A 142,736-nucleotide genomic window follows, 5' to 3' on the forward strand; every position below is an offset into this window, starting at 1 on the left:
ATTAACGTTACTTTGTCAAGTCTGGGTATTGCCTCATGATAATCCACCTTGAAATCTCATAGGAAACCCATACCAATGTTTAAGCAGACCTCATTCTCATGACTATTTGCAACATTTATATCCTATAAATGAGTCCCGAGGGAACTCAGGGCATCCAACATGGCTGCCCCCCCACGCCATCCTCCATTTTATCTTCACAATAACCCTGTGAGGTTGTTTCAGTTGCGAGTATGTGACTAGTTCAAGGATACCTTATGAGCTTTGTGGCTGACTGAGTATTTGAACCTGGGTCTCCCTGGCCATAGTCCAGCCCTCTGACCATTACACCTCACTGCCTCACTCCTGAGTCTTGGGTCGATGAAGAAGACATCCTTTAAAAGTGTCCTTCTTCTACATTGTTGTTGTTGTTGTTTAGTCGTTCAGTCGTGTCCGACTCTTTGTGACCCCATGGACCAGAGCATGCCAGGCACTCCTGTCTTCCACTGCCACCCGCAGTTTGGTCAGATTCATGTTTGTAGCTTCGAGAACACTGTCTAACCATCTCGTCCTCTGTCGTCCCCTTCTCCTTGTGCCCTCCATCTTTCCCAACATCAGGGTCTTTTCCAGTGAGTCTTCTCTTCTCATGAGGTGGCCAAAGTATTGGAGCCTCAGCTTCACGATCTGTCCTTCCAGTGAGCACTCAGGGCTGATTTCCTTAAGAATGGATGCATTTGATCTTCTTGCAGTCCATGGGACTCTCAAGAGTCTCCTCCAGCACCATAATTCAAAAGCGTCAATTCTTCGGCGATCAGCCTTCTTTATGGTCCAGCTCTCACTTCCATACATCACTACTGGGAAAACCATAGCTTTTACTATACGGGTCTTTGTTGGCAAGGTGATGTCTCTACTTTTTAAAATGCTGTCTAGGTTTGCCATTGCTTTCTCTTCTACATTAGCTGGTCCTTTAAAGGGTTTTTCTTCCCTTGTTCAAATTTCCATCTGCTTTGCATCGCCCTTCAGGGCTCAAAACTTCTCCCCAGCTGATGCTTTACCTGCCCTTTATCTCATACCATTTTCGTGTACAGGATTAGCACCCCCACCCCAAGAATAATCAAATGTGTAACTGAACTCGGAGCTTTAAAAGTTTATCACAACCTCAATCATGATGTGTAAGTTAATGCTCCAATGCATGTGATAATGCTGCATCCTTCATGTGCATTGAGCAGAAAATGACATCTCCAAGGAGGCGATCCCAAGCTCTTCTGGATGCTTTGAACATTTTATTTCCGCTGCTTGCAAAGTTTCCTTCAGGTGTTGTGATTGAAGCTGGGCTCCCAGCCCTCCCTGCTCTCATTTATTCAGAACACCTTTCACAAGATGCCAAAATGAATGCTGGTGGCAGGTGGTGCAGGGAAATCAGGTGGTGGAAGCAAATCAGGAGAAAATCAAAGCCGAAACATTTCAAAGATTCAAAAAGCTCACATGGAGAATTGCCAAAATAACGAACATAGGAGCCTGTGAATTCTAGAGCAATAGTGGGGCACACGTAAAACTATTTAGGCAAATGGACAACGGAGAACTGTGGCTGGATTGCTTTACATTTTGGTAAGTAGCAGCTGGGGGTGCTACCTAGAATGGGACGCTGCTGCTTTAGGAGGGGAGCTTAACTCTTTCCATCCTGTGCTGCTTTCCTGATCACGGTCTTCCTCCATCACTGAAAGCTTGAAGTTAACACTTGTAGAGGAGGCTGAGGCGCAGGGCAAAAACAATGGTCAGAGATAGGATTCAGCAGCCCCTTTGTGCGCATAGCATTGCTACTTGAAGTCACCTATCCCTCGCTTTTTACACATTTGATGGCAGCCGGGAGTTTGGGAGTGGGAGCAGGGATTTGGTTCAGCTCACATTTACAGGTGAACCTACCAAATTTCACTTTCTGAAACAATATGTGAACCCAAACACAACCATCCTCTGAATTCTGCATTTCTCTGAATTTTGCAATGCAGTTCTTCAGTAATGTAATGTGTACAAAAATGCATATACAGTGGTACCTCAGGTTACATCGCTTCAGGTTACAGACCCCGCTAACCCAGAAATAGTGCTTCAGGTTAAGAACTTTGCTTCAGGATGAGAACAGAAATTGTGCTCTGGCGGCGCGGCGGCAGCAGGAGGCCCCATTAGCTAAAGTGGTGCTTCAGGTTAAGAACGGACCTCCGGAACGAATTAAGTACTTAACCCAAGGTACCACTGTACTAGGATAATGTGTGCATAAAATGCATATATTAGTGAAAATAACATACAAGAATGCATTAAATTTGGGGGAAGTACTTGCATATATTAGGAGAAATGTACGCTGGTTTTTGGTTTTTAAATTGCACATTGCTATGGAAGTGTGGAGAACTAAACTTTAGATTGGAAAAGTAAGAAACTGAAATGGACAAATTTTTCCATCCCTCGTGGCAACCTGCATTTCAAGATCCTGGCCTGGCAACTTGATGTATTGTTCATCTCAAAAGTTAGCCAGGCAGTTGGGAAACTCAATTGTTCTTGTTCTTGACAAGATGGCTGACAAGACCATTGAGTGCAGAAAAGTTGACACTGCAATCCATGTAGCCACAGGCGCTTCTGAAAGAAAAGTGGAAAAAGCCCAGAAATGTCTGAGAAGCTCAGCAGACACAGAAGGGGGAAAAATCCTATATATTGGGTTCACTTAAGCTCTCCTGCATAATGCAAAGTGTGTGTGTGTGTGTGTGTGTGTGTGTAAGTACTGAAACCCTATAAAAGTAGATACAGGGCCATTTTGGATGAAAATGCTGCATTAGGAAGTAGGGGCAAAAAAGTGAGATCTGGTCCCTAGTCCCCTCTGTGTAGGTATCATTGTACTTGCCATGTCACCTTAATAAGACTGAATAAGGTTAGGAGTCCACAGAGCAGTGAACAGAAATGTAGATTCGCATTATGAAAAAATGGGAAATAAACTGAGCCGTTTCAGAATTAAGGAATTCATTTGTTAGGGACAACCTGGAAACATGCATTGGGCATAATAAAAACAGTAGCTTGGTTTACCCATGTTGAACCATGATTTAAACAAACCTTAGTTAAGAAAACACGGTATAGCTTTATGGGGGAAACCAAACTGGCGCCTTAACTATGATTTGCTAGTGAAAATCACAGCCATGGCTTATTGTTGGCTTACTGATCTTTACCTATAATACCCCTTACATGTGAACCCAGACATTTTGGACTCTTGCCTGGTCAGAGTCAGTAATGCTTCTGAACAACAGGTGCTGGAAACTATAGAAGGGTGGAACTACGTGGGGGGAAATAAGTCTCCATTGATTCTAGAATAAAATGCTGTAGCTGAGCTGAGCTGATGCATCCCATGCTCCTGTAGTTTTTATGGCCAATTTGATTGAGCATAACAGCTCCAATACTTTGGCCACCTCATGAGAAGAGAAGACTCCCTGGAAAATACCCTGATGTTGGGAAAGATTGAGGGCACAAGGAGAAGGGAACGACAGAGGACGAGATGGTTGGACAGTGTTCTCGAAGCTACGAACATGAGTTTGACCAAACTGCGGGAGGCAGTGGAAGACAGGAGGGCCTGGCTTGCTCTGGTCCATGGGGTCATGAAGAGTCGGACACGACTAAACGACTAAACAACAACAGCAATAGGCTCTTATTCAGCAACCTAAATACCATGATCTTCAGAATGCAGCTAACAAGGGGATGAGTAATTGTATGTGAGCTTCCCTGCATGCAGATAATTCCAAGGCCAGGTTGTTTGGATTGTAATTTCCCTAAATGAAGACAAAAGGTTAGGGCTTCCATTATATGCAAAGCTATTCATCAATGTTTCATGTTCAGTAAGTTATCCTAAACAGAAGAGGCCCTCATTCAACAAGCTTCACATCCGCAGAAAAAGCAGCCCTCCCTACGCCTCTTTGACAGCTCAAGTGGAAATTTTCAGCTGAGGATAAACTCTTCAAAAAAGAAGACACCGTGGAGATTTGAATGCTCTTGAAAATCTTAATCCATTCTAACACCAAGAAGTCTTAACAATGAGCTATAGGCTGGGAACGCATGGGGGATGTGGGACAAGAAGGTAACCTTTGCTGCTCTTGGAAGTCAGAGCAATGTGATAGACTTCCATAATGAACTGACGTTTCTCCAGCTTCTGAACTCTGAGCAAGGAAGAGGGCAGAGCCCCTCACAACCGGCTTGAACAGGGAAGAACAACACAACTGTTGTTTCCACCATTGCAGGAAGATTAACAAAACAGGGTTCACTGGGGAGAAAATGAATCACAGATTTGAAAAGTCCTTATAGATATGGATGTTTAAAAAAACATCCCCATTTTCCATTCCACCCTGTCACATGCAGCCGTGTTTTGATTCCACTGCAGTTTGTCTTCTGTCAGTGTGGCGTAGTGGTTAGAGTGTCAGACTAGCACCTGAGAGAGACCAGGGTTCAAATCCCTACTTGGCCATGAAGCTCACTAGGTGACCTTGGGCTGGTGGTCACTTTCTCTCAGCCTACTTCACAGGGTGGTTGTGCAGGTAAAATGAAGAGAACTACATATGCCACGTCCCATACATATGGGACCCGGGTGGCGCTGTGGGTAAAAGCCTCAGCGCCTAGGGCTTGCCGATCGAAAGGTCGGCAGTTCGAATCCCCGCGGCGGGGTGCGCTCCCGTTGTTCGGTCCCAGCGCCTGCCAACCTAGCAGTTCAAAAGCATTCCTGGGTGCAAGTAGATAAATAGGGACCGCTTACTAGCGGGAAGGTAAACGCCGTTTCTGTGTACGGCTCTGGCTTGCCAGAGCAGCGATGTCACGCTGGCCACGTGACCCGGAAGTGTCTTCGGACAGCACTGGCCCCCGGCCTCTTGAGTGAGATGGGCGCACAACCCTAGAGTCTGTCAAGACTGGCCCGTACGGGCAGGCGTACCTTTACCTTTACCTTTTACGTATGCCATTTTGAGCTCCACAGAGGAAAAAGGTAGGATACAAATGCAATGAATGAGTGTTGTTTGCTGTAGTGAACTTACGTACCTTACATAATTTATGTAATTGATTACATAACTTACATTGCCATTGTGTTATTCTGTTGCCTTCATTTCACTACAAAGAAAACTGTGCAAATGGGGGTGTTGACTTAATCAGTTGTGGACTGAAAGTAACAACAACAACAACAACAACAACAACAGTAAATATGGATTGAATTCTCTGGATTGATTTCCACTGTGGACATAAACACCGGCAATTTCTGCTGCTGTTTCTGTTGGTGGGCTGGATCCTGGGTTCAGCCAATCCTGACTGGCCACTTTGACAAGTAGGTTAAACACCTCACCTTCCCCACCACTGCTTCGCTGCTGAAAAATGCCACCTTCCCATGTTGATATTATTTGGCAACCACAAGCTTCGGAACTTGTGTTTGCTGACGAAACATGTGCTTTTCACCCTTGGACCAGTATCCTGTTTCCAGTCATGCCCAGTCAGATTCTTCTGGGAAACCCACAAGCCTTCCACTGTTGTCTGCCTAGTATTTGATATTCAGAGATGCACTGTCTGTGGGCAGGGAGATTCTGTGTTCTCTAGGCTTAGCTGCTTCCACGTAAAGCTCTGCAAATTCCTGGCTATTCTATATGCTAATAGCAAACTCGTTCTATGAGCGTGGTACTTTATTTAGCAATGCATGCATGCATATTAGCAAGGTGATATTAGCAAGGTTGAGAGGAACCACGAGGTTTATAAAGTGCAAAAGGTCATTGTTGCGGGTGAATGAAGGGGAGGGGATACTCTGGAAACACTGCAATGAGAATGGAACATGCTGAAAGAATGTTGGAGGGGGTAACCAAGGAGGGACGTAGAATGGAATGGAGTAACCTGGAGAAGGTCGTGGCTGGCTGGCCAGAATCCAAAACAGGAGCACTCCATCCTGCTTGTCTTTCCTCTTACACAACCAACCCGCTTCCCCAAAATATCTGACCATTTTGTGATAAGGAAAGTGGACAGGGGAAATGCACTGGAAAGTATGACATAGCACTCGCTTTGATGCCACATCATCTACTCTCCCTGTAAACAAATCGGGATGAATGCTCATTAAGCGGCCAACATCATCTAACATCCCCCAAAATACATCAGGACGGTGGGTTGTCTGGAAGCACCCCATGGTAGAATTAAACATATAGTAAAAGGGAACACTTGACCTATGCAACACATTCCTTGCACCACCCAGGCTGCATATACACCATATATTTAAAACACATTCAAAGCATACTCAAAACACTTTTAGAAATTGGGTGTTCAGGGCACATCGATGGACCAGGGCTGCATACAAGCCATACATTTAAAGCACATTTAAAGTTTATTCCACCACCACATTTCAAGAATACTGGGAACTGCAGTTTGTTAAGGCTGTTGGGAACTGTAGCTCTGAGTTCCCTGGCCTACAGTTCCCTGGATTCGGGGAGGAGGGAGGGCTTTAATTGTGCACACAGCCCTAGTAGTCCATTGGTCTGCCTGGAACTGGAACATTTATTTCTTAAAAGCACTTTGAGAGGGAACTTCAGCCACAAAAGTCTCCCAGAGAGGCTCACAACAATCAATAATAAACTCCTTGCCCTCAGGCTTCCAATCTAAAAGGCACAGCACAAAAGTGACTGGGAGGGGGCTGGAAGGAAGAAAAGCAAACTCAAGCACTTGCTCCTGCTATAAAGTTATTGTAATGTTGTTTCACACAGGGAAAGGGGAAGAAAGATCCCTGCTGCTGCTCATTCTTTGGGCAAGGGCTGTAAGTCAGAACTAGTCTCCTCACACTCTTTGCCATGATGCTTTCCCTTTGTTGTTGTTGTTTAGTCGTTCAGTCGTGTCCGACTCTTCGTGACCCCATGGACCAGAGCACACCAGGCACTCCTGTCTTCCACTGCCACCCGCAGTTTGGTCAGGTTCATGTTTGTAGCTTCGAGAACACTGTCTAACCATCTCATCCTCTGTAGTCCCCTTCTCCTTGTGCCCTCCATCTTTCCCAACATCAGGGTCTTTTCCAGGGAGTCTTCTCTTCTCATGAGATGGCCAAAGTATTGGAGCCTCAGCTTCACGATCTGTCCTTCCAGTGAGCACTCAGGGCTGATTTCCTTAAGAATGGATGCATTTGATCTTCTTGCAGTCCATGGGACTCTCAAGAGTCTCCTCCAGCACCATAATTCAAAAGCGTCAATTCTTCGGTGATCAGCCTTCTTTATGGTCCAGCTCTCACTTCCATACATCACTACTGGGAAAACCATGAAGCACAGAATTAGTAGATTTGGAAGGGATCCCAAAGGCCATCCAATCCAACCCCTGCAATGCAGGAATGATGATGATGATGATGATGACCAGATGCAGGAGTGGGAACCATTTGTCAGTCCGAGGGCCGTGTTCCATTTATAGCAGCTTTCTGGGGACCACATGCCACTGGTGGGTGGAGCTAGGGGCAAAAGTGGGTGGAGAAAAGGGTGTGTATTTTACATTTGCACAGTAAAGGTAAAAGGTAAAGGACCCCTGGATGGTTAAGTCCAGTCAAAGGCGACTATGGGGTTGTGGCTCTCATCTCGCTTTTCAGGTTGAGGGAGCCGGCATTTGTCCACAGACAGCTTTATGGGTCACGTGGCCAGCATGACTAAACCACTTTTGGTGCATGAAGGACCATGACGGAAGCCAGAGCACACGAAAACGCCGTTTACCTTTCTGCCACAGCGGTACCTATTTATCTACTTGCACTGGTGTGCTTTCAAACTGCTAGGTTGGCAGGAGCTGGGATGGATTTGAACCGCCGATCTTCCGGTCAGCAAGCCCAAGAGGCTCATTGGTTTAGACCACAGCGCCACCCACATCCCTATTTGTACGGTAGGCTGGCTTCTACACACACACACACACACACAAACACAAACACACACCTGTGTTCTCCATCCAGACAAGCAAGAGGCATCACCAGAGTTTAAAGATACACTCCAGCCTTGCAAAACCCCTCAATTAGGCTGCAAAGCAGGGTTGGTGAGGGGTGTGGCTTGGGAGGTTGTGTGACCTGGGGAGGGAGCCAAGGGCCAGACAGGGAGCCCTGGAGGGCCATGAGACTACCCATTTGTGGCCAAATATAAAGGAAGGCAGGACTCCTGTGTCTCTAACTGTTGTGTAGAATTTTAGCTGGTTTTCTTTGCACCTTGTATGAAAAGCTGCGTATGCTGAAATTCTTTCACCTACATATTTATTAATTTTAAGAGTACACTACCTTCACATCAGATCACCCCACCTAACAAATCTCTCTGCCAAGCAAAAGAATTCAGGGAAAGAGATTCCAGGGAAGGAGATTGATTTGTTGTATTCCAGGGGCACAAGACCCTGTCCAGGCAGCTCCTAGAAGTCCTCCCCTTCTCCCTCCAAGGAACCACGCACGTAAATTGCCTATACTGTTCCTCCGGCCTCAGTTCCTTTGGGGTCCATCTGGCAATCTAAATAAGGTCAAGATGTCACATAGAGGAGGGAGAGAGGTTGTTTTCTGCTGCTCCAGAGAAGCGGACACGGAGCAATGGATCCAAACTACAAGAAAGAAGATTCCACCTAAACCTTAGGAAGAACTTCCTGACAGTAAGAGCTGTTCGACAGTGGAATTTGCTGCCAAGGAGTGTGGTGGAGTCTCCTTCTTTGGAGGTCTTTAAGCAGAGGCTTGACAACCATATGTCAGGAGTGCTCTGGTGGTGTTTCCTGCTTGGCAGGGGGTTGGACTCGATGGCCCTTGTGGTCTATTCCAACACTATGATTCTATGATTCTAAGAAATGGTGAAGGGTTGCATATTGCCCCCATTCCCCAGTTGTTCATTTGTGCCCTCCAGGCTCTTCACTTTATATAGACAGGACTTGGCACAAATCAGCAGAGAGCCAGGATGGGGAGAGGGTTCCCCTCTGGGCTCTATCCACACCACTGCCCAGAGAGGAGGAGGAGAGACAAGTGAAGGCCGCAAAGCAAGTGGACAGACAGGAGGAACTGTGGGGCAGGTGCCGGATGATGCAAACCTCTGATGACCAAAATGGCTCCTCAGTTCGACTCATAACCGAAAAACCAGCCACTGATTGTCCCTCTAATGCCAGAATTTTGCAAGGCTTCCATGATGGAATTGCAGACAGGTTTAAGGTTGACAGCCAAAGCGCTCTGGAGGAAGACTTGGCAAACCAGTGCCTTCATTATATCTATTAGAGCTGCTGCTGACATGAGGAGGGAAATGTTTCATTTATGAGCAGAGGCTGTGGCGGCGCCTCACAACGAGCTCTTCTCTCCTTTAGTGTCACCAGGCAGGTGTTGATCATTATTTTGGTCCTGGCGGGGTGGGTGCATGGGTTTGAGGCCAGGATGAAAAAGGATCCCATCTCTTCTTTCTTCTGCAAAGAGGGTTTGGGGGGAAACGGAAATTGGACAATTGCATAATGTTAGTATAATTAAATAAATTAGTATAATTATATTAATTATAATAATAGCCCTCCCGCTTTCTCTGAGTAGTGATTTGTCCCTGAAGTGCCACATTTACAAAGGTTTGTCTTCCATGGGAAGAATGGTCACCGGAGGTCTATTGGTGTTTTATAAGATTTGCATTCATTTCCATTCACAGCCCCCTCACAGGCCAATATTCAGTGTTAAGCACCCAGGCTAAGAGGTGGACCTAATAGCAAAAAATAAAATAAGAAAAATCTGAGGGGTTACGGAAGCTTTTGTACTCATACCTACTGTGATCCCATCCCATACATATCATCTCATAAGTCATGGGGTGGGGGTTTCTATAGTATTTTTATTCTGAAATTGCATTTTCCGCATTTGTGAAATTGCTCGCTGGGTCTTTTCTGCTCCTGTTTCTGTTTAACACAATACAGTGGTAACTCAGGTTACATACGCTTCAGGTTACATACGCTTCAGGTTACAGACTCCGCTAATCCGAAATAGTACTTCAGGTTAAGAACTTCGCTTCAGGATGAGAACAGAACTCAGGCTCCGGCGGCACGGCAGCAGCTGGAGGCCCCATTAGCTAAAGTGGTGCTTCAGGTTAAGAATAGTTTCAGGTTAAGTACGGACCTCTGGAACGAATTAAGTACTTAACCTGAGGTACCACTGTATATAGCCCTAAGAAAAGTCATACAAAGCTTTAACATCCCAATTAAGATAGCACCTTATCAATGTTTCAATTTCTTTTTATTCTAGTATACCAAAATGGCCACCAAGCATTTTATAAAGAATTCAGTAAGTAAAAGTTCAGTATGGAAGCCCAAGATAATAACTAGTTAGGCAACCCTCCTTTAAAATAAGAAGGTAGACTCCCTTGCTGCTGCCACACACACACACACACACACACACACACAGACTTCCATCCTTTAAAATATCCTGACTGAGCATATGTGGAGGAATTGTGTACATCAGAGCTTTCCAAACTTTTCATGTTGGTGACACACTTCTTAAACATGCTTCATTTCATGACACGGTAATTCAGTTTTACTAGCCAACCAGAGGTTAAACTAACCCCTTTCCAGCCCCAGGAGGAGTGGGGAGCGTTCACACGACACACCTACACACTGCAGCTGACACACTGTGTCGTGGCACACAGTTTGGAAAGCTCTGGTGTAACATGCTTCATTAGACAGCCAAAGTCCACTGCTCTCACATCAGATCCCTAGGGCAGTGCCAACCCACCCATGAGGCAGACTGAGGTAGCCGCCTTGGGCAGCAGAATCCCAAGAAGTGGTTCCATTGCAGGCCCCCTGCCTGCTCCTGCTTGCTGAACTGCAGCTTCCATCATCCCTGACCATTTGCCATGCTTTCTGGGGCTGATGGGAGTTGTAGGTCAGCAACATCTGGAAGGCCAAAGGTTCCCTACACCTGAGCTAGAACAAGTAGCATATTTTTCCACAGACCCTCTTTGAGTTCAACAAGTAGACCATGTTACCAAAGTAGGAAATAAATCATTGAAGAAATGCAGAAAGTATCCTTTCAGATACTTCTTCTTTCAGATTAGCAGCTTCCCTCCATCACTCCAACAAAAGAATCTTAGAAGAGGTTAGTCAAAGGCATCTGTTATGAAACTGTGATGATGTGAGCTGTCACTTTCATTAGATTACTGAAGATAAGGAGGAATGGTGTGCAGAGAAGCAGGGGACTAGGAACATAATTTCCGGTGCTTGAGTACATAAATGCTTCTGACGCTGAAACTATACAGCAGTGCAAACACACACTAGTTCCTTTGCAAAGATTACCATTAAGGCTACTCTGGCACAAAACGAATGTGATTCATTCTATGTTGCATGTAGGTGTCAATGTGTACCTTGATAGGGAATGTGTCAGCAGCTGGGGCTCAGAATAAGGCTCCCATGCATTTAAAGTAGTATCATACCACTTTATAGCTTCGTAGCCGCTGTCAAACAATGCTGGGAATTGTAATTTGTTATGGGTTCCTTCACATGGCTACAATTCCCAGAGTTCTGTAGGAAGAGGGATTGACTGGTAAAGTTTTTATAATTTTTTTTTGAAAGGCAGCCTAGGAATATTGCACATAAAGTAAATATTGCAAATCTGGTAGAGATTAAAAATAAATAAATAAATAAATGCAGATAAAACGTACGCCATGGCCATAGCCAGGATTTTGTTACGGGGGCAGGCCTTTTGTTAGTGAGGGCAGAACCTCAGTTTGCTATGTGTATTTATTGATTTAGGGTTGGGCAGCTGCCCCCCCGCCCCCCCCCCCGCCTACACCCATGAGGTATGCAAATAAAAAACTCTGCTTGTATGGCTGTCTCCGACGTCCAGCTAAGCCACGCCCTCGCTTGTCACAGGGCCTCAGAAACAGCTGTGATTCCAGGCTAGACCCGCCCATTTCCGCGTCTGAGCCTCGCATTCGATCCATCGCCCCTTTCTTTCAAAGGCGTTTCTTCGTCTTCCTGCGCGGTTTGAGCCCGGCGGCGCGCCGTAGCCTTGTTGTCATAGCGACCAAAGCGCCGCGGCCTGCTCTCGAAAAGCTGCGCGGGGAAGCCTCGGCGAGTGTAGCATTAGCCGAGTGAGTCAAAACAGCAGAGGATATTTCGCAGAGTTTCCTGGAGCCACCATGTCCTTTCGCGACCTCCGGAGTGAGTCGAGTTGCCTTTATTTCGTCTAGATTCCACATTTCCTAAGGAGCTCAGGGCAGCCTACACGCCCCCATCCCGCGCTCTCGTTTTATCATTGCAACAGCCCTGTGAGGAAGGCTAGTTAGGCAGAGAGACTCTTGACTAGCCAGGGTCACCCAGTGAGCTTCATAGCTGAAGGGGGATTTGAATCTGGGTTTCCTGACCGTAGTCCAGCACGCACTTGCTCACGTTGGCTCCCAAAGTTGATCAGGCCTCAGGCACCGAACCTGTTGTTGACCATGTCTGTAATCCTATGAGGTAAAGGTACCCCTGACCGTTAGGTCCAGTCGCGGCCGACTCTGGGGTTGCGGCGCTCATCTCGCTTTACTGGCCGAGAAAGCCGGCCTTTGTCCGCAGACGGCTTCTGGGTCATGTGGCCAGCATGACTAAGCCGCTTCTGGCGAACCAGAGTAGCGCACGGAAACGCCCTTTACCTTCCCGCCGGAGCGGTACCTATTTATCTACTTGCACTTGACGTGCTTTCAAACTGCTAGGTGGGCAGGACCTAGGACTGAACAACGGGAACTCACCCTGTCACAGGGATTTGAACTTCCGACCTTCTGATAGGCAAGCCCTAGGCTCTGTGGTTTAGACCACAGCGCCACCCGCGTCCCTTGTAATCCTCTTAAATCTGCATAACTTTACACGTGACCCACCCCACTCCGAATTCAAAGCTTATGTTTGTGTCTATAGAATGCATGCTAAAAATCACATCTTGTGCAGAAGGCTTGCAGAAATATGGCTCTTTTGGGATCTTAAGTTACATGGGATGCCAACATACCCCAGGTATTGTGGTAGTTCAGGAGGAGCTGTATTAAATCCCATTGGATCACACTTTTACCAGACCCTTCAAAACTCGCCTTTGCCATGAAGCCTATTGCTTAACCCATTGGTTTTCAACCAGTGTGCCGTGGCACTCTGGGTGCCTTGAAGGATGGTCAGGGGTGCTGCCTCTGATGCCTTCTCATGTTTCTGCCACCCAAAGGCTTGCACGGCTGGCTGATGCAGCAGCCCTGGCTACAAGTTCTGCAGGCGAATGGTGCCTCTGGGGCTGGCCAGGGGGTGCTGGTTGCCAGGAACTGAGGCAGCCTCGGAGTCAGCATGCCAGTGGGTGAGGGAGCCCAGCCAGCCAGTCTGGACAAACAAGGGGGAGGCCGGGCAGGCACTATGCTGGCTTTTCTTGTGCTTGCTGTGTGCAATCCCTGCCTGGGAGCTGAGTGCCCGGCACCAAAAGGGAGCCTTTCTGCCATGCAGGCCTGGCGGTGCCCACTGCTGCCATTGCTGCCCCCAACAGTAAGTGCTGGCCTCACATTCACCAGACTCCATTGGGGGCATCATCTTCCAAGGCATCTGTGGGGCAGTGTGAGGAGGCACCTCTCTTTGGGGTGGGAGGGTGGCAGCGCGGAAACCAGGGGCGGAAACCAGGGGCAGCAGCTGCCCTGAGGACTCCCAGGATGAGGGGAAAGGAGAGGAGGCTGAGGGAACACTCCACAAGGGATGGTGTTTGAAAAAGAGCGAGAGGCTGCCAGCTCTGCAAGCAAGGGGTGACATAACTGGCCTCCTGAGCCCCACAGGGGTGCTGCAGAAAGAATGTAGTTGGTCAAAGGAGCCGTGGATTCAAAAAGGTTGGAATCCTCTGGCTTAATTCACCAATACTCATCCTCAAATCTGTGCAAGCCTTAAAACATGTAATTGCATTTTCTACCCTTCCTTTCAAAACCTGGCCACAACTTACATTTAACGTTTCTGCCTGTCAAAGTTTAAATTGCAAAAGCTTTGTGTGCAGATCTCACATTGGCACAATAACCTCTGCAAAATGCCATATATATTGAGGGTGATGTGTAAATAATTGTTATTAATATATCAATAATGTGCATGGTGTCCTTGCCCCAAGGATGGTGTCCTTGCCCCAAGGAGCTTACAAATTTAAGCACAACAGTTGCAAAATATAGAGGGAAGGAAGATTGACAGGAGCAGGGAAGTAAACAGGAGAAGCATATGGGTTTACTTATATCTTGCCCTTCCTCCTTGAAGGGTGGCTGCTTGCAACGTAAAATCCAATAAGGCCATAACCAAAAACAATAGCTAAAATGATAGTTTTAAAATCTGCAGTATTTTAATCTTGGTTTCAGGTGCAGAGATCAAAGGCAGGGATTAAGAACCTGTGGCTATTCAGTTGTTCTTGGACCCCAGCCTCCATCACTCCCATCTGGCATGGCTGGTGGTCAGTGATGACGGCAGGTTTTAGTTTAGCAAAATATGGAGGACCCATAGGTTTCACACTTCTGATTTGAGGCTGCAAGGAAAGACTGCAGGTAAAAGGTAGGTTCTGAGGAGAGATTTTTAAGAAGAGAGGGAGGTGATATTTTGAAGATGGCAGATGGGCAGGAAAGTATTGTTTGAGTTATATGGGGAAAAGTGGGGCCTATGAAACGCACAAACCTCAGCTCTGGTTTACCTCCAATGTCATGTCCTTTCCTCTTAGTCTTCTAAAAACAGTAGGTTACTGATAACCAGTGTGGTGCTTTGCAGATATTTTGAACTACAACTCATCGACCAGCATTGTCAGTGCTGAGGGATTAAGGGAGCTGTAGTCCAGCATATCTGAAATGCTCAGCATTGGCTATCCCTGCATTTGATGAACAGCTGGCACACAAAAATTACAGGGGCTGGTCCCTTTGGTAGTTTGAGCTCTGAAGAGAGGCAGTTCCAGGCACCATCATCATAGGTACACATAATTATTTATGGCTCATGTCTTAAAAAGCACATCAGAAATTGTGCTGTAGTTCTATTTGGTGGTTTTTTTAAAAAAATTGATATCTATGCACAACTGAGAGGGACGCAGGTGACGCTTTGGGTTAAACCACAGAGCCTAGGACTTGCCAATCAGAAGGTTGACGGTTCGAATCCCCATGATGGGATGTGCTCCTGTTGTTCGGTCCCTGCTCCTGCCAACCTAGCAGTTCAAAAGCACATCAAAGTGCAAGTAGATACCGGTAAATAGGTCCCGCTCCGGCGGGAAGGTAAACGGTGTTTCGGTGTGCTGCTCTGGTTCGCCAGAAGCGGCTTAGTCATGCTGGCCACATGACCCGGAAGCTGTACGCCGGCTCCCTCGGCCAATAAAGCGAGATGAGCGCCGCAACCCTAGAGTCGGCCACGACTGGACCGAACGGTCAGGGGTCCCTTTACCTTTTATGCACAACTGAATTCAGTTTGTTCTTCTCAGACGTGTGACTGACTTGTTAACATCAGTTAGTTACTAATTTCCTGTCAAATTTCCCCAGTTGCCAAACAATAAACACTGTCCTTCTAGTTAATGAACTATGGAAAGCAACAGGTTGACAGCCAATTTGTTTTCATTTGCTGGCACTTCCTGCTCTGAAATGTGGTGCACAGATTCAGCAGCACCCTTGAAAACTCCTGTCCTTTGCCATTATGCATGTCCAGTGCCCATAAACTCAACTGGAATTAACCCTGTTTCTGAAATTGCTGCCCTGGCTTTGCCCACACTGGTAGTTCTCATAGGAAAACCATGAGAGAAGGTCAAGGAAGGGTTGACCATTTCAGGGTACAACTATTTGAGAAGAATAGTTCGTACTAGAAGAGCTTTAGTGCAGACTTCACAGACACTGGATCAACATTTAAATGCAGCACTGAAGCCATTTTCTTTATCACAGTCTGCTGTTTTTCTCTTCTTAGAAAGAAAGTTTTGTTGTTGCTGTTACCCACCATAGGCCTAGTATTAGGTCATAATCCATTAGTTGATGACTAGTGAATTATAGAATATATGTATGATTTACAAGATACCTTTCCCATGTATAATTGGAAAAACTGTTTTGCCCTTGAGATCGAGATGTAAGGACAGGAGATCATGATGCTGTATACATTAAAAAATTGCATATTTGTTTCTCAAGATTTTACTGAGATGATGAGGGCTCTAGGCTATCCCCGGCTCATCTCGATGGAGAACTTTCGCACTCCAAACTTCATGCTGGTTTCAGAGATACTCATTTGGCTGGTGAAAAGGTTGGTACTTTATCCTCATTTGAAAGCAAATATCAGATAAAATGTGATAATCACCAGAGGAATACTTGGATCTTTGGAAAAGAACAGGCTTATAGATGAACTTTAGATGCTGTTTTTTTCTACAAGATCTCCAGCCCACAAAAAATAGCATCGGTTCTGCTTTCTAGAACACCTTTGAAGCTTTCTTTCATACTTGAGCAACTTAAACCCTTGGCTCTTCCTCAGTTCAAAGTCATACATGTTACTGAGATTAAAATAGCTTCACACTGTTTTCTCAAATCAAACACAATGTAAGTTTATTGTTCTAGCCAAAGGCCATGACAAACCTACAGCAACAGTACCAATAGAACAATACAGATCATACATCCACCCTAGTGAGACACTACAGGTGAGCTACAGGAAAAGGGTGGTATACAAATTTAATAAATAATAATAATAATAATAATAATAATAATACATCAATAATTTGAGCCAAGATCTATGATGTAAGAGAGAGGTTACCAGAGACACTAACAAACTCATATGCAGCTTGATTTCGAATTAAGCCTCCAAATCACCACAACAATTTATAACGATTTCATCTAAATCCCTTTTCCTGATTTTTCTTTTTGCGGCTAGTACATAGAAGACCACTTCTGTGTTACAAAACTATTGTTGTCATGCAAAAGAAACATGACCATTTCTGCTAGGGTATACATGCTTGCTTTTGTGAATGAAGGTTTCAGAATGTCTTCCACCTGAGGTTGACCACAAATACAAAGTTTGTCTTTATGTGGGACCTTATTGTAGTGGTCCTCCAAGACTGCAAAAAACTGGCTCTACAAATACCTTCTTGCTGCTGGTTTTCTAGGGTCAAGCTAGGACTGTCTTGTTTCAGAGGGCATTTGTACTTCCCAGTGAGTGGTTGCACTGGCCTGGGATCTGTTTCTTGCTTCTTGATGTATTGGGGCTCTTACTCTTGCCTTTTGTTGACTGCCTGTGTTGATTTTTATGTATTCAGTATGTATTTTTCTTTTTAAAAGTTCTTTGTCAGTTTGAAACATTTGGGTAAAATAATATGTTCTATCAGCATACCTTTTAAACTGTTAGAGCTGTTTCATTTTGCAGGTATGAGCCTCAGACTGATATTCCTTCAGATGTTGATACTGAGCAGGATCGGGTCTTTTTCATTAAAGCAGTTGCTCAATTTATGGTGAGTCTACTTATTTTACTCTTTACCATGAAGTAAAGGGGAGAGACCAGCAGGTCTCCTCTTGCCTTGCCGAGTCTTGCTAGCATTTTATTGATTGACACATCCTTTCCACTGTGACTTTAATTCCAAATGAAAACAATGTAAAATAAGGTTCCTATAGGTTTAAAATAACTGCCCAGGAATACACTAAGGAGAATTGGTCTTGTGCTGCAAGTGGAGGCTAAATATAGATCCTGAGACTGAAAATATTAAAAACTTTCTTGACAGCGGATGATTCGGTCTTTATAAATATCCTTCTATTGGTGTAATGTGATGACTCACTCTAACATAGAACTATGGCTTTGGCTCTGTAATAGATGGGTTTGTGAAGCGTTGTCTGGTTGATAAGGTTGGACTTGTGCCATTGGCATTGGGGAAATGTAGCTGTGGTCCTGGAAGAAGAAAAAATAAGTTACTAGGTACAATGTTGAAAAGCAGGGCAACTATTTCTTCAACAGCATCCAAAATGGCTGCCAAAAGATCAGGCAGTCACACCATAGTCATGGTTTTGGTCCTTCATCTTGATTCAGAATGGTGGCCAGTGGCACATTGTCAACCAAAACTGCTGCCACCCCCTTCTTTCAGCCCCCCTTATGTCTCCCCCCCCCAACCTTATACTGTATACAATATTAAAGTCTAACATCGACTATAAATGATCTGAAAAAAGGACTTTATGATCTGAAAAGAGAGACAATGTATGTACTTTTGTAACCTAAGAAAATCTTCAATAAATACAAACACACACACTCCAAATAAAACTACTGCCCCACTACACGAACCCTCGTACCAAGTTTGAAATCAGCCAAAAATGAGGTGAAGGCACACTAAAGTAATATTTCGGACTGCCATCTTAATTCACAATGGTGTTTGGCACCCTCATGCTGAGCTTGGTGATGATCTTTCAAGAGACATCCAAATGCATAGAGAACCATATTCTAAAATATATAGTAGATGGTGATGGTGATGACACAGGTAGACTGTGAAGAGCTCCTAAAGGATTTCTCCAACTGAGTGAATAGGCAGCAAAATGGCAAATGAGGTTCAGTACAATTAAGTGTAAAGTTATGCACAAACCACCATAACTTCACATATATGGTGACATGTTCAGCCATCCTCTGAACTGATGATGACTAAACAGGAAAGAGATCTTGGGGCTCAACAATATTGTCAACTCTGTGAGTATCAACTGTGAAAAAGGCATATTCCATATTGGGGATTACTAGTAAAGGGACAGAAAATTTAAAAATCCCAGTATTGTACTGAACCCAGTTCCAGTCATTTCATCTCAAAAAAGGAAACTGTAGAGATACAGAGGTACAGAAAATGGCAGCAAAATGATCAGGTTAATGGAGCATTTTTCCTGCAAAGAAAGGTGTGAGGCATTTGGAGCTTTTTATGTTAGAAAAAGATGACTAAGGGCAACATGATAAAAAGTTGTCAAATTATCCACTTTCTCCATATCATGCATAGATAGACATTTCTCTCTCTTTTGTAACACTAGAACTGGGTCATCCAATGAAATTGGTTACCGTAGGGTCAGGACAGATCACAAAAAGTACATCCATACATCTAGCACAATTAAATTAATGGAATGATCTGCTGCAAGATGGGGTGATGGCCTCTGGCTGAGGTAACATTAAGAGAAGGATGTGCCTGTCACTGGCCATTAGCTAAATGAAACATTCCAATTAAGAGGCAGTTGATGGGCAGCAGGACCAGCAGAGCTCTGTTGCCTTAGATGTCCTGTTTGTGCACTTCTTGAACATTTCTCCCCGGCTACTTTCTTGGGCTCCATGATCACTGCAGATGGTAACAGCAGTCACAAAATTAAAAGACGTCTGCTTCTTGGGAGAAAGCAATGAGAAACCTAGACAGCATCTTAAAAAGCAGAGACATCACCAAGCAAGGTCAAGGCACTGATTTACTACTATTGAAAATAAATTTCCTTGGAAGTGAGTCTTACACACTGCTTCTGCTGTCCATATTGGATAGTTTTATTTTCCTGTTGTTCTGTGGAGCACATCCAGTAGAAATTAAAACGAACAAGAGTGGGTACCAGAATAAGATGAAGGTTATGAAATGTTGCTGGTGTAATTGAGTCAATCTTAAAGCGATAGACTAGGAAGAACTGTTGACCTTTGCAAATGTTTTGCTGGTAGCAGATGTGAATATTGCTCAAGTGTTTGATTTCTAAACTTATAGGACTGGCACTTTTATTGCTATTTTGAGAAATACAGAAAGTACATTATTTTTCTCATTACTAACTTTGGTCTCTGTTTCCATAACAATTATTGATTTTTCCTCTTCGTTTTTTAAATGGATCTGTAGCACTTCAGTTTTTAACAATACCTTCAGATTGCTTTCCATCAGCCTCCCAGTGAAACTGACATTGTAGGTGCTACCAATATAGAAATTATCCTTTCAAAACTTTGCACTCAATGCTGTCATGAAGCAACACTTCACAATCTTCTGGCTGAAAGAAATAGAAGGAAAAACACTTTGCTTGTTGTTGTTTTTAAACAATTGCCCATGATACTTTTTCTTGCCAATGCGTGCTGACCACTTCTTCCTTTTCTGGGCTGCTCAAAAATTGCTTAGGTCTTTTCAGTGTCTGTAAAGAATTGCCATTTTTAGTCTAGCAATTACATTTTCTCTATTCTTGCTGAGGTTGTTTCATGTAATCCTCACATCAGGCAATCACTTGATCTTTCCTCTTCTTCGGTTTCAGCATTTCTAAAGTAGCCATTCCTTGTTGTACCTCCCTGCTGAAGCTTTTATCACTGCCTGGGCTAAACTTCACCTGGGCTGTTGAAACCTCCTCCTTGCAGGTCTCCCCTCCTGCTGTGCACTTTCCCTGCTTTTTCTCCCTAGTGGTTTGTCCAAAGCAAATTGTGTTGTCTGCAGGCACTGATGTTTGCAGTGTGAAAATATTTCCATCTTGCTTAGCAGGGGGATATGTCACGTTTCTGCCAAGAGCCTCTCAAGGCAAACCTTTCTTCCACCACCCTGGCCCACACCATCCCCATCTATGATTTTAGTTCCTTGAGTATCTACTCATGTCATGGAGTGAACTATGAGTAGCTAAAAGACAAAGTCGCAGGAACCCAAGTAACAAAACAGAAGTGATTATTGAAACATATATACAAATATGTGTGTACACAATACAAAATGCAAGTCACCCAAGCTGTGACCACTTGTATATACAGCAACAAAGTTGTGGAAATAAAATAGATGAAGATAGACAAGATCTCAGGATTGTATCTCACTTCATACTTGTTCAGAAACAAATTGGAGAATTATCCATAGATGGCAGCCCCAATATCCTCGCCTCTATTTTCTTCCTTTCATTAATTTGCTATTCCTGTAAACTGTGATTCTGCTACACGCACCCAGGCATTTGAGTAACAACCCTCTTGGTTAGAGGGTTGTTACTCCAAGAAGTGTGATCCAAAAGTGAAGAGTTTTCAGTTTTTTGGCAAGGGGTAAATATATTGAAATGCAAACCTGTTACTTTATTATTACTTGTTTTTCTTTGCTTTCATTCTTTCGCTACTTATAAATATTTTCCATTTTGAAACCCCTCTGGCTTTTTTCCATGCTCTGAACTGCTACATACAGTTCCCTGCCAGCACCTTCCATTCTCCTGGTGATCCCCACTGTGGAACTCCCTCGCCTCCTCAACACCCTTCCTTTTAATTTCCAGATGGTAAATGTTTATGTGTGTTCACGGAGAAGTGTTGGATTGATTTCATGGCACATACCAGGGAGAGAAATCAAAACAGAGTAATTTAATAGATAAATGTTGAATTGCCTGTCCACAAGAATCATTGAAAGGGAAGAATTCATTAAGGTAAATGATCTCATTACGGCAATTCACAGTGGGGTTGGGAAGCCACTGACCTCTGTGTGGAAGGTGGGCACGGGTGGACAGCACTTAAGTGCCAATTAAGCAAAGGTCTGATCAGCTGCAGTTCCACCCCTGGCGAAGTAGATTAACAAAGTTTGCTGTGCTGAGTTTTCTCTTTGGGCTAATTAAGGAACCACTTGATGCCAAGGGCGTTTGCTGTATAAGGGTCATTTTTATCCTGACAGCATCAGGGAACGGCTTGAGCTGTCTTTTTGCAATGTGAATTACTGTGTTACAACTATTGCATGGGCAAAAGAGTCTTTTAAAAATGGAAACACTCGCTAAGATATATAAGTTGTGTTCTTGGAGAAGGTGTTTGAGATCTGCCTCTTCAGAGTCTGGCGATCCCAGAGCATGGCCAAAACCATGATGAAGCAGCTTTATGAAAGCCAAAGCAGATCCAGATCTGGATGGGAGACTGCTTGGGAACGCTATGTACCGTATTTTTCGCTCTATAAGACTCACTTTTTCCCTCCTAAAAAATAAGGGGAAATGTGTGTGCGTCTTATGGAGCGAATGCAGGCTGCGCAGCTATCCCAGAAGCCAGAACAGCAAGAGGGACTGCTGCTTTCACTGCGCAGTGATCCCTCTTGCTGTTCTGACTTCTGAGATTCAGAATATTTTTTTTCTTGTTTTCCTCCTCCAAAAACTAGGTGCGTCTTGTGGTCTGGTGCGTCTTATAGAGCGAAAAATACGGTATATCGTCTTAAGTTCAGTCATGGAAGAAAGGTGGGACAGAAAATACAGTAAAACAAATCGGCATTTATTTTTGGTTTTCTAATAGGCGACAAAAGCTCACATCAAGCTCAACACCAAGAAGCTCTACCAAGCAGATGGCTATGCAGTGAAGGAACTCTTAAAGATCACCTCTGTTCTTTACAATGCTATGAAGACCAAAGGAATGGAAGCCACTGCCGTGGGTGAAGAAGACACGAGCAAATTCAAATTTGACCTTGGCTCAAAAGTAAGGAACTTTGTGCTTCTTTCTCTTTCATTTTCTTTTCAAGATTTATTACATTTGTGCCCTGTTCTTCTTTTCAGGAACGCTAGAGTATTATTTTAGCCTCACAACTTCTCTGTCAACCAGATTAAGTTGAGACAAAGGGCCACCTAGCTAATTCACACTAGCTGTAGAAGCCCTGTGTTGTTGTTTTGAAGTAATGTGTACAATCTAGAGATGTGTTAACCACACATTCAACCCTAGTTGATTAAAACAGTTAGTGTGGGGAATTCTGGGGACTGGTCCCTGATTTGATGCAAAGTTTGATTTGATCAGCAGTGGTTTGGAGCTAGTCCTTATGGAGGTGGTCTGCTTGTCTCTGGCCCGTGCCACTGAAAGGGGATCATATAATGGGGTGTTCCTCCATACAGCATATAATATATTCCTGTATATAATAGACTAGCTTTCTTCCTGACATGCTATTTTTCCATATGCAATGATTTATTTATTTTTTAATAATGGTATGGAGGAGCAGTCATTCCTTTGAAGCTCCCCTTAGTCTGAAGTGGTATAGTCCAGATAAAGCTTTAGGCCTGGGATGTGATATTGAAGACAATTGCAGTATTTCTCACACTATTCACTATTTTTTAAAAGTTTTTTTCCTGTATTTGAGACTGGGAGCCAGTACTCATAAGAGAATCACAGATGAATATCCTTTGAGTATTGGCTCCAAGACCAATTCAGCAGTGGTTCTGGTGTTACGGAACTTTCTCTCCAGTGAGACCCACTGAGGTTTACAAGTGTATCTCAAACACCTACCGTATTTTTCGCCTTATAGGACTCACTTTTTCCCCTCCAAAAATGAAGGGGAAATGTGTGTGCGTCCTATGGGGCGAATGCAGGCTTTTGCTGAAGCCTGGAGAGCGAGAGGGGTCGGTGCGCACGGACCCCTCTTGCTTTACAGGCTTCAGAAAGCTATCTGCAAGCCTTGGGAGCCCGGCGGGAGTTCCCACCGGGCTCCCAAGGCTTGCGGACAGCAACCTGCAGCCCGAAACCCAGGGAGCGCAGCGGGGCACACCCAGGCTTCGAGCAGCTCTCCGCAAGCCTTGGGAGCCTGCCGCAACTTCCCGCCGGGCTCCCAAGGCTTGCGGACAGAAAGCTCCGCAAGCTCCGGGAGCAATGGCGAGGTTGCGCAACCTCGCCTTCGCTCCTGGACCCATTCTGGGGACTGGGGTTGGGGGAAGCTTCGGCTTCTCCCGCCCCCAGCCCCGCAAGCTCCAGGAGCGATGGCGAGGTTGAACGCAATCTCGCCGTCGCTCCCGGACCCGTTCTGGGGGCTGGGGTTAAGAGAAGCTCAGGCTTCCCCCACCACCAGCCCGGCAAGCTCCGGGAGCGATGGTGAGGTTGCGCAACCTCTCCTTCGCTCCCAGACCCCCAGCCCCGAGGCTAAAAACGAAGCCAGGACAGCTAGCGGGATCCATCCCGCTCGCTGTCATGGCTTCTTTGCTCTTTGGGGCTCGGGGGGGGATATTTTTTTTCTTTATTCCCCCCCCCAAAAAAGTGCACCCTATGGGCCAGTGCGTCCTATAGGGCGAAAAATACGGTACATTTCACGGTGTTGGTTGCAAATTCTTTTTTGCTAGGTTTTTTGTTGAGGTTACTGTACTATATATATTTATTTATATTTTCATTTTTATTAATTTTGTTACTATTGTATGTGTTAACTATGGCTTCTTTCGTCACTGCCATCCTCTTCAGAAAAGATTTGGCAAAAACGCAAAGTATACATATAAATAATAAGCTGACTGCTTTGTTCCCTACATTCTTAGCATCTATCATCCATGGGCTTATCTGGAGGATGTGACCTGAGGATTACGGCCCAAATTTACTGTGAGATTGCCCCAATTTCCAACCCATTAGTCTTCCATCTCCCAGGTTTTCAGAAAAAGTATCACTATCACCAAGAATATGTTCACATTCTGGCTTCCAGCTGTTTTTATACTTTTCTGCCCTCCCATTACTTTGTGTGTCTGGCCTTTCTTCCTGGCCTGTCAATGAGTCTGCACATTGCATACAAAAAAAAAAAAAAATGTTTTGTAAGAGTATTAGTAATTATGAATCTGTAAATGGGTCAAGCCAACTGTGATGGAGCAGGGAGGTTGCCCCCCCCCCTGTCTCTTCTCTTGCTTCGCCTTCTTCCACAGCTGTCGTTTCTCTCAGATGAATAAAAATCCAATGAAGCTGGATGCCAGAAGATTCAGGACAGATAAAAAGAAGTAATTTCTTCATACAGCACATAGTTGAACTATGGAATTTGCTCCCACAAGTGGTAGTGATAGCCACCTGTTTTGATTGCTTTAAGAGAGGACTAGACAGATTCATGTAGGATAAGGTTGTCAGTAGCTACTAACCAGGATGACTACGTTCTACCTCCACTGAAAGAAGGAGTATGATTTTGAATACCAGTTGCTGGAAACTGCAGGAGGGGAGAATGCTGTTGTGCTCAGGGCCTGCTTGCATCCTTCCCAGAAGAGGCATCTCGTGGACCACTGTGTGAACAGGATGCTGGACAAGATAGGCCACCATCCTGATGCTTTGGCTGTGCTGATCTTCATCCAAGGTGACAGACCTTGTGTGTTTTGTTGCCCCACAGCAGGAAGGCTAATTTCCTTTGATGTGAAAGCCTTGTGGATCTCCACCACCTCAGGCTGGCTCTCTACTCCTATAAAGGGCCAGGAGCCCCAAGGCAACAAAGAGACCAGAGTAGGTTGTGTGTACACCCCATCATGGCATATCTAGTCTTTGTAGGATAATTGGTAGTTGCCATTGGAGACCAGAAGAACTGCAGGTTTTAAGGTTGTGCCAATCCGCTTAACTCATTTATCTCTCTCATCCTCTCCCAACTTTTGTGCGAAAATATACTAACTATAAGCGTCTTGAGAAAATGACTCTTTTGAATGGAAGCTGCAGCTCATTAATTTAAGATGACCTCCTCCTACTCAGGAAATGTTCTTTTTTGGCAATGTAAAAAATTCATTTACGGGTATGATTTCATTTACTTGCTTAAAAGTATCTTTGGGCTGGAATAGACATTTCATATTGTTCGCACTTATTTAAAAGTGTGCTTAAACTAACTGCTTTTTTTTAAAGGAAAAGTATCCATGGGAGGTCCTAATCTAAAATGTGCTCCCGATGCAGATTTCAGTTCCACATCAGTTTGTAGCTGAACATCACCCCCGCCCCGGTTGCTACTTGGAGGATTGTTGATAGGGAACAGACAGATCTCCAATCTGGATTGGGGTCTCACATGGTTGCTCTTTTTTTCAGAATAAAAGTGGACAACAACAACAACAACATAATAATAATAATAATAAATATTGTATACCACCCTATACCCTCAGGTCTAAATAGCATGATATGCAGCTTGTCCCTTTAAAACATGATTTGTTTCCACCATAATTGGTGTAGATATGATCTCTTCTTTTTATGTGTTTTGAGACATACCCTTCCAGTTGCAGAGCTGACCAGATATGGTGGTTTCACTAGAGATATCCTTATCTTCCCCCCACCCCTTGAATTTTCATGAAGGTAAAGCTCTTCTTTTTCTGATGTTTATCTAGATCAGCGATTTGAAGACGGCCAGGCAGCTTGCTTCAGAAATCACTTCCAAAGGAGCATCTCTCTTTGATTTACTGGGCAAAGAAGTAGAGCTGAGGGTGAGTTGGTAAAAAGAACTTGCAGGCTCTGGAAAAAACCAATAGAATTCTTCAGCTAAAATACTTGAAGTAATCCATCTTTGTGCTGTAACATTTCTAGAATCCTGAAACCTAAAATTGGGTGATTTCAAATCAGCCAGTTGTGAATTTCAGCTCTCCTTTAGTTGTCAGTTCCTGGTCATTATAAGAGTTCTCCTCTGCTTAGTTTCTCACTCAGCTTTCTATCCCCTCTCAGATTTCTTCCTGTTCTCCTCCCTGCTTTCCATCTCAGGAATTGCTTCTTCCAGTCCTTTTCATCCACCTTCACTCTTTTCCTTTGGCCAATTGTCTTCTTTCTCTAGACCTGTCTGATCCATGCATAAAGACAGGTGCCATTGAAGGAAATTTAAGGTTCTGTGTAGTGTTAGTCCTACTTAGCATAGGCCCATTGAAATTCATGAGTAACTTAGAGCTGTTAATTTCAGTGGGTCTACTCTGAGTAAAAGTTAATTTGATGCAACTCTTAGAGAAGATGGAGCAGACGGAGGAATTTAGTCTTTGGCATCTAGAGGCTTGTCTGCCTGGCTAGACCCGCTGGAATATTAGGATAGCTTAGCCAGCAACTGCACACATAGGGAATACTCTCCTGCTTTCTGTGTCAGAGTGTTCTCTGTGAGTAGCAGTTTCCTCGTTGTGTGCACAGAATATTCTTTGACATATGGCAAGGCACAAGGCAGCCCTGGGATGTGCAAGGCTCTATGTGTAGAGCTTTGGGATTGTGGCAATTTAATTACTTTTAAGACTTGAGATAGTTTAGAAGGCAGTAGGCTGGTGTCTTTGTGACAGGTGCCAGCTATAATAATAATAATAATAATAATAATAATAATTAATTCATTACAGTATTTATACCCTGCCCATCTGGCTGGGTTTCCCCAGCCACTCTGGGTGGCTCCCAGCAGAATATATAAAAAAGTGACAAAATGTCAAACATTAAAAACTTCCCTAAACAGGGCTGCCGTCAGATGTCTTCTAAAAGTCAGATAGTTGTTTATTTCCTTGACATTTGATGGGAGGGCATTCCACAGGGTGGGCGCCACTACCGAGAAGGCCCTCTGCCTGATTCCCTGTAGCTTCACTTTTCGCAGTGAGCTGAATGATGGGGGTGGAGATGCTCCTTCAGGTATACTGGGCTGAGGCCATTTAGGGCTTTAAAAGCACCAACACTTTGAATTGTGCTCTGAAACATACTGCTTGTTTCCCAATCCAGCCTTGTAAAGGCTTCTGTTTTGCAGTATTCTGATCAAATAATTTTGATCTTTCAGGCAAGGGGGGGGGGGGAATTTTCGGCCAAGCAGGGCAGATCTTTATCTCCACCCACCTGCCAATCATCTGGCATTATAATGACGCGCAAGCAGTTCCGTCCTGCTTGCTGCGGGGTTCAGGTACACCGGCGAGGTCATTGCTCATACACCCAAACTAAGCAGGATTGAACAGCTGTTGCATGGTTCAATCCTAGTTTCCATCCGTGGGATTCAGCTGTGTCTTTACTTGCCCTGCACCTGAAGTCGTGTATGAGGCTGTGAGGCAGGTGGGCATAGGTTGGTGAAAACATCGTTGTGGGCCACACAGGGAGGCCTGGTGGTCCAAATTCGGCCTGCAGGCAGGGGGTTCCCCATCCCTGTTTTTTAGAGATTTAGCAGGCTTGGTCAGCGCTGTGTTGAGCAGTCCCTCAAAGGCAGTTCTCTAATGCATACATAATGTTAAGCCAAAAATAGTTATCAGATTTAACTTGCCATATCCTGTCTCGGGAGAAATGACTCTGCCTCATTAGAGTTGGCATGACATTGTTAGTGTAAGGTACAAAGCCTTTGCAAAAGACCAGTTGTGTGAAAAACCTTCAAGAAAGTAACAAGCAGCGCTTCCGGTATCTTTCCTAATGATATGTGTCTGGTTTTTTTGTTCTGAGCAATTAATTAAAACTGTGAAATGCAATTCCAGCCCAAGGCTGGATAGTTAAGCTGAACTCTCTCTGGGATCTGGGCCCATGGCATGTTCTGAAATACATTAGCTTTAGTCTGTTATTGCAACAGTGTATTGATATCCATTTTTGCTGCTGGGAAGCTGAACTTTATGGTAATTACAGTGGTACCTCGGGTTACGTACGCTTCAGGTTACATACGCTTCAGGTTACAGACTCCACTAACCCAGAAATAGTGCTTCAGGTTAAGAACTTTGCTTCAGAATAAGAACAGAAATCGCGCGGTGGCGGCACGGCAGCAGCGGGAGGCCCCCATTAGCTAAAGTGGTGCTTCAGGTTAAGAACAGTTTCAGGTTAAGAACGGACCTCCGGAACGAATTAAGTATGTAACCAGAGGTACCACTGTATACTGGTAAAATTCAAGCCATTAATTATGGGTGAACTTAATATTTACAAATCCTCCCTTAATATAAATATCAAGGGCTTCTGCAGTGCACCCTCCCTCCCCAGAATCTTTGCCTTTCCTTTATTTCCTTTATCTGATTTTAATCCTGCCCTTCCTCCTCTAGGGAACTCAAGGTTACATGTAGTTTGCCTGTGCTTTGTTTATATGCCACTCACACCATAGTGTAAAGAAATGTTGCGGGGTCTACTTTTATTTGTTTGCTAAATCTTAATAGCTAGCTTTTATGGGCAATAAATTACATTTATATATTTGAAATATTTCATCAAAACAGATGCCAGATCAGTATACAACAATAAAGATTGATATGGGAAAATTTGTGTTTTATCTATGGATGTTTTTGTATATATGTGCTGTTTTTAAAACTGATGCCAGGAAACCCTGTAACCAATAATTAGAAATTGCTGATAGTAAATACTTTATCACAGTTGCTTCCTTCCCTTCCTCAAAGGACTGTTTATGTGGCATTTCCTTATTTTGTTAGCATGGCAGCCCTGTGAAGTGGATGAGTGTGTGTCAGGCCTGAGGTCACCCCAAAAAATTAATGGTAAAATAGGGTTTTGTATCCAGATTTCCCCATTCAGATACAAACCTCTTGCCAACAACATCAGCATAGATTACCCTTTTTTGAGCTGTCAAAGTGTGTTTCATATGTTGCCTCAGTAACTCTTACAACCAACCCTGTAAGGTAGGTCTGTGCCATTAACTCCTTATTACTGATAGGAATTTTGGCAGGCAAGGGTGGGGAACATATATTGAAAGTTCTCATATAACATATTTGTATACTTTTGCTAAAGAAAGATAGGCGTAAGTATTGCTCTCTCTTAAAAACTCAACTTGGTAGCTCTCTGACCTTATTATAACAAAAGGCACTTGAGTTTGTCATTATGAGATGCTTCTTTGAGTTTTTAATCTGTCTGTCTCTTTTCCATTATTTTCCCATTGTACAGGTTGAAGGTGTTCTTTTTCTTCTTAAGGATTATAGATTGCATACTTTAGACTTGCTATATTAGTTGAGAGCTGAAATGAAATTTCTTTCCCCATCATTCCAAGGCGGTGTAAATGAGCCCTTTCAGTTAGGGGTCGAAATAGCTGTTATATAGAAAAAACACTTCTTACCGTTTGAGCAATTTTGAAGTGGTGGAAAGATGCCAATTATAGACCACTGGAAGAGCATCTTATAATACCCAACCTAGCAGGTGGGAGACAAGCTCCAGTGCTTACCTTCATTTGTGGGTGCTGTCAGTGCATTGAAGTTCCTATGGTGTGCATGGGATCTGTCAGAGGATGGTTCGAGGGAAAGGATCCAGGTCATTTAGAATAAGTACATTGCAACATTTTCCCCCATGTTAAAAGTGCTGAGATTTAATGAACACTGTTGATTTGCACGAAGTTTTAAAAACCCAGTACTTTCCTACCTCACTAAGGATGTCACATAGAGGAGGGAGAAAGGTGTTTTCTGCTGCTCCAGAGAAGCGGACACGGAGCAATGGATCCAAACTACAAGAAAGAAGATTCCACCTAAACATTAGGAAGAACTTCCTGACAGTAAGAGCTGTTCGACAGTGGAATTTGCTGCCAAGGAGTGTGGTGGAGTCTCCTTCTTTGGAGGTCTTTAAGCAGAGGGTTGACAACCATATGTCAGGAGTGCTCTGGTGGTGTTTCCTGCTTGGCAGGGGGTTGGACTCGATGGCCCTTGTGGTCTCTTCCAACTCTATGATTTCTATGATTCTAAGAGCCTTCTGGATCAGGCCAAAGTTCCATCTAGTCCAGCATCCTTTTCTTACAATGGCCAACCAAAATACCTATGGGAAGCCAGCAGGCAGGACCAAAGTGCAACAGTGCTTTTCTCACTTGTGATTCCCAGAAACAGGCATTCAAAGGTATGTTGCCACCAGCAGAGAACAAAGTACATAGCCATTGGTAGTCTAATCATCATCTAATCCTTTTTAAAGCCATCCAAGTTGCTACCTATCTCTAAATTTTGGGGGAGCAAATTCCATAGTTTTAACAGTGCACTTTTGCCTGCCCTGAATTTTCCAACATTCAGCTTCACTGGATGGCTTCCATCTAGTATTATGAAAGAAGTAGAAAAACTTCCCACCCACTTTTTCTACAGTATGCATAATCTTATACACCTCTATCATGTCCCTTACTCATCTTTTGTTCTAAATTAAAGAGCTCCAAATGTTGTAACATTTCCTCATAGGGAAGTTGTGCAAACTCCTTGATCATTTTTGTTGCCCTGTTTTGAACGGCTTCCATCTCTGTGATATCCTTTTTGAAGTGAGGTGGTCAGACCTGTAAACCTGTAGGATTTATTCTGAACTAATTGATTGAAGTGTTGAGCAAAGACTCAGGTCCTTTGGGGGCTGGTGTCCTATAGCTCCCCCTCCCTGCTTTGGAAGTGTGTGTTTAAATGTCTCCAGCTCAGCTGGTTGTCTTTCACAGCTCTTCTTGGCGCTCTCCCATCTGTCAAGTCATAGATGGGTAAGCAGGAGCCTGTCAAGAAATGGCCTTGCTTAGACATGGCAAGATCTTACTCTCAGCAGGCATAAAAAGAAAATTCCCAAAACATCTTCTATAGTGGAATGACCTTTTAAAAAACCATGAAAAACATGCTTGACTGCATCTTTTTTGAACATCTTAATTAATGAGACTGAATTTTACAATATATCAGAAAAGGTATTGGGAAAGCTCCTTTTGTTCCTGAAACAAATGTGTGAAATTAAGCGCACACATTGCATTCATTGGAGTATCGTTACAAGATCTTAGGTACATACATGTAAATTGGGGATGTGGTCCCATCTTGGATGTTGTACAGTGTTAGGATGGAGCTATAGACAGCTGTCAAGAGGGGAGCCAGGAAGAGTTGCGCCAAGATAGCCTGACACCAAGCCAGGAAAATTTGGCATAAATTTGGCTTATCCCCATGCCTGAGAATACCTCACTTCCATGAAGATGCTCCAAGTTGCATTTCTGTTATATGGGATAAGCACACACATTTTGGTATGTTATTTTTTCTAACATATGCATTTTATATCACAGACACAGACACCTCCAGTATATGCATTTTACTTGGCTGGAAAGCTGCATTGCAATATATAGAGAAGTGCAATTTTTGAAGGAAAACTGTGTTTTGGTTCTCATATTGTTTTGGAAAGTGCAAGTTTTGCCTTTAGATGCAAATTGAAATGAATTTCATCCTCATCCCCACTCATCACTGAGTGACCATAAAATGGAAGATGACCGCTGCTGAAAGCAAATATATCTGCATCTCTAGCAATTTATCAAGGAGCAGAGAAACTGGATGTCTTATGCAACATCCTATTGTACTCTCGATTTGAGCTTTCTCCCCACCTTTTTTTGGTTATAGAAAAGATGTGAAAGGACGTCTGCAGTTATTCATTCTCTTGCTGTATGTCCATTCTTTCTGCAACAGCACAGATGCTCCCAAACCGAGCTGCTCATTGTTGCTGTTTCTTTATCTTTGTCCAAAACTAAATCTGCAAGAAGCTCTTGGGTGTGTTTTCCAAATCGGAAAGCCCCAAATTAGTTAAGGAGGACAACAATGAACTACTTTGGTGTTAGTGCTTTATGCAAGATGTGGCCTTTGCTTCTGCAGGGTTTCGGGGCGTGGATGGAATTTGTGGCATGTTTCTGTCAGGGTTCTCTCAGGTCTTTTTTTTTTTAATCATGATGTTTTTACTATTGAAAGGGGTGGTTTTCACATTAGTTTTATGGGAGGCAAAAATGAAAGGGGGGGGGAAGGTTATAGTCCCTCCAAGGAGGGGAAGATGATGGAAAACCCTCTTCCTTTCTGATTTGAAAACAAGGGTTAAGGGTGTTTTGTTTCTTTAGTATGCAGTGGACAAAAAATGTGGAGTGGGAAAACATGGTTTGCTGTTGGAAAGCTAATAACATGCATTCTGAGCAGTGGGGTGGAATTAGACACGTTAAGTGTATGTGTTTATTAAGCGCGTAAATGACAGGCAATGTCAGGGATAGCATGTACACCAGGGTCAGCAAATTTTTTTAGCAGTGGGCCAGTCCACTGTCCCTCAGACCTTGTGGCAGGCCGGAGAAGGGTCACCGGGGGGGGGGCTGGAAGAAGAGGCAAGTCCTCCGCAGCCCCCAGCCCCAGCCGCTGCGCTTACCTTCCCAGGAGCTGCCACAGCGCCACTACCGCCACTGCTGTTGCTTCTCATGGGTAGGCAGAGCGAGCTTGTCTGCTCCACTCTCTGGCCCACAGGAGCACCAGGGCGGCAACGGGAGGAAGAGGCCGAGCTGTGGTGGCTCTGCTGGCGGCGGGAGGAAGAGGCCGAGTGGCGAGGGAAGAAGAGGCCGAGCGTTGGCGGTTCTGGCAGTGATGGGAAGAAGAGGCCGAGCACTCAAACGTCGCACCTGGTTTACCTCAGCGCAGCACGGGGATGTCTCTGCCAATCAAACGCCGCTGAGGTAAACCAGGTGCGACGTTTGAGTGGCAGAGCCGCCGGCTGCTCAGCCTCTTCCTCCCATCGCCGGGAGTCTCTGCTTCACGTCGCGGGCCGGATTTAGGACCCAGGTGGGCCTGATCCGGCCCAGGGGCCGTAGTTTGCCGACCCCTGATGTACACAAATTATACAAGGGTAGAATGATTTCAGTTTGCACACTTAAGACAAACTGCCCCAACCATACTAAAACATCATACTTCTTTTAAGGCCAGGACCTCATCTTCCTAATCTCTAGGCAGGTAATGCTTCATCACATCCTTGTAAATATAGAAACCCAGAAACTTATGTGCTTTAAGTTGCAGGCTTACTATACTCTTAAAGTGCTCCTTTTTCTTTCTCCTCCTCCTCCCCCCCTTCTTCTTCTTCTTCTTGGCACCTGATAGTTTCTGAACTGAGAGAGTTTCAGAAATGAAACATTATTTATATAGTAGATAATAGCTGCTTAGGGACGCGGGTGGCGCTGTGGGTTAAAGCCTCAGCGCCTAGGGCTTGCCGATCAAAAGGTCGGCGGTTCAAATCCCCGCGGCGGGGTGCGCTCCCGTTGTTCGGTCCCAGCGCCTGCCAACCTAGCAGTTCGAAAGCACCCCCGGGTGCAAGTAGATAAATAGGGACCGCTTACTAGCGGGAAGGTAAACGGCGTTTCCGTGTGCGGCTCTGGCTCGCCAGAGCAGCGATGTCACGCTGGCCACGTGACCCGGAAGTGTCTTCGGACAGCGCTGGCCCCCGGCCTCTTTGAGTGAGATGGGCGCACAACCCTAGAGTCTGTCAAGACTGGCCTGTACGGGCAGGGATACCTTTACCTTAATAGCTGCTTGCTCCTATGCAGAAACCACCACTGACACAGGGTGAAAAGCAAGGAGAAAGCATGCTTGAGACTGCCATTTCTAATCACAGGACCTAAAGCTATGTTCCCTCCACTGGTCTCCTCGGCCAAGATGTAAAAAGAGATAAATCAGCTTAATTTTTGAATCTTTTCCCTTCAACTTTTGGGGGACTTCTTTGCTGTTGTATCCTTCCTTTGCTTGCAGTGTGACACTGGCAGTATTAATCACACCTGCTAATAGCATCTCTGTGGGATTGTGTACATGTTAATTGTTTTAAAATGATTTTCCTCCTTCGCTCATCAGTGTTAATTTTACACTCTGCTCCCCTGATTTCTAATTAGCAGTTGTTTCACAACATCATGGTCCTAGTAAACAGTAAGCAACAATTTTTGCAAGTACTTCCTTTCTGTTAATCAATTTAATATTCATAAGATATATCTTTCAATTATAATATTCATAATTGTTCCCATCTCATAGCTGTTCTCCAGTTGTCATTCTCCCTTGTGTCTGATCTTGCAAGTCAGACCATATGTTCTTAAACTTCCCACACCAACTTTCTTCTTTATGATGTTAAACTACAAAAAGAAAGCTATGGTGTACTGTAAGTAAATTTTCATTCAGCAGAGGTTATTCCCAGGTAGGTTTGTGCATAGGACAACAGCTTTACAGCCTGTTCTTTTGCAGGCTTTCTCAAAAGTAAATCCTATCCCTTCGGTGCCACTTACTTTTAAGTTTGTATATATAGCATTGCAGCCTTAGATTCTGCTAGTATCCACAACTGCTGCATGAAGGGAGGCTGAGTTTTAAACATATTTTCTTAAATGTTATTCACTTATGTCTTAAACTCATCAAGTTTTGATTTACGATCATATTTCTTGGGTAGCTTCATTGTACTGTTGTTTCTGTAATCTCCACAGAGGGTTCCGTCAAGACTTAATCACTACTATTTCCCCCCTTGATCTGACTGCCTGTGTGCATTTCATGCTGAGAAAGATGTTCTCATTGTCCTGTGCTCCCTTGGTAATGCTCAAGGGATATAGAACATTCCATATTTTAAAAGGGCATTCTGTCCACTTGTGGGCTGCTTAGCCCAATCAAAATGCAGAGACTGTAATCTCAGGCTAGTTATACTGGAATAGCATGTCCTGGCTGCAGCAATGAAGTATTCCATCTCTTGCTGTCTTGGACTAAATGTGTCCATTCACTTGCCATTTTATTTTTCCTCTGTGAAACTATAAACACTTGCCAAGGGAAAACAATTTTGTTTACGCTGTCACTTCCCAGTCGCCTCCAAGGTGGCTTGCAACTAGGAATGAGGTTAAATTCAATTCAGTTTGCATCTAAAGGTGAACGTATTTAAATGTACACTTCCCAAAACAATACAAGAACCGAAACGTAGTCATTCTTTGCATTTCTCCAAATATTGCAATGCAGTTCTCCAGCCAAGTAATGTGTACAAAAATACATATACTCAGAGTAAAGTGTGCATGTGTCTGTATATATTTGTGAAAATAACATACAAAAGTGCACTACATTAGGGGAAATTGCTTTAGAAAAATATGTATATTAGGGGGAAATGCATACAAAAAGGTGTTTATTGAGAGAAATTCACACAAAAATTCTGATGAACACAACACATACGCAGGAAGCTGCCTTATCCCAAACCAAATCACTGTTTCACTTTGTGCGGTATTGTCCACATTGACTGGCCATGATTCTCCAAGGTTTCAGGCAGGAGTCCTTCCCAGCCTTATGCAGAGGTACTAGATAATGAAACCTGGGACTTTTTGCATGGAAAGCCTGGGTTCTGCCGCTGAGCTGTGGACACATCCAAAAAAACACTATGGTTCCTTGATAGCCATTCAAGGAACATAGGAAATTATATTGTCAGACACATTGGCACATCTAGCTCAGGACTACCCAAACAGACCTTCAGTTGGTCTCCATAGTTTCAGACAGCAGATGGAATAGCTCAGTTGGTCGAGCATGAGTATCTTAATCTCAGAGTTGTGGGTTCGAACCCCACATTTGGCAAAAGATTCCTGCATTGCTGGAGGTTGGACTAGATGACCCTCGTGATCCCTTCCAACTCTACAAATGATTCCTCCCATGCCCTATCTGGAAATGATAGGGATTGAAGTTGGGACCTTTTGTATGCAAAGCATGTGATCTTATCCCTGAGCTTAAGCCACCCTACCACAGTGGCTATCTGTTGTTTTGTGCATCTGGAAAAAAGTTTTAAAATTGCACTCCATGTTGTGTATTAAAAGTGCAGTATTCATTATTTAATAATAGTTCCTGTGGCTGCTTGAAATGCCAGTTTGTCTGAAACTTGCCACCTCTTTGCATTGTAATATGAACTGCACTTATAAATACTTTTGTGTTGCTTCAAGGAGTTTTGCAAGACAACTTGATGTAGGAAAAGTCCTGTTGCTTGTAAATGCAGAGCTGTTAACTGCTTCTTCCTTCTCCCTGCTGGCCACAAAATAGATTTCTCTCCCTGCGTTCACCACATTTCCTTCTTGTGTGCTGGTAGTGCTTTCTAAGAATCCTTGGGTATTTTACGTGAAATGATTGAGTACATTAGTGCAGACTCCTGGCGGCGGCGGCGGGGGGGGGGGGGAGTCTTGCATTTCCTGTCATTGCAGTCTACATTTCTTCCTTGGCCAAATCACTTGCTGAAATTGAATGAAGCACTGAGGCTTTTGGATGCCATATGTGCAACCAGGTTTGACCGCTTGCGATGAGTAATGGGCTGTAGTCATTGCTTTGACAAATAGCAAAGAAAAGTTGGCTTTGAAGTTTAGACCTGCCAGAGTTGGAGGAGAGCTGCTCCTCAGGACACAAGGTTTAGACTTGAGTACATTCAAGATCTAGCAGCTAGAGGTTGCAACTTTAATAGCTTAAAGATGCGCCTGATTTAATTGGAAGCATTTTTGAATATATATAATTTTTTAAATACAAATACTTATAAAAGCTGCAGAATGCAGCCATTCTCCCTTCTCACACACAGAAGGGAATGAGAGACACTGACTGGCCTGAGATCACCTAGTGAGGTTCATAGTTGGTCTTCTATGTCCTCATCTGACACTCCAACCACTGTACCACCAGCAGCTCTCTTCTAAGATGCTGCTTACTCAGGCCACTGTGGCATCTGGAAAAAAAAGGTGCACGTTAGGCTTCAGTAGTCTTGCTTTTACACCTATCCAAATTTAGTTGAAGGATTAGTCAGCTAGAACTTTATCAATTCAATTATTTAATCAGATTGTTGCCGTATTAAAGAATATATAAGGAAAGCCCTGCTGGACCAGAATAAAGGTCCATCTAGTCTAGCATCCCCTTTTCCACAGTGACTAATCAAAAGCCTCTAGGAACTCTCAAGCAGGGAATGAAGGCAACATTCCTTCCCTGCTATTGCCTCTTATCTGTTGGTATTCAAAGGTGAATTGCCCCTGGATTGTGAAGTTCTGTTTTAGCTATCCTGGCCAAAATAGACCTCTCTCCTCCATGACGCTTCAGGTTGGGTTTTTTTTGGGTTACGGATGCTCCGAAACCTGGAAGTACTGGAACGGAGAAGCGCTAAATCGCACTTTGTGCATGCGCAGAAGCGCCGGATTGCAACCCGCACATGCGGTGCTGCAGGTTGCAAAAGCTGCGGGCTGCGAAAGTGCTTCCCGCACAGCTCACATTCGCAACCTGAGCGTCCACTGTACCAGGAACAAACTTAGTTGGTCTCTAAGGTGCTACTGGACATTTTTTTTATATATATTTTTTCCGACTGCGTCAGACCAACATGGCTACCTACCTGAATCTATTAAAAATGAGTTAATGATAAGAAGACTACTGATCTACAGGCTGTTGTCTGGGGAGGGAAGGGAGCTAAAAGGAGTTCTCAGCATCCAGTCAACATTTTGTCATAAATCCCCTTAATTTTAATGAAACTTGCTGCTTAGTTGGCAGCTTTAATGGCTGCCAAGTGAGAAAACATTTTAACACTGGACCTTTGTTAACCTTCTTAATGGGCTCCAGTTCTGTGAAGGCCTTTAAGCTGTTGGTGCAGACATATTAGACTACACTCCATTTGTTATGCAAATCACTTTGCCAAAGCAGTTCAGCTGCCTGCCATTCAATGAATATTAATGAGAGGCTAAAACCTGGAACTATTTCTTGTGGGTTTTTGTCTTTCAGGAAATAAGAACAGAAGCAATTGCCAGACCTCTGGAGATAAATGAGACTGAAAAGGTGATGAGAGTTGCCATCAAAGACATTTTGGTAAGGATGGTGGTCTTTTTTAAAAAATGTTTTATTCTGTGGCTTTATTATGAATTGGTTATCTTGTTCAATACTATCTTACTCTGTTTTCAAGTTCTTTTTTTTTATTCCTGAAACTTCTTTAGATTCTGTGTGTCACAGATCAGAACCTATGGCAAATGTGTGTCTTGGAGGGTGTTTTGGAGCAGGGAAGGAGTGCATCAGTCTTTCCATACCTGCTTCTTCCAGTTCATCCTTCCTTCCCACAGTTTCCCCTTTAAAATGTTTTTAAATCTGCTAGACTCTGTTACATGCATTTGTATGTAATGTGTGGTTAGGTAAAGGTAAAGGGACCCCTGACCATTAGGTCCAGTCGTGGACGACTCTGGGATTGCAGCACTCATCTCGCTTTACTGGTTGAGGGAGCTGGCGTACAGCATCTGGGTCATGTGGCCAGCATGAATATGCCGCTTCTGGCGAACCAGAGCAGCACACGGAAACGCCGTTTACCTTCCCACCAGAGTGGTACCTATTTATCTACTTGCACTTTGACTGCTAGGTTGGCAGGAGCAGGGACTGAGCAACGGGAGCTTACCCCGTCGCGGGGATTCGAACCGCCGACCTTCTGATCGGCAAGCCCTAGGCTCTGTGCTTTAACCCACAGTGCCACCCACATCCCACATGTGGTTAGCCCCCAGTAATCTTTGCAACATCCCTGTGAAAATAGGCTAGCATATTCTTCTACCTATATTTTACAGGTGTTGACCTTTGGCTGAATGACAATAGCTTGCCTAAAGCCACCTAGTGGACTATACATGTATAACTAGGAAGAGAGGCCCTGTTTCATGACTATAACCTGAGCAGAACAGCACTGCTCTCTCTCTCTCTCTCTCTCTCTCTCTCTCTCTCTCTCTCTCTCTGTTCTTCCACCCCACACCCACCCCGCCATAAAGCACAGTTTCAAGAAACCACTCTGGCCCCATTTTTCAGAGTTCCCTGGGAAGAGGGATTGGCTGTTAAACCACTCTGGTTTAATTATAGCTCTGTGCAGACAATGGGGTCTCCAAACAACTCTCGGCACTCTTAACAACTACAGTCCTCAGCATTCTTTAGGGGACGTCGTAACTGCTTGAAGTGGTATGATACTGCTTCAAATGTGTAGTGCAGATGGGGCCCTGCTTTCATAGCTGCCTGAACTAGTGAGTCCAATCAATAGTAGCCATCTGCTAGAGCAATCCCAATTGGTGCTTAAATGTCAAAATAGTCCTTCTTTGCCAATTAATAATTCTGAAAGAGCAAGGTTTTCAAGGTCATCAGTACTTTGATTCTGTGCAGCACATTTTTGTATTTCCTTTCTCCCCTTCCCTCCCTGTTTTCTTGATTTCCTTTCATCCTTTTGATTACATTTGGGTTTGTGTGGGAGAGAAATGGCTATAAGTGAGGCTTTTTAAAAAGGCCCAAGCGGTCTGCATGTTCCCTTACACGCAGCACTTCTGAATGAAGATTTATCCTAAGCAGCTATAAACATTGGCAGAGGATTAAAACCTGCAAACAGTTGTCCCTTTGCTTTTGTATTTGCAGACAGCACTCCCCAGAGCTGATCTTTCCTATTTTCCTTCTCAGGTTTCCACCAGGGAGCTCTTGCTTCTTTGTATGTTTGGTAGAAAGCACATTATTAATCTGATAACAGGGTTGCACTTGGACAATGATGTCAGTTTAATGTAAAAGTAATTATAAAATCTCCTTAAGCATTTTTGTTGATAGTACTGGGGTACAACTATGCAGCGGTGAGATCAGGTTCCCTACAGCTCCTTGGTTAAACAAAAATAAAGCTGAATGGTTAGTACTGCTGTGTTTTAGCAGCTGCATCAGTATAAAGTAGCTGGTGCATTGTTAAAAGAGGAGTTTTTCCCATGTTGGGATCATTTAGGACTCAAGTACCTTGGATTTGTACCATCAACAATTTGCCTTGCTCACTTTAATGGGGGTCTAATTGATCCCAGTGGCCTCCACCTCAGATTAAAAATGCACACAGAGAATCGGGAGTTTGAGACAGAACCATCAAGCCTGTTTATGGTACATAAAGCATGACTTAGTACAGATAACAGAAAGAACTTGGGTCTGGGTATTCTCTTTGATTATAAAAGTCCTGGCTGCACAACAGGTTTCTGAATCATGGTGTTACTAGTTGGCCAGCTTTTAGGGATGGAGCTGGGGTGAGGAACCTCCCAGATGTTGCTGGCCTCCAGCTCCCACTATCCCCAGCCAGCATAGCAAGTGTGCAGGAATGATGGGGTTGTCGTCCAAAAACATCAGGAGGGCCACAAGTCCTCCCTCCCTGGTGCAAAGACTCCAAACCAGGTGTCAGCCTGCACTTGGAAACAGGCATCAAGAGAGTCACAAGCAGACAAGGACCCGGTACAAAACAGGTGCATGATTGGCTAACCAGATGATTCTGGGAAGCTCACAAGGAAGGGATGAAGGTTACAACCCTCCCTATTAATTGCCTCCAGCATTTGGTATTCAGAGGTGTACTGCGTCTGAACATATGAAGGTTCTGTTTTGCTAATATGCTTAGAACCAAAGAGCTGTGGAATGTTTATTTGTGTGCAGTTCGAAGCAAGCAGAAGTGGACTCTGCCTTCCTCCTAAATGGGACTGGTCCTGCTCTGAAACATTCCACATCCAAGTCTGGCATGTTCCTTTGAATTATCCTGGCTATCAATTCTAGATTCTTAAGGCATTTGTGCGCTAGCCCAAACTTTTCCCAAAATTACTCATCCTTATCCTAGTAAGTTCTTGTCCTGTTTGTGAGTTGTAGCACGATCTCTCTCTCTCTCTCTCACACACACACACACACAACCCAAAAACAAAAACCCTCCAGCATGACTTGGAAAAAATCAGAAGAGCAGATGCATAAAATTTCCCCTTCTCATGATAAGAAAAATGAGAACAAATGCAGAATAAACTATGCAAACAGTTCCTGTTCTCGTCGTTTATATGCCCTTATATTGGCGCAGAACGTGTGCTGCTTTGGTGTATAATTTTTGTTTATAATTGTTTTACATTTTAATCCCACCTATCCTTCAAGCATCTGCTTTGCATTCAGAAGATCCCAAGTAGGACTGGGAAGGTCCCCTGCCTCAAAACCCAGAGAGCCACTGCCAATCAGTGTAGACATTATTGGGCCAGAATGACCAATGGTCTGACTCCGTATAAGGTAGCTTCCTAGGTGATATGCATGTTTTTCCACCTCCACCCCTACCTCACTGCTGTATTTCATGTTCACAACAATTCTATGAGGTAGGTGAAGAGAGGGAGAGTAGCTGTGACTTACCCAATGAGCTTAGTGGCTGAGTGGAGATTTGAACACGGATCTCCCTGGTCCTAATCCAATGGCTCTTTAGCACACACAGCCATAAATAATAACCATCAGAAAATGTGGCCAGAACAGAGCTAGGAACTAAAAATGTCATCTGGTGATTCTGCCAGCAACTGTCACTCATCTTTGCAGTATCTCTTTTAGGAGCAAGTCCAGAAAACCAACGACATGCTGAGCAACGTGGCATCAGATGAAACCAGTTTGGAGGCCAAGATTGAAAAGAGGAAATTGGAGCTGGAAAGAAACCGCAAGCGGCTACAGACCCTTCAGAGCGTTCGGTAACTACTGGCGTACTGTTTGTCCCATGAGAAATGAATATGCAGAGCGTTAATGTGCATGCTTAATGCCTAGTGCAGTAGAGAGTGAAGAGCCTGCAATGAGCCTAAGAAACTCTCTTGTCCAAGAAGTGCTATAAGCATTGAGGCCCCAAACACACAAGCAGAGGCTCTTACTTGTAAGTAAGAAACAGATATTTATTCAGGCAAGCAGTGGAACAGGGTCAGCAGCAGACACAGGGTGCAAGAGGCATGATTCAGGATCAGCGCAAGAAGTTCAAAAATGACAAAGATGTCTCGACAAGTTTCCATATCCTTCCCACAAAGTTTTTAAAGAAGAGGCATGGTGCACTCACTCTCAAGACTCTCTTGCCTTGTGGGAATGTTGGCATTGCAAACGCACAGTCCGTCAGAGTAGGTGGGTTCTGCTCCCATGTGGTTCTAGGCAGCAAGACTGCAACCTGCTGTTCAGGCTCTTGTTCAGTCACTGCTGCCTCCTCTTTCGCTTCCTTCCCTTGGCTGATCAGAGCTTTTTCCATCTTCCACTGAGGCTCTCTGCTCTAAGGGAAGGTCAGTGGGGAAAGCCAGCATCCCTGCTCCCGTATCCAAAGTGGCTGATGTTCGGGCAGAAAGAGGAGATCTACTCCAGCCCAGTTTCTCCCTATTCAGTCCTCTCCCCTGTTTCCTCCTGCCTCTCCTGCATTAGAGCCTGCCAATCCAAGGGCATTCCCAACAGCACTCTCGGCATACTTGCTACCTGCTAATGCACACTCTCTAATTGCAATTATGTAATTATCCATTTTTCCAGTCATTTGACCTTTTGAAAACGGCTCAACGTTTTCCTACTCTCAGCATCACTTGATAATTGAGTTTTTAAAAATGATTTGTTTAAAAATGCACAAAAACAAAGTTGTTAAAATAAGATTGAATCTGTGACATTTGACTCTTTGTTTTTAAAAGAAATGGATTCATATTGGAAAGGTCAGTCTGTAGTGACCATATAGCTGATTTTAGTTTTTTTTAAATTATGATCCTGCATGGCATATCCCATGGCATATCCATGGCATATCCCAGATGCATATATAAGAGTGAAAAATCATAAAGAATGGAGGAAAGTGGTTTTGTTTTGTTTTTTGCTTGCTGCCTTTTTTCTGGGACTTTGAGTATTTGGGTGTTTTTGTGTTTTTGACTGTGACAAATGCAGCTGCAGACTCATGGGCTAGATATTTAAATCACAAAATGAAAGCTGGTTTCTAATGTGTTGTAGTCAAGGATCTGTGGGACTTTATGCAGGCCATAAGGCTTTCCTATCAGGCTTCTTTGACTGTGGATCATTAAAAGACAAGTGAGCCAGTTTCTCCTTTAAAAGTTTTATGCATGTTAGGATACCTTGAAGATTGCCTCCTCTCGTACCATCCTGCCTACTTCCTAAGAACAGAAGAATCTACAGAAGGAAGGGTGATACTGTTCGAATTCTGCCAGATTATCATTCTGGCTGCAGTTAACAAATAAGCTGTCATTTCGAAATCATCTTCTGGTATGCTGCCCTTTAGATAAGGAAATAATATTACCTTTGGATCTCTTGGGACATCCTAACCTAGAAGTTTTTATTTCTGATAATACTAGACTCCAAGATATCTGGATTTTTGTATACAACCACATAATGTGGAATATATTTGCCTCAAGTGTTCTACATATCCAACAATCACCTGTAGTCTCTGGGTATATTTTGTTCAATCTCACTGGAGCCAAAAATCAATGAATTTATATTTTAAAAAAATTAAAGTGAAGCAAGAATTTTTCCCCCAAATCCATACTCATTTATCTTCTAGAATTATTATCAACATGCTTTGTTGACAGTTAACTAGATATTTATGTCCAGATGGTTCAAAATCAATCAAATCTTACTTAGGACTCCCTTGACATAGTTTTCAGATGTAATTAGGACCTTAAATGTTGTTGGCTCTCTTAATGAACCATGAATCCATAATAATGGATTAACTGTATTTCTAACTTGGAAGATATTGGAAAAAGAGTAGTTGAGCATATTCTAGAATTGGTTTAACCTGATAGAATGTTTTAAATGTTCCCAGAAAATATTTGGGAGCTGGGTGGGAGGTAAGGTCGTGCTTGAAATCCCTCAGTTCATCACACAGCTAAAAAAACAAAACTCACAGATTCTCCCATGTTCCTTTTTTCTTGTGTCCCCATCAGGCCAGCTTTTATGGATGAATATGAGAAGATTGAGGAGGAACTGCAGAAACAATACAGCTGTTACCTGGAAAAATTCCGTAACCTTACATATCTGGAACAGCAACTGGATGACCAGCACCGAATGGAGCAGGAGAGATTTGAGGTGAGGGTTCTCAAATATTGCATGAACTCCTTTAGTCTTTATTTCTACCCCACATGCTTCTGCATGCATTTCTGCAGTTTTGTCTATATTTATCCTCAAGTGTGCACCAACCCAGGTTCCAATACAGGCTTGCTTGCTTGTTTTCTGTCACTGTTTTGGGGGCTTGACCCATTTGCTTATGGTAGAATCCGACCCATCTGCTCAGAGTTGCTCTTTCTGAAAGGAGGTATACAAAGACCAAGAAAAATAAAACATAATTATAAATAAATAAATTTAAAACGCTGGGTGAAGACGGATGTAATTTTAAAAAGTTAAGTGGGTTGTTCAGTCATGCGCTGAGCACAGTTTCCTCCTGCCTGTGTAATTTGCATGAAAGGTATACATGGCAGTGCCTTGAATACTAGTTGAGTCATCTTACTTCCTTGCTTCAGATGGTCTGCCCAGTATGGTCTGCCACATGTATTTTGATTGACTTGTCTGTCATTTATTTATTTTATTTTAATAATAACTTCAAACATTGGTTTTAAAATTTCAGAAATGCTCAGGGGACACAAGTGTGTGTGTGTGTGGTTATAATGGGTTGATGACTTTGTATGGATGAGCCAATAGGCACTGTTCACAGGTAGCTCTTCCCCATTCAGGGTCTGCAACATTGAAAACCTGCCCAATGACAGGTGGTGTTGTTTTTAAGAAGTGTGTCATAACAGAAGAAGAACCATGGACTTCAAAAATCCTCGCCCTGTCTCACCCCACTTTCCGAACCACTGCAGATTTATGACTTAGTGCTGTACACAATGGGAGATCAAGGCACAGTTCTGAAAGGGCTGTTTCTCTCTTCCTTTCCTCTTCTTCCTGACTGTCCTTTCATCACGTTTGCCAGGACAATTTGGTGTCAGATTAGCCCTGCCCCTTTGGAATATGTGCCGCTTGCTGAGAGTCAAAGAAAAATAGGACTAGAAATCATAAATAATTGAATTCCAATATTTGCAACACCCATTCATCTAAATAATCAGATGGCTCATTGATCTTTGTATACTGACTTGCCTTCGTTCCAGTTAATATGTCTTTTACAATTATTGTGCAGAGGAAATGGTATGCTTTGTGCTGCCTTTTCCAGAATTTCACTCAACAGCATGCCAAGACAATGGCAATGACTATGTGGTTAGGTTAATCTGCTTCCCTGGGTTCTTTGGGTATTGAGGAATGAGCTGGTGGACAAATGAATATTTATCAAGTGAAACTGTGTTCCAGCCTAAAGAGCATCATTGAGTAATTGGCCTGTAATCTCTGGAACACTTGGCAGATGCAGCGGCTTGTGTTCTGTGCTGTTGTTTCACAACTAATGACATCGGGTAGGTTGCGTTTCATAATTGGAAAAGTGATTTAAAGACTGAAGAAAGGTTTTCACATTTTAATTAGTGCAGCACTGTGGATGCCATGCAGCAGTCTCTTAAAACTACCCCCTCTTCCCTACATCCCCAAAAGACGGAAGGCCTACAAGTCTATGTAATATAGCAGATCTTTGTCCTCAAGATTCCCACTCTTATACAAGCACTAGCATAGTCCTTGGAGGGAAATATGTATGTCTAACCCCATTGTTGTTGTTAAGAAAAACAAGAATAAAAACAACCTAAAATACAACAAAGGATGCGGCTGGCGCTGTGGTCTAAACCCCTGAGCCTCTTGGGTTTGCCGATCAGAAGGTTGGCAGTTCAAATCCCCGCAACAGGGTGAGCTCCCGTTGCTCAGTCCCAGCTCCTGCCAACCTAGCAGTTCGAAAACATGCCAAAAAGTGCAAGTAGATAAATAGGTACCACTCCTGCGGGAAGGTAAATGGCGTTTCCATGCGCTGCTCTGGTTTCGGTGTTCCGTTGCGCCAGAAGCGGCTTATTCATGCTGGCCACATGACCCAGAAAACTGTCTGCGGACAAATGCTGGCTCCCTCGGCCTGTAAAGCAAGATGAGCGCCGCAACCCCAGAGTCGTCTGCGACTGGACTTAACTGTCAGGGGCCCTTTACCTTTTTACCTTTAAAATACAACAATATGCATAAAAGTGCAAACCCAACTCAGTGCCACTCCACTAAAAATATGCAGAGAATTAAGTCCAAAGGCCAAACTCCAAAGGCCTGGCTGAATAAAAGCAGATAGTGAAGGAGCCTGGCGTTCCTCCCTGGGGAGAGCATTTCACAACTGGGGAGCCACTACTCAGACGTCCCATTCTCTTTTTGCTACCCTCCTCACCTCTCTTGGAGAGGACACACAGCGAAGGGCATCAGCTGAAGAGCACAGGGTAGTGCTGTGCTACCGTATCCCTTGAGAGGAAGCAGCAACCTAGCTTGCCCAGTAGTAGTAAGCCTATCTCTAATAGCTAACTTGGGCCATGGAGCCAAAACGGAGGCCATGAAAACAAGGGTAGTATCTGCATGATTGGGTGAAGCAAGAAGTAGGTAGGAGTACAAAAAGGAAATATCTCATGAAAACTCAAAAAAAAAAAAAAGTAGTCTTAAGGGAGAGTGAGGATGCCCGGTAGCTTCAGGATGTTGAATATCAACTGTAAAAGCAAATCGGAATAATAAGGAATGCCCTGCTTTGGAGGGAGTAAGTGGCTGGAAACCTGATTAGGAGCACTCCCTCTAGGAGAGGGAATACACTGCGAACCCCCCCCCCCTCCGATCCCACTTGGTTCTCTAAATCTGAGGTGGGGGCAGGATGCAGGGTTTACAAGGGGGAGGCTCTGTGGGTTTCCCATAAGCATCTGGCTGGCCACATTTGGAAACAGGCTGCCGGGCCAGAAGACCTTTTGCTCTGGTCCAGCAGGACTCTTCTTATGCTCCTGGGGACAACAGAGGCCCAGAAATGCCAGTCATCTCCTGCATTTCCCTGAAGGCCCCTGACCATCTGCGATGCACGCCGAGCGCTGCCATTCTCCTTCAAGGAGGCAGCAGGAGCTGTAATTTAAATTTCCATGTAGCGCAATCAATCCTGAAATGATTAACTCTCCTTTGTGACGCTTCTATTGAGGAGAATTCATTACAATTAAATTCTTGTGTACAAATTGTTCCTGCAGAAGCTTGGCTTGGGAAAGCTTGCGTGTGCTGCCTATTGGTATCTGAGTTACCATTCATTATGCAATCGTGACATATCTTAACTGCTGAGAAGAGTTTAAATCCCAGTTCGTCATTATGGTCTGCTAGTGAAGCATTCTGATATCAAAGCAACAGCTGGCCTGCGGTCAAGTTAACCGAGACGGAGGAGGGGAAACAAAAACTTGTTAAGCCATGCTACACTCGCAATTATTTTTTATTGTGCTTGATTTTTGAGTGCTTTTATAAAGGTGGCCTCTTTCAGTCCTTGTTAAGGCTGATGCTGTAGGTGTGAGCAACCATCGCTGTCCCCTTAACACTATGTGAAGAGCTTCATTAACTATGGACCCTGAAATTTGGGGTCCCCTCCAAACCCCTGCTTTCAGTATAAATTACAGACGTACTTCAGAAGTCAAACAGAATCTGTTCAACTTCTGAAAAGTTTGTAAACCAAGGTGCGGCTTCCGAATGCGCAGGCGCACCTTAAACAATAGTGGCATATACAAGAGTAAATTGTGATATTCCTTGCTGGTAAAATATTTATTTATAAGGCTCTGAGAGGCCCCAGCTGCTGTAGTAATTTCTTCATCTGACATAATTTGATAAACTATGTACACTGATCATGGCGTTCACACCATGGACTCATCCACATATTTACATAAAGACCATGCATGGAAACCAACACACCAAATAAACTAATACAATAGAACTGTAATATGCCAAGAGAGTATCAAATGAGCTTTTATTGAATCATTACAATTTGTACTTTCCCTAGGTCCAGAGAGAGAAGTAAGCAAATAAATATGAGAGCAGTTGAGGCAATTTCTATTACAATATAGGCACAGTTGAGTTAATTGGAGATCTCCCAGATTGGTGGCTTTGTTTTTTGGTCATTGAAAACGGGGGACTCATTGTTTGAAGAGTACTCTGTTAATACACCATGGTCTCTTGAGGGGCCTTTCTTTTCTTTTGCCCAATGTTGTCACTTTGTTTCTTCCTTCCTTAATCTCCCTCCCAGCCATAATTCTGAATTTCAGTCTCTTTCCTATTGAATGTGCATTGTGCTCAAGTGTGAAGATTTTGAGCTCCTGTTAGTAGGAAATTGGCATTTTCCCCTGGACATTGTGCTTATCTGCAAGCTGTTAGGACAAGATACCAGGCAGGATTAATGTCTCCTGCTCTGGAACTGCTGACATAAAGAAGGGACTGTTGAAACTTGAAGTTCCTGTTGATAGCATCATAAGGATGCTGCACAGTCAAGGACTCTTCTTGCGCCATTGTGCCCAGGACCTTAGGGAATAAAAGGCTGCAAGAAACACATAGGCTTAGAGCTGAGATGGGGAACCTGTGGTCCTCCAGAAGTTGCTGTAATAAAACTCCAGCATCCCTGCTGGGATAACATGCTGGCTGGGGTTGGCAGGCATTGGAGTCCAACAATACTTGGAGGGTCACAGAGCTTCTGGCTCACCTGTCTTTCTGAATATAGCCTTGTGAAGATACCAAAGGCACACATCTTTGTTGCTGGGATTCAAGAAGCCTTTGCCCTTCTCTTCGGTTACTGTGCTCCACCTAGCTCAGGATCTCAGATTGATAACAGTTTTCATCACAATATTTTAAGTGAAGTGTGTACCCCCTCCTTAGAATGGGCAGACATTGTGACTTCCGTAACATGAAAGGGTGGGAGATCCAGTGTACAACATTATTAAGAATGAGGAATATAGATGCAGGTTAGACGAAAAACACAATGCTTTATTTAAGAGCATAAGAGGAACCCCTGCTGGATGAGACCAAAAGGACCACCTAGGTCAGCATCCTATTCTCAAAGTGGCCAGCCAGATGCCTATGGGAAGCTTGGAAACAGGGCAATTGGTATCAGATGCTCACTGGGCCAGCATTTTCATTATGAAACTGAAAATTCAGTGCAAAGCTGGAGAAGTGGGATTTGCTTCCCATCTTTCCCTCTTATCTACCGCCTCACAGAAACTACAGTGAGAGATACGGTGAGATTTGTCGTCACTGGGGTGGCAACGTTCTGGGACTGAAGTCAGTGGCTTACATTGCTAAACTTGAAAAAGCAAATGCTAAGGTACTGGCTACTAAGCTTAGATAGATGTATCAGATTTGCCTCAAATTCTTCTTTGCTTAAAAATAAAATACTGGAGGGTGGGGGTGGAGAAAGGCTTTTAAAATGTTGCTGTCAGGTTCTGAAACAATTCTCTTAAGGTAACACTTAGTCTTCAGATTTATTTAAAACATTTTTATTTTGCTCCTCAGCTGAGAAAGGCTCCTAGAGAACTGAGTCCTTCAGACATACAATCTAAGAAAAATATGATGCAATAGGAGGAGACATTAGGGAGGGAAAAGGAGAAAAAGAAACATAGACACAAACTCTTAATCTTGTAATGATCACTGAAATGAAAAGATTTCAAGGAGATGAGGAGGCAAATGTTGCTGTTCTTTCAGCAGAGGGCAAGAAAATGCCCCGCAGTCCCGTCTCTCTCCCTCTGCTATGGCCTGATGGGATGGCTGTAATGACATATTGCAATAACCAACAGCAATATTACCAGAGCATGAATAATTGCAGGAAGGTTTTTCTCTCTGGTGGATATGGCCTGATGCCTGAGGCAGATGATGCAAATAGGTTCCAAATGTTGGAAAATATAAGAATTAAATGAGAACTTGCTGCTTTTCTGAATGTGCTCTCAAATCTGCTGCCTGAGGTGGGCTGCCTTACCTTGGCTAATGATGAAGAGAGCTTGAAAATGTTTGCGCACCTGTGTTGGGAATTTCTCCAATATGTTACAGAAGTTTCACTTTTTTCTGCCAGCTGCTTGTCAATATTCATTTAGTTATATATTTTAAAAAGTTGACAGGGTTGTTGCCTACCAGATCAAGCAATCAGTCATGATGCTCATTAATTCTTTCAAGAACACGGGGGGAAAGAGTGTTCAACTACAGGCTAGGAAATATCATTTTAAAATTAAAGACTGATTTGTAATTATTTTTTTATAGCGTAAGTCATGGTCAGTCAGAGGACAGGATGCTGTGCAAGTGTTGAGCCAGTTGTCTTTCTAAAAGCCCCTTTGCTGGGCAGGGATTGTAGTTTGGTGACGGAACAACTGCTTTGCACAGAGGAGGAGGACCCAGGGTCAGTTTCTGGCTTCTCCAGCTAAAACAGCGTCGCCCAACCTGGTGCCCTCCATATATTTTGGTCTGCAACTCCCCATCAGTCATACATTTCCCTGTATCAGGAAAATTTTAACGTCTAAAGTTTTGCAATTTTTATGTGCTGTAAGTCGCCCAGAGTGGCTGGGGAAACCCAGTCAGATGGGTAGGGTATAAATAATAAAATTATTATTATTATTTTATTATTGCCAGCAAAAAAGGTCCAGGGACGTTTTCTTGGCAACTTAAAGTCATGTGTCATGTATGATTTGAGAAAACCCAGCTCCTCAGAAGCTACCTTTTACTAAGCCAAACTGTTGGTACATATAGCCAAGTATTGGGGGGGTGGGGGAGAGAATGACATAGCTTCTCTGATGCCTTCTGAAAGGGTAGCTTTCTCTGACTTGTGAATATTGAGTTTGAAGTATTATTATTTATTTATTACATTTGTATACTGTCCTTTATTCAAAGATTCCAGAGTGGTTCACAACAGAAAAATACAAAATAAAGCATACCAAATGCATAGTAAAACAAAAACTCCATAAAAACCCTTCCACAAACACAAGCCTGGATGGAGGCCAGGAAAGGATGTGTAGAAAACAGCCTACTGAGAAAAGATAAGATTTTCATTTCTTGCTCCAAGAAATTTACATTTCTTTTTTACTGCAGATTTATTAAAGAAAGCAAAAGTGCACTTGTCATCTCACATTCACAATAAAATAAATATCAATATGTCCATCTTAAGATACACATACAGATTCATAAATGCCCTCCAAATGTCAAAACAAATCTCCAAAGGAAGTTGGTGTTTCAAGAAAGTGCTTTCAACTGCAGCAAGGGCATTAAGGACTTCAAACCGTTGCATAATAGATGGTGAATATTTATCCTTCCACGCTCAAGGTATATGTCTCTTAGCAACTGCAAGGGCTCATAAATTCCATTTTTGTTGTCCAGTTGTTAGTCCTTATTTTGCAGGAATATAACTTAAAGTACACAAACATCTGCAGATATTTTACCAGTACAAAACTGATACAGACAGCAACTTCATACCAAACAGGGCATTTCATGGGGAAGCCCACATCATATGCCTCAATGAGACATTTCTAGCATTACACCTCCAAGCTGCTGTGGAGTCCAATATACCCAAAATAGGGTGTGTGTTTTTTTGCTGAATCAGTCAAAAGAAACATTCCATATAGATTCTACAGCAATTTTTACATCCAAGGATAGAGAAGGCGCAGGGAAGGGTAGAAAACTGGCATCCAAAGTCCTGCCGACAAGATAGAATTTGGAATAAAGGCAGTAAATGGTTTACATTCTAATTGTATTTTAATTCTGCCTATAGAAGTCAGATTGTGTTGTGGTAAGCAGAATGTTTTCATTGTGGACCTGAGCAGGTTGTGGATGTCCAAGGCAGCAGAGGCTTCACTGGGAATATCATTGGTTAAACAATGCTGTGCCTTGCAGAGCTTGTTTAGCAGCAGATCATCAGCCTCCTGCTAACTGATGGCATGTTTTTCACAGCAACCTTCCATAGCGGCTGCTATTAGACTCTTTGGAAATAGCTTTGCAGATGCTCAGTTCCACTCTGCTTCTAAGATCAATATTCCCCCTTTTATAGCTTTTTGCAAAATGATTAATTGCCTCTGGGTCCTGTACTCTCCCCACTCTGCCCCCAGGGGTGACATTTGGAAAACTATTAATTAGTATCTGTGACAATGGGAAATAAATGGATGCATATACTATTGTGGTAGACAGGGCTCCCAAATGCTATGTCTAACACTTTCTCACTGGAGACTCTGTCTGTCATGATATCAGGCAATCTGTTGTGCCTATTGGAGCAGGAGTGAGATACAAGGAAATCATCTTAAGATTTGCAATCAGTTCAGTTCAGTACAGAACAACTGTAGCTAGTGGGCTAGTGTAACTAGATGGATTTATTTTGGTGGCTTTAAAAGAGGATTAGGCAAATTCGCAGAGGCTGCTAACCATGATAGCTATGCTCTACCTCCACTGTCAGAGGCATTATGCATCTGGAAACCAGTTGCTGGGACTCACAAGTGGGGAGAGTGTTGTTGAACTCAGGTCCTGTTTGTGGGCATCCTATAGGAGGGGGGCCGCATCTGTTTGGCTACTGTGAGAACAGGAGGCTGGAATCGATGTGCTGCTAGCTTGATCCAGCAAGCCTTTCTTATGTTGTTATTCCAGGATTGCTTGCAGAGGCAATACCCATTAGATGCAAATTATAGAATTGCAGAGTTGGAAGGGACTTCAAGGGTCATCTAGTCCCACCCCCTGATAATGCAGAACATTCCTCTTCCCTTTCCTCTCTCCCTCTGTGGCAGGGGTCAGCCACTGGTAGCTGTCCAAGGTGAGATGAGTCAAGGGATGCCAAGAAATGTCCCAAAGCCAAGAAGATGGTGTGGCTTAGGCAAGGTCCTGGCCCCAAAGGGTACCTTTTGATGGCCCTTTCTGTCCAAGCTGGCCCAATGGACAGGAAGGGTAGGCATATGAAGAGGCCTGCAGGATCAGGACAAAGACCCATTTGGTACATAGCATTCTGTTCCCACAGTGGCCAACTAGATGCCCATAGGAAGCCTTTGTGTCCTCCTTTCCTATGTTGACTTTCCTTTTTATTTTTCGTTTGTTTCTTTAATTGTATTATACAATTCTAAAAGGAAACTTCTTAGAAAAAAAACTATGAAAACAAACACAATAAATTACGAATTCCATCCAATCTGTTTTGATGAGTGGTGGTTTATGAATCATCTAAATTGAGCCCTGGTGGGATCCTACGCAAGCTGGCAGGAGAAGGGTCTCATCCTGTTGGGCCTCGGCCTCCTTCCTGTTTGTCACCCAGTGAGAGAGAAGAGGTGGCGGGCACAGAGGAAGCAGGAGGGTGGCAGATCTTGCACTCCTGTTCTCATTCGTTAATTGCATGTCTCCTCCACCACCACACTCCCTTTGTGTGTTGATGAACTACCCTCAAGGTCCTGAACAGTGTTTGAGGGCTAGAGCTCACATAAGTTTGCTTCTCTCGACCATAGTTGGAATCAAGGAGTAAGCAATGTAAGAAAATGTGTTATGGTAAGAAACATGAGCCTATGTGCACCACTCTGGAGCATGTATTCGACCTTATGCACAGAAAGCAGGAAAGTTCATAGAACTGACTGCTTTGCCATATTGTTGTCACCATAATAGTGATGAAATTGCTTTAAATTTTTGACCTTTGAAGGATATTTCCCTTCCTAGATTAATTGCATAAACCCATGTGCAGGTGCTTTGAGTGTACAAGTAGTCACAGAAGCACTTGGAATACATTTCCAAGTGTTGTCCATGGCTTTAGGATATAGCTCTTTGTTTCATTCTGCTGCAGCAACTGCACAAAGAAGCGTAAAACCAACACAACTGGCAGTGCATATCTGAATTTTTACTTGCTGGCGTAAAAAAAAGCAGACTAGTAAATAAAAATGGAGGCTAGAAGCACTTTCTCCTCTGCCCTTGTCATTCTGCTCTCCCCCCCCCCACTCCCTTTAGTGGGTGACAGCACTAAAAAGGGGTCCTTACCCTTCCCTTTAACATTTACCATTGTGCTTTGCTGTGCCACAGGGCAGCACCTCTGAACTGGCTGCATCTGCAAATGAAGTTGGAAGACATGACTGGAACGAGCTCAGGTGGTGCTTCTTCTAAGCAGGCTAGGGATAAGGACCAAAGTTAGCCCAGTTAGCTTTCATACTGGTTGCAGGGAAAGTGGCTTTACTTCCCTCATGGCTAGCACACACAAAAATTGTATAGATTCTCATAGACAGTTGATTAACATTTGTAGATGTTCTTTTATTGAACCAAGTTACATAAAAAGCGTTTTAGTCTACTGAACCTCATGGAATAATCTTCTGGCACGAATCAAACAGGAGTGTGCCCAGATTCAAAGGTTTGCAGCACTTTTGAACAGCTAGAGTTGATCTAATTTAGAGAGAAACTTATAGTCACTTTTTTTTTAAGTCCCATTCTATGGAACTAAGCTGGCTGCAAAGCCTTTGATATTAACCCAAGCAACAGCTTATGTCTTGTTACCCTCCTGAGCGGAAGCATGGTGCAGCTGCCTTTCTGATTTTGATGTTTTCCCTTCCCTGCAGGAAGCAGAGAACACTTTGCGTTTGATGCAGAACAAGCTGAAGGAGGAAGAGAAGCGCTTGCTGAAGAGTGGAAGTGAGCTCTGTTTGTTAACTTTTCCGGGTGTCTGCAGACCCAGGGTCCCATGCAGTTTGACCCTTTCCGTTTGCATGTTATCATGGTCATTTGAGGTGGAAACTAAACGCCAGGCAGGCAGAGAGGCATATGGAGCTACAGCAGTTTTCTCTTTCTGCTTGATTGTCCTGTCACTCAATTTCAAGGTAGAATGGGAAGTCAAGGCTGTATGTTGTCTGTTGCCCCCCACCCCACCCCCCCATTTCAATGATGGGAGCTTTGGGTAGGTCATGGCTGCTTACTGTCTAAATATCTATCTCTGAGCCCCAAATCAGCTGCATTATGGGTAGCATAGTGGGCAAGCCCTATTATTGTTAGGAACAGAGGTGAGTCACTTTCACTTTAACAATGTAGTATCAAACCCCTTAGCTGCAGAAGGGTTGGAATATGGTCCCTTCCAATTATACAACTCATGGTCCCTTCCAATTCTACAACTCTATGAAGCAGTTTTGCCTTGCTGTGTGCTAATAATAGGGGATTTGTTGTATTATTTATTGATCACATTTATATTCCACTCCCCGCCCCCCGCCCGCCCATTTGTTCAAGACACTTTACTGTGTAAAATCATGGCCACCAATCCATTGGCTACAAAAAGGAAATGGTGATAATAGAAGGCGGTAAAGAGTAAATTCAGATACCAGTTCATCTGTAATAAGGTTGTATAATGATTTGGGTGGAATGCGCCTGGCACACATCATCTTGGAGGAACCAAACAGTAGTTGGTCCCATAGAAGGGGGCCTTACACTCTTACATTATTTTCTCTGATGTGGCCGGTGCATTGCCTGTTAGTGGAGTGGAAGAGCCAAATGGCAACTGGTCTGATGGAAGGACCCTCACCGCCTCACCTCTCCAGCTCATGCAACTATGGGGAATGAATAGACACCAATGGAGTGAAAGAAATTGATGGATGGCCTATCCAACAAAAAACAGGTTTTGCTTTTTTTATTATCCACCTGACTATTAATTCAAAGCTGTAAATTGCAACTCACCTGGGCATCTGTACTAGCTAAGAAAACCTACAACCAGGCAACAACATATTCCTCCTTTAGGGTATAAATGGCTAATATAAGTTACAGGCATGCAAGAGGCAAGCAGAAAACTTTCTATGAGCTAGTAACTTTTGCAGATGAATATGCAAAACTGGATTAATTCACCGATTTGCGGATTACATTGAACCAAAACCGGGTCTTATAGTATTGGGTCCTGTTTAAGCCATATGAAAATAAGTAACTCTATTTAATTAGCCAAAGATGCTGCTCTTCATCTGATAAGCAATTCCAGTCAATGTTTCCTCTCTTTTTACTCTAGGTCAAATCTCTCCAGTGGGAGGGAGTATTTAGGCCTGCTTTTAATACCAAGGGAACTATAATTAATAAGGTTGCCCACGTGGTAACTTTTGACAGAAAATTTGGATCAGTGACAGATTGGAAGGAGCAATTTTATCCTGATGTTATTTCAGTTTTGGCTTATTCTTAACTAAGACGTCAGCAGAGACCCTTAGGTGAATCATCCCAGTTATTTTAATATTGCTTTGTATGCCTTGAACATTTATTGGGAGGCAGGAGGCATGTGAGGGAGAAACCCAGAAGGTTTTCTCTTGTGGATCAGTTAAGGGAATTTTTGCTTTTGACTGAGACTGGCTGAAGCTTTTCAAGTCGCATTTGATAGTTCCGGCTTGTTAATACTTTTATCTCAACCTTCCTTGTCTTTGTCCTTTTGTATATGGCAGCAGGCTTTAAGTAGCAGAGCACTGTTGGTTCTGCTGAGGACTAGTGTTCTGGCTTACTGGGTCTTTGTAGATCAGGCATGAGGAAACTTTGGTGCTCCAGAAGTTGATGAACTACAACTCCCATATTCCCTGCTCATTGGCCATGCTTGTTGGGGCTGGTGGGAGTTGTAGTTAGCAGCATCTGGAGGCCCAAAGTTTCCCCATGCCTGTTGTAGATCCTGATTTTTTTTCCATCTTGCAGCTGTCTTCTAGAAGGAGACTTGAAAGGGCCTTCCCCCAGCTGATTTTTACCCTGGAACTTGATTCTGCATTGAGCAGGAGGTTGAACCAAATGATCTCCAAAGCCCCTTCCAACTCTACAATTAGATGGTTCTCTGAAAGGTTGGCTATGAGCAAAGCTGAGCATAATCAGACTTGAACATGAAGCCGAAGGACTTTAAAAAATGAATTTAGAGGAGTCTGAAGGAGAATAAATACACTTGCTCAGATACATAATTCTTAGAACGTTCAGAGCAGTTCATGGACATTCTCTCAGTGATCACCATATGCTGATGGCGTACTGAGGCTTTGAGATTTGCCTAAGGCCATCTCAGGAAGTGTATAGGTAAGATGAGATTTGAACCAGGATCCTCATCCCAGAGGCTTGTCTGCGGAAGTACACAGGACTGGACTTTAAATGACAGAGCTTTCCTCTGGAGCATAATTCCTTCTCAATCATAAAACTGCCTCTGTTTTACAAACTCAGTTGTTTGTTGTTACAGTATTGGCAAAATTCTGTTTGGGGAAGCAGTGGATGAGCTCCTGGGGCTTAGCCGCTCAAATGGAGTATATCACATATTTGCTTTTGTTTACAAAGATTTGAAACAACTGGGGCAAACAAGAGCAGCTTTGATCCGTGGGGAAATCTGAGTTCCCACAGTGAACATGAAGCACATATTGTTCTTGGCTTGAACAAAGCTTTATTGAGAAAGTGACACATCTCTTGGTGGGTTCTGCCTGCAGCTAAGGTGGAAACAAAGTATGATCAGTGAAAGATTTATTAAACACATTTGGGGTTTGGTGTGGGTCGTTCTTTCCTTCTTCAGTTTTGGTTTTCATCTGAAATTAGTGGCATACAAAGACACAATTTGTACTACCTTCTCATCTGATTCCATCTACATGTTAGGATATTTTAGGGAAGTCATTTGTATTTTTAGTTAATAGCTGCTTTATGGAACCACAGCATGGGTTCCTTTAAAGTGGTGGGGAGAGGCAATTTCAAATGGTACTTTGCTTCCTTTTTAAAGGGGATGGGTGGCAGCAGTGGCGTGAGGGAGTCCTCCATCTGCCAGTGCCATCCCTGCCCCCTTATAGGAGAAGGCAGCTGGTGAGTTGAGATTAAATCCTGCTGCCTAGGCTGCATGATCCTGGTCCTTGCTGGGAATGGGGTGGTGCAGCCAGTCATGGGCATAGCCAAGACTTTTGTTGGGGGGGCAGAACCTCAACTATGCATTTTTATTTATTGGGGGGCAGCTGCCCCTTCCTGCCCCCCTCCATTGGCTACGCCCATGCTCTACCCTCCCAGCCATCAGCTGACATCACCTGTGACCTCAGCTGATGAGGGGGTGGGGGTGGTTTGGGGGAAAATGGCCCGGTGGCCAATTGGATCCCTTTGTGGGCCAGGATTGGCCTGTGGGTTGGACGTCCCCCACTCCCTGCCTGGAGGAAAGAAGGTGGCGGTGGCAGCAGTATATCAGGCAGGCAACCATCACTCTACCGCCTCTGAGAGGAAGCCTTCCCCCTTAGAACTGCATCCTTTCTGTTCCCACTTTGCATTATTGTAGGAAGGACAGGTGACATGCCATGGCTGATGGTGTGCAGCACAGTTTCCTCCACCCCATTAACGTTCAGTTCTAAACTGATGAAATAGTCTGTCCTCTCTGCAGGGGACTTGGGTGAGGGTGTTGAGAATCTTCTGTTAGAAGTTCCTGAACTACAATCCCCAAGATTCTCTGGGGGAAGCCATAACCATTGAACCAGGACCAAAAACTAATAGAAGTTTGGAATGTAGAGAAGAACATTTTGTAATTAATCTGCAGCCCATTTTGTCCCTGTTGTTGTTGTTACAATAATTATTACTACGTCAGTTTGTTAATTTCACTTGGGTGAGAGATCCTTAATTTTCTACAAATCTACTTGAATTGAGAACATATTGATCTTTCTTTCCCCTAAGTGAGGCACCTCCCTGCTTCCTGGTGGCTTTGGATGGCGCTGATTCTCTTTAGAAAAGATCATAGTAAAAAGAAAAGAGAGAGAAACTTCCAAAACCTTGTTTGTGATGAATGTGTAGGCAACAATCAAATTTTAAAGTGTTCTCCACCCCTACATTTGTAACTTCTGAAACGCTCTGATTAGCCACTATCTTCCCCATGCAAGCCTATGGGTATTTGTGTCTCTCTGTGTTCTGATAGGCGTCTGATTTCTCTGGATCCTTTAACTGTGTTTGAGAAGGGCATGGAAATCAATTGCGTCATTTATCTGCGGGAGATGAGATGGAAGGCAGCTTGGGGAGCTGTTTCTGGCATATTTCAAAGTCCGGCTAGCTCCATTGAACTGAGCTGCGGGTTCCAGTGTTATGAACAGGGGTAAATAGTTATCTGTGAGCAGGCTCACACAGCTTGACAGCAAATGCACCCTATATTTATCACCGCTCATCTTGTGTTCTGTTGGGAATAGCTGGCCGGCATGATAAGAAGGAATGAGCAATGTTATCAAATTTCCAAGCTGATTCTCTTAAGTGTGATCATTGCAGAGACCACATGAAAAATCTAATGGCTGTGACCACGTAGCTACTCCTGACCTTCACACACTGTAGAATTAGATCTCTGAGAGTAAAAGATCTGAAATCAATAAATGGAGGGTCTCCTTTAGTGGACAGTCTTCTTTGGTTCCATTCATATCAATATGTGAGTTTTCTGGACAGAAGCAGTGCCATCTTCTTGCACTGCAATCTTGCACATTGTTCAGACTGCTTAAATGGCAGTAGGATTTAAACACCTACAGTGTGAGGAAGATGGCAACCAAGAGCCTATCCCCCTATCCTTTCCACCCCTATCAAACGATGCTAATAGTAGTCCCAGAAGGGAATAATTTTGACAGAAGCAGCAGCACTGAGGGGAAGCTTGGAGCACCTCTTCTCTGCCATCTCAATTAAAAGGTCATTCCTCACCTCGACTGGGTTTTTATTGTTATTATTATTTAAAGTTGTGTACTCTTGACTGTGGATTCCCCTGTGCCATGCCTGAAGCAAAGTTCTTTCCTGAGTCTTAACTGGAGATCTCTTTTGCACACAGAGCAATTACTCTGTTGCTGAGCTGTGGTCTGCCTGTCAGCCCACAATCATTCCTTCAAGCTGAAGCAAAGAACAGAAAGAGTTGGAGCTGATGTCCTAATAACTGTCTTTGGTGGGCATTCTTGTTTTTATTTAGACAATGACGACTCGGACATAGAGATCCATGAGGATGAGGGATCTGACAGTGACATGGAAGACAGGCAGCTAATGAAGCAGCATACGGCTATGGAGATGCTGATGCAAGGTACCTGTACCTATACATCTGGTAGACACTCCATTGCAGATGAAAGGGACCCAAGGGGCTGAGTGGTTTGTCCTGCAGGGCAGTGGGAAACAGCAAGTGCCTAGAAACTTGATGGTGCCGCCTACAATTTTGAAATACTTTCTCAGCTCTGGGAAGGGCTGGCCAACAAAATGAGGTTGGGAGTCTAAAATATATTCTTTCTCAAGCCGCTTTCTGGAGTTGCATTTCTGGCCGAGCTGCACATTTATAGGAACAATTATGTGTTTACTGAATATGATACTGCCTCAGGCATTTAGAAGTTAGGAGCTATAAGGTGATTTTTTAATGGCCAGCGGGTGAGCTGCATACTTTCTATCTCGCAGTTCCTCTCCTGAAGAACTTCTCTCCATGTTGGTTCACTTTCAGAATTGGAAAAGCATCTCCCCATTGCAGGGGGCTAAGCTGTGGGTGGGCAGGAGAGATCCATGCATCCTGTTTGTTTTCCGAATCAAATCCTCCCCCCCCCCCGGCCACATTTTCCACATAATTGGGGCCTTTTTAATGTTTAAATACACAGAATTGTCCTGTCACTTCTAGCATGGCCCTTACAGTAAGTGGAGCTCTGGACTCATTTAAAAAATGGTTTCGCTCACAGGTGGGGAATATTTGTCCCTTCTGAAGTACGTAGCTGAACTACAACGCCCATCAGTTCCAGCAGTCATGACCAATAGCCATAGATGATTCAGGAATGTCTGGAGGGCCAAGGATTCCCCACCTCTGCTATAACTGAACCCTGTGTGTGTGGCTCCATCCCCAGAACGGCTCCTCTAGTTCAACCAAGAGCAAGAGATGCAGTTGCTCTCCCACTCCTTCCCCAGATTCTCATATTATGATACCACAAGGATGGCAGCGCTTTGTGGAGCCTTTCTGGAGCCTCACCAACAATGTTAAGCTGGAAGCGTTAATGCACCAAATGACTTCAGGAGCTCCTTGCATCTGTCTCCGAATGTCAGCTGTCTCCTGCTTTGGTCAAGCGCTCTCGGCTCCTCTTTGCAAAAGAGCTGTGACCTTTACTGGAACACAGAAAGCAGTCATTAGAGCAAAGCTGACATATTAGTTTAAGCTAATGTGCCTTTATTTACATTTGTGTCATCCCGTCAAAGGCAGGGGTAAGTGAAAAGGGGTTCCCTATAGATGGCATGTGGATTGTCCTACAGCTTTTGGAAGGACAGGAGCTCCACCAGGAAGGGGCCCGTTCTCACAGGCAGCGAAGGCTTGCCTCTCTTGGCCTCTCAGGCAGAAAACAGATCACATATTTAGGACTCTCTAGCACTTCATTTGATTTATTATTATTTATTATTTCTCTAAATCCAACATAGCCTTTCAAAGCATCTTCTTTATAACACAATCAGAAAGGTGTGACCTGAGGCATTGTTGCTTGCTGGGTCCATGTTCACTTTCTCTTCTCCCTCTCGTCATTTCTGGTCAAAGAGACTATAACAAAAAAACCCTACAACTACCCACCCCAAATCTGAGAACAGGGATACTGGCAGGATGAGTCTGAGCGTCAAGTGCCTCTTATATCACCTTTGGCTCCCTAGAAAGAAAGATGCCCAGCATTGTTGTGTATTCAGCCACATTCTCATTGATTCTGTCTCCTTCTCTGCTCCAGGGAGACCAAACAAACGGATTGTAGGAACGATGCAAGGTGGAGACACAGAGGACGATGTAAGTAGTCGCTAAAGACGCTGTTGGCAAAAAGGTGCTTTTTCCATGGCATACCTTCTCATTCCGCAGCAGGTAGCCTGTCTCTTCAGTTTCCCCTGCCTTATTTCACTTTCTGTTTCTGTCTCCCCCACTTTCCTCAAAAGCTCCTGCATCTTCCTCTTCTCATCTCTTCTCTTCGCTGTAGGTCTCTTTCTCTCCTTCCTAGTGCAGCCACTTCTTGGCCTTTTCCTGCTGTTCTTGCGATTAAGTTAGGTAAGCAGAGCAGCAGACTGGCAAGCGATGCTTCTCAGAGGTCTGTCTGTCTCTCACCCTCCCTCCCTCCCTCGCCCCCCCCTCTCTGGGGACAGAGACTCCTTTTGTGATCACGTCATCACTATCGTTTCTTTTGCCTTCAAAATTTATCATACAGCGCCTGGTAATTTTACTGTTACTAAAGCACTTTACAATAGATAAAGACAGATCTTGATTGACGGGGATGCTAATTGGTCTTATGCGGAACCTGTGCTGCTACTACCCCAGTGGGACAGATGAAAGTGACGAGGAGCATGTGGCCGCCGGCAGCTCTGTTTTTTCTGTCTGTCCTCCCTGTAACATTTTGCTAAAGAAAATGACATCTAAGAAAATACATGACCGCACCATGCTCAATGCTTTTCTGCTTCCCTCCCCCCACTCACATGCCATGTCATTGGTGCAACTTGCAGAGGACAAGGAAGGCCTAGCTGCCTTGCTGATAGGTTCCAGGTCATTCATACCTAAGCATTACTGTGGTGATATCAGGGCCCACCATTAAGCCCCATCAGGATGGCAGGCACAAGAAACAGGGCCTTTTCAGTGGTGGCTCTATCCCTGCTGAATTGCTCACACTCTTTGCACAGGATCTCCCTCTAGTTATTTTCAAATGTGCTTTAAACTGCTTTCAAAAGAATTTGGTTGTTTGTCTATATCATGTAAACTGCTGCTCCTTTTATAACTTAACATTAATTGCTTTGGGCTAGATATTTGTTTTTATTTTAGTTATGAACTGCCTTATGAGAGTCTTTGGCCTGGGACGGGGGCTAAAAATTAAATAATTTGTAGCTTAGGCCTGAGTCCCATTGAAATAAATAAATATCTAACTGCAATTTAACTCTCTTTTATGTCCCACTGCTTTCAGTGGGATTTGGCCATCCTAAGATCTGCAAGATTTCACTCTGTGTATTTAATATCAGGGTGTTGCTTCCCAGCAGAATGTTTTTGAGTACTTTCTAACTAAGAAAACCTTTTGTCTCTAAAGCAATTTGCCACTAAAGCTTGGGCTTCTCTTAAGACTGTCATTTTTATTCCTGTAGGAGCCAAGCTCCTGGGCTCTTCCCCTTGGGACAGACTACCCTCCCTGGTTAGAAACTGCTGCTTGTGTTTTGAATATGCATTGTTCAGGTCAGCCTGAAGTCATTGCACGGATGCAGGAAATACGAAAGCATTTGCACTTCCTGTGTGAAAACCAGGTTTACTGAATTGGAGCTGCCACACGAAGGCCTCCTTTGAATGGCTCAGGGTGGCGACTCCTCACTTGAAGTAGACAAAGAAGCTGTGTTTGTTTGGATAGCTGCTTTAAATTGTGGTGTTAGGTTTAAAGTGTTGTTGCAACTTGGTTTGTTCTTCTGTTGGTTGTTGTTTTTTTAATTATGACTGCATCACGGTGGCAGAGAAGGCAGATATGAAATTGGTCTTTCATGTGCCAAGGCCAGCAGTGGACAGCGGCATACCCCACATAGGGGAGTGATTTTTCTCAGAATTCCATCAGTTCTCTTGTAGCACACTAATGTGCCCCTAACCCTGTTTGAACATTTCTGCCCTAGCCTCAGAATAAGCAGCTGCCCTTAAACAGTTTATGGCAGGATAATAGCCACACAGAGCTTGGGCTATAATTTGGAGCAGATTCCCTCAATAAGTGGCGAACTCTCCTTCCTTGGAGGTCTTTAAGCAGAGATTGGATGGTCATCTGCCAGAGATTTTTTTAGATGTGATTCTTGCATTGCTGGGGGCTCGACTGGATGACCCTTGGGGTCCCTTCCAATCCTACAGTGATTCTAAACAAGCGATCAGCCCCTTCTCGCAGCCTGGATTGCGGTCAAGCAGATTCCTGGCACCTCTAAGGAAACTTGGGTCACATCACCACCACACATTTAAAGCACTCTCATACGACTTAAACATGATTTTCTCCCCAAAAAAATTTTGAAACCCACAACTGCCTCATTGGGGCAAGACCTACTGGAAAGAGATGCTGTGATCACTAGACCTGAGCTGTTTGGGTTTCTTTGAATAAAGAGTTAACTTCACTGACACTTGGTGTTTTATTGCTGACCTGCTCATACGCTTCAGGTTACAGACTCCGCTAACCCAGAAATAGTGCTTCAGGTTAAGAACTTTGCTTCAGGATGAGAACAGAAATTGTGCTCTGGTGGTGCGACGGCAGCGGGAGGCCCCATTAGCTAAAGTGGTGCTTCAGGTTAAGAGCAGTTTCAGGTTAAGAACAGGCCTCCAGAACGAATTAAGTTCTTAACCCGAGGTACCACTGTACTCTCAGCATAGACTACCATTTCCGGGATTCTTTGAGGAACGCCGTAGCTGTCAAAGTGGAATAAGTGCTTTAAATGTATGGTGTGGGTGTGGTCTCTTTGGTGCCACTGAGAGGGGGGCTGTACCCTGTCAACCTGCCCTGCTTAAATTCTCCGCAGGCAGGCAGGCGGGCAGGCAGCTGTCCCACTCCACCCAGTTGTGCCGCTCACCTGTCGTCTTCTCCTCCCTCCTTCCCTTGGAGACTCTGCCCCCTCTCCCCAGTGCCTCTTTCACTCCCATTCATTTTTGCAGTATTGGCTGGTTTCATTTCTCTCTCTCTCCTAATTTTTCCCCTTTCTGCTTCCATCTCGCGTTGCCTCTGCGCGCTGCTGCTCCCTCTTCCAAGGTCGGGGCAGCCAGAGCCCAAGCCAGTAAGCGCAAAGTCTCCAGAGCCAAGGCTAAGGTGGGTGTGACTCCTGTCTGCAGTGCTTTCGCCTCCACTTGCCAGGGCCCACACACACACAGCTCTGGTGGTGCACAGCCCTCCTTCCCTGCAGCTTCTCTAGCAATTTTCAGCCATCGGTAGCACTCAGTGAAAAGAGTGAATAATGATGAGATGCATAGTGGCATATGGAGTTTACACAAACAGTCAGGAGAGGCCTCAAAAATGTTTTGGCCTGTGTTCTCAGATATCAAGGGAGAGGCAAGGGCAGTATTTTAAAAGACAGATCTTGGTTGGAAGCCATGCCAGAGCTATTTGTTTTGGGGAAAGCAAAACACTCTGCGCATGCTCAGCTATATACTTTATTGTACAATATTCCTATCTGTTACTTTAAAGGAGGGGCATGGTCAAAATGAAAAGGCAACTCACGCAAGCTGCTGCCACGTGATTTTCTTCAAATCTCTTTTCCCGCCACAGCTCCCCCTCATGGAACATGGAAGAGGCTTGTGTGGTGGGACGCAATAATTGATGTCCTTCCTCACACAGTACCTCATGGCAATTGCTCCAATAAGATGCTGTGAGGGCCATCCATGGCTATTAGCCCTGGTAGCTGGATGTTCCACCTGCCGTGTCAGAGGCAGCATGTCTCTGAATACTGGCTACTGTTGCCCCCAGTTTCTGCTTGATGACTTCTCACTGGAGCATCTGACTGGCTACTGCGAGAGCAGGAGGACAGACTAGATGGGCCTTTGGCCTGACCCTGCAAGGCTATTGAGAGCCAGTGTGGTGTAGTGGTTAAGAGCGGTAGACTCGTAATCTGGTGAACCAGGTTCAAGCCTCCACTCCTCCACATGCAGCTGCTGGGTGACCTTGGGCTAGTCACGCTTCTTTGAAGTCTCTCAGCCCCACTCACCTCACAGAGTGTTTGTTGTGGGGGAGGAAGGGAAAGGAGAATGTTAGCCGCTTTGAGACTCCTTCGGGTAGTGATAAAGCGGGATATCAAATCCAAACTCTTCTTCTTCTTCTTGTGATCTTAACCATATCAATTTTAGCTGATTAACTGACAAATATTTTAAATTGAGTAACAGCCTTGTTATTAATAATGATAAGCTCTTTTAGTGGTTTGAGTCTAATAGTTTCTCACATTGAGCCTTCAAGACAGGGCAGATTTTTTTTTTAAAGAAACCAAATATTAAATAAAATATTTTTACAGGAGGACACTGAAGATAGTGAAATTGATTTGGATGACGACGACGATGATGATGACGACGACCTGGAAGACGACAGCATGGATCTCTCTCCCAACAAGGCGAGTCGGAGGGTGAGGAAGCCCGAGCCCCTGGAGGAGAGTGATAATGACTTTTGAGCAGCCGGGTCATCTCCAGAGACAAACCTTGAGGAGCACAGAGAAGCTAAAATGTTGACCCACATGACTCTGACAGGATGTACTCTATAGAGTAAGGCAACCTTGATACCAGTGAAAAGAGTACCACAGTAGTAATATATCTTGGAACTCAAAGTAGCTTAGCTCTTTTGCTGTTGTCAGTTCATGAGCAAGGAAAGAACACTTACATTCGGGGAGCTGTGATGTCACGCTCCATGGTGCCAAAGTTTTAAGAGACCCAGCAACACACACACACAATCCAGTAACACAAAGCAGTTTAGACTCCTACAAGATTCCTGGTATCTTTTTGATACAAACATGAATCTGGAATTGTTTCAAAGGACAATTCAGGATAAATTAACAGCTGGGCTTCAGATTGAATTCTGAACTATCATCCCAAGTGCCTCACTACCCTTGGCAGAAGAAAATGAATTCTGTCTTTTGCCAAGAACAAAGGAATATTGGAGCCCCAGCAAATGTTTCCATCACTTTTACCAAAACTGACAAGGCAGGAAAGGAGCCCACAATTAGTTTGGGTCTCTGCTTCGTCTCTAATTTACCCCTTTGCTATATGAGCACATATAAAGCACTGTCATATTGGGATAAAAGAAGCTCTAAGAATGATAATATCTCCAACCTCTTTATTTAATACCAAGTCCTTGCCCACACATGTCCATGCTAATGTAAAACCAGGTATCAGTTTGGTTTTCCTAAGCAACTTTTCATTTATTTATTTTTTTAAAAACCTCATTTAGTAGAAATACAAGTTTTATTTTGTTTTTCTCCCCTTATTCTGGGCCAATAAGTTTCTAGGCTTGACTGAATACTTTCCTCTTGTCACAAGCCACACAGTGCTACCAGTCTCAAAATGCCTCTGTGTATAATTTTATTTTCAGAGGATAAATGAAAAATACTTTATACATTCAATCCCCTAACAGTGGCAGGTATCACCTGTTGTGCTAGTTCTGTGTTGAGGATTCCTCAGTTCCTTATGCCTTGCAAGTTGTATGTATTTTCCAGACTCGCTCTGAACCTCTTTGACTTTTACATTCATTCCCTCGTTTCACAAAATAAACGACTTTACAATCTGGTTTCTTCTTGTGGTGTCAGCTGCTTTCAGTTTATCAGGAAGGCACAAACCACTGCTGCAGATGCCCCACAAAATGTCTGAAGCACCAAACCACCTTCACCAGCAGGAACAAATGTCCAGAATGAAAATGACAAGGTTTGTCATCCTCTTCCGCAACTGCCTTCAGCTCAGGCCACGTCCCCACTTAGTACCATCCATTGCAGCATCCTGGCGATCTGCCTTTGCACCACATCCTTGTCAGTGAGCCATTTGTGAGGAAGGGACATGTCTCCAGGGCGCAGGATGTCTGGAATCCCAGAGCACCTCCTCCAGGGAAGTTTCTCTTTCACATCTCCACAATGCAGCTGGGGGCATTTGTACGGATGGCATCAGCAATCACCTTGGCTCCTGATTCACCTATTTTGTTTCCCTGTAAGCTGTAGAGGGAAGACAAAAGGGTTGACTCTTAATGCAGCATCACTGTCTGGGCACTGCTCACAGTCTGAGCAGTAATTGCAATTTCCTCACATGTCATAATCACAAAAAAAAGAAGCTCTGAGCAGGGGGAGGGGTTGAATGGCTTTCCCTGTTGCACAAGACTTTGTTAGGTTTCTTGAACCAGTTGGAGCTTTTGCTCAATGGGCAACTTAATCAAGTGGTGGCTGTTGTGCTTGTGCCCTAAAGGTCTGGACAGTGGAAGCTACGGAGGGTGGGCACTCCTAATTTGTGACAGATTTGGACCGGAGTGCTTTCCAACCAATTAATATCTAAAAGCTTGGATACAGGGAAGCAGTGGGGCTAGGGAAGACAGCTAATGCATTTTGGTTGCCAAGCCATGGTCAATCTTTAGCCAGTCTCAACCCCACAGGAAAAGTTTTTAGGTTGGGATTGTCCTCCAGGCCCACAAAACAGCAGGTAACTCTTAGCTCCTTTGCTGAATATTCAGGAGCTAATCACTATTACAACAAAGAAGTAAAATTAACTGCTTGGGTCCATCATACAGCTGTCAGCCTAGGATGCCTATCCCTCCTGAAATCTGCCCTGGCTCCGACATCCAGCTTTATAAGTCCTTTGTGTTTTTCTTTCAGTAGGAAAAGAGGGAAGGGGCAGGTTGGCTCCTGCGGGAGAAGGGCCAAGGAGTGGTAGCTATAAAAGAAAAGTAACTAGGGCAGAGGGACGCAGGTGGCACTGTGGTCTAAACCCCAGAGCCTAGGGCTTGCTGATCAGAAGGTCGGCGATTCAAATCCCCATGACGGGGTGAGCTCCCATTGCTCGGTCCCTGCTCCTGCCCACCTAGCAGTTTGAAAGCACGTCAAAGTGCAAGTAGATAAATAGGTACTGCTCTGGCAGGATGGTAAATGGCATTTCCGTGTGCTGCTCTGATTCGCCAGAAGCGGCTTAGTCATGCTGGCCACATGACCCGGAAGCTCTCTGCAGACAAATGCCGGCTCCCTTGGCCTATACAGTGAGATGAGCACCCAACCCCAGAGTCGTTTGCGACTGGACCTAACGGTCAGGGGTACCTTTACCTAACTAGGGCAGGGCACCCTCTCCTCACTGTGCTTCCTGCACATCTCCACTCTGGCTCCTGAGATTAAACCAGATACTGATCCATATGTTTTCAAGCTTCTCTGCCATAAATGGGCTGGAAACTTCTTTTCAATAAAGCTTAGGATCTCAGGAAGGAGAGTTCTGCTTCCATGGTACATCCTTTAATGTATGGAATGCAATGTTCGTGATTACGTAGCAAGTTCTGTTGCACCCCGGCCAGCCATCCCTGCCAAATCCTGTGAGGTCTGGGTATGAAATGGCTTTGACACACACTTTTTTAGACCAAGAGCATTGAAAAGTAAGTTACTTGATGTAGGCGAGGCTGTGGCTTCCAGTCAGAGCTGTGGCAATGCAGATTGCTCCGTCCATGCCCAGGGAGTTCTCTTGGAGGCTGTGGGCAAGAGAACATGGGCATATGGAATCCATTATGCACAGGCACACACACACAGTGTCTGCTCCAGCTTTGTTTCACTTCCCCCAGAAAAGTGTAAAGTAACATCTGGCTGGCCATTATCTACAATAGGGTAAGTTCCAGCCCACAGCCCAGATGAAGCCCACAAAGCCATTTCCTTTGCAGCCCACCCCCTCCTCCCAACATGCAGCCTTTAGGCTTGATTTTTTATTTTTTTTTAGGCAATAACGTCCATTAGTTTTTTTAAAAAATAAAACACTAATTGCCACATGGTATTTTTGGTGGGGTTCATAGCTGGGTCAAACTTCGTGAGCTCTGACTCCCCCTGTCAAAATGTAGCAGTCGACCTTGGAAAAATATCTCCTATTGGCTTCAAGGGGAGACCATTTTCTAGCCTAATCTTTTGGGCTATTCGTGGAGATCATGGCTGCCGATGGAAGGGCTCGCCGTCCCCTGCCTGTGTGCTGCAACACCTCCACCAGCACATTCCTCAGTCCCCACAATTAAACTTGACAAAAGTGCCACTCCTCCCTGCCCCAGCCAAGCCTAACTGCTTCTGTGTGGGGAAAGAATGAGTGAATGTGTTAAGTATGCATGAATGCATATGGGTAGATTGGGGGGTGTCATGCCCACCCAGTTTTGCACTGACCACCAGAAAGTCAGCCAGAAGAGATTGTAGCCCTCAAGCCAAAAAAGGTTCCCCACTCAAAAGCAGTGCTTAAAAGACTAGTTGTCCCCCCAAATACTCTTTTGTATTGCTAGCTTCCTCAAGCATTAGAAAGGTTCAGGAGAGCTTTTCACAGGGTCAGCTGTCTTACAGGAAGAAATGCCTGGAGATCTGTGATGGCTTCACATGCTGTATCTATTTATAAATGCACTACACGAGCAGCCTGGCACCTAGTCAAGTGGTTCTAGCCTTGTATCAGTCACTCCAATAGCAACAACAGACCTTTGCAGCTTTTCATGGTGATTTTTGCCATTTGGGTGCAAAACCCAGGCTTTGGGGGTGGGGGTGATTTGCTCTGCCTGGAATTCCACTGCAAAACTCTTATTTCTTTTAGCCCTAACCCAAGCAGGATACATGTGGCACACATTTTATTGGTTCAGAATTAACCCCCAACCTCACGAGGCCATTAAACAAGCACTTTCAGCTATTATGCGAACCCAAAGGCCATCTCTTGACACTCTTGAATGACAGACTGACCCCAACTGTATCCTATCCATCGTTTTACTTACTTCAGCCTGCGGAGGGCGTCGTTAACTTTCAAGGCATTGGCCATTGCCTTGGCCCCTGCCAAACCAATGGCGTTTCCTCTCAAGCTGTCAAAGAAACAAGGAAGATAAATTAAAGCCAGGTATTCCGTGCGCAGATGGCGCTGTGGGTTAAACCACAAAGCCTAGGACTTGCTGATCAGAAGGTCGGCGGATTCGAATCCCCGCGATAGGGTGAGCTTCCGTTGCTTGGTCCCTGCTCCTGCCCACCTAGCAGTTCAAAAGCACGTCGAAGTGCAAGTAGATAAATAGGTACTGCTCTGGTGGGAAGGTAAACGGCGTTTCCGTGCACTGCTCTGGTTTGCCAGAAGCGGCTTAATCATGCTGGCCACATGACCCGGAAGCTGTACGCCGGCTCCCTCGGCCAATAGAGCGAGATGAGCGTCGCAACCCCAGAGTCGGCCACGACTGGACCTAATGGTCAGGGGTCCCTTTACCTTTACCTTATTCAGTTTGATGCTGAAATGAAGCCACAATTCCACAAAGCCAGAAGAGTCTTGCTGAATTCCAGGTGGGCCACTGGCTGCACCAACTGGCCAAGTTCTGTGATGGCACCATTAAATTTATAATTCCCCCACCCCCTCCTGGATGAACATAGGGTCTGAGGAGTACTTACTCTAGTGTCGTGAGGCTCTTGTTAAGAACCAGGGCGTCTCCTAGAGCTTTGGCCCCACTCTCGCCTATCAGCGCCACCTGGAGGCTGCAACAAAACAGGGCACATTTAGAACAAACTCAAGGTAGCACCACCAAGTTGTGCCAAAGAGACTCAAGCAGTGCTGTAAGGGTCAGCCCTACCATTAGGCAAAGGGAGGCAACCACTTCAGGCAGCTCATGTTGGCTGTTCTGAAAGGCAGCAAATAGTTATTCAATTTATTATTGTTGCATTTTTACAGCCAGGAAAGGGGGCAGATGCTAATGGGATTGTCTGCCTTAGATGCCAAAGAAACTCTGGCTGTGGATGTTGTGTTCTTCAGCGGCATAGCCAGTGTCGTGTCCTCGGCAACAGTGTATTGATATCCATTTTTGCTGCTGGGAAGCTGAACGTTATGGTAATTACAGTGGTACCTCGGGTTACATACGCTTCAGGTTACACACTCCGCTAACCCAGAAATAGTGCTTCAGGTTAAGAACTTTGGTTCAGGATGAGAACAGAAATCGTGCTCCGGCGGCACGGCAGCAGCAGGAGGCCCCATTAGCTAAAGTGGTGCTTCAGGTTAAGAACAGTTTCAGGTTAAGTATGGACCTCCAGAACGAATTAAGTACTTAACCCGAGGTACCACTGTATATATAACTTCTGCAGGGCCTGTAAGACGGAGCTATTCCGCCTGGCTTTCAACTTGAGCTTAGCCTGATCTTTTATTCCCCTTCCTTCCCTCCCCCTCCCCTTTTTATGAAGATTACTCGCTCTGGGATCCCACAGCTAATTCTCCCCTGGTCTCCATGCTGGCCCAAATAGGACTAATTTAGCCCTGGTGATCATCTAATGTTTATTGGATGGATTTCCCCCCTAAATTGATTTTTGAATTCTGAATTTATTGTTATTCACGCTTTATCCTGTATTTTATGCTGTTTTTGCTGCATTAATTAAGTGTTTTAAATTTGTTGTTAGCCACCCTGAGCCTGGTTTTTGAACCAGGAAGGGTGGGGTATAAATAAAAATTTATTTATTTATTATTAGTAGTAGTAGTAGTAGCAGTAGCAGTAGTAGTAGGTGCTTCTGAGAGGCAGGAGAAATGAAGGTGCGCTTGTGTTGGCTTTTAATTTTAAGGAAGTTCTGGTGGGGAACAGGCCTTGGACTCAGCTCCCATCTTAAGATCATCCGAAGAGCCTTCTGGATCAGGCCAATGGCCCATCTAGTCCAGCATCCTGTTCTCAGTGGCCAGCTAGATGCCTATGGGAAGTCCAAAAGCAGGAACTGAGCACAAGAGGACTTTCCTCCCCTGGAACTGGTATATTCACATTTTTGAAGGCGCCCTGCACCATTCAGCCACGCAAGCAAAAGGCAAGCAGGAAGACAGGGCTGAGACCCTCTAGATCTTGCTGAACTCCAGCTCCCATCACCCCAGCCAGCATGGCCAATGGTCACAGATTATGAAAGTTGTAGTCCAACAATATACAGAGGGCTACAGCTTCCCCATCTCTTACATTCACAGTTTACTCTCTGGGTTTTTTAACCAATAGCTTGGTTATTGAGCCTTTCCACATCATTCCTTCCTCTCTGCATGGTCATTCTGGATTCCATGGTGGCATCAGCCACTGAATGTGCTGTTCAGGAAGTCCCTTGTGCCCTCTGCAGCCCTCCTTGTCCATCCCAACATTCACTAAGGGCATGTGGCCCAAGCAGTCATGCACACAACACTGGGGCAGATACAGCTTAAGAGGCCAGCAGTTGCTGACCCCCTCCATGAGTCTTGCCTCTTGATAAATCCCCGAACAGGTATTCCATCCTTGTGTATAACATGGAAACTTACTAGAGAGCAGTGAGTGTTGAGTTCACCCTCAGAGCAGAAGCCAAGGCAGCTGTTCCTTCGTCCCCAATTGCATTTTCCTGTAAACTGAAACACAGAAGAGGAAAGGCTTTTGGTTTTTTTTTAATACTCTTCCACATTTTTAACATTAAAAAACCTCCCCTACACTTTGAGAAGAAGCAAGAGTTTAGCAAGAGCTCCACGTTGGGAGTTATTGATTATTTGTTCATGGGTGTGTAGGCAGGAGATTAAAAAATATGACAAACACACCCTACCTGCATTCTGAAGTGGCGTAGTCCTCATTCCATATAAGGTGCAGCTCTAAGAAGCCCCGAGAGAGCTAAATTTTTGTGGGCACCCCCCTGGAAATGCTTACAGAGCTCGACTCCAATGAACCATTTCTATAACTTGAACCTTTTCTATAACTTCCCCACCCTGAATCTTGGGGGTTATAGTTATGACAGGAACAGATTATTATTTATGGCAAATTCCCAGGGAACTGTTTCACAGAACTGTAATTCCCAGAGATCCAGGTTAAAAGCTATAGCAGCTAAACAGGTTTGAAATGAGTTTAGATTTGCAGAATGAATGTAACAAATGTGACACTTCTTAGAAGGAATTGATCAGAACATTGTGTTATCCCTAACAATGTTACTCTCTTCAGTAGTTTTGTCTCCTCTAGCTTGAAATAAACACTTACTTACTTACTTACTTACTTACTGTACTTATTTTTACAAGCCGGAGGAATGTTACACTTATGTGCAAAAAGTTACACACACACACACCACACACACTCAGAAGCAGCAGGAGCCTCCCTTTTCCATCGCATGATAAAATTACCTGTGATCCTCGGACTAAATAAAACAAATGTTTATATGGGTGAACATACAATTCTGGTCACCCTACATGTTCTAAAGTGGTACTGACTGTCCCATCACCTCCAGATTCTCATCCTGCTGCTTAAATGTGCCAAAAGTGATTTGTTTCCTTTAACGCAAAAACTGCTCACGCTATTGAGGCTGAGTGGGAGGCAAAAGTCAGGGACTTACTCCAAGATAGAAAGACTCTCGTTGACCTGCAGGGCTTGGCTCAGGGCCTTGGCTGCTTTGGATTGGATGAAATTCCACTGCAAGCTAGAAGGAGAAAAGGAATGAGGACCCAACCACACATTCCCGCATGGTACAGCCCTTCCTGGACTGTACCACTTCAGCATATAAGCAGGGAGGGGCCAACTTGGAACCAGTTTACCTACAAGATCACCTTGCCTAATATACACCCATCTGACTGATTTGATTGGTGGAGCTGGGGGTGTTACAGGTGCCAGCCACATAATGCTCGTTCTGAAAAATAATGCCAACATCTAGGCAGCAGTCTCAGATTACAGCAGCCAGTTCCAAATCTTTGAGACACTGCTTTGCAAAAGCCTGAACAATCCTGTTTCAACTCTTTGGATGCATTTATGCTCGAGCAACGCAGACTAATCCGCTGAAACTCACTGCAGGGAAGTGAGCACTTGGTTCTCCTTCAGTGCCAACGCAATGGCCTGGACACCTTCATCATGCAGCAGGTTGGCAGCCAAGCTAGAAAAAAAAAAGCCCAGGGAAAATGAGAGTTAAAGCAATGCAGAGCTGGTTGCAAGAGCTGGTTGGCTGGTTCCAATTAATACATGAAATCCATGCCTTGCAGCTTTGGCCTCAACCCCACCAGTCCCCAAAAGCCTTGTCCTGCTTCTAGGGCAGGGAGCCTCAGCTTTGAGGTGGCCCTCCAGACCTCTGTATCTGGCCCTTGGGACTCTGACCAGGCCACGCCCACAACTGGCCCTGCCATGCACCCTCCTTCGGTGTTTTTGCCAGGCTGGAATGTGTCCTTGGACTCTCACCATGTTTCTAGGTTGCCTGGAGGTTGGAGAGAGATCGGGGGATGTGTGAGTGATGGGACAAGCTAGCTTACAGTACAAAAAGCCACATTTACTGATTAATATACTACAGCTTTTTAAATGTGTTTGTGGGAGGAGGGATTATTGTTTTGTTGTTTGTGTTTTAACTCTTTATTTGTGCTTTCATCTCATGTTTTTAATCCGTGAAGTGCCCTGAGATCTTTTGATGGAGGGCAGTATATAAATCTAATAAATAACCTGGAATGTGGCCCCAGGAAGGGTGGAAAATGTTCTCTGCCCCTGCCTGGACCCTTCATGAGTTTTCTCCTTTTCTTCCCTCATTCCTGCTGCATTCACACACCTCCCTGAGAATGTTACAGTGCGTGAGCCTGGAAAACAATAGCCACCATTCTGGGAGGAATTTGACATCGCTCTGTCAGATGTTCCACATCAGCGTAAACATTTCAAGCTGGCTAGGTGGGACAACGTGTCCCCTCCTCCCCTTGCAAACTTTTCTTTGGGGGTTCCCCCCCACACAAGTCAATTCCAGGAGACATGGGAGGTATGTGGAGAGGAGAAGAGGGAAAGCCTTGTTTTGCAAGTAGAGGTCTTTGCATAGGGCTTCTGCTGATGGTAGTCATAAGATGAATTGAAGAAGAAGAAGAAGAAGAAGAAGAAGAAGAAGAAGAAGAAGAAGAAGAAGAAGAAGAAGAAGAAGAAGAAGAAGCGGCATTTGCTAAAGTTCTCCACTCCAGAATTCTATGATTCTATACCACCCTGAGCCCCAAAGCACCAAATTAAGGACATGCTGCCAGGCCATAAAGCCTTTTAGGGTGTGCAAAATATTTCTCAGAGCCCCTGTTTTCCAAAGGCCAAATGACTCACTCCAAATTCCTCAGGGTGCTGTTAGCTCGGAGGGCCCTGGCAATCTCTTGAGCTCCGTCTTTGCTTATGGAGTTCTCCCGCAGGCTGCAGGCATATGGAGAAAAGTCATTATTGCACCCTTATCAATGCCTTTGTTGTTTTTCACACACTGCTCTTCCCCAAGTGGAAGGAAAATAGTGGGGAGGGGGGCAGACTTTCATAGTTCTGTTTCCTTGCCAGAGGACTTTATCCTAATCACATATGGGAAAGAAGGAAATACCAGCAGGCACCCAAAACAAGCAAAACCTGTTTTAATGAAAACCCAGAGTCTCGGCAACCTCGTGTCAAGCCCACACAAACTAGTGCACCTGCCTCACCACAAAAATAAATCAACCAGATCTTCTGGGGAAGTTTCACAAGAGCTCCGAATCAGGTTTAATTGCACAGACTGATTTTGCTGGCACTGGCGGAGAAAGGGGGGGTGTCACCCCTGAGGGGGGTGATGTCACTGGCCTGCCCCCCTAGGATGCTTGCCGTGGGCAGCGCTCCCCTGGGATGCTTGCCCCGCCCCCGTGGGCAGCTCACCCTGCCCCTGGGTGCACAGCATGTGGGTGCTGGAGCAGCTAGCTCCGCCTCTGTTTGCTGGTATGTGATTCAACCAATCCCACCCCAAAATATTCAGTCTAGGAGTGCCCAGGGGTTCTTCTTGTGCTGTCTATAGCAGTGCAGCCACCATGCTCTCTTTCCCTGAGTCTACTCAAAGAACTGTGGCAGGCGATGGGGTTTGGAGGTGGCAAAGCATAGGCTAGGACTTACTTGAGGCTGGTGAGGCCTTGGTTAGAGCAGAGGGCTCGAGTGAGCGCAGTCACCCCTGTGTCGCTGATTGAATTGCTCTGGAGACTGGAGAGGCAAACACAGAAAAGTGGAAATGGGTGAGGGAGGGAGCCACGCTGGATTTCGTCTTAATTCTACTCTTACACACAATCCGGGCTTGGCTTTCAGTTAACCCAAACAAACACACTCAAGTGTCTTCCCCTCAGAGGAGTGATGCCAGAGAACTCCAAATAAAACTTAAGTGGGAGCAGAATTTGCTGACATTCATTGATTTTTTTCCGTTGTCTGGAACAGAAATTAATCTCGCGAATATGATTGGTACAGTATTAATAGTGGTGTTGTTTTCAGCAAACAACATGTGACTTACCATTTGAATTGTCTTCTTTCCTTTCTCTCCTTCCTATTTTTTTATTTTTATTTTACTTATGCGTTTTGCATACCTTAGTACATCAGTCATAGAATTGTCATCGGTTATCTTACAGTCTTTGACTGTGTTTCATTTATATCAAAAGGAATGGGGCAGCATAAAGTTAACGATGACGTAACTTGCATAACTTATGTATTTTTCTCCCAGCAGACAGTGAAACAAATGATGTCGGCTTGGGCAGAAGATGAACTGCAGCAGCACAGAAACAGCACCGCATGCAGCAAATACAGGGCAGAATGGACAACGATGCCTTCTTACATCCCTACCTTGTGTTGAGGGAGAGGAAAACCTAAAAGTGTGTGGGCTGTACCTGTTGAAAGAAAGGATGCTGGCACAGTCCTCCAAGCACAGCCTTGGAAACAAGCTTCAGGGGCTCATAAAAAAAAAAGTCTGCCTCGAAGGAGAGCTTTGTAAGCCCCAGGAGGACAAAGGATGTGGGACTAGGGAAAGTTGCAGTTCCCTCCAGGGCTGTGGCATCCTCCCAGGGTCCCTCAGACTTTGTGTGCCACCACAGGCTCTCAGGGCAACAGAGATTGAGGAAGGGAAGCGGGGAACTCTGCTCTCCAGAATCACTTTGCTTTAGAGAACTCTCTCAATCAGTGGCATAGCGTGGGGTTGCAGGGGGGGCCGGCTGCACCGGGCGCAACATCTGGGGGTTAGGGGGCGCAAATCCACGGGTTAGGGGGCGCAAATTACTTGCCTTGCCCCGGGTGCTGACAACCCACGCTACGCCACTGCTCTCAATAGTCACTTCCAAGGAAAGGGGGGAGCAGCAAAATAAGCACATGTGGGCAATGGAGGCGGAAGCCACTTACTCCAGGGTTAAAAGGGTGTGGTTCACCTTCAGTCCTTCTGCCAGGGCTGCAGCACCAGTGTCTCCAGCACAGTTACTGGACAATCTAGAATAGGAACAAAGGGAAACGTAATGTGTACCAGCAACTGCCCATTCACTAGACATTACTTTAACAGCAGGATTAGCAATCATGCCCAGGGCTTTAAAAAACTTGTGTGAGTGGCGTGTTGACTAACAGTCACATTTTGACCAAGCAATTTCCCCCAGTAGAATGCATTTTTTGCATGTGGCTTTTCAGGCATGCTTTACCCTAGCTTATTCATTTTTTGACTCATTACTCGGTTGGAGAACCACACTGCAAGTTTGGGAGACGTGTGGGTTTCGATGGAACTGTGTTCCTGTACTGTGCCAGAAAGTGTGAATTAGGTAGGTTTGCCTTTAAATGCAAACTGAATCTGAAGTCTCCCCCGCAGGATGGGGAGTCAACCCTCTGCTTTACCATGGCGTAGACGTCTGATGAGCAGCCTTTGCCTCCATGCTACTGGGCATTCTCTAAAGAGGTGCAGACCCCACAGCGAGGGCAATGCCACTGCCTCACAATCCATGCAAATCTGTGAGTCAATTCTCTCGGCTCTTACATCAGCTCCTTGAGGCCCCAGTTAGTCTTCAGTGCTTCTGCTATTTTCTTTGAACCTTGGGGTCCAACTGAGTTCTTCTGGAGGCTGCAAAGGAGACGACATCCTTAATGAGCAGTGAGCCGAGGGAGGTCATTCCCCCAGCCCTTTGATCAGCAGTTGCAGCGCTGCCACTTTAAGCAAACAAATACAATCCCTTATTGTCATCGCAAATATCCCTGTGAATCTGGAAATGTGGAATCAATAACACATGTTCTTATGAACTGCTCCTTTTATCATTATAGACATAGGATTTTAATTGAGTGCTTTCATGGAGATTCCCAGGAAAAGGATGCCTTTTATGGGGGGTTTTTTATTCTTTTCAGACCCGAATGGACCCATCTCTTCCAAGGAGGAGGAAGAAGAAAAGCTTATGCATGTAAAACTTGCCAAGGACTAATTTTAGCAAAATTATAATTTTGTTCTCTATGCCGGTTCTCTATTACTGATACGGTTACTATTACTTTTATTGTTTATGGCTCTCTCGTTTTGTTTTGCTTGGTATTATTTTACATATTTGTACAAAGCTCTTTCTTTGAATACTGGTCTTTGATTATTATATCCCAGCTCGATCACTGATATCATATTCAGGAACACGGTTAAGCATCAGCAGAGTTGGCAAAGCTCATCTGACAGCAACAAGAAACCAAGTCATTAGTGTCATCAGCCCAGTCCTATGGAATGCTCTGCCAACAAAGATTAAGCAGGTGCCTTCTGTTTTAACCTTTGAATGCCTGCTGAAAACATTTCTATCCCACCAGGTTTGTGCAGGCAATAAAGCAGATATCTATCTGTTAGTTGAGCTTTGGCTCTAACTTTTGCATGGCTTTTATTGCATATATTATGTTTGTTCTAAACTTCTTTGAGATATCCATATCTACAGTATACCTATATTTATATCTATTTAAATAGCAGTATATAAATACTTTTATAAATAACTAAATAAGCCAATCACACCATTGCTAATTGCTCGTTTGGTGTTATACCTGTTCTTCCCAGAAACACAATCAAACAGGCTTTAGAAGGCAGTACGTACATCAGAGAAAAATCAAATGGCATAGTTTTTCTTGGATTGTACTGCAGGTCTGATGGGCTGAATGTTAGGGGAGGGAAAACCTCTACAGACAGAAACCTAGCACATCAGAGAGAAGGCTTTTAACTGAGCCATGTCATTGACACTCCCCTTTTCTACATGCAGGGTTTGTTGCTTCCCAACAGCAGGGAAGCCTTCAACCATGCCAAACCACCCACCCCACCCCAATACCTTCAGCCCGCAGTGTAACAACCTGAGAAAAGTTTTTCTTGCTTAACAGCTAATTGCATACACAGGCCCTTATCTAGCTCTAGTTGAGATGTCAACCCAAACACAGTTTTAGCAGCCAACTGCACAGACTGTAAGAACAGGCACCCAGGAAGGAACAGGTGTGTAAACCATGATGCTGCTTAGCAAAGACCAAAGAGACGCACTGCAGAGTCCTCAGGCTGTGGTTGCTGGTGAGAGCCTCGGCCAGGCATTTGGCACCTTCTTCCTTGATGGCGTTGTTCTGGAGGCTGAAAGAGGAAAACAAACTCCATTACTTTTTCCAGCCAGCGGTTGAGGGGAAGGAAGCAACAAATGTCCTGACCTTGCCACTGACAAGGGCTTTGGTAAATTTACGCCATTCCGCAATTTTCAGGTCTCTCGCCAACAGTTCACAATGGCCTGGCTTGAGTGTTTGGCTATAGTTTAGTGTGGCTCTCCAGATGCGGCAGGACTACAACTCCCATCCTCCTCCTCCTCTCTGTTCATTGGCCATGCTGATGGGGGCTGATGGGTCTCGAAAACATCTGGAGGGTGCCAGGCTCAGTCTGCATGAGCTAAAGCTAATCTTACTAAGGAGTCTGAAAGCTTTCACTTCTGCTTTGAGTTGGCAGTGTGCCATGTTGTCGAGTGCTGAAAATCCTGGGGTTTCCCTAATCATTCAGAGACCTTTATTTTCGTGCGTGTGGATGAGGCCCATTCCTAAACATTAGGAAGAACTTCCTGACAGTAAGAGCTGTTCGACAGTGGAATTTGCTGCCAAGGAGTGTGGTGGAGTCTCCTTCTTTGGAGGTCTTTAAGCAGAGGCTTGACAACCATATGTCAGGAATGCTCTGATGGTGTTTCCTGCTTGGCAGGGGGTTGGACTCGATGGCCCTTGTGGTCTCTTCCAACTCTATGATTCTATGATTCTATGATTCTATGGGCATGCTTCATGATTGGCACAGCCAACTCAAGTTTGGTATTAGAGGGAGCCTTTGTATAGGCTAAGAAGCAGCAAACTACCAGACAGTGGCATGGTGCTATATTGAACGCCATGCACACCTGCCTTCCCCTGTCGCTTAGAGACCAAGAAAAGCAAGCACTTACTTGAGAGAAAGCAAGTACTGGTTGATTTTCAACGAGTCAGCCAGGGCCTTCGCTCCTTTGGGTCCTATGGAATTATTCCGAAGACTGAATCCGAAAAAAAGTAAAGAAAGGAGAGAGGACCGGGGTTACCTAGTGGTGGAGGAAGGGGGTGCGGGGTGTGTGACCACCCCGGGTGCCGTCACTGGGGGGGGACGGACAAAATGAGTTTTTTTAAAAAATTAATAATAATTGGGCTCACAAAACTTTTTAGGAGTGACTTGGTGGTTTAGGCACCTGCAGGTTCTACGTTGCCTGCAACGGTAGTGTGGGACTTGCGTCTGCCTACTGCCCCTCACTCAGCCGCCCTACAGCTGAGGGGGAGGTGGCGGAGAGGCTCATCCCGCCCCATAGGCATGGATCGACACGCCCCCCCGGCTGCAGGACACGCCCCCGCACCAGGCACCCGAGTGGCTAGCTACGCTGCTGGGGTTACCTATAGATTGCTCACCAAGACCTCCTTTATACAGTGCAGTGGCGTAGCGTGGGTTGTCAGCACCCGGGGCAAGGCAAGTAATTTGCACCCCCTAACCCGGGGCAAGGCAAGTAATTTGCACACACACACCCCCGCTGCACTGTCCCTCCCCCAGATAGTCCCTCGCTCTCTCTCTGCACCGCACCGCACCGCACGCCTGGCACCCTCCCCTCCACAGTGGGCGGCGACCCGGCGGCTCGAATCGGATTCGCACAGCCAGCACTGCAGTGAGAGAGAGTGAGTGAGCCAGGTAGGGGCAGAGAGCTGCGAGTGTGAGCGCCCCCCCCCCGAAGTTGCGGCCGGTGCGGCCAGCACCCCCCACGCTACGCCACTGATACAGTGTCCCTTTCATCATGTTATTCACGATGACAGTATCAAGGCAGTCATACAGTGGTAGCTCGGGATAAGTACTTAATTTGTTCTGGAGGTCAGTTCTTAACCTGAAACTGATCTTGACCTGAAGCACCACTTTAGCTAATGGGGCCTCCCGCTGCCGCTGCGCCGCAGGAGCACAATTTCTGTTCTCATCCTGAAGCAAAGTTCTTAACCTGAGGTAATATTTCTGGATTAGCGGAGTCTGCAACCTGAAGCGTCTGTAACCTGAAGCGTATGTAACCCGAGGTACCACTGTACATGATTCCCCCTTGGGCACAGGAAACAGGTCTCTCTGTGTACATCTCTTGTACCTGGGCTGTCATCTGCTGTGCGTGGGATAAGAACATGAAAAGCCTTGCGAGATCTGGCAAATGGCCCACCTAGTCCAGTATCCTGTTCCCACAGTGGCTGCCTGCATCTGTGGGAAGCCTGCAAACAGGACCCAAGCACAAGAGCACTCTCCCCTTCTGTGGCTTCCAGCAACTGGTATTCAGAAGCATTGCTGCCTCTTGACTGTGGAAACAGAGCATAGCCACTGTAGCTAGTAGCTGCTGAGAGTCTTCCCCTCCGTGAATTTGCCAAATCCCCTTTTCAAGCCATCCAAGTTGGTGGCCACCAGCCTTTCCAGTGGCTATGAGTTCCACAGTTCCATCAGGGGCAGGTTCATCCCACTGGCTGCTGGTTGCTGATCCCTATCGCAGTGCATGGCAAACGCCGAACCCTTTAAAGCAGAACTTCTGAGATACTTACTCCAGCGCCATCAGGCTCCTGTTGACCATCAAAGACCGGGCAAGAGCTTTAGCACCTTTGTCACCAATCTTGTTTTCCACCAAGCTGTCCAGGGATGTAAAATAAAATAAAATATGGTTACATGTATTTTCTAAGTAATATAACCTACTCCTTACTTACTGGACCTGTAACTCTGTTGGAAGTTGCATTAGCAGTAATTTAATAGTGCTCTCCTCTACGTCTGGTGTGGCCTGATAGTTATTGCAAAAAAATATAGACGCTTGCTGAAATTTGAATCTGAAGAAGAAAACGTTAAAGAGGGCAAAAGGTTTTGGTTCTAATGCACCTGAGACCCTCTGCAAGCAAAGCAAATATTCTCCCACTGATCTATGGCCTTCCCCACTTTCGTGGGCACCTAGACACCTCTCTGCTGGGGATCTGATGAGAGCAGCAGGTTTGCTCCTTGTAGAAGTGCTTAAGCTGCTTTCCTCCACTGTGCTCTACTTTTATATTTGCAATTCATTTGAATGCAGCAAAATGCCACAAGGTTCTGGTGATCTCTCCTACCGCAGGAAGCAAAACCCTTGCAAGCACTACCCTTGTGGACCTCTCACTGCCTTGCAAAGGGGAGTGTGCAGAGCATTTCCTTTGCAACTGTAGCTCCTTTTATTCCTAATCAGACTGCGAACTCCTCCAGATGAGCTGTTTGTTTATCCTGATTTGCTAGCACAAAGCTCACACAGAGGTCAGACTTTGTCAAGTCTTTATTGAGTATTCATCCTGATTTGTTTGCAGGTGTTTTCACACCTGCCCATTAATCATTCATCCATCACACACTTTTCAGTACATTTCCCCTTCTCTTTCTCAAGCACAAAAAGTCAGTTTTGTCTTGGGTTTTTTTTTTAAAGTAGATTTGCGGGACAGAGCGATTTAATACACTTTACTTTTGCAAACCTAAATTTCCCAGTAAGCACTTTGATCCCTCCCACAAGAAACTGATGGCTTGGAGGTACCCTGCCAGATCTGGTTCCCAAGCAAGTGAAAATCACATACAAAGGCACAATACTAGTACAGTGGTACCTCGGGTTAAGTACATAATTCGTTCAGGAGGTCCGTTCTTAACCTGAAACTGTTCTTAAGCTGAAGCACCACTTTAGCTAATGGGGCCTCCTGCTGCTGCTGCGCCGCCAGAGCACGATTTCTGTTCTCATCCTGAAGCAAACTTCTTAACCCGAGGTACTATTTCTGGGTTAGCAGAGTCTATAACCTGAAGCGTATGTAACTCGAGGTACCACTGTATATAGCAACCACAAAAGTGCAGAAGGGCACATGACTGTAAAGACTTTAAAAAATCAATGACAGATAACAATTCAACTTCTGTGTAAGAACCTTCCATGAAGGAGAGTCCACCACCATGTATTTTAAGGTGATGAGTGTCTTATTCGCATGTGGATTGGTAATTATAATGGTAGCTTATGAATGTTTGGTAAACCCTTATGGGGAATTTATTTTATTTTATTTTTTGCAATTATCAACTGAAGAAGATTTTCTGAAGCAGGATAAAGCATTCATTATCCAAAAGCCTGCTGTCAGCTCCTTACAGCTTTCTCCAACACAATAACAATATCTTTTGCAACTGTTTTTGAAAGCTTTGCTGAAATGCGGCTTTGGAGCATGTCCTGAAACATTTTTTGGACCCCAGTCCTGAATATGGAGCATGGGCTGACTTGTTGAGAAGGAATAAAGGAATTGTCAAGATGGAAACCCTTCGGGACCTACTCTTTGGCACCAAAGGAAGGAAACCAAGAACAAGCTCAGCAGAAGATAAAGGAAAGTGTAAGCATAATTTTGAAGAAGATCTGCAGAAGGGACAGGGAGAAGAGTTAAGAGCCTTGGATAGAAGATCACCAGGTTGATGAGTCATATAGAACTGATAGAAAGAACTGACAGAATCCGAGACCAGGGAGAAGAGACGGTGGAAGAAGATTGAAAAAAAATATAAAAAATTATTTAGAGAAATATTGTATAATTAATGAATGTTAGGAAATGGTGGAATGAAATTACATGACTGTAGTAGAAATATTATAAGGAGTTAAGTATAAATAAATTTTAAGATTTTGATGGTAAGATAAGGTTAAAATAAACTAAAATAACTAAATGATAGAAAGCAGTGAAAGATGGAAAGGATTTGCTGATATAATTAATAACTGGAATACAAAAATGGGAGGTGTGAGGAGGTTGAGGAAATAAGTTAATGAAAGATAAGGATAAAGATTGGAGGTGTTTTTAATTGTTTTTGTGTTTTTTGTGTTTTGATGTATTGTGCTTTTGTTTTTGCTTTTTTATTATGTAATTTTGTATTCTTCTCTTTTGTTCTCTTTTTCCTTTTTTCTTTTCTTTTTTGTTTTTTGTGTAACTTCTAAACTTTCAATAAATATATTTTTTTTAAAAAAAAGAAAGCTTTGCTGAAATGCACACTTTGCAATTGTAATAATATTTTGTCTTCCTATTGTAACTTCTTATCAATATATGCTTGCTCATGGGCGTAGCCAGGATTTTTGTTGGAGGGGGCAGAACCTCAGATTCATATTGATTTTTATTGATTATGGGGGGGGAGATCCCCCCCCCGCACCCCTTGGCTATGCCCATACGCTTGCTACAGTCGTGTGCCCTTCAGCCTTTTTTGTGGTTGTTTCCAAGCAAATCAAGCATGAATGTAACCGCCAACCTAGGTAGAGGCAACCACAGTTGTCCCACAATAAGCCATAAGTCTGTACACATTGTGCAGAAAATAAGTACTGCACACTTAGCTATTCTGCATCACCTGATTTTCTGAATCTGGCAGTCCTTTCCGCTCAGCACACTGCCCAGCAGGTCCATAGCACTGTCTTTAAACTGGTTGTAGTCTAGCCTGGGCCAAATTATGGCCGGGGGGTGGGGAGGGGCAGGAAGAGAGAGAACGAAGCATATTCTTAGTACATACAACCAGAGGAGAGAGAAAAGGTGGGCGAGTCATGTGAGTGTGGCTGAGAAACAGGCCATTTCTAGGGATGTAAGAGGAAACAGTTTTCCATTCCTCACACGCAGCACTGTTTCCGCTCCACTGCAATTTTGTCTTCCTCCCAAAGCCAATGTTATTTGTCGCACTGTCTGCTATGGCGAATTTACGCCATTAGCTAATTAATTAACTGTGTAAATTACATTTTCATTAAGCTATTCCACCCAGTTCATTTCATCACGAAGAAAACACAATGTGAATGGGAAAGGGAGGAACCCCATAATAGATCAAGTAATCTTTGCAGCCTGAAAGCAGCAACAACTGTGAATACCAATCACATTCTCTGGGTCCACTTCCCATTCTGGATAAATAAGCAAACATCTGCAACTTCTACTCTTGTTTCCATTTCCATCCCCCCCCCTTTTTTAAATTCATTCTTTTATTTATATTTTAAACATTTATTTACATTTTATATTTTTTTTGACAAAGTAATAATCATGAATAAAAATACGCACCCCACCAGCGAGACCATTCCATTGTAACTATCCAACATCCCAAAATTTCAATACCTCTTTCAATGGTTTGACCCCTTTCCATTTTAACAGTACAAATTCTACAAACACCCTCCATATCTCCTCAGAATCATTTCTCTTGCATATTCCCCGTCTTACCTTAATAGCACATGTTAAAAAGGTAAAGGTACCCCTGCCCGTACGGGCCAGTCTTGACAGACTCTAGGGTTGTGCGCCCATCTCACTCAAAGAGGCCAAGGGCCAGCGCTGTCCGAAGACACTTCCGGGTCACGTGGCCAGCGTGACATCGCTGCTCTGGCGAGCCAGAGCCGCACACAGAAACGCTGTTTACCTTCCCGCTAATAAGCGGTCCCTATTTATCTACTTGCACCCAGGGGTGCTTTCGAACTGCTAGGTTGGCAGGCGCTGGGACCGAACAGCAGGAGCGCACCCCGCCGCGGGGATTCGAACCGCCGACCTTTCGATCGGCAAGCCCTAGGCACTGAGGCTTTAACCCACAGCGCCACCCGCATCCCATAGCACATGTTAATTTATCATTAATAGCTATACCCCACACCTCTTTATACTATTCTTCCATTTTATATTCAGCTTGCCCCTTCCACATCCTAGCTATAACACTTTGTGCAGCTGTCAATAAATTTGTGAGCAAGTCCTTCATAGCCTATGAACCTTCCACCTCATCGTAAATTGATAATAGTGCTACCTCAGGACTTTTGGTCAGCTTTAACCCAGTGATTTCTGTTATCTTTCCATTTCCATCTGAATTCTCTCACATTCCTAGTCAACCTGTTTTTTGAGCCGCCATTCTGATTTGTTGGCTATGGCCCTTCCCCTCCGTAACCGTTATTCAGAGAGGCAGTCCAGCAACACCTACGCAGAGGATCACAGGTAGCTCTCCTCACCCTCTGCTTCCTGTCCTGACGAGTCCTGGCTCCCATCAAGCACCGAATGTGACCTACCTGAGATTACTACAGTAGTGGAGCTGAGAGAGAAGGCTCTGGAAAGCATGGTAGGTGAGGCAGTTGGAGAGGTTTGCCTCTTCCACACAAACCTCCGAGGTCTGCAGGAGATAAGCCAAGGCAGAGCAGTTGACCGGCGTCAACATCCCAGCCAGAGCCTCGCTCTTCATTGCCTCCTCGAGGCTCGCGACAACTTCCACGTGCTGAATCTCATGTAAACACCGCATGAGGTTGACGGACCTACAAGAGACAGCTTGGTCTGCTCCCAGGAGGTTTTGCAGGAGGCCAACCACGTGACTCCGGTAACTGTGGTGCTCGTCCCTTGCCAAGAACCAATCGGACAGGACTTTGTTCACCTGTGGGGCGAGGAGGCCTGAGAGGAAGCGCACAAAGATGTCCAGGTGCCCATCCTCAGACTGCAGAGATCTTTGGAAGGCGTTTTTAAAGTGGTTGAGGAAGCCAAACTTTGGCCAGGACATGCCACTCTCCACAAAGAGGTCAAAAAGAGCCCGCTTTGCGGCAGTGTAATAATAGGTGGCTGCCAGGAATTCTTGAAATGTTAAGTGGGGGAAGTAGTAAATGGTGGAAAATGGAGTCTCTTCCTTAAGCAAGAGCCTATTGCACAAGCTAACCTGGAGAGAAGAGAGGTCTACGCCATAGGCTTTCATGTCCTGTTCGTGGAACATATATTTCCTCTTGATTAGGCTGTAAAACGCCAAGCGGCCTAGGCAGTTCATCATTTTCTTGCCATTGTTCAGCAGCTGGTCTATTTTGAGGGCTTCCTTCTGTTTCCCTGGCCAGTCGCTACACAGCGCCATTTTAAAGTAACAGGAATAGATTTCCGACAAAGTTTTAGGAGCAGCCAATGCTTCTGGAGATTGATTGGCGCTCCTTAGAAAGTACCCCATGGAGGACCCGCAGGTCTGGCAGAAAGCCGGCACTGTGCACAGTATGTACAAAGACCTGCTGGCCTTGAGATGCCGCAAGACACCATCGGATAAGCCCTGGTTGTCAGCAAACATGTGATCTAAATGGTCTTTGATCTCTGCATCTCCAAAGCCCTGCACTTCAGTCATCCGGTCCACTAGACCTCCTGGGATCTGCGTGGTTGCCGTCGGCCGCGAGGTGATCCAGACAGAAACCTCTTGCAACAGATTGCCTCGGATGATGTTGGTGATCAAGTTATCCACCTGGACCTCCTTTCGGAGGTCTGTGCAAACAACGGCATTGGAGAAATCCAGCAGAGTTTTAAATTGATCCAAACCATCCAGGATCAAGAGAGTCTTGGCCGTGTCGATGGAGAGAAAGCTGGGCTCAGCTAACTGGGGGGTTGCCAGACGGATCAGCTTCTCTGCAGAGAGTTTGTCGTAAGCATTCAGTTCCCGGAAGGTGAGAGGCAAGACAAAGGTAAAATCCTTGCCAATCTCTCCCTTTGCCCAGGTGTGGACAAACAGCTTGACCAAAGTGCTCTTGCCAATGCCGGCAACTCCAATGGTCACCGAAATTCGCGGGGGGATGGTGAATTTGGACAAAGGCAGGAAGAGTTTCTCCAAGGGGATCTTCTTGGAGATGTTCCTCACTCCTTTGATCGTTTCAATCTGTACAAAATCATGTTGCTTCTGCTGGAGATCGGTCAGCCCTTCCACCAGGAGGAGATCAGTCAGTCTCTCTAAGGAGGTTCCTTCTGTGCTGGTGCCACACCAGCTCTGCAGAGTCTCCATATGTTTTTGCACCATCAGCTCTGCGGCGGAAGAAGTCAGAAGAGGAATTAGAACGGGGCGCAAACCTTTGATCATTTATATATTTATTGTGTTCACATCCTACCTTTTCCCCACCCAAGGAGCTCAAGGTTCTCCTGCTCAGTTAATCTCCACAACAACCCTGTGAGGTAGGTTAGGCTGAGTGGGGATCTGAGCCCTGGTCTCCCAGGTGCAACTCGCTAACCACTATACCACACTGGGCAGGATAGGACCCACCACTGGCACCACAACTGGGCAGAAACTCATCAGAACCCCCAAAGGGCAAATCAGTGGTGCCAGCACAGGCCTTTGTGGGGAAATGCAGGTTTTTGTTACAGTTCTGTTGACATAATTAGGGGGACCAAATTTCAAAGGAGGAACCTGAATCCATGTCATTGTTCACTCAGGCATGGATCCCCAGGATGTTGGCAGTAGAGAAATCAAGTCTTTTTCTATCATTGAGTTGGTGAGCAAAACCCTCCTCAAAAATAATGAGCAGGAGGAGGGGAAATAAATTCCTCCAAATCTGGGGGAAAGGGGTTTCTGCCTACCTTACTTATCCTAGCAGGACCGACTGCCCACTTACCATCCATCGGGGGTTTGCTCTGACCATCACCTGGAGCACGTGGGGGATGCAGGTCAGAGATTCTATTTCACCCTGCTCTGCCCATGCTGCATGTGGAGATTCCCTGGGCTAGCCTTTCTCCATGGTTCTGATGGAGAAAAAAGGGAGGCCATAGTTTGCAAGTGATGGATAGAGAGACAGAAAGCAGAAGTGAACTGGGTACCTTCAGACAATGGTTTGATATTGCAATTGGATCACGAAAGTTTCACAAGCAGATCGTTGCAACTGGGTTTTCCCCACTTATCAGATTTCCCTCAGAAAAGCTAAACCTGTATTAAATGGGGGAGATTTGGCAATAGTAGTTAGGTGGATGGAGTCTGCTTTGAGTAGCATTAGCACTGGGTACAACTCAAAGACTTTTCAAGGAACAGAGAAGATGCAATGATAACTGCTGTTGGTTTTTGTTTGCTTAGTTTTACTGGTTTGTTTGTTTTTTATTTTCATTTTATTTTTTTAAATCTGATATATTCTTTTTTTCCTTATTCTTTTTAAACTGTCTTCAGTTTCAGATGGAGGGAAAGGCAGGGTTAACAAGAAAATCCTTTTAAATAAATACAGAGTAATCCAGCTTCAGCTCATAATGGCATTTTACAAGTTGCGTAGCTGAGTCATTCAGATACACATAGCTTAGATAATACATATGCTTTCCTAACCTGCAGGGAGTCTGCTATGGACGCACAAGGCTGGCATCCCTCCCAGCTTATGACTCAGGAACTATCACACTTGACTCGGCTGAATTACCTGCCATGGACGCTGCCCCACTGCTTATAAATAATTCCTTCAAGTGTTCGTGTGATTAGCCTCTGAAATGAGAATAGATTATGCAGTTCAAGGCATCACCTAACTAAATAACCAGACACCTTAACACTTTCTTATAAATACCACTGGCTTGGAAATGCAACTGAACTTTCCTGCAAAGTAGTTTGAAGTTGTGGGTTTTCTTGGCATGTGATTAACTTGCCTTATCACATCCCATGCACCCTATTTGCATTAAGGCTGGCCCCTTTGGAGATGATCTCATCTAAGTCCAGCAGTTCACATTATCAACCTCACCCTGCATCCAGCCCAGTGATGAGAAAATGGGTTGAGGGGGGAAAGTGGTTGTTGGGCAATCTCTCTCCCCAACAGATTTTTCCCTTTAAATGCCAACCCCCCCCCCAAAAAAAATCAGTGGGGGGTGGGAATAAAAAAAAATTGTAGAGTTGGAAGGAACCCTGAGGATCATCTAGTCCAACCCCCTGCAGTCCAAGAATGTGCAGCTGCCCCATACGGGGATCGAACCTGCAACCTTGGCGTTATCAGCACCACGCTCTAACCAGAGCCATCTTTCCCATAGGGCTTAGTGGTGCGTTGCACCAGGGCGCCGGCCTCTCAGGGGTGCCCCCCCAAGTGGGGGAGCTGTGCGGATTTGCTGGCGACCTCCCCTTTCCCTGCACGCCCACCAGCTGTGCCCCACCAGCCATAAGGCTGGCGGGCATTCCGCTTCCCTCCCAAGCCTCTGCAGGGATTGCTCTCCCGCAGCGGCATGGGGGAGAGTTGCGCCCCCCAATGGTTGGCAGTGCGCAGCTACGGCCACCCCAACACTACCTGTGGTAATTTGGGGGCGCTGGGCGGATATTTGTGTTGGTTTCTGTTTGCCACTGAGCAGCTGCTTAGAGTCACAGGACTCTGTTTACATTCCAGACACATTCCATACTGTTGGAAGTTTCACGGGAGACGAGAGACGGATGTGACGTTACTGGTTTCCTGTTCCTTTGTTCCTTTGTTGTTCAGTTGCTCTCTGCTTTCATAGAGAGAGGATGTATATTTCTTTGCTGTCTGCATAGTAAGAAATAAAGCATAGCGATGTAGCCATAAATCTCATCACTTCTGCTGCTTTGATTCTCTGCTGAATGGGGGAACGTGTCTTGGAGCCTTATCAGAGGCTCAGGTCGTTCATTATTCGTCGGAGGCGATTCTGGAGGACTCGGCCGGAAGATGAGCTTTATCAGCTTGGCCGAGTGGAGATTCTGACAATTTGCACCCCGGCGCCACATCTGCTAAAGTCAGCCCTGGCTCTAACTGACTGAGCTGTCCAGGCTTTGAGCCCCATTATGCCTCATTGTGTGCTCCCGACTATCTAGCTCAAGGGAGCGCCTGCCCCCTACAGAACAGCATCTGCTTTGAATGAAGAAGGCCCCAGGTTCAATCCGTGGAATCTTCGGGAAAAGTAGGAGAAGCCCCAGTTTCAGAACCCTGGAAAGGCGCCATGTGCACATCAAGTGACTAAACAAATAGCAGCAGCAAGAGAGAGCGCAAAATTTAGACATGCTCATCCAGACTCATTCTTAAAACATAGAAATGTGTGTGTCTTTACATAGGTTCTATATATAATTTGTTCCTATTACTCATTCAGGGAAAGTACAGTTTAACTTTGTTTTTACATATCTCAGACTCAATTCATAATTGCAACTGGCTGTGTGGATGGCTCTGCAAAAACGTGGCTAAGAACAGGCGGCTCCAGTGTGGCAGGCTGCATTTGGAAAGTGGCTCCTTTGGCAACGACCCTGACATGTTCACTGCTTTCTTTACACAGTTTATGCAGAGGAGTTCAACAGAGCAGGAGCTGTGTGGGGAATCGCTTCTCACAAAGGGTGAGAAGCATTGCAGATGCCAGTGAACTACTAGGACAAATTCAATGTGTTAGTACTAGCATAGAAAGCCTGAAATGGCTTGCAATCGAAGTATCTAGAAGAGTGAACAAATTAAGTTCATTTGGATATGCAAAAGATATTTAAAATAAATTTAAGGAACCGCAGAAAGAGGGGGAAGGAAGTCAAGTTTTGAAATGCTAAAATGACTGTAAAATTATTGAAATGTATAAATCTGAAATTCATAAATAAAATAAAAATAAGAGCGACAGGGCCTTTTTCGTGCCGGTTTGCCAGTGGTAGTAGTGGCTGCTGTTATTATTATACGCCGCAGACTGGGAACCAATTTGGCTTACACAAATTAAAACACAGATTCCTGCATTACACGGGGTTGGAGTATATGACCCCTGGAATTTACTGACCCCTTGATCAGCTTATTAAGCTAACAAAGCTGGAGTAGTCCCCCAACCCAAATTCTTGTAATTGAAATAAAGTGAAGAAATATCAATATATAATCAACATTTGTTAATCATCCATCACTGTGATTAATGTGAATCATAAAATATAAAAAAGAAGGAAGTAAAACAAGTATTCCATCAATAATGATACTGTGCATTTTGTTTTTTCTAATGAGATGGAATTCAGAGGTTCCTCATTGGTCAAGGGAAATGCATCAATATTGTCTGTCTCTTTGTCTGTCTGTTTATTACCTGCCTTTCACCATATGGCCTCAGGGAGGGCTACAACATTTAAATAACATTTAAAACAATCTGAAGCTCATAAAAAAAAATTCCCACCATACCTTATAAATTTCTTTTCCACCCCAGGCTCATTCCATCTGCCCTTTTGACCCCATTGTCTTTATTCACCCCCTGCACAGATCCATCAACCCAGGGGCAGGCTTTGGTAATCTTTTGTAATATGGAGCCCTGCGCAAGGCCAAAATTTGGTGACCCCCAAACGGATCTTCTCAATTATGGATCTCCCCGATTTTGCACCCCCTCAGCTCAGCACTCTTTCCAAGGGAGGTGTCAGCACTGCACTAAATTTGGCGCTGCGTCAACCACTTTGGGAAAACCCAGGTATAAATAGACAGCTATGGGCGAAGAGGCGGAGGAGGGATGGAAGAAAAGGTCAGTGTAAAAAAACAAAAAACAAAGCAAGCATCATGTAAATGAAAAAATGCAACAATACATAAGTGCATTCTTAGGTCTGCTGTTTATAGAACAAGTTTCAACATTTATAATACCTGCATGAGAAGCTGGAGACTGCATCTTTTAAGTGCAACTTTCAGAGAAATGTAAGAATGAACCCCACCCAAGGACCTGAGAAGGGTTTTTCTCTCTTTTCCCCTTAATAAATTGGCAAGAACCCATCCCAACCCTATGAAAATCAATCACACCATTTCCCCCCCTCTTACCTTCTCCACAAATGCAGCAGGACTGGGAAACTTTAGAGAGCCATGGAAGGATGGAAGAGAAGTCGGTGGAATAGAATTATGGATTGATGTAATGTTTTCCTTTTTTCCCTTCCTTTTCTTTCAGTTTGTTCCTTTTTATTCTTCAGTTCTGTATTTTGCTCTCTTATAAATTCATAAATACATATATTTTTAATGCCTCCGTTTCTTGCAGACTTCCCGGGGTTTTCTGTTAAGACAGGTGTCACATTTTGAGCCTTCCAGCAAAGGCCACTGCAACCTGCTTTGAAGTTACCTTGTCAGAACCAGGATGCTTCCTGGGTAACTTGAATGCACTTGTCTTGATGGCCTGAACTGAAAGAGAGTGTGTCCTTTCCAGTAAGACCTTCTATCTATTAGGATTCCTTCCAAACATTTTGCAGTTTGCATAAGGCAAAGATGAATTTTAGCCTCTTTTGAACTCCCTTGGTTCAAGGAAAGTAGAATTATAAAGATGACTGAGCCACACAGATAACTACGGATTTCCTTGTCTCTGTATTGCTGCTGCTGTTTCAGTTGAGTTGCTTTCTTTCCGTCTCATTCTTTTTTAAATAAATTAAAAAATGCTACTCACCTCTTCCTGTGCTGTGGGTCTCGTTTGATCTTCCTTCCTGTTCATTTCAAAAGCTGCAAGACAACCCAGTGCAGAAGGGTGACCACTACAGGAAAAAAAAACCCAGCCCACACTTGCCAGGAACTAGCAAAGTTATGAGTGTCTGGCATTGTGCTACCAGGCACAGAGAAAACAATCTCCCATGCTTGCTCAACAGGGCATTTTGGTACCCAAAGGGGAAAATCCACACCGCCCCCACCCTATGATTAATTCACATGGCGCAGGGCTGGTCCAAGACATTTTGCTGCCTGGGGTCCTCCCTATCCCCAACTCAAGATGCAATATATCAACAGACCAAAATAAATACATAAATATCACAAACTCTATGTACTTGCTACAGAAATACAGGAGTGTAGTGTTATCTGCATCAGGGGTAGCCAACATGGTGCTCTCTCGTTGTTGTTGGGGCTACAATTCCCATCATCTTCAACCAGAGGCCTGGCTAGCAGAGGCTGATGGGAGTTGTTGTCCAACATCATTTGAAGGGCATCAACATTGACTGGCAGCAGGTCTCCAGGTTTCAGACAGTGAGTCTTTCCCAGCCTTACCTGGGCATTCTGGGCATAGCTGTCAACTGTCCCTTATTTGGCGGGAAAGTCCCTTATCCCAGCGCCGTGTCCCGCTGCTGTCCCTTATTGATGATGTCCATTAAATTTCCCGGGTTTCAAAGGAAGCAGCTTCTCTCCCTCCCTCCCTGCCGGCCAGGGAGGAGGGAGGCTCCAACTGTGTTGCTTGGCTGCGTTGCTCACCCAATAAGGAGTCTAAGAACGACTGTGGGGTGGAGCTTGCATGCCTTGTGTGTGTTGCCTGGGGACTCGCCTTTGCTCAGCGCTTCCCAGCGGAGAGGTGGCAGTGGTTTTCCTTGCTGCATCCCCTTTGCCGGGTTGCTGTGCTGCGGGAACCACCACTTGAGGCTTTGTTTGGCTGCTAGTGGGGCTTTCTGCCTTTGGCTCGGGAGCTGGTTGACCAAAATCCCTTATTTTGGCTGCTGATCCCTTATTTTTGAGGCCGCTGGTCCCTTATTTTCAAATCTGTAAATTGACAGCTATAATTCTGGGGGTGGAACCTGGGACCTCTGACATGCAAAGCAGATGCTACATAACTAACAAGTTGCTGTCTTTTCCTGGCACCTAAGATCTGCTGCCCTACTCTGCCTAATGGTAGGGACTTGAGACACAGTACATGAAGGAGATCTCCTGCACAATCCTCACCCATGTCTTTAATGATTGGTTTCATTATATTGGGGAAGTGCATTCTATTAGGAGGGAATGTCTTGCAAAAAATGTGTACATTAGGCAAGATTGTATACAAAAACGTGTGTAATAGGATAAATGCACAGTAAAATATAGGCGCAGTTGCATAAGGACTTTAAAAAATATACTATCACAAACAGATTTTGAGATGTGGACTACTAAACATAAGACTGGAAAAAATGAGACAGACTTGCCCATTTCTAGTAATCACTGAACTTTAAAAACAACCTACTGTTTTGAGCTGAGTGGAATTGAATTTTGCAAACAATGCCGAATTTTGCATTTGTAAAATTCATACATACATAAATTTTGTGGAGCACACGCAGCCTGGCCTCCCCATCACATTGTCTGGACCAAGAATTCTAGATCATCATTTTTTTCTAAGGCACCGTCGCGCTGCACAGGCTATGGCATGACATCAAACCAACCTGCAGACAGGATGTTAAGAACCACATATTTGTCGGGAGGTTGGGTGGGAGGACTCTCTGTTCACCACTTGTTACAAAAGGTTCAATTGACAGAAAGCAAATTAACATGTGTTTTCATGAGACCCTCCAGAAGCAGCTGTTTCCTCCCCTGAAGTTGAATGGGTTATAGATGGCGCATCAATCAATATGAAGTATTTGCGGGGGGGGGGGGAGCCCCAACTGACCCAGGTAGAGCTGAAACTTTTGCAAATACGTATTTCAAAACCTGGCAGCATTCCAAACTTGTACCTGCAAATTCTGAATGCTAAATTTAAAAGCTGACTTCGCACTTTGAATGTGAAATAATTTGCCTTAATGTTTGAAATGAAAACAGTGCTGCCATTTCTTGACTGTTTCCAATCTAATTTGTTTCCAATTCCAGTTTTCCAATAAAATGCCATTATAGTCTAAATTATAAATAACCGGGAAAACAATGGAATCTATTTCTTGCATTGACACCCCACCTTTTTCTCAAAGGAGCTCAAGGGTGGAGTACATGGTTCCCCCCCTCTTCATTTAATCCCCACAGCAGCCCTGTGAAGTAGGCTAGGTGGAGAGGCAGTGACTGGTCCAAGGCCATCTAGTGAGCATCATGGCTGAGTGAGGATTTGAGAAAACAATAATCTGTCATTCTTGATCCGCAAATTGTTGAGTCAGTAACTCCTTGAAATTAAGAAGATTCTACACTTGTTAATGGATTAGAATCAGCTTACATAAATGCAGCTATTTTTGCTTTTCTGGTTAATAGACCTTGACACACATATAAGCTCAATGCGGCAGATCATAATTAAAAATAAGATGTGCAGGAAAGGGGATTCATTATTTCCTAGTATGAATGTACTGCTTAAGAGCCTCTTACCTGAAGAGGTTTTGTACCTAACTTGAATGTCTTTTACTCAAGTGAAATAATTGGGAACCATTTTCAGCCATAATAAAGACACAGGTAGAATTGAGGGTTGATCTACAGATGACAAAATATCAAGTACCACTTGAAAGTTACTTAATGGGCAAAAATTGAGGTTTCTGTAGCAGCTTGGAGAAGTCCAATTTTAATACATTTTGAGACTAGGTGATTACAGACAGATTACTTTCATTCTTGTTGTCCTCATTCTCTTTTCTCCAATCCACTGTCAACATTTAGGGTTTAAATTCATTGGGCAGTGAGTGGTCTTTCTGCGTGCGTCACTGTGTTTTCACGCCTGTATGCTTATGTTACTCTCTACTTTATAAAATTACACCTAAAAGCATCAAAACTCTTTCTACACTGTCAAGGTGGTGTTTTTCCTCTCGTATTTGTTTCTCACAATTACCAAATGTTGCCTACCACCCTTGCATTTTTTGTTGAGTCACAGACCCCATCTGCATTCTGCATTTATGGCAGTATGATACCACTTTAAACAGTGATGCCATTCACAGAACAAAACCTCTAATTTTTCAGGCTGTGTGTACGCAGAATATATCTAAAGCTCACCCCACAAAGAATCCTAGGAACTCTAGTTTACCCCTCACAAAGCTACAATTCCCAGCACCTTTAACGAACTACAGTTCACATGATTCTTTAAATGCATTGTGTGTTTGCAGCCTTATTTACAGCCAACCTATTCTGAATGTAGCCAGGTGGCAGTGGTTTTGGTTTTCAAATACGTTTTGCGTATACATCTGTGCATCCTTAGCCAGACTCATCATTTTGATTACCTTTTTAAAAGCATGCGTGAGAGAGGCACTCTTCACATACTCAGAGGCATTCTAGTCTAGAATTCATAGAATTGTAGAGTTCGAAGGGATCGCAAGAGTCATCTTGTCCAAAGCCCTGCAATGCAGGAATCTCAACTCAAAACATCCATGACAGATGGTCACCCAACATCTGCTTAAGAACCTCCAAGGAAAGAGAGTCCACAACCTCCTGAGTCCTGAGGGAGTCTGTTCCACTGTCCAACAGCTCTTACAGTCAGAAAGTTCTTCTGATGTTGAGTCAGAATCTCCTTTCTTGAAGGCATTGGTTTTGGTCCTACCCTCCGGAGCAGGAGAAAACAAGCATGCTCCCTCCCTTCAGATATTTGAAGATGGCTATCATATCTCCTCTCCATCTCCTCTTATCCTGGCTAAACATACTCAGCTCCCTCAACCATTCCTCATAAGGAATTCCTTTGTTAATTACTTTATTATCTTGGCTGCCCTCCTCTGCACACGTTCCAGCTTGTCAACATCCTGCTTAAAGTTTGGAAGGAAGATAAAAAAGTAGGGATAAATGAGAAAAAATCTAAATTCCAGATAGAAATAATTGAAGGCAAATCCAAGTTATTATCTAAAATGTATAACATATTATTAGATTGGGATACTAAAGATGAAGAAATTAAGGAGGTCATGACAAAATGGGCAATGGACCTCGGACATAATATAGAATATGAAAAGTGGTCGAATTTATGGATTAGTGGAATGAAATTCACGGCATGTGTTTTACTTAGAGAAAATTTGGAAAAGATGATGTATAGGTGGTACATCACACCGCCAAAACTAGGGAAAATATACAAAACAGGAAACAAGGCTTGCTGGAAGTGTAAAATTAAAGAAGGTAATTTCTACCATATGTGGTGGACCTGTGAAACAATGAAGAAATTTTGGGAACTTATATATAATGAGTTAAAAAAAATACTTAGATACACCTTCCCTAAAAAGCCAGAGGCCTTCTTACTAGGAATAATTGGGGACAAAATCAAAAAAGAAGATAAGACGTTTTTCCAATATGCTACGGCTGCTGCTAGAATATTAATTGCACAAAATTGGAAGAGCCCAAATATCCCAACGATCAGAGATTGGCAAGCAAAATTATATGAGTATGTTGAGTCAGCAAAAATGACACAAAAAATTAGAAACCAAAAAAATACAAAGTTTGTTAATGATTGGAAAAAATTTATGGTATACATTGAAGATAACTACAGAGACTTAAAAACTATAGCAGGTTTGATATAAGTCTTACGACGCGCAAACCAGTAACAATTAATAGCTGCAGAAAAAAGAAAGAACTTCTTATTAAGAAACCCGAAAACGGGAGGGTAGGAGGTCAAGGGAGGTGTAGGGAAAAGGTTTAAATATTTAAAAATATGTTTTAAGGAAAAGGACAAAAATGGTAATGAATGTCATTCCTGCGTTATGTACGGATATTGTTTATTAGTCTGTTGATTTGTCTTGTTTTTTCTTTTTCTTTTTGATTTTTTTTCCTTTTTTTTCTTTCTTAAGAGAAACTCAATAAAAAGAATTAATAAAAAAAAACATCCTGCTTAAATTGTAGTGCTCAGAACTGGATGCAAGACTCCATTCAGGGTCTGACCAAAGCAAAAAACATACTTCTAGAATTGCTAGAATTTATAAAAGTAAAGGGGCTACCCTCTATCAGCCACAAGCACCCTACTGTTACCTTCTAAAAGAATTCCTTAATTCCTGACCACCCAATACGTTTCTTCACATGGCTGAGCTGTTGCCAATGTAGACAACATTAAACTAGTTGGGCTATGGTTCACACTATATGAAATATACTCGGAGTCGAGAGTGGATTTCATGCTCTTTATTCAGCTCATAGCGGTGAGGACGAATGGAAGTTCCCCCAGAATGTCTGCTTTATATACATTATTTACACAATGGGCCCCACCTGATGGGTTAATTCCAGGATTCTCCTGTAGGCCAATCAGGTTGCGGATTCACTTCCACCTGGAGAGGCATTGGGTGGCTCCTGTGGACCAATCAGACTGCTGCATTCTGGATCCTATTGTTCTAGGACCAATCAGACTGCTGCATTCTGGATCCTATTGTTCTAGGACCAATCAGACTGCTGCATTCTGGATCCTATTGTTCTAGGACCAATCAGACTGCTGCCTTTTGGATCCTATTCAACTCAGTACATAACACTATACCTTTAAAGCATCATTCCCCCTCTCAAAGAATCCTTAAGAGTTGCTCAGAATTGTACCTCTGAGGATAAACTACATTGCTCTGAATTCTTTGAGGGGGCGGCGGGAAATGTGCTTCTCCATTTACAGCGGGCTTTATGCAGGGTTGGGGGCTTTTAAAACAAAGGGGGGAAACGGCCAAGGCCTAGAAGTCCTCCCACAGCTGTGTGGAAGGACCACGCCAAGGCAGGAAAGCTTTGCCAGGATGGGGACGACGAGCGGCTTTGCTGCCGCTGGGTAAGGGAACTACACATCCCACAATGCCCTTGGGTGGCCGAGCGCCTCCTGGCCGGGAACTACAATTCCCAGCATGCTTTGCGGGCGAGTGCTGCGCGCAGGTATACTGTTGTTCGTGCGAAGTCCGCGGCTGGCCAGGTAAGTGAGAGCCGAGCCGCCTGAGGGGATTCGGCAGCGGAGGTATTAGGACAGCCATGAGCCCCCAAAATAGAGAGAGAAAGAAGAAGATAAGTAAAGGAGGGCGAAGAGGCCGCCCCTGCAGCGTTTCTGTGGGGGGCCCGGATTCCCAAATTTGAGAAAGCCATTCAGCTCCCTTCCCCCCACAACATGTGGGGCTCCAGCTTCAATACTCTGTAATCCTGGAGCATTAATCCTAAAGCAGTAACACTTAAAGGCATTGTCACTGTTTGGTTTATAGACTTCCCCCACCACACACCCAAAAGGTGATTTGCATTGTTTAATATGTGCAGAAAAACAGTAGCATGCTAAAAACAGCAGAGTAAAAAAGGAAAAAAAATTCTTATAAAAGCCAAACTGTATTAATATTTTTATTCTTATTTTATGGACCTAGGTACCCCAGCCTTTTAGAAAGCCTTCTCAGAAAGTGATTCACAAATTATTTACCCAGGTATCTAGATAAAATAACAATATAATTTCCACGGTGTAACGATAAAATGTGCACAGTAGAAAGGGTTTGTTATAGAAGCCAGCAAGCATGCATGTTTTTTAAAAATTAAAAGTTAAAGTACAGTGGTGCCTCTGGTTACGTACTTAATTCGTTCCGGAGGTCCGTTCTTAACCTGAAACTGTTCTTAACCTGAAGCACCACTTTAACTAATGGGGCCTCCTGCTGCTGCCACGCCGCCGCCACGCGATTTCTGTTCTCATCCGAAAAGTTCTTAACCCGAGGTGCTATTTCTGGGTTAGCGGAGTCTGTAACCTGAAGCATATGTAACCCGAGGTACCACTGTAATCCTAAATAGCCTTGCTGAAAGGAGATGTTTTAAAAGCACTCTTAAAAGCAGAAAGGTTTTGATGGGTTTGCTTAGGCAGTGTTGCTGCACATGGGTGCCTTACGAAGTTTATAAAGCAGGCAGAATACTTAGAGCCTCAAAGAGCTTATAGACTGACATTGAAGGGGAAAGACTAATGGGGGAGTTACCCGTTCTTAAAACCTGGTTACATCTGCTGGAGTAGCATAGAAGCTGAGAGACTGAGCAATGAATCTATGAGTTTGAATTTCTTCTGTGCTATGAATTGACTACTAGGCAGCCCATTTGCAGTATGTGGGGGAAGAATACTGACTTGCCCTTACTGGATTGTTGTGTAAGGATTGCACAACTAGATGAAGCCTGTGAAGTGCTTCAGATGTGATATAAAGGTTAAGCTGGATAATTCATTAACTATCTACTATTAGTTAAGCAACGCCATCCTTAAGGATGAGGATTGCCTGAGTCCTTCTAACCCAGCTGGATTGCTTAGATCAGTAGTCTTCAACGTTTTCAGACCCAAGATCCACTTTTAACCCAAACATGCATTTGGGAACTCCTTTCTTAATTTCTTACCATATATTTGCATGATGGTAGTGCTCCTGCTGTGACCCACCTTGCATCAGGCTGTGACCCAGTAGAAGACCAGTGGCTTGAATTGCCTGGAGTAAAACTATGGGTTGACCCTTGTGTTGCAGAGCTAACTGGCCTCTGCTAGAAGTTTGGCTGCTGGTCCCAATCTGTAGTACATTCTTCCAGTAAATATTTGGCAGGTATCCTTGCTTTTGTTTTTTTAATCTATAGTTTATTAGATATTTTCACATTATTGAGGCAAAACAGTACAGTCTCATATTCTCTCCCCAACGTTCTCCTGGTTATAGCATTTTCTTTTCTAATGTTCCGTTGTTTGGCAAGTAGTACAGGGTTCAGGCTCACATGCTCAGATAATAATTAGGACAAATGAGTGTCAATGCTCAGTTTTAGTCCCAGATTAAAAATTGCTAGAAGTTTGGAGAAGTTTCCACCTCCGTTGTGCCTTCAACTTCTAGATATGATTATTGCTTGGTGGGGAGTTCCATAAATGCACTGGAAGTTAGTCTTCTTATGTAATTTGTAGAGCAGGATTTTCTCATGGGCTGGTAGGTGTAGTTTTGACTTCCAGTATTTTTGAAAGAGTGTTTTTTTTACACCAAGGGGCCTATGCAATTGTTTATTTTTATTTTTGAGTAGCCAGTAATATTAGAGGTTGGTTTGGATGTTTCTTATATTTCTGTGTTGCTGCACACCACCCTGAGGGTAGTATATGAATTAAATAATTTGGTGGTGGAGGAAGACAAATAAACCAAAAAGGATGCTAGAGATATACCTGCCACTGCTTTCTGGAATGCATTATTTGCTAATATCCAACCATTTTCTGATAAGCTTGGCAGGGAAAGCTTGTTAGAGCTGAGGGAGCTGAAAATGTTTAGCCAGGGGAAGAGATAATTAAGAGTTGATATATTAGCTGCCTTCAAATATTTGAATGGCTGTCACATATCTGATGAAGCAAATTCGTCCTCTGTTTATTAATTTAAAGCATTTCTACCCAACTCTTCAGCCAATATGGTTCCCAGAGCAGCTTATACTTCAGTGAAGGAAACCAAGACAGTCACTCCCTTTCAGACCTGCGGTCTAGAAGGCATGACACAAAAAGCACTCCTAAATTTTAAAAACGTATGTGTGGGGTTGGTGCAAGAGTCAATTGGGGATGGGGAGAGAATGTGTATAGCAGCGGGGGCCACATGTGAAAATTGTGTAAAGGGGGGGCCACGGCACGAGACTAGGGGGCCACAGAGGGAAATGAGAAGTGAAGAGAACAGAGAAGTGACCGAGAAAAGAAAGAAGAAAAGAAAAAAGACGATGTTTCTTTGCAAGAGGTGCTTATAGAGTGACATAGAAGCCAAAGTAACTTTCAGTCAAGAAAAACACCATTTTTGGATAAAGAGTATAATATCTAAAAAGTTTCCATAACTTTGGGATAAAGCAAAATTGTTTTCCATGGCATTTCCTACTTTGTATTTGGTAGAATAAGGGTTCAGTAGTGTGAATTATTTACTCAGCCTAACGCAGAATCGCCTTAACATAACGGACAGAAGTGATCTTTGGTTATCCCTCCCGGCAATAGAACTGGATATAAAAAAGCCTTTTTTTGTGTGTCATCAAGCACAAGGGTCACATTGATACAGAAATGGTATAAATTTTTATGTAATTGTATTTGTATACATTATAAAAAATTATAAATAAAACATGCTCTATTTACAAACAGAACATTTAGATAGCTACCTTTATACTGGTAGGATGGGGGGGGGCGGTCACAGGAAGGAAACAAGGTCGGAAGGGGGGCACAGTTGCAAAAAGATTGAGAAACACCGGTATATAGTATTGAGTGTTTTATCCATGCACATGGTTTTTATTACAGCTTATTAACAGCATTTTTCTATAAGAAACTAAGTGCATAACATTAAGTTCCAATCTTTTCATTAACAAACTCACATTTCCCCCTAATTATTTGGAGAGTATGTGTGCATGTTAGACTAGAAATGATAAATTGAAGTTGTCTTCAGTTCTATCAGTCAAGAATGAAGCTGCTTGGCCATGGGTAATCTTGGATATGAAGTACACCTCTTTGCCTCCCAGCTGTTTCTTCGTAGATCAGGTCAGCTGGCAGTATGTGCTGGGCATAGTGATCATTACGTAATTTGGGGCTGTATGGAAATATTGCTGGTTCTTTCTCCCTCTCAGGACTTGTGATGGCTGTGTCTTGTTTTCTGCAGAACTGTCTTGGAAGTCATGTCCCAGCTAGGCTTTGCTTGCCAGCCTCCTCCTGATGTTGACACTGATGACTGTCTTCCGGAATACTCCTACCTCTTCAGTCCAGACATTCTCAAGTGAGTACTACCAAGTACTCAAACACTGCTTTGAAACCTTTATCTAGATTAATTTACCCTGTGCAATTTTCATTCCTCACCTCTGCTATGTCTACCTCCTCAACTGCTCCTCTTGATCTTTGGTGTTAGTCAATTTATACTTGGTGTTGGTATATTAATAGTGATGTGTTGCTTATTTTAACTTGTGTTCTTTTTAAAAAAAGTGAGTGGGAGTAGCCACAAAACAGTGTGTTTTGTAAAAAAATAAAATATTAGGAAGATGTGATATGCATCTTCAGAGCTCAGGAAATCATCTTTACTGAGCCCTCCTTTCAGATTTTGTACCAACAGTTTACATGTTGTCAAAGATAAGGAAATGTAACATTTTTAAAATACTGTCAGAGACACATTTAAACTAGAATAAGGTACACGTGGCATAAGAGATGAAGGGCTCAAATATCTCTCCCAGAGGCAAAACCGATGCATCATAAGATGGATTTCGTGCAGTTTCAGTTTATCTTTTTATACTATCCTCTTCATTCCCTGCTAGTATAAGCCTCCTTCAAGCTTGGAATGACTGTTTGCTTTGTAGAAATATGTCCATGTCTTAGGCTTGCTTGGAAGTACATTGCTCTCATCTCTAAAGATTCCTAAAGGTGCAATTTCTAGTCACTGCCTCTTTACCAGCAGCAGATACAGTGTGCTTTTTATTTACTTCTGAGAATTCATATTTTTCCACTCAAACAGAATTCCTTATTAGGTATGTGTTTATGCCACTACTTGCAGCAAAACAGGTATTCTGTAGCAGCTGAAAATGTTGGATGGTTTTGCCTTTTGAGGGCTCATGCAGTTGAATTGGGCAAGTGGTTATCTTTTTGCCTAATCTACTTCACGAGACTCCCGTGAGGCCTCAATTACTTTCAGTACAAGCGTGACAAATCAAGACTGACTCTTAGCATATTAGTAAATTGTCTTCCTTTTTTAAAAAAAATAATTTTTATTAACCGACCAATCAAATCCGAATTACAAAGCCGAATTTTAAATTTTTGTTGAGGGGACCCATATTTCAAGTTCCGAAAGGGGATTCCGATCATCTTCTTGCTGCTGCGTTAATATCCACAAATCTGTCCAAATAATGTTCATAATTCTATCCAGTCCTATCTTGCTGTTTCCACATCTCATCTTGTTCGTATATTTTTCTTTTTTTCTTTATGATCTCTTCTGATAATCTCCTTAAGCAGGTAAACACCAATTATAATCCTGTGTGAATTTTTCCGTTTGTCCAATCATCATATCAAGATGGTTTCCATATATCATCACTTTAATCAATAACAGCACTCTTTCCATTATTAGTCTCGCAAAACTGTCGCCTTCTTTTGTCCCTCTGAGGAGGCTCACCCACAATATGAAAACAGATCTGTTCCTCCTCCCAGACATAAGTCTTTTGACAGAACTTGCCAATATGACGACACTATTTTTTGCTGCATCATTCCAAAGCTCTTATGCTTTCCACGATCTTCTTAAAACATGCTTTGGTTAGAAAATTATCTCCACACAGTCTTAAATCCACAGCTTAAGTCATTTAAATGGCATTTCTGACTTGTGACTTGTGGGGGGGGGGGATTCTTGGTTAATCACATAGAGAAAAGAAAGGAAAGTCCCCCCCCCCCCCGCCATCCAGTCCCGTTGCCAAACATACCGAGCCTTGGTGTGTCTTCTCATGATTTATTCCTGTTCCTCCGACCCGTCTTATTTATCAGAGATCTCTTCAGTTAGCAGTCTTTACTCCCCCTTCTTCCTTGAAATATGTGCATTAGCTTCCACCTAATTGTTTCTTTTGAAGTTGCTGCAGCTAGAGGCGCAAATCAGAGACAGCGTCCAGGAGGGCCGAGATCCGCACAAGGGCTTTCTGCCTAGTGCCCGCACCCCCTCAAATTCGGGGGTGGTATAGGGCAGAGCAGGCAAGGGCAGTCCCCCTCACACACTTGGGGGGGAACGGGAGGCTGTTTACTCCCATTACAGCCTCTTAATTACCTCATGTGGGTCGGAGAGATGTTATTGTCAGCCATCTTCCGATGCGCCCCTAGTGGCCCCTCAGTAAACTGTCTTCCTATTTCAGACATGCATTTCATAGTACAAGTGGCATCTGCTAAGTGGAGGATGCAGGAAACCTCTGGTCTGCCTGGGATTGATGTGGTCTGACCTGACTGAATTTCCCTCATTCCTCCTTTTTGTATGTGTCACGATCTTCACTGATGCTGCTCTTTCTGAACGTGCATTATGAAAAGTCCATATGGATCCCACTTGCCATGGTTTCAGACGTCTTCTTTCTTTCTTTCTAGGGGCAAAGTTGCATTTATCACTGGCGGCAGCTCCGGCATTGGATTCCGCACAGCTGAGATTCTGATGAGGTATGGACACTCTGGTGCGGGAGCAGCTTGGCCTTACTTAGCTTGCAATGCTTTTCGTCTCTGCTGTATTCTCCTGCAGCAGCCGCCAGCCTGTTCCTAGGAAGCAAGTCCTTCCTTCCCTTTGCAGCTGCATCCTGCTTCATGCCATTTGTGTTTTCTGCAGCTGTTCTGCAGATGTGTGTCCTGTGGTGAGATGTGCCATGGAACTGCGGCCGTTTGGGGTTCTCTACTGCGTATATCGGGACGTATCTTTGCATTTTGCATGATCACTGCAGGAACGCCCAGTTGCCATGTAGCAGCCTGGTTGGAAGGAAAGGTGACAGGATGTTATCAAGGAGAGTTGCCCCCCCCCCCAACACACACACACACACACACTTGTGAAAAATCTGACATAACCAAATTAAATATACAAATGACTATATCTAAAACCTATCCAAACTGCACAAGTATTGGCCAGTGTTAATACCTGAGCTTTATGGTTTCTGGGTTATCCAATCTGCTGGCAGGTTGCAGACACACATGGAGACCACACAAGCATACTGAATCCCCACGGCTGGTAGCAGAGGTGTGTCTGAGTAGACAAGCGAGTGATGAGCACAAGGTGTTCTGTGTCACCCTCACCATCTAAGGTTTTGCTTGCAGGCATGGCTGTCATACTATCATTGCCAGCAGGAACCTTCAGAGGCTAACAGAGGTGAGTGGACAGGAGACTGTCATCCCTTTCAGATGCAAATCAAGGCCTTGGCAGAGGCACTTCTGCTGGAGTCACCTGTCTCAAGCAACAGATTGGGGAGGTGTTGAGGATGGTATAGACCAGCGGTTCTCAAAACTTTTTTCTCTGGGCCACACTTTCAGAATAAAAATTTGCTCGCTCAACACCAAATTTCTTATTGATGAGAAATACATTGGAAAACAACACTGGAAAGTTTAAACACACCTCACTGAAATGCTTAAATGTTTCTTTGATTGCCCTTGAATCTTCCTGCCACACTTGCCACCCTCTCCGGTGTGGCCTCACCCTTGACAACTGCTGGCATACACGGAAGACAGATGGATCTGATCTGTGGGCACTCTTGTGCAAGGTCTGTTCAAAGGAAGAAAAGTTTCACAAGACAATGGCTTCCTTCTTTAAGTTAAGAAAAAGGTGGTAGATAAGAGAACTCGTGAGTGAGGCCTGAAGAAAACTTGGAAGCTGGGTATGGAGGGGAGAGCATCCTGAACTGTGTTTCTCTCTTAGGACAAACTGCCCCACTAACCTCCGTCTGCCACCAGCCAGCCCCTACTTACCTGCCTTCTTACATTCAGTCTAGGGATGAAACAGCCAATCAGCTTCCTTCTCCTTAGTCTCAGGGTTGGCCTGGTAGAACTGAGCAGGGGGGAGAAGGACAAAACTAAAACTAGTTGGCTCTGTCACGGACTGTGATGCCACCTACTGTTGGTCTCCCCATCTTCCACCCAAATCGTTGCAGAAATGCAGAGAATTGAGATTGGGGGAAATAAGAAATGTAGGGAACAAAAACTCCAGTATTGTCTATCTACAACTGAGATGTGGTCCCTCCCGTGAATATTTGTTGTCATCTTAAATGCTCCTGGGTGCACAGCCCTTAACATACCACATCATAGATTCTCAGGGGTGAGCCTGTGTTTCCACATAAGAGGTACCTGAAACATTTCACAGAAGTCTTTTCACAATGCAGTATGTTGCTGAAACCAGGAAGGGTTTCTCCATCCAACAGCACAGCAGGTGCTTAACATGGAAATCTTGCACTAATTCTTGACACAAATCCCTTTTCCCAGTCTGTCATGCGTCCAGCTCGCCATGCTGCGGCAGGAAGACAGAAGAAGGTGGTCATTTGTTACCGAATATTCTTTTCCTTTTTTTATAGGCTGCCAAGAAACTGTCAGCAGCCACTGGCCAGCGATGCCTGCCCCTCACGCTGGATGTCAGGCAGCCACAGATGATCATGGCAGCCGTGGATGAGGCCCTCAAGGAATTTGAGAGGATTGATATCCTTGTCAACAGTAAGTTATTTGCGTCAGCAGAGGACATTCATGGGGCGTACTGCTGGCCACCTGTCTGCAAGCTGGGAAAAACTGCTCACTGTTGCATGCTCTGGGAGGGTGATCTTTGAGGGTGCTGGCAGGGCTGTTTTAGTAGTAGGCCAGGGATAGGAAACATTTTTCAGCCCAAGGGCCACATGACCTTCTGAGAAACCTTCTGAGGGCCATATTCCAGGGGTGTTTTACAGGGGGGCAGGGACAAAAGTGGGCAGAGCAATGAACGTAAACTAGATGCTCTGCAAACATACACTCTCCCCAGCTGCGCCCCCCCCCCCAGTAAATCAAGTAAATAAAGAAAAAATACTTAACTAAAAGTAGAAAAAACCCCAGAACATTTGAAATTGAAAGGCTCACTGAGGTCACTTGAATGATGTTGTGGCGCATTCTAGCAATGCAACTGGGAAACTGACTGAGCAATAAGCGTGGCTTCCGTAAATGGGCCAATCACGTCGCAGATAGCTCAGTTCTGGAACGGGACAGGTGGTTGTCCTTCCCCTTCACCGCCCCCTCCCCCCAAATCCTGGCTACACCGATGCACATACCCCTCTCTTGCTTGTCCAGGCAAGCAAGAGGCATCCTCGAAGTTCAAGTTCAACCCAGCCAGGCAAAAGCAGGGTCATTGAGGGGTGTGGCTTGGGGCCAGATAAAGGGTCCTGGAGGGTTGCATCAGGAGCCTAGGCTGGACGTTCCCCACCCCTGTAGTAAGCAGAAAAATGGAGTGGTTTCTGATGCCACAGTGGGCCCATGGCATGCCCTTGTACCAGCCACGCCTGCCTTGCCATGCTGATTCGGTCTCCAACTTCTCTCTCTCCCTTGTCCCCAGATGCTGCTGGAAACTTCCTGTGCCCAGCCAGTGCTCTGTCCTTCAATGCCTACAAAACCGTGATTGAGATTGACACCTTGGGAACATTCAACGTCTCCAAAGTGCTGTATGAGAAGTGTCTCCGTGTAAGTTTCTCTCCTCCGTAAGAGGCTTTTCTCCCTGCGGACAGAGACGTTCCTCAGCTCCTGTGCTCTAGGGTCAGTAGCCCTGGGCAGGGGTGGGGGGAGCTTTTTTTTAACACCTGAGGGACACGTTCCCTTCAAGAAAAGAATGTGCAGAGAGGTTTCTATTTATGCCAGCAATGTTCATTTTGGGTTGTGTCTCCTGCACTTGCTGTTAATCCTTTCTGTCATTGTTCCCAGAGCTGACTTTATTTTGTTGATCTAGGACCATGGCGGAGTCATTGTCAATATCTCGGCAACCCTAAGCTACAGAGGTCAGGCTCTCCAGGTGCATGCGGGGACAGCTAAGGCAGCCATAGGTACCGTAAGCAATTTGGCTCCCCTTCTCATCTACACCCTTAATTGAGTTTTATTCCTCTCCCTGTCCCTCCCACCCAAGTGGAAGTCATGGTGTTCTGGCACCACCTACAGTCTGGAAGAGATGTTGCAGCTTCCAGATTGAGCAACAGAGAAGCCTTCTGGCCCACAGTGATAATACCACTTCTAGGACATGGGTGCCCTCCCTGTCTGAATTTTTAAAAGAAGAGTTGCCATCTGCAAATGAATATAGTATTATCATATTGACTGTGTCTGGATGTAATGCTAAGCCATGGTTTGCTGTGTTTTTATTATGTTGGAAGCCACTCAAAGTGGCTGGAGCAACCCAGTCAGATGGGCGGGGTATAAGTAATGAAAGTATTATTATTATTACTACGGTGAGCCTACAGCAGTGATTCCCCTCCCTGCATGGCAACATTGAAATTTCGGGAAAGTTCTACTCTAGGTTAATTGCAGTTCGGTATGTTGTCTAAACTCCAAACAGTGGTTCAACATTAACTTCAGTTAGTGAAAACAAGCCGGCTTCATCAATTATGGTTTGACATTAGCTCATTTCAACAGTTTGTCCAGGTTCAACCAAAATGGTTAATCAAAAACAGAAGCGAAAGCTTCCGAAGTCAAACTTGTAGCTGTGCTGGAGGAGGAAGGGAAAGTGTATGAGTGCTTGGCTCGTGCTCCTGGCACTAAACCAGGCTTCCTCAACCTCAGCCCTCCAGATGTTTTGAGACTACAATTCCCACCATCCCTGACCATGGTCCTGCTAGCTAGGGATCATGGGAGTTGTAGGCCAAAAACATCTGGAGGGCTGAGGTTGAGGAAGCCCTCACTAAACCATTAACATCTGAATCAGCCCAATGTCTTGTCAAGGGTTTTGCAAATTAGGCTGGCTTTCATTCGTTGTTTTCTGTGTGGTGGGTTTCACTATTTCTTTTCTTCATGTGAAGTGCTGAATGTCTTGAGAAATTCTGTTTCTTTTGCTTCTGTTCATTGTCCTAATAATATATATATTTTTAACACACATACATGCAATGTAATTCTTCCCTGTGCAAAAGGAGAATTCCATTCCAGCTTGTTGTGGATAGGGTCTCTTTCAATCACCAAGAGACTGGCAGAGTTGATGCGGGGAGGATCGTGCCTTGTGAATGGGCAAGAACCAGATTTAGATTTGATGACTTTCCAGTTCTTTCTAGTGCTGTAATTCTTAGCTTTTCAATATTTGTTCTTGATCCTCTCTGACTGTCTTCTCCCTTACAGATTCAATGACAAAACATCTGGCTGTGGAATGGGGTCCTAATGGAATCAGAGTGAATAGCTTGGCGCCAGGTCCTATTTCGGGTACAGAGGGTCACCGCCGCTTAGGTAAAGCATTAAATATAATTTGAAGTGCTGTCTGTGTGATTTACCTGGAAAAGAAACAACTGGGGAGACCACCCAGCTATGAAGGTCACTGGGCAACCTTGGACCAGTCACCTCTCTCACAAGGTTGTTGTAGGAGTAAAGTGTGGGAGAATGCATGCCATCTTTACCTCTTTGGGGGAAGAGCACAGTGTAAATAAATTAAAGTAAATAGGCATGCCTATACTATCCATTAGAATTTCCAGGGTGGATGGTTCATAAGAATTAATAAAATTCAGTAGATGACTTGAATCAAGACTTGTTAGACTGAGATTCAATGAACTTGCAGTGAAACACTTCCAGCAATCTTCTGTGCCAAGCAGGGAATCAGACAATATGTTATTTATACTCAAAAGCTCTGAACAACTTGGGACCAGGTTTCAATTTGTATTCTTCTACAGTGGTACCTCGGGTTACATACGCTTTAGGTTACAGACTCCGCTAACCCAGAAATAGTGCTTCAGGTTAAGAACTTTGCTTCAGGAAGAGAACAGAAATCATGCTCAGGCGGCGCAGTGGCAGCAGGAGGCCCCATTAGCTAAAATGGTGCTTCAGGTTAAGAACAGTTTCAGGTTAAGAACGGACCTCCGGAACGAATTAAGTACTTAACCTGAGGTACCACTGTATGCTGGTTTTCATGTTGCATTTTTTGTTTTAACGATACTGTTTATGATGTACACCACTTAGAGCCAGTGTGGCGCGGTGGTTGGAGTGTTGGACTAGGATCTAGCAGTCCCCACTCGGCCTTGAAGCTCCCTGGGTGATCTTGGGCCATTCGCTCACTCTCAGCCTAACCTGCCTCACAGGGCTGTTGTGAAGATAAAATGGGGAGGGGGGAGAACTACATAGGCCACTTTGAGCTCCTTGGAGGAGAGGTGCACTACAAATGCAATAAATAAAAATTATGTGCCATTTTGACATTGCTTTCCTCCTTCTTGTTTTTAGTTCAGCCTCACCCGGAAGCACAAAACCTCTTTCGGAATATCCCCCTCCAGCGGGTGGGGAACAAGACAGAGATTGCCCATAGCGTCCTGTACCTGGCCAGCCCCCTCGCCTCGTACGTGAGCGGCACAACCCTGGTGGTGGACGGCGGGGCCTGGATGACCTCCGAGAACAACTTCCCCGCACTGTTGGGTATTGCCTCACACTCTGCTAAGCTCTAGGTGACGTTTCTTTCCCCCTCTGTGGGACTGGAAGCAGGGGCGTTGCTAGGTACTCAAATAAAATAAAATAAAAATGAAGAGGCTGCAGGGCCATGGCGGGGCGGGGGTGTGCATGTGCTGCGGCGCACACATTTGCACTGAATTAGTACATGCTCATGTGTCTGTATGGATGCAAACACACTTTGCAGCATGCTCAACAGCCCATTAAGAATTGGAGAGAAAAGAAAAGAAATAGTCCTTTAATAAAAGGGGAGGGAGGAGCAGGGTTATCCAGAGAGCCCAGCACAGAAGACCTGGGGCCTGGCTACCCCCTAGCAACGTCCCTGATTAGATAGTTATAAGGCAGGCTTGGGGAACCTTTGGCCCTCGAGATGTTGTCAGACCACTACTCCCATCAGCCTCAGCAAGCATGGCCAATGGCCAGGGATGATGGGAGTTGTAGTTCAGCAACATCTGGAGAACCAGAGGTTCCCCACACCTGCTGTAGAGGTCCTTGTGTCAAGAAAGCCACAGTCTTCAGGTGAGAATTTTTGTCGTGTGCCCCTCCAGTGCAGGGGGAAGCAGAAGATAAATTGGAGGAATGACAGTAGATCCGCAAGGTATTCTGATTCTCAAGTTATTTTAACCTTTGCAAAAAAATTCAGCCGCTTGCTTTGGATTCCATCTCAGTTTTTCTCCAACCTCCTTTCTCTCTTACAGGCGTCTGGGCTACAGAATTAAAGAAAGAGAAATGAAACATGACCCTGGGAACCTGACGGATGGGACACTGCAACTTCAACGCTACTCTCCACAGAGCCAAAGGAGTCAGCCACTCGCCTCCTCTAGCAACAAGATAACTTTTAGACAACAGTGGTAATAGTGCTGTTTGAGATTGATGCTGGGCGCAGAGGCTAGGAGGTTGCAGCCTATTTTATTCTCACCTAAAAGCTTTCTCTTGAATGCCCATGAATGCCTTGTGTGGCACAAAACCGTTGTCTGGAGTGGCAGCCTGGAAGAACAGAGATTTGGCTTGATTTACATTTAAACCTTGGCATCCTTTGCTTTGCCTGTGCTGTTTACCATCTGAGCCTTTTTGTCAAGGAAAGGGAGGAGTGTGTCTGTCTGTCTGTCTGTCTGTCTGTCTGTGTTGTGTATCTGCCCCTCCAGCCTGAATCCTCTCCACCTCTAATCTTCATGATTCTGGACCAAACAGGGTGATTCTGCACTTTTTTGCCAATGCTCTTTATTTTTCTGTTAGGGGAAATACCTCTCTCCCCATCAAAAAACCCCAACACTCACCTTTTTTATCTAATAAATTCCACATGCAATCTTTGCTTCTTGCTAAGCTTGTACTTTCAGTATTGGTCTGGTTCCTAAAGCAGCATGCTTTTCCTATGAGACTCTCTGCTCCTTGAAGGAAGAATTCATTATTCCTCTCGACAATATTGTACTGCATTATGCTGCGCTCCCTAAAATGGCACTTTATGAGTTGCAGTCAGCACTCAAAACATGAGCTGCATTTGGGTGATCATATCTTGGCTTAATAAGCTGAGACATGCACAAGCTTCATGAACCCACATGCAAACCCTTTGCTCCAGCTCCACTGCCCTTTGCATGAGAGGGGAGAAGGCTTCGGCTAACCATGGTTTCCTGTTACATCCGAACCCGGTTAGTGACTCTCAAACAAGCTGGAATACAAAACCATGGTATAAAGTTGCCTTCTAGATCCTGGCTGTTTTGGAAGCCGCCAACCACAGTCTCCTTGTTTGGGTGTAACAGGAAGCTGTGGTTACCTTTAGCTTCCTGTCTTGTCCAGGGAGTAAAATGGGATCAAAAGGGCTGTATATGCGTGCATGAAGTTCATTTTTATCATCATATCAAGCTGAGATTTGATCATTGGAATGGGGCCTGTGTTGGATAAATGTGCTACAGAAACTTTATTAGCATTTATTAATCACCTTCCACACATGACTCAAGACATATGAACAGCGAATTAAGTCCATTTTACATACTTAGAAAGTAATACTACAGGTATTTGTGTTTTAAACTTAGTACATTTCTTATAAAAACAATCCACACACACACACAAGGAACTGCAGATCATAAAAAATAAGCGGAGCAGGCTCTGTTCTTGATAAAGCCCATATCACAGCTGCCAACTTTTCCCTTTTCTTATGAGGAATCCTATTCGGAACAAGGGAATTTCCCTTTAAAAAGGGAAACATTGAGAGCTATGGCCCATATATTGCCTCCAAAAAATCCATGAAGGCAGCTTTGCTTCCTTTGGAGTCAGCCATAAATCCCCCATCCCTGGAGTAAAAGCCATCTGAGCTCAGGGGCCACATTATCTCATGCACAGCCTTCCAGGGAGCTGTCACACGTGAATGGTGGGTGGGAGCAGAAAGTTTCTAATCACATGGAGGTCTCCCTTGCTTGCCACCGAATGAACTCAAAAAACCCCGATCCCTTTTCTCCCCTTCATGCCCTCCTACAATGGAGAGGGACAGGGTGCTTGCACTGTTTGTTTGTTCTTTGCTGTGATGCTGATTCTCACCAGCATTTCTGCTCCTGCCCACCACCCGCAGGCAAGTGAGGAAATTATGCAATTGCTATTGATTTCGGAGATTGCTGAGCAAAGTGGCAGAGAGAGGGAAGTGCACACGGATCTTAAGCTCCCTTAAGTGTGTCCTTTAACTGCAGTTTCCTCAATGAGCCCTGTGGAGCGGGGGAAAGGGAAAGCTGCTGGTTAAAAACTGATTCCTACTAACGCTACACCACACACACACACACCAAGAAAACACTACTTAATAACTTAAAAGGCCCCCAGCTACCTTGTCAGGCAGTCATATTTTTATTGCTTGTAGCCAATAGTCATTCCAATATGGGCTGTCGCGTGGAAGATGGAGCAAGCACATAGTTGAACGACGGAAAACACAGGAAGCAGCAACTGCCACTGACTTAGATGGCTTCAAAAGAGGATTGGGCAAATCCATAGAGAGGGCAATTAATGGCTACTAACCATGATGGCTATTCTCTGCCTCCACGGTTGGAGGCAGCAGCACTACTGAATGCCAGGTCCAAGAAACCACAGGAAGGGGAAAGGCTCTGGCTTGCTGGTTTGAGAACAGGATGCTGGACTAGATGAGCCATTGGCCTGATCCTGCAGGCTCTTCCTTTGTTCTTAAGCTTGTTTTCTGCTGCTCCAGAAGGTAGGACCCAAACCAATGGGTTCAAATTACAAGAAAGGGGCCAACTAGACATTTGAAAGAACTCTCTGATGGTAAGAGGTGTTTTGACAGTGGAACGGACCACGTGGGAAGGTAGTGAACTCTCCTTCGCTGGAGGTTTTTATGCAGAGGTTGGGTGGCCATCTGTCAGGGGTTCTTCCTCTGTGATTCCTGCATTGCTGGAGGTGGACTGCACAACCCCTGGGTGTACCTTTCAACTCGACAGTTCTAGGATTCTATGAATATTAATAACAAAAAAACCAATCCAAAAGTAAGTTAAAACATATCAATTTTTGGAACTGCAAAATATCGTGGGTGGCACTGTGGACTTGCTGATCAGAAGGTCGCGGTTCGAATCCCCATGACGGGGTGAGCTCCTGTTGCTCGGTCCCTGCTCCTGCCAACCTAGCAGTTTGAAAGCACGTCAGAGTGCAAGTAGATAAATAGGTACCGCTCCGGCGGGAAGGTAAACGGCATTTCCGTGTGCTGCTCTGGTTCGCCAGAAGTGGCTTAGTCATGCTGGCCACATGACCCGGAAGCTGTACACCGGCTCCCTCAGCCAATAAAGCGAGATGAGCGCTGCAACCCCAGAGTCGGTCACGACTGGACCTAATGGTCAGGGGTCCCTTTAATTATTGTCATGGGGCAATGGAACTGCAATGGCTCAGCTGGTAGACCATTAATCTCAGGGTCATAGATTCAAGCCCCATGTTGGGCAAAGCATGCCTGCTCTACAGTGCTATGATTCACAAACATACCATGAAAATAGTTCTAAAAACAGTACCAAAAGAGCAACTAATAAAAGGATTAAAAACAATACAGAATGAACCCAAATCATTTAGATTAAAAAGAGATTTCCTTGATGCTTAACTTGACTTGAATCAAAACAGCAGCAATAGCTTTTGTCACTGTGTTCAAACCTATTGTATAGGTCAGAGGTTTTCAACCTTCTTGAGCCCACAGCTCCCTTGACCAACTACACTCTTTCTATGGCACCACAGTGGGGCTCAGGAGCCCAGTTATGTCACCCCTTGCCGGCAGATTCTCACCCTTTTTTGAACATCCTCCCTTGTGGAGTGTTCTCTCAGCCTCCTCTCCCCTCTCCGTGGAGTCCTCTGGGCAGCCATGGAGCTGCCTTGTTCCACCCCAAAGAGAGGGGACTATAGCCAGGGCTGCTGCAACAAACAGCTGTACAAGCCATTGGGAGGCAGAGACACAAGAGGGCATCAGAGGAGTGAGGGAAGGAAAGAAGGACAGAGACCAGTGTTGCCTGTGCGCCCCTGCCCAACATTCAAGGCACCCCAGGGTACCACGGCACTCGGGTTGAAAACCACTGGTATAGGTGATAAACTTGTCTATGATTGTTCAGCAACCATCTAATTTTGAAATCATCAGATTGACCTGGAAAATTATGAAATGAGTTAAGAAATTCTATCCCTGGGTGAGTTGTGTAAAAGGCCAAACAAGATATAGTGCACAATGTATTTGATCCGGCCTGATCTGTGCACACAAAGGCCTATTAAATAATTTACTCCTCAGGTATTGTATGGACATAGTTTGGAATCTAAGCAAAGTAAATGCATCTCTAACGGGGGGGAAACAAGTTAATCCCCACAGATAAGCAGCCCTTTTATAGCTTTGTTAATACACCTGTTTCCTAGGCACTCGCTTCATTTCCAGGGCTGGATTTTTAATCTCTGTTCACATTACATTTATCCCAAATGCACATTTATCCTTGACTTCTTTTTAAAAATACTGGTGTTCGCTGCATTGTTTCTCACACTTGGATAGCTCAGTCAGTAGAGCAGGAGGCTCTTAATCTCAGGGTCATGGTTTGGAACCCCACATTGGGCAAAAGATTCCCACATTGCAGGGGGTTGGACTAGATGACCCTCTTGGTCCCTTCCAACCCTACAATTCTCTGATTCTATTATTCTAAATCTGTTTCACACCGACTGGAGTCCTTAAGCTATCCCTAATCCAGATCTAGGCAAGGTACATAGGGTAAAGACACCCCCATCCCCTCTGGTATGTACACAACAGAAACAAATCTGACACCGATGAATGTTTTGCTAGAGGGCACAATGACCAGAAGCTATGTGTGGTACTGTGGTCGTGCCCACCACCAGTGGGAATGTCGGTTAACCTTCAGCAGTTGTTGCCCACACCCTTTCACACATACCTTTACTTCCATGAGGACCAGGAACTTAAAGTGTTCTTTTCCTCTTAAATTATAGTTGCGGGGTTTTTTGTTGCTGTTGTTCTTAAGAATCTGAATTCTCTCTCCAGCACTGCTCCTGAAGAATTAGGGCATGCAGATAGTCGTGTTCATGAGGCAAGAGCTCATTTACATGAAGAGCCATACTTGAGCCTGCCCCTCCCCCCCCCCAGCTCTTCGTCATCCTCATGTAACTCCCGAGGGAAGGAGAATGAGGCTTAAAAATAGTTTTTGTCCTGTAACCTCCTGTATATTATATCTTTGTTGAATTCCTGCCTCCTCTTTTCTTGCGGCTTTCACACATCCATCAGTGAATGTTTAATCTTCTTGCTCTCAGTAAAGAGACCTGCTTTCTTCCTTGTTCTCTGTGTTGTCTTCTATTTACCGTACTTTTGGTTTTTAATATTCACATTTATTCTTAGGACCAAATGACGTCAACAAACAGGACTTGCCTGGCGCCAATGTCATTGGCCTTGAATCATGCCTGTTCATCCAGGCATTTGGGTCTTCATTTAACCCTAATGTAGAATGATTCTGGCCTGACTTGGGGCTCACCTTTTTAGGAAATTTCCCTTTTTATGCTTGCTGATGGATGGAAACTTGATGATGATGGAGGGGTTTTATTCTCCCCTCTGGAAGGATGGGGAGATATGAGCCCACCAGTTATGCCAAATGTGTCCCTCCAGGTCTCTCTCTCTCTGGGGTCATGGACTGGCAGGACGCAGAGGGATGGTGGAAGGAACCAGCTGGGGCTCCCCCAAGGGAATAAGACTCAGAGCCAGGGGATTGGTGGTGGGAGGACGACGAGGCGTCAGGGTTTAGTGAGCAGGAAGAGGCTGGGGCAGAGGGCAGTCCAGACTCAGAGGCAGGAGAGGAGTGGGGCCAGGAGACAGAGATAAGATAAGCTGCTGAAGAACCCAGGGAGTCTCCCCCTCCTGCTTCAACCAGCTCTCGTCCCCCTGGTGTCCCAGAATATGCAAAGAAATGAAGAGAGCGGAGCAACGAAAGACAAGGTGACATAGCTTAGACTACTGGGGAAGGAACCAGGGGTAGAGCCTTAGGGAGCAGTGGGAAAGTGGAGACCTCAGTCCTTACAACTGCCTCATTAGGGCAAGACATGCTGGAAAGAGTTGCTGGGGTCACGAGGCCTGAGCTGTTTTGTTTTCTTTGAATAAAGAGTTAACTTCACTGATGCCAGGTACTTTTTATGCTGACCTATGCCTGACTCCGGGGACGTGGGTGGCACTGTGGGTTAAACCACAGAGCCTAGGACTTGCTGATCAGAAGCTTGGTGGTTCGAATCCCCGTGATGGGGTGAGCTCCCGTTGCTCGGTCCCTGCTCCTGCCAACCTAGCAGTTTGAAAGCACGTCAAAGTACAAGTAGATAAATCGGTATCGCTCTGGCGGGAAGGTAAACAGCGTTTCCGTGCACTGCTCTGGTTCGCCAGAAGCGGCTTAGTCATGCTGGTCACATGACCCAGAAGCTGTACGCCGGTTCCCTCGGCCAATAAAGCGAGATGAGCACCGCAACCCCAGAGTCAGTCATGACGGGATCTAATGGTCAGGGTCCCTTTACCTTTATGCCTGACTCCAGCTCCTGATAGCTGGACCTTTGAACACCCCTTCTGCACCCGTTCCCCGCCCCTCACCTGCTCTGCTTTGCACCCTCTTTGAGTGTTTCTACCTGGCCAGAAAGTGCCCTTGAACTGAGATAATCCCTCTCGCTTGCCCTGATGGACAAGCGAGTGGGCAAGTGGGTACAGAAAACGGCCTACTGTACAAAGGTAAAATTCACATTTGTTGCTTCACCCACTTTTGCCTCTAGGCCCACCCACCACTGGCCTGCGCCCCCCCCCCAGGGAATGTGGCCTTCAGACTGAAAAATGCTTCCTCCCTCTCCACCTCCCACCCCCGACTTAAGCCATGCTTGTTGTAGGCAAGCAATGCAGTTGCTGCTTAGGACTGCGTAGTGAGTGGGCAGGTTTCTGCCTGTCATTCTTCCTTCCTTCGCATGGAAGGTTGCCAAGTGAACCGTTGCTAGGCAATTAATCCATCCTCCCCTCTGTGGCCAATGGGATTTCTCAAGCTGGCACCCTGCAGCACTTCCTACTACTGTACAGAAGCCCTTGTAGCTATAGCAACCAGCAGGTGATATGATAGCATCATCCCCATCAGTGCTTTCAGGATGACTAGGCTTGGGTGGCAGATTTTGAAAGCATGTCTTTGGTGGCACCTGAAGTCTCTGGCAATGCAGGTGCAGGAGCCCACACGGCCACAATCAATCCTCAGAACATGCAATATGAGTTCAGGTGGTTTCTGCACAATCCTGCAAACCTTTGCTTGTCAGTGGTTTTCATTAAAAGTAATAATTTAAGAAGCCAAGGCAAATGTAGTAGGGCAAATGTTTTACACACAGATGTGGACTTCAGCATCTCTAATGAGAACGATCAGGCAGCATGGCAAGAAAGCTCTGCTGGAAAGATGCTCCCAGGAGAGTGTTTAAAAACAAGCTAATGAGGACTTAGCAAGGCAGATAGATCTATCAAATTTGATTCTCTCATTTTATCATTTTTCCAGTCACAAATTCAGTTCTGCAGCAATTTGCAAACCTTATGGAGATTCACCAGCATTTTAGTGTGACTTTCTCCTAATAAACACATTGTCATATGAAATATTCCCTAATGAACACATTTTGGCCAGACAATTTCCTCTACTATAGCATATTTTATGTCATTTTCACTAATATGTGAATTTTTATATGCACATATTAGTGAAAATGCATTTTAGCACATGCATATATATATATATATTTTGCATACTGCATCGTATAATCCAAAGAAGTGTGAACTTTCAAGGGGGGAGGGCTTTGTTTCTGTTTGCATATTGTTTCAGCCAGCAGGTTCTCCTTTAAATGAAAACTGAACCAAATTTGTCCTTCATCTCTAGTCACAGAATACTGAGTGTCTGTTGGTGGAGGGGTGCTGGAATGGAGAGTTCAGGAAAAGAGCATGGCTGGCTGGCTGGGAGACTGGCTGGGACCTTGAAGAGGCGCATTGCGTGTGAACCGCCCTGAGACCTCTGGGTATAGGGCGGTATATAAATTCAAACAATAATAATAATAATACTGCAACAACCTGCTACAGGTCCCACTTGTGCAAATTGAAGGCAAACTTTGCCTGGAGTACTCTCTGGAGCATGGGTAGGCAAACTAAGGCCTGGGGGCCAGATCCGGCCCAATCACCTTCTAAATTTGGCCCGCGGACGGTCTAGGAATCAGCATGTTTTTACATGAGTAGAATGTGTCCTTTTATTTAAAATGCATCTCTGGGTTATTTGTGGGGCATAGGAATTCATTCCCTCCCCCCAAAAAACATAGTCCAGCCCCCCACAAGGTCTGAGGGACGGTGGATCGGCCCCCTGCTGAAAAAGTTTGCTGACCCCTGCTCTGGAAGTTCCATCTGCTGGAGCTGACTGGGTGCAGCTGCTACCCCTCAACAAAAAAACTCATCTGCTCTCCCCCCCACTCCTTATCCCACCCCCAAGGGGAAGGTGGGCTTTCAAGACAAAGCCAAGTCTGCTTCCATTCCTCTGCAGTTTGAGTGCTTCTTCAGTGGAGGAGAGAGGAATGACCCACGTATTTGACTTAGAAGAACTTCTTATAAATGACAATGATTTTGTTCATCACTGTTTGCTGTGCAAATACAGTACCACTTTGCTGGTTAAAGAGGGACCCTAGTTGAACTTTACGCAGGATGGATGCCTGAAGAACAGCTATATTGCTATGCTCATCCCATTTCTCTGTTCAGTGAGGAGCTCACGAGGTGAGAAACTTACCTGGGTTTCACTTCCCTTGGAAGGGGTGGTGGTGTCACCGGGAGTTTGTATTATTTTTCAATGTTTTCGTTTCTTTTCAAGTATGCTGCTTAAACACAGGTGGGAGCACAGCTAAAACCCAATGACAGATAGCCAAACCCACTGTTGGATTTTCAGAGAGGGCATCTCTGCATCTCCAATGCCGTTAGCTTCCCATAATTGAGCTTGCTGTGTAGTCTATGATTCTTTGCAACCTCAGATACCTAGGTTATAACATCCCCAGTCATGGGAGTGGCAAAAGAGAGAGAGAGAGGCACACCCTCTTTCAGGTATTCCCTAGCTATGCAGATACTTCAGAAACATGTTTCAGCAACCAAATTTATTTACTAACCGACTTGATAAATTGTCTATTGCATTAGTAATCTCAGGGTGGCTTCCAACTAATGTAGAAAGCATAGCATAAAAGATTGTTGTAACAATTAGTGCCCATGGAAACACAATGCCTATAGTTTCCCTAACAAAATAGGCACTTGATCATTTTGCCAGGGTCATTGAGGAAGTCTCCAGAAATAATACTGGGTCCATTAACTCCCTCCTGTCACAGACTCCCAGTCCTTTAAAATGGGAGGTGAGGGGAGGGAAGATGGGAACGGAACTGTATATTCTGAAACAGGGTGTGTCTGACTAGTTGCAACCCTGAACCAGAATGCTCCACAATGCAACTGTTTTGTTCCCAGGTTTGTTTCTGGCAGGCACAAAGACAGGATATGGATCAGAGATGGGGAACTGGATCTGGTCCACACTTCTTCACGGGTCACTTTTGGCAGGTTGACAGGGCTGTCCACCTGTCAATCACCAGACACCATACGAGGTCCAGTGTCAAACTTCAAGGGAAGAATCAGCAGTATTTGCTAGTGCACACCCAGCCCTCCCCACCTTGTTTCTACACACTCTCATGCACCCCTCTCTGCCCTCCATCCAGGCCAGCAACAGAGATTATCAGAGTTCAAGGGGGTATTCAGACCAGGTAAAAGCACTCAGAGTGGGTGGGAATTGGAGCTCGTAAGAGGTGCAGTCCAGAAGGGTGAGCGGAGCCTGGGAAGAACTCCAACCACCAGCCAGTGAGCTCTGGAGGCCGGTGTTTGGCTCCCAGGCCTGAGGCTCGCCTGCCCTATGTTGGGCACTCGGGGCCATTATGGGAGATTTGAAACAGTGCATTGTGCTCTACTGGAGAGCTGACACCTGCTCTGAGACGGCAAATTTCACAAAGCAGCAACAGGAGCTGGGGAGAGGTGGCTCAACCCTCTCTCTTCCAGCTCTGTTTCCATTCAAAACAACCCACCTAGCTGCTTTTTGCCTCATGGGGCAAATCCAGGGACCTGGAGCATTTCCTCTCCACGGATTGCAAAGTGTCTGGGAATTACTTTAAAGGGAATATGGTAACAAAAGTGTAGAGGAGCCCTTTCCACCAGCATTCCTCCACCCAAAATCAGATCAAAGCATCAGAAACTGCTGGGGTTTTGTTTTGTTTTTTAAAGCACCTTTGGAGAAAACCATGCCTGCCCATAATGAATAGTTTGAACCTCTTCTCGCTGGCTGTAAGATCTCATCAGCAACCGACACAAGCTTGCATATGCTCTCCTCCCGATCCTTGGTGTTATGTAATTAAATTCATCCCTTTCTATTTACTTCAAGTGACAGATTTCGCTTCCCATATTTGGACCTGAGTGAGTTTCTGCTGCAGGCTAAATAAAGGCATGATAAATAGCCCCAGTGTGCAATAATGACACCTTCTGTGGTGGTGTATTACAGCCCAGAAATGCTGTGTGATTCAGTGATAGGAACAGCTTTCTTCTTTTCGTCTTAATTTGGCACAGAGAGCTTATTTTAACAACAATGAATTCCTAAAATTGGGGGGGGGGGGGGCTGGCAGCCTTCTCGGGAGAAAACAGTAGTATGCCCTCAGCAATTGGGAAGCCTGTCTTATTTTGGAAAACACAGAAGCATTTTTCTCTGAAATAGTGGTGCAGATAGGTAATTTAAGAGTACAGGTGCAGATTTTCCAGCAGTACAAACTATCTGTCAGATACCCTACACTAAAAAAGGAAAAAGTTGAATACATGCCAAGTGTATGGACAATGATTCTCCAGACGTCTAGACAGGGTCTTCCCTCAACTCTACCTAGAAATGCCAGGGATTGAACCTGGAACCTTCTGCATGCCAGTCAGGTAAGCCACTGAGCTTTGGTTGTTCTGAAGTTTTGGTCTGAGCCCACAGGGCTCTTAGGCTCTGTTGCGGACAAGAGCCTGCACTCAATATTAAGGACTAGGGAGCTGGCATGGCTGCACGAAGTGGAGGAAGGCAGTGCAGGCTGAAAAGAGAAGGGGCAAAGTCATGAGATTCTTGCTTTCTTTGCTGTTTGTTCTTTGATTTCTTTCTTTTGAAGTTGGTGAAGTGGGGGGGGGGACGTGTTGAGCTGTGCAATGAATAGTTGTGGCGGTGGGAAAATAAACAAAGCAGTGACATTTACAGGCTGCGGAGCATAACATCCAATGGAGCGAAGCCTCCGCTATTAATGCACGAGGCAGTACAGTTCACTGGGCAAATCTCCCATGCAGACGCCTTTGCCCCAAGGCCTGAGGTTCTCCACGCCTGCCATAAAGCATCTGAAGGAATCTTGGGGTGGTGATGATGCGGATTCATCTTGCAACCATTGACAAGGCCGGTTCAGCACCTGCAATTTCCACAGAAAAAAGGTTGCCCTTCGCATCGTCTTCAGACACGGGTCGAAAAGGCTGGGCACAAGGTGTCTAGGATTGCAGGAGTTAACTTTTACCCTGAGCTGCGTGCAAAACCAGTTTTCCACGATGGTGACACCGGAATGCAAACTTCATAGGTTTAAAACGAGCTGCTGGCCCTTTAAATCAACCCTCTCCGTGCGCGTGCGCGACAAGCGGCATTGGCGGGGGCTGGGAAAGTGACTTAAGCCGCCTCCCCGCTTGCGGGTGTGACATCATCGCCGAAACTGCTGCAGCGGCGGCGGTCGGAGCCAGAAAGACAATAAATATTGTGGTTCATAGATAGCATTTCCAGAAAAAAAGCGGCTCGGGCACTTGTTTTAGGCAACCCACCTCGCTTTAGGAGAGTTTTCCATTTATGCAGGCCTGCCTAATGAATGGAATGGCATGTGAATATAGCGAAACCCGGTGCCTACTCTGAGCTTGCCGTTGACAGCGGAGGTCAGCCAACATCTACAATTTAAAATCTCAGCCTAAATAAATGGTACAAAATATTCTCAGGTCTACTTCAGGACCTGATGGAACCAGTTTCCCCAGGTTGTGAAATAAAGACAGAAGAGCATAGCTAAGCATGCGCAGAGTGCTGTCCATCAACACTGGCTAACCACAAAGAGTTACCTAGGTGGTAGTGGCAGTTGGGACTTAATATTGCAAAAGGGCTGTTGGCATTGTTTTTAAATCAGATTTTCGTGAAAAATGGGGCAGAAATAGGGGCTGGTATTGATGCTGATGTTTTGTGGACTGCAAAAAAAGCCTATATGGGTGTGAACAGATAAACACCCATCTGGAAGCAGTCTTAGTTACACTAACCATCTGATATATTTCAGAAGGCTGCTATTTTTGTAAAGCATGTGGGCCAGCCACCAGCCTCAGTCCAACTCATTGGTAACCCTCAATGGTACCCCTTGCACTACAATTCCCATTAGTCCAAGCCAGCATAGCCAATGGTCAAGGATAACAGGAGATGGTGCTCAATACATCTCAAGGGCACCAAATTGGCCATCCCTGATCTAACCTACCTCTTGGGCTGTTGTGAAGATAAAATGGGAACATTCCCCATATAAGTCGTTCTGAGCTCTTTGGAGAAATGGGAAGGACTCTCATTTGAGGAGTGTGCTTCCGACTGTGGTGCAGATAGGAGTCATTTTAGACTCTACATTAGCTCATGGGGAACCCAGTGGCCCATGTCTTTATAGCACCCTACCCTGTGGGACAACTTTGACAATAATTGCATCAGGTGATTGACAAGTGCCCGCTGGCAAAAGTTAGCCCATGGGGGTGGGGAGAGTGACCAAGGAGGATCAAGCTTGCTTTCTGTAGGAATCAGCTGCACGATTTTACCTGCTCAATGCCTGATGACACTTATGACATCAGATGTGGGCAAGTGGGTGGGGTTGTTTTTTTTTTGGAAAAAAGGTCTTGCAGGCCAAATGGGGACGACTCACGGGCCAAATCTGGCCTGTGAGTCGAAGGTTCCCTATCCCAGTTCTGGACAGGGGAAGAGCAATGTGTATTGACACCACTTCCTTCAACATATGTTAAGCCAGCCTGGCTGCTGCATTAGAGGTCACCTCCTGAACCGTGTTGCATATTAAAGAGAGGCGATGCAGGGAAGACTAGAGAAGCACCAGTGTCTGGCATCCTTGGACAGTCCAGATCCCCAGCTGGTTGCTGAAGTCCACTGCTGACATCTGCTTTTGAACCACCCTTTTAAAAAATTCTGGCCCGGTGCTCTGAAGAGCCACTATTTTCGAGTGGGATTCAATTATGTGCCAGCAAATTCAGCTTGCACATTTAGTTGATTGAGAGGTTTTCTGCAACAAAGGTTTCCCAAAGGTTGGACTTTTTGTGATAAAGTTAAGTGGTGAGGAAAGGCACTGGAAAATGTGGGATAAACACCTGCTTGAAGAAGCAACGTCATCTAACTGCCCCACAAACAAGTCCAAATGAACCTTCAGTGAACAGGTTGTCTGAACAAAATAAAAAAATTCCTTCCAGCAGCACCTTAGAGACCAACTAAGTTAATTATTGGTATGAGCTTTTGTGTGCATGCACACTTCTTCAGATAGGTTGTCTGAAAGCTACCTGAGTTAAATTTCCCATAATGCCCTAGAGCAAAACTATGTCACAGGCATTGTGGGAAATTAAAAGGATGGCTAGAGTCAGCTGTCTGCTGCTGCCTTGAGTGCTGTTGCTTCCACCATTAGGTAAACCCACCAGGACCTACCAATGGACATGGGGGGAGGGCTCATGGCATGATGCTTTGCGCAGAGACTCCTCAAACCTGGAGGAGACCCCATACATGGGCCATTTAGGGCATACATTGTGCAATAAAAGATAACTACATTAAATAATATTGCATGATCAAAGCAAATAAAAGGTTGCAGATAATGGGAAACACAAAGCATTTCTTCTGAGTAACAAAACACACTAATTAAAACTGGCAGATACAACAAAACAGATTCAAACAACCATCTATTAAGTAAAAACAACAACTGCAGAATCACATACACAGATTCAGATCTAAAATGCTTATCTTCCCCCAAGGCTGAATGTATGAATGAATATAAAATTATATACTAAAAGAATTAAAAATAAGTACAGAAGGTGCAAGTCACAAATAAAATATACTGCAGGGGGTTTGGGTTTTCATTTGGGGGTTACTGGGGGCTATTCAAGTTTGTATAACTATCCGGCTATGGTACATTAGAGAAAAGTGATTAGAGCCTGTGTGGCTTAGGGGTTAGAGCATTGGACTAGGATGTGGGAGAACAGGGTTCAAGGGCTCACTCAGCTAGGAAGCTTAGGGTTGTTATGAGGATAAAATGAGAAGGGGGGAAACCGTGTATACCACCTAGACCTAGAGCTCCTTGGAGAAAAGGGTGGGGTACAAGTGCAATAAATATAATAAAAAATGATGCTCCACAAAAATATTTTCTGGTCTATCAGCTTCCATCTGATATGGTATCTGTGGTGTGTCTGAAGAACAGCAGGAGCCGTGGTTGTTAATGGCAGGCACAGCACATCAAATATATTTGTAACTGGATTTTATTACTACTTTTTATTTCTGTCAAAGATGTCAAAGAGAAAAACAACTACTAGACTTTTAGAAGACATCTGAAGGCAGCCCTGTTTAGGGAAGCTTTTAATGTTTAATAGATTATTGTATTTTAATATTCTGTTGGAAGCCGCCCAGAGTGGCTGGGGAAACCCAACCAGATGGGCGGGGTATAAATAATAAATTTATTATTATTATTATTGTTGTTGTTGTTGTTGTTGTTGTTGTATTTTATTTTCTATTGTGATTTCTATTGTATTTTATGGAACTCAAATTGTAATACAATAAAATGCAACCTTACAATGAAAAACCATACAGCATCTGACACAGTGCACTACAATGGCTACAACAGGTAGAAAAATTGTTAAGTGATCCGCCAAGACCCTCAGCCATTTCCCCCAGTGGTGGGGAGAAGAGTTTGGAAACCAGTGCCCCAAACATTCTGGTTATGCTATTTCTGTAATCCATGTATGCTGGCTGTTGGGCCATAATAAACATTTATTCATTCATTTCTGTAGTCCATATTGGTGTCACCTCTGACTTCTGCAGCTGGCCAAGGTGACAGGTGCCAGTCTGAATGAGGCAACACTTGGATGGTGAAGACAAAGAACTCATCTGGCTATGACTTTTTGGGGGGGCGGTCTCTGGGGAAGAACTTGTCTAGTGAGCCCCTTTCTTTCTAGTTGCCACCATTTTAAATTTACCACAGTGCCCTTGAACACCTTTGGTGAGAGCATTGTGGGAAATTAAAATGGCAGCTGGATCAACTGGCTTGGTGCAGCTCAAAGTCCAGGAGTCGATTTGTTTTGGGGTTTGTTTGATTTTAGAAAGGAGGTGGGTTAACACCCCAAGCCCCACAGCTGGAGGGCAGTGCTGTCCACACACTTGAGTAACCCCCAGATGGAGCCATTTTAGATAGATAGGGTGCTGGGACCATGGGCAAAGCCAGGATTTTTGTTAGTGGGGGGGGCAGAACTTCAGTTTGCTATGGATTTATATTGATTAGGGGGGCAGCTGCCCCTCCCTGACCCCCCTTGGCTGTGCTCATGACTGGGACCAAGGCAGTTGCCCCAGACTGCCAAGTGCCGGTGCCAACTTTATGCCCCCTCATAATCACGTGCCAACACGCTCTGGCCCACTTGTTGGTAGTGAGGTGCACCATCCCCTGGGGGTAGCAGAGCAGCCCTCCTTTTTACACTTACCTGCTGGGAGTAAACCTAACGGACTGCAATGAGGCTTCCTTATGAGCAGACGTGGCTAAGATTGCCCTAGGAGTCCCGACAACCTTCTGCCTGGGAAAAAGGGGGGACTTAAGCAGTTGGCAGAAAGTTAGGATGTTGGGCTCCTGTATACCGTGCCATCTTTGGCCCGTTTCGCTTTAGAGGTTTTCTACACTTGTGCTAGAATTACAGAACAGAATTACGGGAACAGAGTTAAGAAGCAAACAAGTCAAGCAGAAGGTTAAAAGCTGTTTTAAGTGGCGAATGCGAACGCCGAAGGCTGTTTGGGAGGATATTGTAAATGCAGTCAATAAACACAATAGATTCATTCAGTGGGATCTCAGCTGGAAGGCAAGTGCTCCCTACTCTCTTGAGTAACCCCCAGATTGGGCCCGTTTTTATTTCTCAAAAAAACACCTTGTCTCCTTGCTCTCCCCTCTTCCCATCTCCCCTCCGGCCAGGCAAGCAACGGGTGGAGCCTGATCCGGAGAGAGACGCACACAAAGCCGGCCTCCTCCTCCTCCCGTCCCCCCCCCCCCCGGCCGGGAGGAGCCTGATTCAGAGGCGCCGGGGCAGACGAAAAGCCAAGCCGTCCGCCCTCCCTCCTTCGCCACCAGCCGGCTTTGCTTGCAGAGAGGAGGAGCGAGACGGTCGCCGCCTGCCATGCACCTCTTGCCGCAAGGGGAGAGCAGCGCTGCCAGGATACAGACCCGTCGGGTAGGCGAGTGAGGAGGAGGCGACAGAGAGAGAGAGGAGGAAAAAAAGAGGGGGACACCTGATTTCTCCTCCTGTACCCCCGGAGTGAGTCGCGCTTTTTCTGCGTCCTTCTGGATGCCGGCTTGAACCGGGGCCTCCTTTTGCAAAACGCTGCCTGGCTTGTTTCCCCCCCCCTCCCCTCCTTCTTGTGGGGGCGCTGCTGATTTCCCTCCCCCTCCCTTTGCTCCTTCCATTGAATCTTTTTTTGGGGGGGGGGTTGTTCTGCGAGTGCGCGCGCTGCCGTTGCCTGGATTGCAACCACCTCATCTTACTCTTCCTTGAAATCGATTTTTTTTCACGTGATCTAATAGATCAACTCTTCTCTTTTCCTCCGGAGCAGAGGTGGTGTGTGCTTGTGCTTGCGGGCTGCTTTTTCCTTCTGGAAGGGGAGATGCGAAGGGTGTGGAGGTGATGGACGCGAGGCGATGGCATAGGAGCGCGGCTCCGGTTTGCAGGAGAGGCGGCGGCGGCGGCAGCAGCAGCGATTCCTCCGAGGCGTCCAAAACGGCACCATAACCGGAGATCGGGGTTTTTTTTTTCCAGTAGCGGGGCGGCGGTTGCTAAGGAGAAGCGGAGCGGCCTTTATATTGCATTTCTCTCCCCGCCCCTCCTCCTCGCAGTCCCTTTTTTCTATTTAAAAGGAAACAAGAAAAAGCAACCCGCTCTCCTCTCCCCTCCCCCCCTTCAGTTTCTCTCTGATGAAAATGGATCCGGATTTGCTAATGACTCTTTCCGATCCAGGGACCAAACCGGATCGAGAGCCGCTTCTGACGCTGGGGCCCCTCCAGAATGGGAAATACCTCCTCCTGGAGCAAAAGAGAGGACCGGCTTTGCCCAGCCCCGAACTCGTGCTGCTTTCCCGGGAAACAACCGCGGGAAACACCGCCTTGATCTTGCCCGGAACAGGGGACACAAAAAAGCCTTTGGCCCTGGAGCGGGTCCTGAACGGGATGAAGCTGGGTGAGATGGAGCGCCGCCAAGCCTTGTTCCCCGACGGCCCCCTTGAATTTTTGTACCGCGTGGAGAAGGAGCCGGAGGAGGTGGACCCGGAGGCCCAGGGGCCAATCAGCGACGGGGAAACCGGTTCAGGTGTGGGCGATAACAGTAATCCGGATAGCCCTGGGGAGGGTTTGGATTTGAGGCTTGCCCCTGTCCGGGATGGGTTGGCCTTGGAGGAAAGCACAGCGTTGAGGGAAGAGGAGCAGTTGGTCTCCTGCTCCTCCAGCCAGGCTGAGTCTCCAGTTCCTCAGGATTTACAACCGGTTGTAGAGGAGTGGAGTGAAGGAGAACCCTTTCCACAACCCCAGGAGCCTGTGGAAGGTGGTGGGGAACCCTTGATCTTGGCTGGTGAGCCTTCTCAAGAGGAAGAGGAGGAGGAAGAAGGCCCCTTAGACAGAGGCCTTCCAAGCCCCCCTTGGACTAAAGATATGGATAGCTGTGACTCTCAAAAGTGTCCGCAGAGCCCTTTGCTGCGGCCTTTGGATTTGGCTCTAGCTCCCCAAATTGGCACGGGAGTGGACCTCTTCCCTGCTTTCCATTCTCCCAATAATCTCAGCCCACACCTTGAATTTGGGCACACTGAACACATAGAGGATGAATCTCCAAGTTCTCCAGATGATGCTCCCCGACTCCGAGCTGTCTTCGATGCCCTGGACCGTGATGGTGATGGATTTGTCCGGATAGAGGAGTTTGTCCAGTTTGCTACAGTTTATGGAGCAGAGCAGGTAATAGGGTTTTCTTTTTCTTTTTTTTAAGGCTAATTTTGTTGAGGGTTGATGGCTTCTCTTCTGTATAGTGAATTACCCTGTGCTTTAAAATATGTGTATCTGATATAAATCTTATTCTGTTCTGTAGCCAAGCCAACACACATAACTTTGGTTCTATGAGGGAGGTTTTCATGGATGCTTCCAGTGTTGAATGGAGGAAGAGCAGTTGTATTGAGCAGTTCCAGCCAATGCTTATGCTCTTAATGGCACTCTCATTTCACAGCCCAGGCCTATTCATGTTTACTCAGAAGTAAGCCCCAGAGAGGCCAGTGAGGCTTACCTTCAAGTCAAGTCTGGTAAGATATTCTACTGCACAGCCACCTTACGTCAAGTGGAACTTAGTACTCAAGTGTAGCCAAGTTACATTGACACCTGAGACAGAAAGTCTCACAAGTGCCTCTCCATGGGAGTAAATATACAATGATAATTGACTTATGGTAATGAAAACAAATAACTAATGACTTAACCTTTCATGATGTCCTAAATTGGTTGCCTGGGGAGGCTGTCTCATGATGTCTAATAGCAGGACCAGCGCTGACTTAGTACGGGTAAGAAGAGTGCAGCCTTAGGCCCAGTTTATACCAGTAACAAGGCTTTCTTCTGAGCTTGTCTGTTTTAGGCCACTGAGAAGGTGAGGCCTAGCCAGCTCTCTACCACAGGCATAGTCAAACCTGGCCCTCTAGATGTTTTGGGACTACAATTCCCATCATCCCTGACCACTGGTCCTGTTAGCTAGGGATCATGGGAGTTGTAGTCCCAAAAAACATCTGGAGGGCTGAGTTTGACTATGTCTGCTCTACCATATATATAGAAGGCATTTTCCACTGTGTGTTTGGATGGGGAAAGCATTCACACATGGCTGTTTTGACCTGTAGGAAAAAATGACATAGGCCATGAAAAAAACCCCAACTGTAGCTTGATTTTTATTTTTTGTATATAGAAATGGGACCAAAGGCTCTGGAAGCTTTTAATTTCTTCATCTGCTGTGACCATCACCTATGTGTGTAACTGTGATTCCACCTACTTTTAAGTGGTATTATGGAATCTGATCAAATTTGATATCTACTTTTGTGCTTGGTGTGTATCTGCTTCCATAGACGCTCTCATCTTGAACAATAGAGAGAACCATGAAAGGAAGGGGTTGGGAAAAAATTGCCTTTGTAGCCTTCTTTACATAAGGCTGTAGTCCTAACCCTGTTTATGTGGGAGTAAGCCCCATTGAATTCAGTAGGAGTTACTGCTGAGTAGCTGTGCTTTGGTTTGTGCTGTCAGTCTTCCAATTGGCTGTAGAGATCTGATGAAACAGTAAAAAGACTAGAGTTGATGTGAGGGGCAAATTCAGATCTGCCACAGGTGTGCCAACTTAACTTTCTTTAATTGGCTGGGAGGGTCTGCTGTTTTTACCTACTGGTGAAATGTCGGTTTTTACCTGGGGTGAAATGTCGGTTGTCTAGTGCCACCTATTCTTAAGGGACTTATTGAAGACTGCTTGAAAGCGCACACACTTCTTTTCAAACTGGGACTTTAATTTTGCCCTTTCAAAGTGCTGTTGTGGCAAATATGAATTCTCCGTGGCTTTTGTGCATGTTTGAGCCTGGTGCTGCCTGGTAGTGATGATAAATCTGGACGACTCGCTGGCTGCAATAAGCAACTTTGCTGGCAATGCCTGGTCATGTTTTGTTGCTGTGTTAAAGACTTCTCCACTCTTCCCTCATCCTGTTTGTGTTAAGGGGAGGGATTACCTTCTTACGATCTTGCAGTGACATTGATTTGCACTTCCATTGCGGTTTTGGGATGATTGTTCGTAAGAGATAGGATGGTGTTGTACCAAATGTCTTTTTGTTGCTCCCAACTGCTCATCATATTTGAATGCTTCTGAGGACACCTGCAGAAGACCAGGTTTTGAACATTCCTCCTTATTGGTTTGCAGGGAGATTAGCCAACATTGGCTATTCAATGAGCTTTCATTCTGATCTGTTTTCCAGGAGGTTAGATCGCGTTGCATGAAAGCGAGTGTTATCTGACACTTCTCAGTGCATTTTTGTTGTTGTTGTTGCTTTGCTTATTGCAAAAAAGTCCAGTCCTTTGTGGAAGCAGGTTTGTTGCGCAAGACCTGTTTCCACAAAGATCAACTGTAAATTGGCTAAATGAATTTGTCAGTATGCTATTGAGAGCCACCCGAAAACAGTGATGGTCTGGAAGTGCCTTGTTGATGCTTGGAAAATAGTGCCTGTCTGGAAGTGCCTCGAGTTTCTTTCAAGTCCTGTTGGCTACTGAAACTTGCTTGATTACTGTGCCCTGCTACATGCCATTGAAGAGTGTGGCCTGGCTCTTTCACTTGAGCACCTAGTATATATATTTGCTCTGCAATCTCTCCTCCTGTGGCCTGGCTTGCATGACACCCAAAATCAGGGGTTAGCAAACATTTTTGGCAGGGGGGCAGGCCACTGTCCCTCAGACCGTGTGGGGGGCCGGACTATATTTTTTTTTGGGGGGGGGGAGGGAATGAATGATTTCCTATGTCCCACAAACAACCCCAAGATGCATTTTAAATAAAAGGGCACATTTTACTCATGTTAAAACATGCTGATTCCCAGACCATCTGCAGACCGGACTGAGAAGGCGATTGGGCCGGATCCAGCCCTGACCCTTAGTTTGCCTACCCATGCCCTAAATCATGGCTTGCAGCTTTTGGGCTTGTCCCCAGTCCATTCTGCTTGTTGCACCATGCTGAGCTGTCACCAAAGGTTGGCTCAGTATGTCGTGAGACCCAGGCCTGTGCATACCTGCAGTGCACCTGGTTTCTAACCCAAGCCTGATGTGATAAAAGCAACACTGGGTGTCTCACCCTATTTGTACCTCAATAGTATGAACATAAGACAAACCTGCTGGATCAGGCCAATGGCCCCATCTAGTCCAGCATCTTGTTCTCATAGCGGCCAACAAGATGCCTTCATGAAGCCTGCAAGCTGGACATGAGTGCACTCTGCCCACCTGAGATTCCTGGCAACTGGTACCCAGAGGCAAAATGCCTCTAACTGTGGAGGTAGAACAAATCCCGCCATTAAGAGGGGGACACTTGTAAGGAGAATTTGCAGGTTGGAAGGTGTGTTTCCTGTTTTTCCCACCTACCCAACTGTCCCTTGCAAACCCCTCCCCTTAGTTTTCCTCCCATACTCTTAACACAGGGCTAGCCTACATGGTACCCTCCAACTGATGGACCACAACTTCCATCATCCCTGACCCTTGTCAGTGCTTGCAAGAGCTTATTGAAGTCTAAAACATGGAAGATACCGTCTTGGCCTTCTCTAACAAACTGGAAGGGGGCCCAGCTGCTGGAAAAACAACATTGGGGGATGTAGTCCAGATGTTGTTGGACTACAACTCCCATCGCTGCTGATCTTTGGCTGTGCTGACTGGAGCTGATGATGGGAGTTGTAGTCCAGCAAAATCTGGAGATTTCCCCCACTCCTGGTCTAGGGCCTCTCTCTACCTTTCATTTTAAAATGCCTGCGTCAGAAATAGGACAGGCTTGTGTGTACCAAAGCCTTTCCTTTGAATTTTCAGCTATCTTCTGGAGGTCTCTCACCCTTGCGGAAATGTAAGGAATAAATGTTCAAGCAATTTCTCAAACCTATGTGCTTTTAAAAAAATGAGAGGGGGAAATGAGGAAAGAAAAAGAAATAAGCTGCTTGTGTCTACATGAATTTGTGGCTGCTTCTAGTTCAGTTTCTGCTGCTCCACCAACCAAGGATTCCACCTCATAGCCATAGCGCAGCAGTGTTGTGCAGTGGTTTGAGGGTCAAGCTGAGGAGACATCTAGTTTCAGATGCCTCCTTACCAAAGAATCTCACTTGAGTGTCCTCAGGCTAGCCTCTTTACCTGTCCTACCTCACAGGGTTATTTTGAAGGTAAAATACATTTTTGTAGGGTGCGGTCAGAACTGCCTATGCCACCTTGACCTCCTTGTAGGAAAGGTGGCAGTAAAAAGTCATGCCGTGAGAACATTTCTGACTGTATGCCTGACTTCTTTGCTTGTTCTTCAGGGACAAACTGTGCCTGTATTAATTACAGGTGGGCAGTGGTGACTGGTGCCCCCTGGGACTGGTAGGGCAGGAGGCAGGGAGACCAACAGCAGGTGCCGCCAGAGCAGGAGCAACCCCCTGACTGGCTGTAAGTAAGAAGGGAGGCATGTGGGACTGCCTGAAATTTGGGGGGGCAATGCCCCAATTGCCCTAATGGACCAGCCTCTACTGCAGATGGGAGCAAAAATGTTAAGCAGAGCATCAGCTTTGCGATGCCAAATTGTGCACACCTGGAGACACCTGGGAAACATGAATTGCATACCTGGTCCTCCGCTCCCCATCTTCCCCCTAGATTCCCATTAAAACAAATGTTACTAGGTTTGGGAAATTTGCTATCTGTTTGCATTGATACTGGCATGGCTTTAGCTTTCAGAATATCACTTTGCTGCAGGTGAAACCTGCTGTGATTGTCTATGTGATGCAATCAAAAATTGGGTGGGGGGGTGAATAGTGACAGGTAAACAGTGATTCCAAAGAGCAGGAGGAGTTCTGGCACGTGTCTGGCATAATGCTAGCCTAAAACTGTGCTACAAATCATTATTCTGTAGGGTGTGTGCCTGGGTGTAAGTCTTCAGATGTGCAGTTGCAGGTAGCCTACTTTACTCTCGGTGAAGATGCTGTACGTAATTGGTCTCTTTTTTAAAAAAAAATTCAAATTAGACACCTTACCTATCCGTTTGCTTAGAAGATGTTGGAAATGGGAGTTCTAAGAGAGGATGTCTGAGTGGAGTAATGTGGCATAATAAAAATGAGAGTAATCCAGCAGTGTCTCGAAGGCAAGATGTCAAAGGCGTTCTACATCAAGGCTTGTGTGGGTGTATATATAGCTCTATTACACACACCATATGGGAGCTATTCAGCCTAAACAGTTGGCTGAGATGGCATTCCTTCACGTGGATTTAATTCTCATTACAGGTCGTCGTGCTTATCTCACAGGTTTGCATTTTTAAAAAACAACCATTCTTCGAAGTCACCTTATTTGCAATAACTCACCCTTGGGGCTCCCATAGTGTGCATTTGAGACTCTTCAAAGAGGTGTGCCAACGTGATCTTGGACGTCATTGCAACAATTGTGTAATTCTGATGCTTAGGCTGTGACTGCCATTGCTTTCTGTAGCCAAAACAGCAGCACCTACACACTGGAGGGAGCTATCTGCAGACTTGGAGGAATCCTGACAAGAAAGGCATTGTCTATGTAGTGTTACCCGCTGAAGTGGTTACTTCTTTTGTTTTGCTTTGAAAATGTTAGTCCCCTAGTTGAACCTCCAAAATGATATTGGGCATGAACTTCTGGGCTGACCAGTAGTATTGTCAAAACTCTCTAATCAATGGAAAAGTCTCCTCCATCATCTTTAGAAGGTTGCTTCTGCTGTTGACCTGGTTTGGGATGGGACATAGCTTAGAGGCAGAGCATATGGTCTGCATGCAGAAGGCTGCATGTTCAATCCTGGCATCTCCAGGTAGGGCTAAAAACTGGAGAGTTTCTGCCAGTTAGTGTAGACAATACTAGACTAAACAGACCAGTGGTCTGACTCTGTATAAGGCCACTTCCAGTGTTCCTAGCAAAGATCACTCTCCCATCACCACCTCTCAATGAATGCTGGCTCCGTCCCGAAGATCCTGGTTTTCTATTAAGCCAGAGTTCCTTGTTCCACCGGAACCGGGCTTAAACCAAGCTAGAGTTTACTGGTTCAGGCACCTCTGTGAATCATGGATTTTCATGTCAAAAACAGTGCGTGGGGGGCAGAGCATTTAGCCCCAAGCTTGTTCCAAACTTTGTTCTTTTGGAGCCCAGAACCACCAACCAGCCTGAACCATTCCCTGCCTTCACTTCAGATATCTGAGCATGGTTGGAAGGATCGAAGCACATTTCTGTTCCCCTGCCCTTCACTTTTTCCAGTTGGATAGGAGTATAAGCGGCTGCCTTAGAGCAGTTCATACTGTTCAACTGGGTTAGGGGTGGGGAACACTTTTGGCTCATCAAGCCAGAGCTTTTTCTGCCTATACCAACCCTTGCAGATCAGCTTTGATAGTGGGACATGACTTTCCCCACCTATCAGTAGTCTGGAATCATCTGTCAATCATCGCAGAACAACCCAGTGAGGGAGGTTAGGCTGAGACTAAATGTCCCATTGGCCTGATCTAGCAGAGCTCTTCCTCTGTTCTTACATCTGGAAAAATGCTTTTCTCTCCTCTGTTATGATCCTCTGTGACAGGCAGAAATTCGTCAGCTTGCAAATAGACAGGAAAGAACAGTTCCCTGCAGTCTCAGGTTTTAATCCTAACTTTAAATCCTACCTGGTGTTTTTTTAAAAAAAATAATAGATTGATGCTCCCCTTCAATCTCTCTCCTTAAATTTCATTCTCTTCTTCCCCACTATATATCGTTTTCCATGGGGGTTTTCTGTTCTGCCTTGAAAAAGAGATCGTTCAAATATTCATGTACCAAACCAGCAGCTTCCAATCAGTTGCTGCTTTGCCCTGGTCACTTGCAAAGCTATTATCTCTGACCCGTTCCTTCACCCTGAGTTTAATTCAACCATCTTGCATGTATTTAAAACCCTTTCTATTCCACCTCTCACGGAGATGATGACAAGGCAGTTCACAAAATCGAAGACCAATACAGTCATACCTCGTGTTACGTTCAGTTCAGGTTACATCTTTTCAGGTTGTGTCCCGCGGCAACCCGGAAGTACTGGAAAAGGTTACCGTACTTCTGGGTTTCGCCACACGTGCATGTGCAGACGCGCAAAATGACATCACGCACATGCACAGAAGCGGCGAATTGCGACCCGCGCGTGCGCAGACGCGGGTTGCGTTCCTCCCAGGTTGTGAACGGGGTTCTGGAACGGATCCCATTCGCAAACAGAGGTACCACTGTACTATAAAACAAGGCAGCAGAATAAAATATACAAATACAAGGCCCAGCAGGTTGTGGGGTTAGGGTGGGGTTCATATCTGGTATTAAAATATTCCAGGAATGCCTTTTAAAATTATTTGACCCCGCAGCTTTTTGTCTGGATATCTTACTGTGTTTTAATTTGTAATTTAATACCCAGAGTGCCTGGGGTAACCCAGTCAGATGGACGGCATATAAATAATGATGATGATGATGATGATAAATAAATAAATAAATAAATTCCAGTTTGCCTTTTATCTCACAATGGTGGTTGTCTGGATGTGCAGTACTTAGGGCTGCACGTTGAAAAGCTGCATTGAACTGAACAGCTGTATCCTTGGAAGAGTGTGCTAGATTTTCATTTTAAAGATAACCTAAATTATGGAATACAATTGGAAGTACTTTGGAAACATGGAATCCTTCTGCTCATGTTGCCAGCTGGTGAGCCTTCTTTCAGGGAATTCCATTTCATTTCATATACCCCCCTCCCAAAAAAATAATATTGGTCTGTGTTCTGTGGCTGCTGATCGGGTTCAATCTTCACTGGACTGTTTTCTTACTCCATTCAGTTTTTGCTGAACGTTCTCACTGCTGCCCATCTGAATAGGGGTTTGGAACTCTGGCCTCTCCAAGTCTCTCTGTTTGGCTCTTGGGAGGCTCCCTGGTCCCCCTGTTCTACCCAGGCCACACTCTTCATTACCTGTGATTTTATTGTCTAGAGCAGGGGTGTCCAACTTCCAGGAGACTGTGATCTATTCCCACTATAAAGAAACTGGCAGTGATCTACCCATTGGATTGACCAGAGTTGTTGAGCTTTCTTGGGGGAGGATCAGCCAAAGTGGTTGATCGACCGGTAAATCGCAATTGACCTGTTGGACATCCCTGGTCTATAGAGTATGTAGGCCCCTCCAATCTCCCTATCTGGCCCTTGGAAATCTTCCCCAAGCCACGCCCCTCACCGGTGCTACTTTGAACCCTCCTTCAATGTTCCTGCCTGATGGTCGTGTGTCCTTAAACTCCCATAATGCCTCTTGCTTGCCTGGCTAGAGGACAGAAGGAACATGCATAGAAAGTAGTTTATTGTACAGTCATACCTCAGGTTGAATATACTTCTGGTTGAGCGTTTTCAGGTTAGGCTCTGCGGCGACCCGGAAGTAATGGAATGCGTTACTTCTGGGTTTCTGCGCCTGTGCAGATGCTCAAAATGACATCATGTGTGGAAGCGGCGAATCGCGACCCGCAGACGCGGGTTGCGTTTGCTTCAGGATGCGAACGGGGCTCTGGAACAGAACCTGTTTGCATCTAGAGGTACCACTGTATTCATATTTGTTGCTCTGCCCACTTTTTCTGCAGGCCCTGCCATCTTTGGCATGTGGCCTCCAAAAGGTTCCCAGAAGGGAATGTGGCCCTTGAGCTGAAAAAGGCTTTCTGCTCTTGTAGAAAGGCCATAGCTCAGCGGTACAGCATCTTCTTTCCACCCAGGTTCAATCCCCGTCATCTGCAGGTAGGAATTGGAAAAATTATTGTCCTGACACCCCAGAGAGCCATTTCTGGTCAGTGAAGCTAGTCTTGAGCTAGATGGACCAATGTTATGACTTAGTAGAAGGCAGCTCCTTCTGCTCATAACATGTCTGGAGAGATTTTAGAATGTAATGGGCTCCTCCTTCAGCGGCTGGCGAAAAAGGAAAGCCCAGGAGTTCCCTGTCTTGCGCTAAGTGAGCTGTTTGACCAAAGCCCTTTGGGCTTCCAAGCAACGCTCTGAGCTCTCTTTGCTCCAGGTTGCTTCTGCCAAGAACTCTGCCGTAGTGATAATAATGTAGGGGAAAAGACGCTGGCAGGCCTAACAAGGACGTAGATTACCCTCCCTCCCTTCTCTTCTGAATATTGCGGTTTTTCTTCTGTGGTGCAAGAGAGAAGAGCGGGATCCTCCCAGAGTCTAGTTTGGCTGAAAGGATTTCTCGGGCTGAGAGCCAGCGTCAGGCCTGGCCACGGAAGCTGCCGTTGCAGAACTCCGTACCCTCTGATCTCAGGCTGCCATGGGGTGGTCCAGCCACTTGGAGGGCCAATTATCTCACTCCTTCTGCGGTGGGAGCTGTGGGTTAGTTACCTTTATGCCTCTCTTCTCTGGAGTGCAGTAAGTCATTCTTCCGGCAGATTTCCAGCATGCTGCTGCCCATGTAGTTAAAGGCACAGGCCATGGCTCTGGAACAAACGCATGACATTCATCCTTGGGGTTTAATCGTTTTAAATGACAATGAAAAGCCTAGCAGTGCTTGTGGCTTTGGAAGGAGGTTTGAAGGCAGCACATGAGAAAAAAGAGCACCTGGTTTGTAGGTATGTTCCACTGTTGGGACACAAGTTTTTTGAAAACCTGGAAACACTTTATGGGGAAGGGATGTCTTGAAGAGGGCAGGTCTCCCATAGTCTGCACCAGCTCCTGATTATTTTCTGTGGTTGTTATTTGTAAATTATAAATTGCATTATAACTGGTACACACACACACACAGATATATAACAATCAGTGTGGTCCATAGGGGGACACCCAAGCCACCATGTGTCTTACCCAAATTTTTCTGCTCCCATGTTTTTCACAGTGTTGGGAGCACCATTGCAATGAGGAGGAAGGTGCACAGGGAAGGTCACTAGGACTGCCTACACACTGTAGATGTAAATCACGTTCTCCCCCAAAGAATCATGGGAACTGTAGTATAAGGGTGCTGGGAATTGTAGCTCAGTGGGGGCAAGTTACAGTTCCCACTATTCTTTGTTTGGAGGGGCATGTTTTTTCAACGTGCTTTAAATGTATGGCGTGTATTCAGTTCCTGGGCTGGGAGGAGTGTTATTGCAAAGGGGAGATTGGTGCCTCGAGAGGGGTTACTCTTCCCCGTGAGGGTGAATGAATGAGCCCAGGCAATTACCACTGCCAGCTCCAATGCTCATTGGCATGTGGTCCCTGGTCACCACCCATGGGCACATGTGGTCAGGGGCAGTCAGAAAGATTGCCCTGCCTCATCCTGCAACACTTCTTTCCCTACCCCTTCTGCTTCCAAGGAGCTCCTGGTAGCTATATAGAGTTATTCACCTTCTGCTGTTACCTGCACAACAACCCTGTAATTTATGTCTTGAGTGAGAAGCCCAAGGCACACAGTGAGCTGAGTGAGGATTCGCACCTGGGTCTCCCCGCTCCTAATCAGCTACTCCACATACAGTGGTACCTCAGGTCACATACGCTTCAGGTTACATATGCTTCAGGTTACAGACTCCGCTAACCCAGAAATAGTACCTCGGGTTAAGAAATTTGCTTCAGGATGAGAACAGAAATCGTGCTCTGGCGGCGCGGCAGCAGCAGCGGCCCCATTAGCTAAAGTGGTGCTTCAGGTTAAGAACAGTTTCAGGTTAAGAACGAACCTCCGGAACGAATTAAGTATTTAACCAGAGGTACCACTGTAAACATCACGCCATCCTTTCGTCCTTTGCCAAGGGGTAGCAGGATAAATCAAAGCAGCCCTCTGAAAATGTATACCCATTTTGCAGAAACCTGAGTTTTCTTAACTGTTGACTATTAGGTTATTTTGGGGGGGGAGGGGAAAAGGAGTAGAGCTCACAGCTTCCTGCTTATTTGGCAGCAAATGGAAAAGGAATCAGACCTTTGCAATGCCCATCAATCTCTTCCTGACACTTAACCATCGGAAGAAAGACTTCTCACTTGTGATACACGCCTATCTCAAGGTACAAGTGAGAACTCGGAGGAGTGTCTCATTTTGGAACAAAGTAGGTGGTGGAGGAAATATCTTGTTGAAAACAGAGCTCGCTGCATAGTTCCAGGAAGAGGGAAAATTGATTTGAGGCTGTTCATATTTGTGGTTGTCGTTTCAGCCAGAACAGTAGTCTGTCCAGACTTTTGGTCCAGAGCATGTGTATAGAAGCACGAAACGATTTCCTGCCCTTCCCCCATTGTGTCCTGCCCGTCCCCCTCTGGTAAAGTCAACAGCAGCATTGTATTATCCCAGCTATTGGTTCCAGGCAATGAAAGCCTTTGCTTGAAAGGGCAGCAGATAACTAAAAACTTGCCAGTTCAGTTTTGTGCTCTATTCTTTAACAAAGATGACCTGTCTCCATGGCCAGCTTCAACAGGGCAGCCACGGTGTTGGTGTTTTTGGAGGAACACCAATCACCAATGAGGTGCATTGCAGAACACGCATGGTGAGAAAACTTTGCAAAGGATGCTGGGAGCTCTCTTGAGTGGGGAAGTTAAACTCTGCCTCCACCTTATTGACAGTGCTTGGGAAACAACCCATTCTTTATGAATAAAAATATACTAGCTCATGGTGACCCTCTGTCATCAGTGCACAATGTTATGCTGCTGTTACGCTCTGGTCATGTTTGCACCATACATTTGAAGCACTATGCTACCACTTCAAACCGTCTCCACAAAGAATTCTGGGAGCTGTAGTTTGTTAAGGGTGCTGACCTCTATTTCCCTTCCAGAGCTACAATTCCCAGAGTTCCCTTCAAAGAGGAATTACACCACTCTGGAAATTGTAGCTCTGTGAGGGGAATGGGAAGTCTCCTAAAAACAAACTACAGCTCCCAGAATTCTTTGGGGGAAGCCATGACTGTTTAAAGTGATATCTTGGTGCTTTAAATGTATGCTGTGAATGTGGCCATTGCCTGCCTGTGCTGTTGCTGAGGTTTGCCAGTGGCACAGACCAGGCTTTCCCCAGTGTGGGGAACTTGTGGCCTTCCAGCCCTTGCTGGACTCAGAGGCTTCCCATCACCCCTGACCATTGACTGTCAGCTGTGCTGGCTGGGACTGATGGGAGTTGGAGTCCAGGAGAATCTACAGAGCCACCAGTACCTCATCTCTGCTGTAAGCACAGTGCAGCAGCCGACAATATATAGGTTCATGAGGGGTGCATGGCTTATTTATGTTTAAACAGCGTTGAGAAATGCTGGTGTCATGTATTGAGGTGACAAGGATGACTTTTGAAACTGTTGCAGTGCAGAAAAATTGCAGGTTTGCCCCTCTGAAATCTAGGCTTCTTTGCTTTGTTAATGTCAAACCACATTCCGCATATGTTGACTCCGCTCTTATCTCTGATTTTTATGTTCAGTTCTGCTTGTT

The 142,736-nt window shown here is 45.0% G+C and overlaps 4 protein-coding genes across 25 annotated transcripts in view; 3 read left to right on the forward strand and 1 right to left on the reverse strand.

The window, feature by feature from the left end:
* The first annotated feature begins 11,897 nt into the window (after positions 1-11,897).
* CLUAP1 (clusterin associated protein 1) lies at positions 11,898-66,582 on the forward strand. 2 transcript variants are annotated; one of them, XM_083412466.1, is made up of 13 exons: positions 11,930-12,114; positions 16,068-16,179; positions 17,287-17,371; positions 22,102-22,281; positions 25,878-25,973; positions 37,899-37,982; positions 41,487-41,620; positions 43,832-43,973; positions 54,359-54,431; positions 59,668-59,775; positions 61,427-61,482; positions 64,427-64,483; positions 65,676-66,582. In XM_083412466.1, the coding sequence occupies exons 1-13, from the start codon at positions 12,093-12,095 to the stop codon at positions 65,826-65,828; spliced, it is 1,302 nt and encodes a 433-aa protein (XP_083268592.1). In that variant the 5' UTR covers positions 11,930-12,092; the 3' UTR covers positions 65,829-66,582. The 2 variants fall into 2 exon arrangements, with proteins under 2 accessions (XP_083268593.1, XP_083268592.1); XM_083412467.1 differs by lacking the exon at positions 64,427-64,483 and having other exon boundaries at positions 11,898-12,114.
* A 14-nt stretch (positions 66,583-66,596) lies between these two features.
* Positions 66,597-93,579, reverse strand: NLRC3 (NLR family CARD domain containing 3). Of its 2 annotated transcripts, none has more exons than XM_083412421.1 (18): positions 92,995-93,579; positions 88,906-89,032; positions 86,581-88,321; positions 84,915-85,001; positions 82,112-82,195; positions 80,476-80,559; positions 79,554-79,637; positions 78,051-78,134; positions 77,435-77,518; positions 76,175-76,258; positions 75,380-75,463; positions 74,115-74,198; positions 73,668-73,751; positions 72,622-72,705; positions 70,767-70,850; positions 70,115-70,198; positions 68,774-68,857; positions 66,597-67,352 (listed from the first exon to the last, which is right to left on the reverse strand). In XM_083412421.1, exons 2-18 carry the CDS (start codon positions 88,910-88,912, stop codon positions 67,262-67,264), a joined length of 3,018 nt encoding a protein of 1,005 aa, XP_083268547.1. In that variant the 5' UTR covers positions 88,913-89,032; positions 92,995-93,579; the 3' UTR covers positions 66,597-67,261. The 2 variants fall into 2 exon arrangements, with proteins under 2 accessions (XP_083268547.1, XP_083268548.1); XM_083412422.1 differs by having other exon boundaries at positions 93,287-93,552.
* A 5,789-nt stretch (positions 93,580-99,368) lies between these two features.
* On the forward strand, positions 99,369-113,104 carry DECR2 (2,4-dienoyl-CoA reductase 2). Of its 7 annotated transcripts, XM_083412479.1 has the most exons (11): positions 99,369-99,544; positions 100,116-100,172; positions 103,347-103,460; positions 105,782-105,850; positions 106,493-106,544; positions 107,737-107,872; positions 108,735-108,859; positions 109,122-109,215; positions 110,489-110,593; positions 111,575-111,792; positions 112,492-113,104. In XM_083412479.1, the coding sequence occupies exons 3-10, from the start codon at positions 103,363-103,365 to the stop codon at positions 111,790-111,792; spliced, it is 897 nt and encodes a 298-aa protein (XP_083268605.1). In that variant the 5' UTR covers positions 99,369-99,544; positions 100,116-100,172; positions 103,347-103,362; the 3' UTR covers positions 112,492-113,104. The 7 variants fall into 7 exon arrangements, with proteins under 7 accessions (XP_083268605.1, XP_083268600.1, XP_083268599.1 ...); XM_083412474.1 differs by lacking the exon at positions 100,116-100,172 and having other exon boundaries at positions 99,537-99,682; XM_083412473.1 differs by lacking the exon at positions 100,116-100,172 and having other exon boundaries at positions 99,537-99,682; positions 111,575-111,763.
* A 15,631-nt stretch (positions 113,105-128,735) lies between these two features.
* The window catches only part of RAB11FIP3 (RAB11 family interacting protein 3), an 87,971-nt gene continuing 73,970 nt past the window's right edge, over positions 128,736-142,736 (forward strand). For 5 of the 14 annotated variants that reach the window (XM_083412429.1, XM_083412431.1, XM_083412434.1 and 2 more), the window contains exon 1: positions 129,080-130,585. In XM_083412429.1, coding sequence (XP_083268555.1) covers positions 129,560-130,585 — 1,026 coding nt within the window. In that variant the 5' untranslated portion in view covers positions 129,080-129,559. Of the gene's footprint in view, positions 128,907-129,071; positions 130,586-142,736 lie in introns of those variants that run through there. The other 9 variants (XM_083412435.1, XM_083412425.1, XM_083412427.1 and 6 more) reach the window with 7 other exon arrangements.

This window comes from Podarcis tiliguerta (assembly GCF_965153285.1).
Source record: "Podarcis tiliguerta genome assembly, chromosome: 14".
NCBI classification, from domain to species: domain Eukaryota; kingdom Metazoa; phylum Chordata; class Lepidosauria; order Squamata; family Lacertidae; genus Podarcis; species Podarcis tiliguerta.

Bases quoted from the DNA above. Each gene is read 5' to 3' on its own strand.
- CLUAP1 (XM_083412466.1), top strand. From the start codon at position 12,093: ATGTCCTTTCGCGACCTCCGGA. The intron at 17,372-22,101 runs GTGAGTCTACTT...GTTTTCTAATAG, and splicing joins AAGCAGTTGCTCAATTTATG to GCGACAAAAGCTCACATCAA. The intron at 64,484-65,675 runs GTGGGTGTGACT...ATATTTTTACAG, and splicing joins TCTCCAGAGCCAAGGCTAAG to GAGGACACTGAAGATAGTGA.
- NLRC3 (XM_083412421.1), bottom strand. The intron at 77,519-78,050 runs GTAAGAGCCGAG...TTCCTATTCTAG, and splicing joins TGGGGCCTCAAGGAGCTGAT to ATTGTCCAGTAACTGTGCTG. The intron at 75,464-76,174 runs GTAAGTCCTAGC...ATATGCCTGCAG, and splicing joins CAAGGCCTCACCAGCCTCAA to CCTGCGGGAGAACTCCATAA.
- DECR2 (XM_083412473.1), top strand. From the start codon at position 99,618: ATGCTTTGCGGGCGAGTGCTGCGCGCAGGTATACTGTTGTTCGTGCGA. The intron at 99,683-103,346 runs GTAAGTGAGAGC...TGTTTTCTGCAG, and splicing joins CGAAGTCCGCGGCTGGCCAG to AACTGTCTTGGAAGTCATGT. The intron at 105,851-106,492 runs GTATGGACACTC...TTTTGCTTGCAG, and splicing joins ACAGCTGAGATTCTGATGAG to GCATGGCTGTCATACTATCA.